Genomic DNA, 144,179 nt, shown 5'->3' with positions numbered 1-144,179 from the left:
TGAGGATATCTCTCTGGGACGTGCTAATGCGCCAAAATTGTCGGTACCCTGACGGGTACTCATTGCGTGTGTTTAGAAACCAAACACCTTTCTCTTTCAATTTGACTTTTGCATTAAGCTATCTTAAAAGAACGCTGCATGGTAAACCTCGCTCGGTGGTGGCGGCGGGAGACAACCAGTGGATCCGCCGATGTCTTGCAAAACCGAAAGTGGTTGATTTTCAAGAATAATTGTAATAAATAAAATAACAATTGACATCTCCTAGTGGGGACGTGATATTGGACCTACGGGCCATAAGGCGGCTATCAATCGCTAGATTCCCTCAGGCCAATCCAGTGGGTTATTCACGGACTCTTTTATCTGTCTTAGTATAGTAATGGCAAGCGGGTTACACCGACCGTCTGCCCCATTATCATACGAACGGCGAAGCAGGGCGAAGGTTAGCCGTCGCAGTGCGAAGGGACACCGGAATACTCTCCTGGCTTGCAAATGTTGTCGCATGAAAATACATAGTTGTAAAAACTATGGTAAAAACTGGTGGCACAGCTAAATCGTAAAGAACAGCATTTGCTCATTGTCAGCCATTGTCAGCCAGGAACGTTGGCTCCCGGTTCATCGCATTGCGCAGATGCAACGCCCAACCAAGTACTGCCAGTAGCCGTCTAGCCAATCGGATGACCCAATCACCCATACCATGGCCGAATAAAACTCTCCACATCCACAAAAATGTTTCCAAACCGTTGGTAACTGACGTGATGTTATCTTGCAAACAGCGCTACAATCGAGCCGGGTCGCCCATGTCGGTCTTCTGACACTGAAGCTGTTTTCAAGTTCAAGCATAACTCTCTGGACCAAAGGTTCCCTGAATTTAAACAGCAGAAAAATATGGATCTGAGTATTTTCATGCCACTATCAGAAGATGTGACTAAGGCTGTAGAAGACGGTGGTTAGCGGTGCGGTCGGTGCTGCCGGGCCACCTGGCCAGCCGGCCCGCTGATCGGCGCTTGTTCACCCCTGAAGAGGTGTGAACCCCTCACTCCCCGCCACCGAGATCGCGGCGGGCGACCGATCAGCGGGACCACAGTAATCATCGGGGATGGACAGAACGCGACCAACGATCCGTCAATCAGAGAAAGGGGAATAGAGGGCTGATTTCATGGGCTTAGGTCTCAAGCTTCCGACAGGGAACACACCAGCTGCCTTCAGGGGCTACGACAGTGAATCGGCTGATGCTTTGTGAGACTGATGTTCCTAACCCATGGTATATGTGCCCGCAAACAAGAATGCCATCCCAGAATCAAGTGAGCAAATGAGTACGATCTTATGTGTGCTGCTTGCTAAGCATATATGAACCCGCGTTCTCATTCGAAATTTTTCACAGCGCGGACTCAGATGGGGCTCAATGCGACCAGACTTGTTGTTTCCGAAGTAATAAAGATAGAGCTTAGCAAAAAAATATCAGTAGATGGGCTTAAACCAGTCCTCGCGTTTGTTAGTAGCTTGTGTGTTATTTGGTCCATAATCAACCCCATGATGCCACGTAAAATGTTACATTTCCCCCAACTTGTTGGATTTTAGCTTTACAGCAGCATACATGCAAGACGATGCCTCGTGGCGACACAAAACGTAAGCATTCATATATCTGGTTGTTAATGCCGCCAACCGCGCACGTTCCGCGGCATCCTAGCCAGGCTGGCCCACCGGTGCTGGTTAGCATAAATTATAGGGCTCCCGCTTTCTCCTTGCGCTCGATTCCTGGTGGAATCCCGGAATTTTGCATCTTGCTTTCTTCCGTTTCAAACATGGCAATGTGCCGTTCTGATATTAAGCACCAATGCGCTCATATTAACTAGAACTAGCTGGATTTCTGATGCATTGTGTCTAACAAACTTACAGTAACTTGCGTGCTTACGTTGGGCCTTCGGTGCCGGGTTATCAGCGTTTAGAGGGGTGTGAAATCAACTGCTTTGAAACGTACACAGCGAAGGTCATCTTCTATGTACAAAAGCTCATTTCGTGGTCGGGCAAACCTCATCTACCAGTAATTAAGGCGCCAAGTTACACCCGTGATAAGAGGATGTCTATCGCGTCTTCCCTTAGTTTCGAGGTTGGGAATAAGAGAGGGCGATGAGTTCCGGAGGGTAAAATGGCACGGAGATGGAGACTGGGGGACCTCAAGTTTTGGTGTCAGTCTGCGTGTAGCTGTGTGGTGTGGTGTGTCCTCCAGCCTGCAAAGAGACCATGTCTGCAATTGAGAAAACCGAGGCTACCGATTTCTGTGCCTTGGAACCGGCAAGAGAAGTCTCAAGCAGTGGTTTTTTGCCTTCTGTTCTCTTCAATGTCCTTTCGTGGCCAAATGCAGTGAACGATAATGATCAGACAGCACTAATAGCCATACTACCTGTAGAATAACCAGGAGACTTCATCTAAACGAATGTTCTACCTGCGTGCGTAATGTTCCTCACAAATCCACTCGCCATTTTACGTGATATTGATATTTTGCAACATGCCTTTATCGAAACGAATATAATATCTACGTGCGTAATACTCCTCGCAAATGCACCTACAAGCTTACGCACAATTAACGTGACACCAACAACAACTTATCAAACTCTTTGGTAATGCATTGCGCGCAATTTTAAGATGACTTATGTTTTCTCTCGAAAACGGTTGCAAGCAGGTGCATCAGCTTCGGCCGGTGTAGGGGACTAGCGCCCCCTTCAGTCCCAGCTCCGGTAACGGGTGGACAGCGCAAGCTGTTCCTCTCAAGGCGTAGCGACCCTGCCGGTACGTGAGCTCCTGCTCCCTGTCCCGCCCGCTCCCTCCACATTGCCCGCACTCCCGCATCCGGCCCTATCGCCACTCCTCATCCTCGTTTTGTCGGGGTCGCCGTGCCCCCTCGCCCACGTCCCCGGGTTGATCGGATCCTGGCGGCTGAGGGGCGCGTCGTGCGGGTCAGTCACGGCGCGTCCCAACACTCCACTTTGGCCAGGATATCCGGGGGCGTGGGGGGCCCGTGGGGCCTCACACGCGTCTAGCGGCTTGTCGCTTGCGCTGCGGCTGGGTGCTCCATGCGGGTCTCCGCTTGGGACGCCTGGCCGTGCGCAGCGGCTTAAGGGGTCAAGGGGTCAATCCCAAAAACGCCTGCATCCCGAAAGGGGGCGGACAAAGAGTGCAGGTGGTAGCGCATCAGCGCCTACCCCTCGAATCTTGATTTTCCGAGGCGCCGAGAAGGCGCTGTCGTCCCTTTCGCCCTTTCAGAGGCGAAATGGGTGTGATCGGTTTGGAAAGGTGCTACGATGCGATAGGCCCAAGGACGGTGGGATCGAGGTCGAGTTTCAGAATGGAGAGGAGGCGAAACGGGCAATGACTTCGGATAGGTTTGTGTACTGTGTGCGGGATGCGGGAGGGAAAAAGGAAGCGTCAGTGGCGATGACCGTTGAGGTCCACAGGACAAAGAACTCGTCAAAGGGTATCATCAACTGTTTTGACCTGAAAGATGTAGTGCTGAGAAAATAGTCGACGGCCTCGCCGAGTTCGGAGTAACGGATGTTCGCTGCATCAAGGTGCGCAGAGGTGCGGAGTTGGTCCCCACGAACAACATCGCACTGACTTTTAACCGTCCTGAAATACCATCTGAAGTAAGGGTAGGCTATGTGAAGGTAAAGGTGCGCCTTTTTATTCCGAACCCCATGAGATGTTTTAAGTGGCAGATGTTTGGACATACGAGGGATTTCTGCCGTAACCAGCCAGCATGTGGTAAATGTGCTTCTCCGGAGCACCCGAGTGATCAGTGCACTGCAGCGAACCCATGGTGTGTGAACTGTGGGAAAAACCCAAAACCTCATTTTACTTTCGATCGTGCATGTCCGGCGTACGCCAGAGAGAAGGAGATTATTGCACTGAAAACCACGAAGAACATCTCATTTCGTGAAGCGAGGGATCTATGAACTAAGCCACCTCAAGAAGTCATATGCCACAGCGGCCAAGGCTCCTGTCACACCTGAAATCTCCTTAGATCATATGACTGGAACCCAACTCATTAAACTACTTACATCGTTCGGGCTGTCGGTTGTACCGGCGTCCCAGGTGCACACCACCGTATCGGCAACATCATCTTCCCCCGTGTCGTTGGCACCCCGCGCCCCTTCTGAGGCACAGGCCAGCTCGCCAGTTGTTACCTCGCCTTCTCACCCCTCCCCGGTGCCGGAGAGCCCGGTGCCCGCCGTGGTGCCAGCCTCCGCGGCATCATCTGACGCGCCGGCGGAGGGAGAGGGGCGGACGGTCGTTCAGCGTGACCGGGGCCTGCGGACTTCGCCGGCCTCACCATCCGGCACCCAGTTGCCGTCGTCTCCAGTGACACCCATTGCGAGCACATCTGGAAGAGTGCTTGAAACCCTGGAGAGCCACGAGGCAGACAGGCGCGCCCGTGAGGCTAAAAGGGCGCGTCTGGCTGAGCAGGAGCGGGCCAAAGCAGCCAACAGGCTGTCAGGAGCGGGCAAGGAGCCTGCTCCCCGGAGCAACACTCCCTCACCACGTCGACCGGTTGAGGCTCCACCACGGCACCAGGTGGTGGGCAGGGGCTCAGTGATGGCCCCTCCTCCGCCACCACCACGTACAGGATATGTTGGCTCCAAGCGTGTCCCGTCTGGGCCCTTGTCGCCAAGTGACGGGGGTAGCCCAAGGTCCAGCCCCAGGCTGGGGCACCGATCTGTGGAACTGGGTTGCAGAACTGAGATATCTGGCGCTTCATCTGGAGCGGCACAATCCTTTTAAATCTCATCTTTTAAGTGTGAGATATTGCATCTTCTTTTAACACGTCCTTTTACAGACGTTTTTACAGCGGAACTGCAGTTCTTTTGAGCCGTGTCGCGTCTTAAAGTGTGACTTTGGCGCTTTTTTAGTACGCCCTCTTGCAGGCGTATTGACTGTGATATTCTGCTCGCTGTGCTGGTGAGCTAGGTGTGTAATGGCTACCCTCACTTCTTAGTTTTATGACGAGTATCTTACAGTGGAACTGCAGGGACGTGAGAACCAGTCTACACGATCTCAGAGTCATTCTGAATCAGCGCCGTCCGGCCATCGCCTGCCTGCAGGAGACCAAACTGGCACCTGGCTCTCATTTTAGTATCCCGAGCTACGCCGTAATGCGTCGGGATACGCCAGCTGATCCAATTGCACATGGCGGAGCTCTTTTGGCTGTGCACCAGAGTGTCTCCATCCAACGCGTCATCTTACACTCTGACCTGCGAGCTGCTGCAGCTAAGGTACTTTCTGGACGTCGTACAATAACCGTCTGCTCGCTTTACTTACCTCCTGATGCTCCATTTCCGACGGCAGAAATGAGATTTCTGGTGGTCAAGCATCCCCCGCCTCTTCTTTTGCTGGGTGACTTCAATACTCACCACACATCTTGGGGTTGCGCTCAGACCAACACTCGCGGGTGGCATTGCGAAACGTTTTTACATGATGCGTCTCTCTGTCTTTTAAACACCGGGACCCGAACTCACATGACGCTGCCGTCAGGTCAGACATCGGCGCTGGACTTGAGTTTTGCAAACCCCCAACTGGCGGTACATCTGACATGGTCGGTTGACAACGACTCCTTTGGCAGTGATCACTATCCCATCTGGTTGCGTTACCAGAACGAAGCAGCTCTCGGTTCCAGGCCACAACGGCGGAATCTTAGAAAAGCTGACTGGGATAAATTTCAGGCACGGGTGGAAACCAGGTTGGCCTCCGTTTCGGTGGATGTACCTGCATCGATAGAGGAACTCACCTCCACGACCCTACAATCGTCAGAAGAAAGCATACCACGTACATCCGGCGCCCCACGTCTTCTTCCTGTTCCGTGGTGGACGGACCAGTGTCGGGACCCCATCTGTGCGCGTAAGAGAGCCCTTGGAAAGTTTGAGCGTCGGAGCACGACTGAGAATCTAATTGCATTTCTACGAGCTCGAGCGGCTGCTAGACGCACTATTCTAGAGGCTAAGCGGGCATCGTGGCGATCGTACATCGGCCAATTAAACTGCCAAACACCTGCATCCGATGTATGGTCACGGATCAAGCGCATTGCGGGACAGCGCTCGTCTGTACCACGCCCTGGGCTCCGTATCAATGAACGTGATATTATACACCTAGCTGACGCAGCAAATGAAATCGCTCGCGCATTCTCCTAACGGTGTGGTGACGGCAATGCCGTCCCACGGTTTATACGTCACCGGATCCGCTGCGAGGCATCCCCTGTCAACTTCAGCACGACAGAGCAGATGTTGTACAACCGACCTTTTACAATGGTCGAACTCATTTCCGCGATCGGATCGCTGCGCAACGTGGCAGAGGGTCCGGATCTAGTTCACAATGCCATGCTTAAGCAGCTCCCCACTTCAGTAGTTGAGGCCCTCTTAGCAACGTACAACAAATTCTGGGCAAATGGAAGTTTTCCGGAGTCTTGGCGTGAGTCATACATTGTCCTGGTAAGAGTGGGGCTGACCCTGCCGACTACCGCCCTATCTCACTGACATCATGCATTTGCAAGTTGATGGAACGTATGTTGAATGTACGTTTATCGTGGTTTTTGGAGCGGTACAACGTTTTTACGGCTGCTCAATGTGGATTCAGGAAAAATCGCAGTACCATTGACCATCTTAAAGCTCTCGACACAAACATCCGCACCAGTTTTAGGGAAGAACGACATGTTAGCGCTGTGTTTTTTAAGTTGAAAAAGCCCATGATACGACGTGGCGTTATGGCATCCTGAAAAAACTCTTTCATTATGGCATTCGAGGAGCCATGGGCCCGTTCTCAGCGAACTTTATGACCGATCGTTCTTTCAGAGTTCGCGTTGGCTTACACTTTTCGGATAGGTACCAACAAGACAATGGCGTGCCGCAGGGCAGTGTTCTGAGCGTCGCTTTGTTCGCTGTGATGATAAACGATATTGGTGACTCCCTTCCAAAGTCGTTCAGTCGCTCTCTCTTCGTGGATGACTTCGCCATCTGGTATGTCTCGTCAAACTTTGCTTTTTTGGAGCGTCGCTTGCAGCTGGCTGTGATCAGCCTGGAAAGATAGAGTGCTGTAAACGGACTACGTTTCTCGACCTCGAAAACAGTCGCTACGCACTTTTGCAGATGACGTTGTCAATGCCCCGCCATGGCTTTAAGACTGTACGGTCAGACCATCCCGAACGAATCCAGTACCCGCTTCTTGGGTCTGCAGTTTGATAACCGTTTAACGTATGGGTCACATTTGAAAACCCTACGTGACAACTGCTTTAAAGCATTGAACATATTGAAGTATGTGTCTCGAACATCTTATGGACCGAACAGAAGAACGCTGTTACTGCTGTACCGCTCACTTATACGTTCGAAACTTGACTATGGCTGTTTTATTTATGACCGCGCGCCGAGCTCCTCCAAACGTTTATTAGACACCGTGCACCATAGCGCATTACGCATTGTGACGGGGGCATTCAGGACGTCGCCAGTTGCTAGTCTTACCGTGGAAGTTAATGAACCGGCGTTGGCACTGAGAAGGGAAATGCTTGGCAGGCGGTACTTTTGCAAGATGGCTCAATTTCCGAACCATCCGACTCACCGAACAATCTCTTCACGTGATGTGGAAAGCAAGTTTCAAAGTAGCGGAAGGCCGTCCGCTATTCCATTTGGTGTCCATATGAAGAAGATGTTCCGGGAAAGCAACACAAGTTTGCGTGGTGTGCTAAGGTCGCGTCCCGTATTAGTGCCTCCATGGGAGCTAATCTTACCAAAATTGGATGCATCCCTTTCATGCACCTGCAAACAGGGAGCGATCCCATGCGACCTGAGATCAAAGGCTCTGGAGCACATCGGGTTGTACATGGGTTTTCAAGCCACATATACTGATGGGTCGAAGACGGAGGTAGGCGTTGGTGCTGCATTTGTAAATGACGAAGCCACCCGGCCCTTTTCTTTACCGAAACACGCCTCAGTTTACACGTCCGAGCTCGTTGCAATCAGTAAAGTCCATTGCTTCATCGAAGTTGGTGAGAGCAACTCACATGTGATCTTATCCGATTCTTTGAGCAGCCTGTTGCCCCTGACAACCTTTAACCCACCTTGTCCCATTATGCAGGATATTTTAGTTCGCCTGACAGCGCTGGATCTTGCTGGTAAAACTGTCGTCTTATGTTGGATACCGAGTCATGTGGGTATCGCAGGTAACGAGCGTGCTGACGTGGCCGCAAAACGGGCAGGGCGTGCACCTTGCATCCGTTCTTTACCCTTGCCGGCAAGGGACTTTTACCCTACCATCGCTACCTTTGTGAAGGGGAAATGGCAACGCTGCTGGGACGCCATTGTAAACAATGAGTTAAAGGTGATCAAGCCACAACTGGGTCCATGGTCTCAAGCTCACGTAAGTTGAGACGCGAAGAAGTAACCCTCAGCAGATTACGAATTGGCCACACGCTCGCAACACATAGCTACCTTTTGTGCGGTGGAGAACGCCCTAAATGTCCTCGCTGTGATGGGCCACTTACGGTTCGCCACGTAATTCACTCTTGCCCACAGTTCAGAGAAGAGCGGGCACTTTACTTCGGACGACATGCGTCAGGTCTTACCTTTTCAGACCTTATTGGTGACGATTCTCGCATGCTTGGCACCGGACAGCTGTTTTCATTTTTGAGAAACGTAGGATTCACAGCCATTTATACACCACGGTAAACACTTAGCTGTTATGCGCGCAAAATGGCCCTAGGAGTCGACGCGACCTAAAGCCCCAATAATAATCATCACGGTTGTAAGTTTGCTCACAAATGCTACCATAAGACCTGTATTATCTCTACACCTTTCATTCCAGCAAAGATCGGCCAGCACCTTTCCGAGTGCATGCCTAAAGCTGGCCCGTGCTGATCGATAGATAATAAAGATAAGCATGTGTGCTTGTTATAAATCAGCATAAAAAACTCTTATGACCGCGTCTTAGCCTGGGCGAGATATCAAACCAGTATTGCTCTTTCGCAGGCTGACGTCGCACAATCGTCACGTCCTGTCTCTCCACGCAGGTTGACGACCAGCTCCTGTGTGTCGACAATACGACGGAGGCGGCGACCGGCGATCTTTCAAGTGGAGATGCTCCTGCCGACGAGAGCACTGTTGAAAACGAATCGAAACCCACGAAAAAATGCAAGTATGGTGCCATTGAATAACGTGTCACTTTGATATAGATCATACATACCTACGTTGCAAGGAACGAATCTGGTGTACGATTTGACCATGGCGACAGTGCTGCCGGTAGGTGGTGCCATCTAACGTCCGGTATGGGATGCCCGCTGTCAAATAACCGCTGCTGCCACCTAGCGTTCAGCCCGTTTTGGAGCCAACGGTATGATGCTCATTTTCCTTAAAAGCAGCATTTGACTGAGCCCTATCGAGTGTTTGCGAAAACATCTTAATGGTGTGTTGTCGCTTTCATGCCTACTTGTTTACGTACCGCTTTCTTCTTGCAGGACGGCTGCAGATGGGCTGTGCAGCTGGCACAATAGTAATCACCGTATCTCATTGTCCACAGCCTGGCTCCAGATGAGCTGTGATGTAGTTACAACACTAACCACTGTATATTCATGTCTACAGCCTCGCTCCAGTTGACGTGTGACGCAGGCACAGCGCTAACCACGGTATCTTTGTGTCTACAAACTGGCTCCAGATGAGTAGTGAAGTAATCACAACACTAACAACGGTATCTTTGTGTCTACAGGCTGGCTCCAGATGAGCCTCGAGGAGTTCCTGGCCGAGGCCGACCGCCAGCAGGCCCGTCGCCTGGCCGGACCGGCCTTTGAGTCCCGTCCGGTGCACACGCGGGCCGCCTTGAGGCGGCGCCACCGAAGCCGACGCAGGCCGCGGGTGGACCCGCTCACGCTGATGATGAGCCTGCAAAACCGACTGCGGAAGCGGTCGCTGCCGCTACTGATGAAGGTCGGGCTGCGGAAGACGTTCAACCTGATCCGATGCACCGAGGTCAGTAGACAGGCGCCGGTATGGGTGCGTTGGTGTCGATGCTCTTTGGTTTGGTTTGGCTCTGGCTCCCTTGCTGCCGACTCTATCTCTCTTGGTATAAGCTCTGCAGTTGTAAGCGCCAGCTTCGAATATTTTAACTGCGGCCCTGTCTGCTTGGCAAAAATTCATTTCTTCAAGATTATTTGTACTATGCTTAGTGTCTCTGACGTGTAGGAAAGAACTGCAAAAAGGGGAAGCATGACCAACTGCGTGCCCTAAATGGCTTGAGGCTCTTGCAACCAGTGAGGCCTATACCCAATTCTTCATTCTGGCGTCTTCAGATGTTCAACATATGATTAGTGTCATGCTATGGTTCATGCTTTTGCAACATTACAATCATATTTTCAATTTGTTTTATCCGAATCCCTTTCCACTCTGAGTGTTTTGATATCGCTGTATCTGTCTTGTTGTCGGCGATGCTTGTCTTGTGTGGTCAGTTAGATCATCATTTATACCGAAAATTAGGCACAAACTTCTGCAGATTGGAATGGAATTAAAGGTTTTATAGTCCGCACACCTACTTTATCTGCGGCATTTCCTTCCTTTAAACACTGGCATCACTTTGACCTCCATTGACAATTTTGTTTTTATTTGTTTCAGATGAAATGGTCAAAATGACAGGATAACTCGGCAGCAATGGAAATGCCTGACGTAGAAACGATATTGTAGTCAGAGAGAAATGTGGCCTAAAAGTGTGCGGATATCCGTACCGACATCAGGTATCTGTGATTTCCGCGTGGTACAAAGATTAAAAGGCTGTGCGCGAACGTGAGTGTATTGTATCGTACCTCATACAGTCGTGGAATTTTATAACATTTTTTTCATGTGTAACCGCGTCTTTTGTGTTAGCTGTATGATGCTATGGTGCTATGAGAGATCCAACGGAGTAAAACACAAACACACTCCATGCGATGGTCATCACAGAACGGCGTAGACGTTATTCTGCCTCTCTTCGCCATATACGAAGGAATTAAAAACAAAGCGGTGAAACTGGTGAAACCAGAAAAAAGTGAACGAAAGGCTCGAGTACCGCTAAAGATGCTGTGTCAACGCGTGAACAAAGTGACCATAACGCACGGACGCTCCATGCAAAGTGTTACATTGTGGTAACGCACTGATATAACGCGGGATTCAACAGCAAACAAGAACGGTCGTAAATCCAGCTGACACACTCGCTGAACATGCTGAATATCACGTTAATTGCAAGTTAATTGCTCCAGGAAACTATCACTAAGGCTTTTGAAAACGGAGAATATGTGCTTGGTTTGTATTTAGATTTGAAAAAGCATCTGACACTGTTGACAAATATTCTACGTAAACCTACTAAATATGGTTTCGACGAAAATTTCGTAAAACCATTTCTTATCTGTCTGGCCGAATTTAACATGTCAAAATCAGGAATTATCTGTCATCATTCAACGATGTTCAAACGTATTTCAAAAATCATTCAAACTTAACAATGGGTGTACCCCAAGGATTGATTCTCGTACGGCTGGTTACGCGAGTTTTCATCTTTTACCTCATTGCAACACAAAAATGCTATAGGCTGGCTTAATATCGGCTGCGCCTCTCTCGCTGGTGATTCTACCTGTCCTGGTTTCGGCGGCGTTCGTTTTGGATTCGGCTTCGCACCTCTTCATGTCGATCCCGCTTGTCTTCTTGAATGCAATTAATTGAAATGCGGTGAATTATTAATAGATGAAAGCGAATGAAAATATGGCGTTTTTATCTTCATTGCATTTATATGCCCTGGTTCACCTGGCCACTTGTAATACAGTCGCTCTTCTGGACAAACTTGACTTTCGTCCACACTCGGCCGTCCCCACCTCCAGTCTGCAGCCACTCTGCCCCGCACCAGCGGACTTGACCAGGTCACGTGGTCCGGTTTACCGCTGACCGGGCCGGCTGAAAGCCGGCCCCAGAACCCATTACCAATAGCCTGCTACACATGAAAACAGCAGTTGTGTTCTGCTTACGCCGTCTATACAAATCACGTAGCCAACAGCAGAGGTGTCAGTCGAAGAAATCCGTTGAAGTCGGCATAGATCGTGCGTGTTTCGCTGGTGACCGTGTCGACTTCGCTCTTGTAATTTGACCACCCCAATTTTTGTTCTGTCAACTTTTATTTTGTCGTCGTGGTCGAATCCCCCCCCCCCCCCCCCAGCGTAACAACTGACACATGCTCAGAGGGGGGAGGGGCGTAAAATTAACCCCGAGAGCTTTTCCGAATGGTTCCTTCACGTAAATAATTTTGCCTACCTGTACGAAATCCAATAGCGGATCGTGTGGCATCAAAAAATTACATGCACCTTGTAAAGTCGCTGGCCTAGGACACGCCAAAATCAGGCCATGGATTCACCGAAGTCAATTTCTAGGGAATCGTTCAATTTGATGGAGCAGCGGAGTGTTAGACGGAGCTATACACCTTTGAGATACTTTCTTAGGCAGCACAACAATTGAATGACTAAATCCCATTGACCCAGGGCCAGGTATGAAGTCCAGACCATGGTCAACCCCAACTGTTTTATTACTGTACGGCTTGCTGTGTTGGGTAGTTTCTGGTGCCCATCTCGAATATAATAATAACAAGAACCGTATTAGACATATTCCAAAGACGTCTTAAAGGTTAAGAAAGGTCAATGATCTAAAACGACCCTCATCAAAATTTCGTTTTTAGGAACATACGGCTTAGCGTGGTCTCTGTCGCTTACTCAAGTGAAAAACTCAAAACAGTATTCCATGATTTTTGTCACCATAATCTTTGAAAAGTCGAACAAGGTCACACACCTTAAACGAACATTTAAACTTTTGTTTAGAACAGGAGCCAAGGTTCTGGGGACACTTTGGAGGTCAACTTGGAGTTTGACCTTGTTTGACCTTATTTGACCCGAAGGCCATGACATATGAACCTCAAACTTTGACCTAAATGAGTGAACGTACATGCCAACACACCCTGTGAGTTTGGTATCGATAGCCTTTTTAATTTCTAGGATCTCAGGAGTGTCAAATTGACCCCACCGGAGCGAAGTGTATCCAACCGGCTACCCGGGCGCGTAATAATGCGTCCGGTTGGCTAACTGGCCTTACGGCCGTAGTCGTGAATTTCGCAGATACGTTGTCAAGTTTTAAATGTTTTTTATAATTGAGTGGAAGGTACAACCTTGCGCACGCGATGTTATTTGGGGAGCACTGTCGTCCGGATGAGAACGCTTCCCATCTGATGGCGGAGTTTTTTCTTCTTCCAATAAACCGTTTACGGCGCAGCGCTGACTGGCCGTTTAGGTGTGCCATCACACCGAGGTTCCGGGAAATACATATCAACAAATCCGAATATTGCGACTGTGTGCATTCGCTAGTACTGGCGCATGACTGTCAGCTTCGAGCATACCACACTTTGTGGGATTAGGATTGATTTGATTTGATCGGCCCTGAAACACTCAATACTTGAGGAGCTGCCGGTGCGGTAATTTGCAAAGATACGGTGCCGCTGTCACATGCGAGTGGGAGGTGCAAACTTAAGCATAAAAGCTAATTGTCCGAGCACTACCGGCCCGCAACGTAAGTGTTTCGACGGCCTGTCTGATTTTTCAAACCACCCCGTCTCTGTGCATAACTAAAGAAGGCCACCTTGCCCATAGAGTCATGGCGGTTATACGGCGGCCATGAAAAAGTGCCTGCATTAGAACTCGAAGATCGTGACTGTACGCACTTGCTTGCGCTGGTACAGAGCTGTCAGCTATCAGTACAACACTCTCGTCAAATATTGGTCTGGAAATTATTCGGTAAGCCCCCAGACAGCGTATTCCTCAAGGTGTCGAGGCGGCAGCATGAACCAAAAATAAAAAAGGTCATACCGGCCAATGTTCCATCCAAAAAATTACACCATCTGTAGAATGCCGCATCTTCTGTGCATGAGCAAAAACATTTGAAATTGGGCGCCATACTGGTGCGAATCGAATGCAATCAACCAAATCAATTCTGAATTAAATCAAAATAAAAATGCGGCCAGCGTGTTCCACTTCCACCTCACAGCCCGCACCAGTACTCTCGAATGCATACGGCCGGAATATGCGGGTTCGATCATAATTAGTTTTTCGCGGGCCGCTGTTTTATGACCACCTCATGGCGGCCGATACAAGATTTACGTTGTCCCCGGTAATGCCACCACGACCCACGTACTCCCGTGTGCGCAAGGTTAACTCTCGCCCGAGTGGAGGAGACACACGATCATATAGATGACATGATAGCGGGGATTATAATGATATGAGAGTAGCGTGGCAATCTATTTTTGTGTCTTCATATTTCCAAATCTTATACAATAGATTATTATAATCTTATACAATGTAATTTGCCCGTCCCGGTAGCTCAGTTGGTTAGAGCGCCTGCCTTCCGATCCAACCACCCGTGGCAGGGTGGGCTCGAGTGGCTTTAGGGTGCCCGCTATTTGCCCTTGACAGGTATGGCCTGCGGCCGGTGGCAGCGGTCGCGCTAATGGTCAGTTGACGTCAGAGAGCAGGACGGATCGTGCCGACCATTGCGGCACGTTGAGCTTTCGCCACTAAATTCTGCCGTTGCCTGGGATTGCGTGATCAGATGGTGGGGATCATATCTCACACAACAAGCGCTGCTTAGCGTGGGCGCTGATCCCAGAAATCCATCCATTCAAAGGGTTCGGATCAAATCTTTAAAAAAAGTATGATACAAAGATTATTATATCATTAAATAGGCGATGAGGTGATGGATTTCTGTTCAGTGGTTATGCATTGGGGAGTAAATATGTCCAAGACGCAGATTGTAATGACAAGAAGCATGAATTTGGGAAAACTGTTAGCTGTTAGCTGTTAAACTTAGCCTCAGACACTACAGTCTTAGGCACGTCATCGCTGTAATACGAAACAACACAGCAATTCTCAAACTCAGTTGATGTAGCACGTCACATCGAGAGGAGTACAATCTAAAAGTAAAGCGGTGGCAAGTGATTTGTTAAAGATCAATGGAATCCGGCAGGAACTCGGTTCCGAACACTGTGAGTGGCGAAATATTACGCGTGGTTTGCCACGTGTCATTTATGGTCATGATGCAACTGCTGTCCAAACATTTCCTCGCCTTTTCGCACATTCGACACATTAAGTTTAGACCCAAAGCATTGTACTCACGACATTCCTCATGTTCTTTGAACCAAGATGACGTACTCGCGCAATCACACGTTGCGAAACGTGCAGCTCATGAAAATGAGAAAAAAGTAGTTGTGAGGAACAAGAGGTTTAATGAGATTTTCGCGCTGGAGCGATTACACGAACCTGAATTGTGCTACTCAGAATCATTTCTACAAAACTTGTGTTAGCGATAAAAACGGGTGCATCTCATCCAACAAATAGTTAAAGAGGCGCTTTTTTAGGCACCCTTCCTTTCCCTTGTGCCCCCACTTTTCAGAATCGATATGTACTTAGCTTGGTTTTGTGTGACCTTAAACATGCATGCCGTACACCCGATATTTTGACCGTGTCATTCATTACGCACTATCCATGGCAGCACCACGTGTTACCAGGTACAGCCGGCGAACATGGATATTTTGGGGCACACTCCAGCACACCCTAATGCCCAAACCTACGTCTTGCCTGTGTATATAGCCTTGGTTCCTGTTTACTCACCGTGCTTTCAGGATAGGTTCGTGACTTTAATATGGATATCTCAAAGGCATTCGACGCTTCGACACAATCTGGCTTTTCAGAACAAAAGCCAGACGTTTCATACCAGGCCGGTGTCTTATGATCGTTACGTTATATATGGTTCTGCAAAACTACAGAGAAACTTTGGATGTCTCTAGCCGGGCCCAACCAAACATTGGACAGATCATGGCAGATTTCAGATGCAGTTACAGATACAGTACATATTTGAGTGGCAGCTATGAGCAGGATGTTTGATTCAATTATCAGCAGATGCTGCTCACTGTGGCCGCTTGGTTTTCCTCGCTGTGGTTTCACATCACAGGCCAGAGTTACCTGTACTGGCTCTGTATGCCCTCGCCATGTGGTCCTCAGCACGGTTCTAAGTCTCTAAGTTCACGGTTTCTAAGGGCACGGTTCTTTAGAAATAAGTCTTCAGGAGAGTGTCGGCACGTCCAAGCATGTACCTCTGGGACCCAGACCCAGATGCATGCCACATGCTGGAGTCAGGCGTAAGAATCACCTGGGCATGGCTGCGAGAGCCCGCATGAACACAAACATATGGGGTAAAATAACCCGCGGTGATCGAGCGCCGAATCTTGAGCACCGCTTAGAAGGGCTGAGAACCACCGGGTCAACAAAGGTCTTAGTGCAGACATTTTCACTCTAGCGGCGAAACTCGGTGAAATCTATTGATAGGGAAGAAAATTCGTAAATAGGTACTATATCAGACGTCTCACCTGACATCAACACCAATGAGCAGGGATGCAGATCCTTAGACATGAGGAAAGGAGCAAGAAATCTGTTCGCAGTCATTCATGCTGTTGACAGTCGCCTCCGACGGACGGCAGCCAGGTCAGAGCGGTGGTTGCCGTTTCATTGGCATTAAAGTACAATTTACTGGCCATTCCAGAGGTCTTGGTGTTTAGGACACAGGTCAAAAGTGATAAAAGTGTACTTTTTGTCATCCAGCAAATTTCTAGACATAAAATTGACGCCAGCAGAGTAATGCGATGCTACATAACATAAAATGGTAATGAAATCCATGCCCTGTAGTGTCATCGGGGGTCAACACATCACCGAAAGCCTCTTTCGTCACCGAAATTTTCAATATCATGTACACAACCAAAACGTTCCATTTTACAATGTCCTTCCACTAACGTCAGGATTACTGCCGCTGCTAGGAAAGCAGGCGCACCTGCTAGACTAGGGGATAGCCAAATCACAACAGCAATCTTCTTCCGCCCTCGGGACAGCAATCTTCTTCCGCCCTCGGGGCCTTGCGTTTAAACTCCATCTACGGCTTGCTTTGCTTTCCTCGATCGCAAAAAAACAACAACAACGAAGGACCCCGATAACTAGGGCAGCGGAATACATGGCAGAGTTTGAACCGGTGGCAAGTGGTATTGGGGATGACGTCCAACGTGCCGGCCCCCTCGAGGCAATGCCTCCGTATGAAAATCACGTTTGTGCTTCGAGCCTCATCCCAACCGTCGTCAAACTAACTACTATACCTTAGGCATGCTTCAAGCCTGGTCCAACATCTATTGCCTTGCGGGCGTATTTTGCCGTGCCCCAACAAGTAAATTGTATTGAAATTTGTTTGTAACTTTACACCAGGCTGTTAATTTTTTCTGAACAATATAACCCCCCGACAGGAGGGAAGGGGGATGCGAAGCCCCCTCCCCCCCCCCCAAAGGACCTCTGAGCATACCATTCCGGCATATTATGTAGTTTCGCTCAAATTTTTAGTAGCTTCCGGGGCATCCATTGCCCGTGTGTTAACACCAAAAACGTGTCCCTTCCAATTCTGGTTTGGGAGAAGTGACGTTTTTTCACGAGCATTGCAGGACGGTTCGAGGCTAGCAGGGGCGGTGGGTGGTAAGCGACGATTGAAGGTAATGGTAACATCAGTTGGTACAGCAGAATCACACATTTCGTTGCTAACATCCAAACATTAATAGAAATTTAGTCAGCAGCCTCAAACTGCCATTTGCACGCTGAGTAGAATGCAAGTATAGGGTTACCTGTGATGCTTGCCATGTGCAGTGGAGCCCTGAAATGAATAGCAAACTAGGTATATCCCTGATATGTAGATCTATGTGACTGGTTACTGTTCTCAATCGGGACAAGAGCAAAAATAGCATAAATTGACACTTCAGAACCGGCATCACCTCCCGCCACTCCTTTTCATAAGGAATGCCATCATACTTTAACATCCAACCCACGGCATGGGAGGACTTCAAATTTCACAATTTTAGTGGGAGAAAGGCTGGTCGTTTGTGGTTGCTACTGTGAGTCAGCCATTTGTGTGTCTTGAAAAGGCGGTTCGGATAATCCCAGGTAAATTTCTGCCCTGACAGGATCATCTCGCCGACTTACTTTGTATTGTCAATGTCTCTCGTCGCTGAGGACAGGATGCCAAATCGCGACACCACCAACGAAGGCAACAACGCCCAAAAATTCTATCCCAGGCGTGCATTCATAACGCTGCGATGCGAATGTCACTTGCAAAGTCGCAGTGCATTGAAAGTCACCGCTCACCTTACATCAGTCGCATCGCAGCTATTGAAACATGCCCTCGTGGTCAGATGAATCCCCTTGTCTAGATCTTTTCATTATTCTGTACAGTCTTGTTTGGGACCATAAGAGTCGTCTGATAAAAACAGCGGATTGGCCGACCGGCCGCGCCGCCAGGAATACATTGATTTGTCGCCGACCTGTCATCAAAGCGAGAGACCAACTAAATATCATAGGATGATTTTGTCGCTGAGTTGGGATGAAACCTAAAAAAGATATCATGGTGCCGTCGGGTACGGTAAGGAGCCTCCACGGAAAGGTTTCCTTGTGTTGTGTAACTGAATGTGTGCCCATGGAGGCATAATAACTGTGTATGGAGACCTCATGCCAGTCTTTGCAGAGGGTGCTGTATTACTTCGTCGTGATCGTTACTAAAATTGTCTGACGAAACATTTTTGGCACCAAGCTCCTTGTGAACATATACATTTTTGTCGCCAACCTTATCCACCGAGTCGGAAGACTTTACCACCCCTGACACAAGCTCCAGTGCACAAGTGGCCAGAGCAGGGGGTTTAAGGTGATGACCACGTCGGTTTTGCAGGTTTTAGTCCATCCATGACACTCACTCTCCGATGGGCGCCAAATGACCACCGCAGTCGGCGCGCCCCTTAACCCCAATAAACAACAACAAAACTCACTCTCCGCTGCTTTGCTGTCAGATTGCACACTATTTTTAATGTTGCTAATTATGTCGTCGTAAGTTGAGCATTCCAGCGTTGTGGCATAGCTGTGGATTTGGCCCGTGTCTATAACTGCGGTGTTTGAAAAGAAAGCGCTATATTTTTCTGTAGTTCTTAAAATACACATTCAAGTCTTTACAGTCGGCGCTTTGGAAATATTTACACCTCAATCGAGAACCACTAACCAGAAATCCAACACTAGATATGCTCCGTCGGGGCCTTGGCCGCAGCCGGCGGGGTTGTGCCTACCGCTCCGCCTCGCTCGTCAGCTGTTGATGCGGTGCGTTTAACCGTGTGAGGGGAGCGACCCATGGCCCCGGAGCGTCCTTGTGGTAGCGAGTGGTGGCACAAAGTGAAGCCGAGGACGAAGTGCTGCATCTGTCCCTGACGTAATGGCAGCCAACGAGTCGGCATTCCTTCGGCAATGACGGGGAAGAGTCCGCCTTGCGTCTGACCACTACCGCTAAAAAACGATAATGGTCATTGAGTGAAATGATAAGGGCGATGGAGGACAAACGCTTAAGAGTGGTGTCACCAAAGCACGGGAAAAATGTGAACATCAAAGATGGAGACATGCTTGCCGGCACAAAAGCATCGATTGTTTCATCCATTGAGAGAGCGAACACAAAACTCTGGGAAAAAATCGACAAAAGGCTGTCGGCCCGCGAAAACGGACTGGACCAAACGCAGGGCGAAATTTTTGTCCGAGACCAACATATCGAGAAGCTGGAAGCAAAGCTATAGTCATGCGATGAGAAAATGGAATGTTCGAAGAACAAGTAGAGGGGTTAGAGTAGCACAGTCGGTCCGCAAACTTGGTTTTTTGGAGCAAACGAATCGGAAAGCGTAGGGACAGCGAAGACGTAGCACCTGTCATGATCAAGTTCATAAATGAGAGTTTCCCCGGAAAAACCGTCTCAAAAGCGGACTTCTCAGCAATGCGTCGCCTGCAGAATGGCAGCCCTGGCATATGCGCCCTCAAGGATAAACATCTTCGGAACGCTATCTACGAAGATCGCACGAAACTGAGGCTGAAACGGCAGGGCCCAAGCGATGCGTCGTTTGCGAATGAGTCCCTCACAAAATCAAAGCGAGAAATATTCAACAATCTCCTGCTACTTAGGAAACAGGGACGAATCTGGACCGTATACACCAAAGAAGGCATCCCTTGTTTCATTATAAGCAGGAACTCCCCACTAACGAGAGTCTTCTCACAGTAGCAGCTTGGACTGGTCATGAAAGGTGCACTGCCTGCCCCACGGTCTGTGCCCGTCTCTGCGCCATTGGCCCCTGCGCCGGCCGACCCCGTAAACGCTGCCGTCTGATGCGCCCGGGGGTCAGGCCACCGTTGCCCGCGGGCGGTCGGCTTGGGAGCGTCCGGCTGTCGCGCCGGGGACCGCTATGGAGCGGTCCGCTGGGTCACCGTACGGCGCGGTGCTGCCGGCTGACGCGGCGACTGCATATGAGCTGTGTGCGGGAGAGTGTTCAGGTGCTGGACTCCCTGCTGAAGTGTTATCTGCAACGGGACTTTCGGTTCAGACACCGAGGGAGGCGGGCAGCTGTCTGCTAAGCAGCTGCCTGCTGAGCCGCTGTCTGGCGGGGCTTCTACACCTTCCGGACTTGCTTTTGGGATGTGTCTCGCAGATGAAACCCAAAAAACCACCGGTTGGTGTCAGAGGTAAGTAAACCTCAAGTTCTTGCCAAATAAAAAAGCCAAACTAATTCCCTGCAACTTGCGTGAATCTTATTAGCTGCAATCTAACCACACAAGTGACAGTGTTTGGGTCATCTGTATTGTTCAAGATGTTGCGACCTTTGTGTTTTCTAAATCACAACGTGCTTTGCTTCCACCCGTGCGGACACCCCTTCAACATCGTTAAGTCCAGAGTTTTCCTTCTTTGGAGTTTGTTTGCTCTGGGGCACGGGCTGCTGCCGCTCAGACCACCGTTAGGCCGGGTCGTGCCGATGTCCGTTTATGTTTGTTTGTGTTCGTTTTTGAGTGTGAAAAAATGATCTAGCAATTCGCGCATGTGTCTAGGAATCTCAAACGCCCATCGCTGTTTGTCTTATCCAGATTCAACCAATCGTCGTCAGGCCTTGTGCAGTTGGTCTTTGTTCAGACTGCCCTACTTTTCCAGCACACACAATGCACATACGCACGCAAACATGCACGCACACACGCACGCATACACGCACGCACGCACACCTGCCCATGCGCGTGCGTAATTGCATCGTTAAATGCATTTATTGTTGATAGGAAACCGTCAAAGTCATGACTGAGCTCCGATTCATCGCTATGAACTGCCACAGCCTGGCGGGGCAGCACAAAAAAACGAGACGTAATTAACTTCGTAAATATTTTTAGGTTTTACATAACATTTCTCCAAGATACTCTCATGGTTGCACGCAGCATTCCATTTTTCAATACGCTTTGCTGTGGCAAAGGTTACCATTCCTATAAAACATCAAACAGCTGAGGAACTGAAAATTTATTACAAAATTATGCGTATCACGGACTATCGTTTGAAGGATACCATCCCAGTTGGAACTTTGCTATCGTAGGTTGTAAGATAAACTCTGATATTTACACTTCCATTAGCATATATGGCTCGAACGAGGATAACCCTCTGTTATTTTAGTCAATTGGTGTCGAGATGGAACGTCTCACGCCGGATAACAGCATTATTAGCGGCGACTTTAACTTCGTTATGAACCACAGAGGAGACTCAAATTACGCACATGAACATAACATAAATGGAAAACTGCATTCATAGAAGTTTCCGTAAAACACGGTTTGGTTGATATCTGGAGGCACTAAGTCCAACCGATCACCAGTTTACGTGGATCAAATGTAGCCCAGTCGAATGTGATAGATTATATGTGTATTTTGTGAGCGACCATTTGCTTAATCATATCACAAACAACGAGATTCAAACAGGTTATAGAACAGACCACAATATAGTAACATTTACATTAAAAGGACATCAACAACAAAGAGGACCAGGGCTGTGGAACTTAAAAGGTAAATTGTTAACAGGTAGTAACTATGTAGTGCCATTAAACGGTGCATAAGTAGCATAATCAAGCAATATGTTGTTCCATTGCATGACGTCGCTTGTTTAGAAAATCCCTTAATTTCTGAGCGCACAATTCACAGTAGATATAGCTCTTTTTACTAAACGCTGTTGATGATTCGAGGCAAAACCGTTAAATACTCTTAACGAAAAGCAAGACGTGAAAGAGACCAAGATCAGGCAATTGCCATGAAACTGAACGACTTACATAACAGGTCTTCAGTCAATAAATCAGAACAAGACGCTAACCTGATTACACACGCTCAAAGCAAGATAGAAGAGCTTAGGAAGCCGAAAATTCGAGGCTTTATAACCAGGTCCAGAGTAGCATAGCATGATGACGGCGAGAAAACCCAAAATATTTTCTGTCCTTAGAAAAAAGAAATGGAATTCAAAAAGGTTTTCAGTCAATGACGCTTGGAAACCAAATCATTAAAAAGAAAGAACAAATGTTTAATCAATTCACATCTCACGTGTCATCCAAATACCGCAATTGGAAGCGATGGCACGGACTGCTCAGCGTATTTACAAAAATACGTTACAAGAAAGTTAAGCACATGGCAGAAACGAGCTTTAGACACTCCAATAACCTTTAATGAGCTTCATATTGCGTCTAACGCAATAAAAAAGCGGAAATCACCAGGACCAAATGACCTAACTTCCGACTTTTTCAAGCATTTCTGGGGGTATTTAGGAGCGTTTCTCTATCGTGTTTTTAGACAAAGTACAACAACAGGCACTCTGCTAAATTCACCTCGTGAAGTTATCATCACTCTTATCCCTAAAGCAGGTAAACTGTCACGCGAATTGAAAGGTTGGAGACAAATGTCTTTACTAAACGTCGACTTTTAAATCGTGTCTGTGATTATTGCAAACAGGCTCAAATGCGTTATGAACGACCGTATTTCGCCCACTCAATCGGCATACATTAAAGGACGTTTCATTAGAGAGAACGCTTAACTAGTGTACGACACTGTTGATTCAGTGAACAAATCTGAACAGTCTGGCTTGATAGCAGCGACTGGTTTTAAAGCTGCGTTTGAAACGGTATCCAAGGACTTTCTTACTAAGGCTCTGGATCAGTATGACTTTGGAGAATGCTTCAAACCCTTCATACGTATGGTGTATCGAAATGGCACAAACTTCTCCCTTATATCAATAGATGGTTCCTCGGCGAAGAAGTGTTTATGCAGCGCGGCATAAGGTAAGGAGATCCAGCGTCTGGCTATCTCTTTCATCTCGCCATGGAACCCCTAGCAAACCAAATAGTAAAATCACAGCAAATGCGCAGCCTTCAAACACAGCATAGCCAAGAAATCGGGCGTCACAGTATGGCGGCGATTGATTAGCGTTCCTCAAGGTAGATAGCGTGTCTCTGAACGGAACAGTGAAATAAATAACAAACTCCCCCCCCCCCCCCCCGTTTCTGGTCTTAAGTTAAATATTAACAAAACAAAATCCCTTCAAATGAGGGTCGGCACCGAAACTTCATAGAGAAAATACATGATGAATGGCATTTGTTTAAGAATTAAAAGTGCTTGGCATTACTTTTAAAAACAGCAACGCGGATATAGCCAACAAACATCTTGAAATGAAGGTACCACTGGTTGAGAAGGAGATATTGCAATGGAAAAGACGGCATTGAACGTTGATGGGCAGGATAACTGGTATCAGCTTGCTGATATCAAAACTCCTACATATATTTATGGCTTTGCCTAATCCGTCAAGGGACGTGGTAAGGGAAATAGAGGTGATGTTCAAATTTTTATGGGGCGATAGGCAAGACCGTGTAAAAAGAACTAAAATGTCACAACCATGCATACTTGACGGGCTGAATAAGGTGGATATCGATTCCTTTATAAAAAGACTTAAAATATCGTGAATTCGAAGAGCACTATTCCCTTAAACACGATTGGTCGAAGCCAACCATGGTGAAAAGTTGTTTCTGTTGAACACCTGATAACCTATGGACCAACAAAACTGAAATGCGATCAAACCAAAGACACGTACATCACACTTACACATACCTGTACGCATTCACGTCTTTCCTGCACGCACCATTCGCGGTAAATACGGTTTGTGATCGAGGTGAGAGGTCGTAGCGGCACTCGTTCTAAAGCAAGCACCTCAAAGCTGGACAGTGTGGGTCTAATGTGGAAAGTGCTGTAGATACTGTTATGTGTCAAGGCGCTAGAAGTTATGTGTGTGAGCAGTCATTTGAAGTGATGTGTTCGTATACATGATAGGCTGCGATGATGTGACAGGTGTGGCTGAATGTGGTTGCCGAATGTTATGTGCGATCGGTCATTGTACGCGGCGTCTTCGTGTGATGATTCTGGTTGTGTGTGATGTGATTTGCGAGTAAATTGACAAAGACACTAGATATGTTTCATAGAATGGGCTGCGTGGATGGTGGGTCAATGTTCATGCAACGAGACGTGCTCGCCGAGATTGGCTAATTGTTTCTGATTTTGGGTACCGAGACTACTTCTTCACACGTGGTTGATTGTTTCTGATGTTGGGTACTGAGACTATTTCTGTACATGATGGCCTTGTTTAGTGTTGCGGAACAATTCTAACGGCGCGACTTTTTAAAGTAGCCTTATGGCAGCGCACGTGTCATAACCGCCAATAAAATTTGTCCTACAGCCTGTTATGGGCATATTGTACGACACGTCACTTGTTCCAGCTGTGGACCTATGGCTAAATGTGTATCCTAACAGTGTGTGGCACCAGTACCTTATTGCAGCGACGGTGGGCCGCTCAATGGGGCGTCACTGTTTCCAACACTGGGACCGTCGAATGTCCGGCACAAGAGTGGAGTGGTGTCCAGCACAGAATAGATCGGGCGTCTAACAGGAGCAGCCGCCCAGCCAAGGGAAGGCCGCGTGTCCGGTACTGGATCGGCCGCAGGTCCGGCACAGGAGAGGCCGCGTGTCTGAGGCGCGAAGAGGTCCGTCAGAGGCATGCGCCGGCAATAATCGGCCTCTTACCCCAAAGCCGCCGTTCCTATCAGCAGCAGGAAGCCTCGGCGAATCATTGACATGTGTCGCTCCAACGTCCTCCGTTGACCTCTGAAGCTACGGGTCGGGTATCCACAAACAACAAACCTCCTAGATCGGCAGGGCTTTTCACTCTTATCACCAGGAACGCCCTCCATGGTAGATCTTCAGAACAGCCGCTTAGAAAGACTGACGATCAGTCATGTTCTTCAAGCTGGTGTGCTTCTCACGACACGAACGCAACCAACCGCAGCCCACGGCTGCAGGCTGCTGCAGCACAGCAGCTTGCTTGCACTGAACCTTACTCGAACCCACCAGCCTCGCACGACGCTTTAAAACGCCGCGTAGCAGACTGATCGCGTTCGTCCCAAGGTACGGTGGCAAGCCACGATTCTTACGAATATTGATAAGCCTAGACATCGGGTATTTTATACTGTTCACTATGAAACTTGAATCTTGGCTTAAAAATATGTGAAAAGCTGTCATCTGAGGGGTAACGGAAAATCACCGTGTCACTACTGATGTGTGACAGCAGCACTAATATAGTATATTTTAGTATATTTGTATATATACCTCAGCGGATACAAATGCGCTGCGCCCAATCATTCAACATCCCGCACGTGGTGATGCATTGGGTGATGTCCCCGACGTATCCATTCAAGCTGATGACGTACTGCTGACCATCCCAGATGTCGACAGCCATTTGAAGCTTCCGCCTAAGGCCGTGGAAAGGCTAAGCCGAGCAGGATTCAAGTTTTCGCAGAACAAATACAGGATTGGCTTGCGGAGGCTGTCAGATCTAGGCCAACAGATTAAAGCTGAGAACGTATCAATCGATCCAGATCGAATGAGTTGCATCGAAGATCCCATAGCTCCCATCACTATGGAGGAGGCAAGACGCTTGTGCGGCTTTTCGCGCTGCATCGATGTCATTCGCTCATTTTCCAGTATCTCCGCTTCCCTGGCGAAGCTAGCAAAAACCATTTATGTTTCAGGAATCCTGAGCTGGATAAAGCGTTTCATGTTCTTCGCGAGTGTCCATTATCAAACCACGTGCTGACATACCCGATGCCAAACGATGACAACCATGACTACATACTGACAACAGTACGGTGGGGTCGGGCCAAATTTCGTGTCAAATCCAACAAAAAGTGATCACGTTCCACGGAATCAAGAACGACGGAACCCATTCAGAGTGGTCTATCTACGGGCTAGAATTGTGCAGTTTCATCACAGATCTAATTTTTGTATCTTGCTGGAGCAGAGTTTATTTGTGTATGTGACCGCGAAAGTACATTCAAAATTTTGCTCAACACTGGCGAGACATACCCTGGGATTATCCGATGGTGGATTCGTGTGAGTCGATTTCATCTCCGGCGCCGTTCCGCAGCGTGCATGCAACAAATCGATGTGATTTCAAGGATCCCCGGGAACCGGTCTGAACAAACTCGCAGAGAATTGAGAACGCTGACGAGGAAACGGGCCGGCACGCGACCGGTGACCAGTGTCGTGACAGGCGGTGGTCTGACCTCGACTGGCGGTGACCACGCTGACAGTGCAGATGGGACGGGCGCGGGAGTTAATCTGGCAGCCGGTGCTGGTCCCATCAATCTACCACTTGACCAAGGGTCAATGATTTGGTACCAAAGGTGTTATGAAGACTGTCGTGCTCTCATGCATCATGTGAAACACCACAAGTGGCCCAGACTTTGTTCCCCAGCCTCAAAAGGAGGAACGTTGATAAGTTTGTGTTGGGGATTGGTGTCCTTGTTTGTGAGAGTGCCCAGATTGGGATCCGAAGATCGTGTGGCCCCGAGCTAAACGATTCGAGATTCTATACCAGAATCACGACCCTTCACATAACGGCACCGTGGTCACGAAAACCTGCACCAGAAGCTGTCGAGGCATGGTGGATGGGTGGTTCGTAGGACTCAAACGCGATTGCGATAATTACGTGGACAGCTGCAAATGTTGCAGTGAGAAGAAAGATGACGGAGGAAAGCAAAGTCCGCGCATGTTGTTGCAGTCACCGAACAGTCCGAGGGAGATATTGGCGATCGATGTCGTCACATGCCGAGTAGTCGCCTAGTAGGAAAAACGCTGGCACTGGTATGCGTACACAGTTTCATTGGTTTCCTTACACATTATCCATTGAGGGCAGGTACAGCGGACGACATAACCGACGCAGTGTCCACGCAGTTTCTGATTTTCGGATTGCCCTAGCATATTTAGACAGACGCCGTAGCTAATTTAAAAGCCAAAAAGTGACAGAGGTTTACAAATTTGGGCGCATTAGAATTAGACATTCGCTGAGATACCATCATTAGGTTGCAGGAGAAGTTGAAAGACATTATCGTGATACCAAGCGCTGATTGCCCACTCTGACAGACAGCTACGGTGTCGATTGAGAAAGCCCTTTATTGACTGCCGTGATCACTCTGAACACAGAAGTTTTTGAGTCGCATGGATGTTCTCCGCATGTTCTCTGTTTCATGAGGTACATGAATTTGCCATCGTCTCGCCTTAGCTCGTAGCCTATGTTTAAGTGGTTCTGTGCATGAAAAGCTGTGATCATTAGCGATCACTTTAAAAAAGCACATGACACACTGTGGTCAAAGCAGACTGCTCAGAAGCAGGCCTACAATCTGACGCCCCGGGTGCGAGAGCTGACTATTCAGCCGGGTGATCGGGTCAGAATAAGAAATTTCGTGAGCGGTCCGGGTGTATCAGGAAAAATGATTCCTCCATGGTCCCCAATTTATGTGGTAGTCCAATGGTTGAGCAAATGATATGTTGAATACTCAGACCGATGGACGGACCAAACCACCGCACACAAAAGTATTTGTAGGTTTTAAGTGTAGTACATATACAGATATATATACTTATATACTATATAATATAGTATATACTACATATATGCACATATATATATATATATATATACACTTACATACTATATAATATAGTATATACTATATATATGCATACATATATATATATATATATATATATATATATATATATATATATATATATATATAGTACAATAAGTGTTAAGTATAAAGTATTTGAAACTGGTAGTCCACAGATGTGTAGACTAGTGTGTACATGCCCCGTCGTCACTAAACAGACGGCGTCTGTTCGGTGACGGCCTGGTCCTATATCTTGTGCTGCATTCTCCTATGCATCCCCGTGTTGGTCTCCTTTTGCAAGAGGAGCAAACATCACTCCATCCCCGGGATGGCTGAGCGCCCCTCCTCACCGCTGCTCTGAGCCCGAGCGCGCCTCTGGTGACTGTGGTGACTGGTCGGCGGGCCGTGGTCGGACCAGCCGCCGGTGAAATACATTCTAGTACTGACAACCACTGGGTGAGGAGCGCCGGTGACTGTAGCGCTGAAGGCGTTTGATGTAATGCAGCCCGCTTGTTGGTGCTCTTAGCATCGGTTAGACACTCTTGCAGATGTTCCATTACCTAGATAAGACAGTAGTAATAGCGTTATTCCTCGCAGAAAAAAGCCAGGAGAAGGGGGGTATAGATGCGTCGATATTGCGGCAACATGCCTTTATCAAAACAATAGCTGAATATTTTTTTGACGAAGGTTGATTTTCTGCGAGGAATAAGGCTATTTCTTCTGTCTTATCTATGTGAATAATGTTCAGTCACAAACGCAATTAAAAACTTACTTGTCCCATAATCTAATGCTAGATCACCAAGGTGGTTACAGGTAGCGCTAGTAGCGCACAGCTAGCTGGCGCTGCCGTCGCGGCGCCGTCGCCACCGCAAGAAGGCTCATTCTGTGCGGTGAAAGGCGACTATCTCCGCAGTGAAACAAGTGGCGTCAACACGCGCCCGAGTGCCCAGTTAAATGCCCTCCGCCTGTGTTAGGGAGTCAATTTGAACCCTCCCTAAGATCTCGAGAACTGAAAAGCTAGAGACACCAGATTCACAGGGTGGGTTGGCCTGTATGTGAACTCACTTGCTTTAAGATCTGAGGTTCCTGAATCATAACCTTTGGGGCCAAATAAGGTCAAACAAGGTCAGACTCAAGATTGGTGTCCAAAGTGTCCCTGACCTTCTCATGCAGCCGCAGTAGAACTAAATGTTTTTTTTAAGAAAAGGGTCAATGGTGTTAATTTGAGAGCAGTGACCTCGTTTGACCTTGAGAAGATCAAGTTGACTGAAGCTTAAGGGATTGTTTTTATATTTTCATTCAACTTGGTGTTAAAGATAATGCAAGGCGGTAGGCTTCTATAAACAAAATGTTGACGAGGGTCATTTAAGATGAGTGATCCACCCTGACCATTAAGAAGTCCATGGAGCATGCTTGTTGCGACCCCTGTAATAACAAATTCGAAATGAGCACATGGAATTAGTTCATTAAGCAAGGCCTCAAGTAAAAAAGGAGGCCGGTTTTGACCTCGGTTTTACTTTTATACAGGGCCTTAGGTCGACTGAACTTGTTACAGTTATAAATTTGTTTGGTTTATTGCCTAAAAACTATTTCACAGATGCATGCGGTTGTCCAACTCTCCGTTGTGGCATCAAATTGACCGATTCCCTAAAAATGGTATTCGCTTAAACCAATGGCCTGATTTTGAACTGCCGCATGTCGGCGACCTCACAAATTGCATCGTATTTTTGTAATCCGAAAGATCCGCCATTCAGTTGCCTACAGCTCTGCAAGGTTTGGCGTAGCTACACCGCGCCGTTCGGGAATCATCTAGGAAACCGTGGTAGGGGGTTGGATTGCCTCCTCCCCAGCGCATGTTAATAATAAGAGTTCTTACGTCGTCTGACACCGTCACCTTCCCGGTCAAACTCGGCAGTTTCCGTCACCGGTCGTTTTTACGTATGTAAGACTTATGCACTAGGGTGTGCATCGAGGGAGTTAATCTCTTGGAATCAACTGAGACAAAGCTTTTCCTTGGCACATGGATGAATAATAAATTTCCAGGCCTGTTACACTGTCCCAATTTTGGTATTTGTCAGTCGAGAGGAGCTTTTCCGATCTGGGAAAAAAGGTTTTTCCGATCAAGAAAATCGTCTTCGATACTGGCGCCATCTATTACAAATGGTGGCGTCGTCTATGGACAAAGCACCTTGCGTTTTCCATCCTACCGCCACCTGATGGATTAAATGTTTCTAACTTGATTTTAAGTGACCGTCAGCTAAGTATGGAGCATGTATCAAGAAGGATATCAATGAAAAATTTCTTGACAGATAATAAGTTCGCTTCTATTTAAAAACGTTACTAATTGGTAATGTACCAAAATGTGCAGTTATCAAAATGTTCTAGCAGACAGCAGAAAGTTGAGGGTTGCAATTGTTTACGCATCATTGCTATATTGATTTGTAGCTTATGTGCTTGTCGTATAGGCTATAGGAGGGTATAGGTTTGGTTTGCCGGTATTCAAACGTTCCTTTCGAGTAACTACTTGGATAAACATGCCGAAGGTCACGCGGTCACGTACAAAACATTTTGTGATAGGTCACCCGACGCCCCTGTCCCGCCAACGACTGCCGACTAAGGGAGAAGCCTTGGCTTACATCAGATGGCTAAGCGAATCAAACAAGAATCCCACCAATACCGTCTTCAAGACCGTGGCGGCGGAAATCAGCGAGCTTTGGACGAACGAAGGGATCCCCGTTCATGATATAAAATACGTCACAAAAGTTATCAAGAAGGATTGCTATGAGCCATACAAAGCTACCAGCAAAATACCAAAAAAGGGAGGAGAAGAACAGAACAGCGTCGCTACCGCGAAGTTCAATAAGCTTATCAACATCGCAAAATGTAAGTGCGAGTCCCAGCACAGCTGCAAGTGTCCAACTGCCTACATGTGGCTAGAGAGGCTCGCGAGATCCGGAGGATGGCCAGACAACTCCAGGAGCGTCCTAGCTCAACCGCCAGTGGGTCGGTGTCTGCTGCTAAACCTGAGTCGCCCTCCCCGCTGGCTGCTGAGCCCGTGCTGTCTGCTGAGCCAGCGCTGGCTGCTAGTGCTGAATTCGAGCCTGCTCCGGGACCGAGTGGTCTCAGCACTGGCGAGTCAGCCGGGAGTGCGGAATCTGACACGGCTTCGCGCATGGTGGAAAGTGGCAACGACGCCGATTTCTTTGTTCCGGATGAGGCTGCTGTCACTGCAGATCGTAACTTTAACGATCTCACCAACACCGCTCTCGCGGTTGACCGCCACAGTGTCTCGAACCGGGCGGCTGCTGCGATCATCAACGCCTTCCAACACGACAGCAGATGCGGAATGGTTGCTTCAGATGTCGTAGATTCTAAGAAGATCTGGCGCGCAAGAGACAGAGCGAGAAAAGAGACGGCGCGTCAAAATGCGGAATCAATCTACGAGTCAGGTTTGACTAGCCTCTATTTCGATGGCCGCGAAGGCAGGACCTGCATTACACATAGCCACGCGAATGCCGTCGAAGCACATGTGGTTGTCATCGCTGAACCAGGCAGACGCTACGTGACTCACTTCACGCCCGAGTCCGGCCGCGCCATGCACTTACTCAACGAGCTTCACTCCGTGAACCAGCAGTTCGAGGGTCACGTCAAGGTACTCGGCTGCGACGGTACGGCCGTCATCACAGGGACGACAGGTGGAGTAACCGACTGTTTGAGTTGCTCACTGAGTCACCCGTGCACTGGTTCACCTGCCAGCTGCACGGCAATGAGCTGGATTTACGTCACCTGCTGCTGAGCCTGGACGGCACGACAGCGGGACCGAAATCTTTTTCTGGACCCATCGGCAAGACCTGCGCCGAAGAGGTTTGGAAAAGGGACGTTGTGGCATTCAAGCCTGTTCCAGGGCATGTGCCAAACCTGCCGGTCGACCTGGTCCAGTAGCTGAGCGCCGACCAGCAGCTGCTGTACCTGCTGGCCTCAGGCGTACAAAACGGCTCAAAACGGCTCAAAACGTACAAAACAAAACGGCAAAACAAAATGCTAGGACCGCGACAGTTCGGTGGCGAATCGAGGCACTGAACCGAGCTAGGTGAATATGAGTGGACGGTGTATTCTAATTCCGGACGTTTTAAACTGCATTGGCGGGAAATATTATGCATATTGATAAGACAGTAATAGTAGTCTTATTCCACGCAGAATATCGGAGAAAATGGGGAAATAGATATGTTGATATTTCGGCGATATATATTTACGTAAACCAAACTACGTTATTAGTACAGTCGCTAAACAAAACCAATGCTATTAGTCCTGTCCTATCTTCGAATTCATAGCAATGAATGTTGAAACTTTCTCACGCGTCATTTGGCATTTCATGTACTCATCATTAAGCACTTACTCATTACCATGCGTTGTGCCATAGTATGTCATGTCATTTACTCGTTGGTTCATGCCCTACGAGTATACTTGCTGATAAGTGTTGCCGATGCGTTAAAATTGCAATAATTTTCGTGTGACGTAGTGCTCCGTTCGGGACGAATTGTTTTAACTGTTCTTGTTCTTTTGTTTTCAGATCGTTGACACTGGCCGCTCGCCTGCTCCGAGCTTACATCTCCACCGAGACTCCCAGCAGGGCTTTCAAGGACCTCGTCCAGTACGTGGTTGGCCACTATGTGCCGGTGTGGTTCTCCATTCGACAGAACAGTAGCTGTGAAGTGGGCTCAGGCAACCTGTTCCGCAGCATCATGCTGCTCCGCGAGCTGCCGCAGCGCACACGGACCACGGTGCAGCCAGTCATCCAGCGTAACGGATACTGGGCCCATCCGAAACAGCTGCTGTTGGCCATGGTGGCGGACGAGGACCGTATGGTCCGCGAACAGGCGGTTCAAGTCATCAGCGCCGCGCGTGAGCAGCAAACCGAGGGGCCCAGGATTTTCGCCACCCCAACGATCAACTTGGAGGTCGTGAGCTACACGGAGCTGATCTCCTGGCGCGAACCGGTCACGCAACCCCCACTCCTACGAGACCTCAGCGACGGCGAGCTGCGGAGCATAGTGCACACTCCATTGCCCATCCCGCCTTATCCGGTTCATACCCAGGCGTTGGAGAGGGCCGTGCACACCGTCACCGAGGCATGTTCGGCGGTGATGGGAGAAGAGGCGCGCCATGGCCTCATCACGGCCAAGCTCAAGCACCGACATATTCTCCCCACTGTCAACTCCAAGAATGATCTGCTCTGAAGGTAGGCAGGTAATTATTAACTGATATCATCCTCAGAGGTGTTATACTCCCGTTTCAACTTGAAGCTACTTTACAATCCTTCGAATTCATATTTATCTTAGTGCCAAAATTGGGTCAATTGCAAATTGCAAATGCATGCATGAATACAACATGCATTGTTTCACTTTTAAGCAGTTTCGTGACTATTGTGTTTCCATTACAGCCCCCTTAAATGTGTCTGCCGCAGGTGGTCGTAGCAGCAGGCCCCAGTACGGCAGCCGCCGCGACCGCATCATTTCGTCCGCCCGCTGCGCAGATGCAGGACAGCCTTTCGAGAGGAGAGACCAGCAGCGCACCGCTGAAGGCGCTCCTACAAGCAGCACGTACTGTGTCTCTGCCTTCTGGTTCAGCAGCACGACGGCAGGAATGTTTAAGACGTGCAGCCCGCAGAACGGAGACGGCACCGCCGCAGGTCAACCAGCCTGGCAGGGGCTAGTGCAGCAGTGCCCGGGCACGCGCCGCAGAGCAAAGTGGGGCCAGCGCCGCACAGCCGAGAACATCTGCGGCTAGGGCTGGAACTTCGGCAATAGAGCAGCCCGGCTGTGACGGCACTTTTGCCCCTGTGCAACCTCCGCCAACACGCGTTACGGGTTTCCGCCTTCTCAGCAGCTGCTGTTCCAGCCAGTGCATCGAATACGCAGGTTCGGTCAGGAGCAAGATGTGTGTTCGGTTATCCTAAACCCTCTCCACGCTCGTGGTGCAGACTGCAGACATTGGTGTTTGTTTGAAGTTGTACACCAGGTAATATATTCTGAGTCATATGCTATGAATGGTTTTGTTTACAGCACATGGGCCGTTCTAGAGAAGTGGAAGTCAAAAAGCAGTATTAACAAACGTGCTCGTACAAGTTCATACTTCCCAACACATTAGATTTCCAACATATGGCCATCAAATGACTAATGTCTGAACCTCATATTGGACCTTACAATGGCGCATTTTCGCACGTATCGCTTTGAGGCGTGCTCGGTAGTATGCTTTCCATAGGCGAATGTTGCCTTGCCGCCCACGGTTTGGTGTTACCTGCGACAGCCGACGGCGGTCAGCATTGGTGACTGCAACGCCGAGCGCCGGTCTTCGACGATATTTCGACCTGCTCGCGCTTCACTAATAGAAGTTTTGGGGAATAGATTTTGCTATTCTGTGCACTTTCGGACTCCAGCGCCAAGGAATTTCTTTGTCTCACTTGGTTCTGTTACTGATGACACACCCTAATGCACATGTCAAAAGCTGACCAAGTTTCGGGCCTTTTGTTTCTAGAGCATCATACACAAGCACGATGGTAAGGCCCAGTGGGGCAACAGCGCATCTGTCAGCGGCCTGCTACCGAGAAAACCCTGAGTGACAAGGCTGTCCACATCATAAACCTCGCCCACGCATCTCCCCCGATTTCGTACACCCGTCATCGCTGAGACGAGCTCCCGGCACGAAAAACGCCGGCCGTCAAGCACCCTGATCGGCCTTCGCGTGACTTTTGTGGCCGCGGTATAATGCGGTCGGCATCTTTTGAACGCCTTGTCTGGTTGGGATGAGAGCCGATTCGGCCATAAGTGACCATTCCCTGACCATGGGATAAAAAGAGATGGATATTGACGAGGCATAACCGTGTGCAAATGGAAAACCTGCGCCCAGACTCCAGCAGCCAGGAACCCTTTATCGGGGTGTACGCACGGGGTCGGCGAGGGTCCCACAGCGGGGCACTTCAGTTCACTCACGGGTGGTGCGTGCAGTGCACATGGGGAAAGAGGGGCGGATACTTTGCACACCGAGGCAGTCCTCATTGTGTTATCAATCCATCACCACTGTCGAAACAAGATTTTCCCGCTTGATATGATGCCGGTTTATATTCACCGGCCATGGAACTCCCTTGCTTCGACAGCATCTTACTCAACCGCTTGCATTTTAACTGTACGAGACCATGAGGCATACGATGGACGTAACATCATCTGTTATCAGCAGATAATGCTTAACAGGATCGTTGGTTAAGTTATCGCACAGGGCATGGGGTGCAGCAAGCGTATTTGCACTGGCGGGTGTTCAATATCATGCCAACCTTTAGCACTGCCAGACCTACATTTCACTCTTCCATACACAATTTGTAACCGATGGGTGTAGAAGTCGACGCGTGTTTTGTACAGAATGGCGAATTTCTATTACCATAGCGAATCAGCGCCGCCCAGCTCGAGCCATGCCTTAGTTTTGACCGAGTCGGCATGTGTCGGTGTTCGGCCGCTGCCGGTCGTCATGGAACGTTTGTAAACGTCACAGGGGCTGCCAAGCTGGCCGTGCAAAACTATTACCCGATCGGCCGTGCGACGATTCAATGGTAGTGCTTCAACTTCTCGTGCCATGTCGTTCCAATGGGGGCGACGATTCAATCGTGGTGTTTCAACTTCTCGAGCCATGTCGTCCAATGGGTACGCCGATTCCAGAAGCCATATATCGCTGCGAGGGCGTGTTTTGGTCCCTTCTCGTGGTGTTCTTGCATATCAATCTGTGAGTTAGTATCATTTACTTGCATTCACAAGCTCAGTTAAGGCGCTGTCGCTGTTCTGAAGTTATTCAATTACAAGCCATATTTCCGGAATTCTCCTTTAGTTGTCAATCTTCCTGCATCGTGTAGTCTAACACGTGACTCTTAGTCGAAACTTTTACTGAATGCGTAATATTGGCTGATAGCCAATTAAAGTTCAGTGATGCCAGTAATCGTGCTCAAGTACGTCAGACACCAGTAGCTCAGTGATCATATCTATTTTGACATTGAGCATCGCTTGGTCAATAGAGCAACAGCATTTGCGTAGCATTGCTATGGCAGCATGCATGCCTGGGTAACCTTGAAGTAGTCTGCACGAAATAGCATGCATAAGTTAACGGACGTCAAGTCGTGTCTGTATCCAGTGTCTTCCAAACTGTCTCCAGCTTTTCCCGATCTGTCTCTAGCGTCTTCCGACCTGTCTCCAGCATCTTCCGACCTGTCTCAAGCGTCTCCCGATCTGTCTCTAGCGTCTTCCGACCTGTCTCCAGCGTCCTCTAACCTGTCTCCAGCGTATTCTGACCGGTCTTCAGAGTCTTCTGACCGGCCTCCAGCATCTGCAGGGACACACGAGGGGCAGGATGCAACCCAAGCAAATATTTGAGAATTATAGGGACTCATTTTTATCATCAAAGGCCCCCATAGTACAGAGTATGCACGGAACTGCCATTGAGCCAGGTGCTATTGCTGTGAAAATGTCAAACGTATCTCGCACTTCATTGATGTGGCCTGCAGAATCCACCTTGGCTACGTCGGAGACATTTCCTTTGCCGCCGATGCATCCTGTTAAGATTTGATATATTGAAAGTTACTGCCTGAATTTCAACGTACAGAGAGTATGAGATGCATAGATGTGCCATAATCAGTTCAACGCCTCTTGGTCCAGTCCTGGAAATGCACGTATGGATTCTGCAGGATTATGAAAATCAGGTATTATAACATACTTTAAAAACAATGAGAGGTGTCCGGTATCATAAGTCTTACTTTTGTAAATCGTTCCTTTTTTGCTTCTGCAAAGTTTGTGCTTTAAGATGGGCACTGATTGAGGACAGTCGGTTTGCAGCAGTGGTGCTGTCGCCACTTTAGTTTCCTGACCAAACCTACCACACCGCCAGCTGGACAACCAAAAAGAGCAGCGGTGGTGCTAAGCCTCTGGACTTGTTGACTGCGAGAACCACATTATGGAAAAAAATTATGGTGGAGCTTGACCAGATAAGCCACATTTTGAGGTTGTTCCTAGAGATCCACACAAGTAACGCTACCACTTTCAGAGACATTAACATCGACGGCGATAATTGACCTTACCATTTTATTTTTTGTCTTGTTTTTTTGAGGGTGAGGAGTACTCGGTAAGACGTGAGGTTTTTCTGTTTGTAAACGACATGCCGATACTTCTAGGAGGCCTCTGGTGCTTCGACAGCAACACAATAGCGTCAAAGCGCCCAGCAAGGTCATCTGGGAGAAGGGGCATGTCCGACTGAACAATCTCCAAACACCATATAAGTCTAGATTAACTTCAAGTGGCGCGCAAGATCATTCTTGGAACTTAGCCTTCCGCCTCATGCAAACCTGCTGGTAACATCAAGTCTTGTCATGCATCATAAGACGAATTAGCTCGCAGGCGAGGTCAGATCGCATCCTCTTGCTAGCTGATCAGATCGAGTCACAACTCACACTGGCTATTCCCGTCAGTTTGCACTTCGGGCATCCCATAACGCTAGTCTGCCCGGAGGGGTTCGAGCACCCTGCACTGCACCCTGCACTGCACCCTGCACTGCGGTGCAGATAGCACAGAGATTGATCTGCGTGACTGATCTATGAAACTGGGATCATTTGACCTGGGAAACCAAACGCACGGTGTATGATTCCTCGCGTTGCCCACCATTTCTACCAGGGTGAGAGGTAGGCGACACCATACAGCCTCAGAAGCTCAGTGCGTCGTAAAGCCCCAGTGACGACGGTATTGTCCCTACATCGTGGATCGTCCGGTAGAGATGACATGAACATGGCAAAAGAGCCGGCCAGAGGACTGCGCTCTGGGCTCCTGTGGCAAAACTCTCCGCCGGCCATCGATGGACAAGAGTCGAGCTCGTTTCCAGAAGTTGATGCGATAAAGAGTAACTTTTTTTCAAAGGCCGAGTCTCTCAGAGATAACTGAACACGAAGTTATGAAACGGAACATCGCGCTGCTGTAGTGACGACACTGCCGTTGTCAGCTCTCCCACGATCTCTCCCGTCCAGTGTCAGCTGCTGGAACTCGAGCGATCCTAAGCGTCCCTTCCTGCTTCAGAGTGATCCCCTTTTGGGCAGAGGCGCTTCGGAGAAATACACTCCTGGACAGATGCGCGTTCAGAATGCATTGCCAGGCTAGGACCCGCAGCACTGACCATCGGTCTGAAGGAAGGCGTGCACCCTGCTAGCAGCGTTATGAAAGAGCATTGACATGGTGATGATTCCTTAGCCCCCTACGAAGATAAGCGCTACTTTTACGTGCAAAGACGTTCTCGCTGTTAGCACGACCCTGCATATGTCCGTGCAATACGTGCAGAGCGTATTAGAGCGTGGTCGACAAGCGGGGTGGACGACCTGCTGAGCACGTGGCGAACTTTGAACTTTGACCTGGGGGTCGGCCGTTGTCCTCGTTCCAGAGAGCAAAACGGAGACGAAGAGAGAGAGAGAGAGAGAGAGAGAGAGAAAGAGAGAGAGATGCATCTATAGGGAGAGAGTGAGGGCCAGGAAGAGAGAGGGCAATGCATGCACACTACATATGCATACATGTGCCTATAAATGCTGACAATGGCATCTGCAAGCCTAAGGAAGGCATATGAGGAAGAAAACGCATCCCTCCTAACCCGTAGCCCCGGATTTATCACCCACCAGAAACGCCACATCAGTGTTCGTCTTTCATCGGTCCGTGCCCTCGACTCCTGAGCGGCGGTCGGCGGTGACTGGCGTTTGGTTGACCCCATCTGGATGACCATCAGTCCGTGCGGCCGCGTTTGCTCTGCAGAGCACCGCTCTTTCACTATCAGCTCATCCATGACCCGACCAGCATGACTTGGCCGGGGGATGACGTTGCACGTTGCAGAGAACATGTTGATAGGCGCTCGGTCTTTCAACAGGGCGTTGCCTCTCAGTGCCATGGCGTCGGGTATCCACAGACTTCTAGTGACTGGTGCAAGGGTCGCTTATCCGGTCCGTCTCACTTTAACTCAGCAGAATACTTAATGCGACGTGGAAAGATGGCGGTGATAGCAGTCCTTTTATAGCCAGAAGTCACGCAGGTGAACCTTAACATCGCTTTTCAGAAGCTATTGTGGTTTCAGCAGGAATCTGAATTTTTTCGGCATTAATTTCAAGCATTCGTAGTTACCGATGCCACTATTTGCCAGACGTAGTCACCGAAATTGTGACAATCAGAATGGTTGACGTTTTTGGCGACTTTGACCGAGCCACTACAGAAACCCAACAGTCCTGGCGTGGATGTTAGTCCCAGTGATCAAGTCTAGACATCTGCGCAGTTGTCCTGACCCGATGTCCCTCGTTTTAGGTTCGAAGAGAGAAAAATGCTAAAATCCGGTTTACGAAACCTACCTTTCACTCCACACGTTTCGTATTCCGCGCGTATGCTCCGCGCGTTTTTTTTTTTGCCAGTAATTCTGAAAGTGGAAAGTCGTTCTGCTGTGCGCGTCATTGATGCTTCCCACCTTCGCCAGGGAAGTTCGAGGTCAAAGCTTCGTTAGGTCATATTTTGAAAGCCGCGTCAAGTATGTCCTCAACCCCGTCGCTTCACAGCCAAAGCAAATGTGATGCACCTATCGTGCTGTGAGTCATCAGGGTCAGGGTCACGTTGGTTCAAGTCTTCAAACTGCCTGAAGTGTTGTGAGTCACCTTTCACGGTACACCCGTGCCATCGTCATGCATGGAGATTGCAGGCACAAGGTCATGCAAGAGCAAGATCATTAAAGATTGTGTGAATGACCCTCCGTCTTCAATATATGACCTCTTTAAAGTGAAATCACAACAAAAATTCATAGGAATCAACAGTGGCATGCTTAGGTTTGCATAACCTTCAGGTAATGCAAATCTGAGCACACTACGAGGATGTATGTGAAGTGGCGAAAGGACGTCCACAGCTGGTGTTGCCTCCCTGGATTCGTCCTGACACGCAGCATTGTGAGGAAAAATTTGGAGATATACGATAATTTAAAGCTCTGTCAGTCTTTGAACAGCCGTAACAGCCCTATAAATGCACATTCAAATTAAAACAGATGAGCAAGACAGAACACGTCACCAACAGTGCCATACTGGCCCGGTCCAGTCAACTTGTTGCTATGCCCAACCGATGACATTAATTACGACTCCGTTCCGGAGATGCGCAAGATGGCAGCACTCCCCAGGTCTAAAAACGCAGACGTGTTTGGTAAACCTTTTACTAAATCTTTACATCATGGTATCGCGTGTTCCCACCGCACTACCTAACGCCAGACGTCACATCATGACCCTTAACATAACCTCCGGGGCCAGCCCTGAACACATGGCATTCTGGTCGGCATTTCGGCGCTGGACAGATCTCTACTTTTCTCCGGCTGTTAATTTTGTATGGAGCCATTAGTCCAGTTAAGCATGGTCATGGCGACATGCTTAACCGGACGGGGCCAGTGTGACATTGCTGGTGACGTGACTTGTATTCCCACCTTCTTCAATTTGAATGCGCATTTACATGGCTGTCAAGGCTGTTCGAAGACTGACAGAGTTCTCAGTTCTCGCATTATCTCCAAATCTTCACACTTTTCAAATGTAAAATTCGAAAAGTGTAAAGAACGCAAACTGGGCGCATTTCGGCCGTAAAGCAAATCCGGTGGGGCCCCTGGTTCTCGGCATCATTTGCATCTCGATTGCGTTCTCAGTATCACTTTCATATGCAGTCTGTAGAAGATCTGCGTTTTTAGTAAACAAACTAACTCTACTCGGCCTTACAAAAAGTACGAGGTACTGGGAAGGGACTATGCATTGCATGCCTATGCAGATATCTGTCAGGTATACACGACTTGCAATATATCTTCCTTTGAAGGTTGCATGTGGCACGAATTGATAATAATGCATCAACACAACAGGGCGCTGCAGAAGTGCGCTACCCCATCCCATCGCCGTCCTGAATTTTGTTCCGAGCTTCTGTGTGGCACTTTCTCCCCAGATTTCGGCTGTCAGTGCATCACATTGCGCAGTCGCTTGGCGGGTGGATGATATTGTTCACTTGGCAGGCACTGAAAATGTGGACTTACCCGGTAATCAGATCCTCGGCTTTTGAACCTCCATACTCCAACCTTTAAACTCACAACAAACGGATAATGTTCTCTTTATTTCCGCACAGGTCTATGCAGGGAGAGAAAACAACATATTGCATGAAATTGACGGCTGTAAACCCAAACCGTCTTATAATGTTGTCCAGAATAACCTGTGGTGTTGAACGCTAGCATGCATCGCCTCACTAAGATACATCCTTCACCAAGCCCGCGCAAAAGCCATGGTATATGTGGCGCTGCATGTTTCACTACGTCTATAACGGTTCAGGAGCGTAGAAGAGGAATGAACACACAGCCTATCAAGAGGTCAGGTCCTCCCGAGCAGCAAACTACAAACTGGACACTTGACATTGTGAGCGAGGCAGAGGGCTGCGCGAGCTGCGGACTGTAAACTGAACACTCAATCTTTAGCGGCTTGATCACCAAACTCATAGCAAATAAGAGTTTAACACATTACCATCCTCGCGGCTATGCAGGAACTTGCCGCATAATTCCTAAAACATTCAACTGCAGCATTTTTAAGCGATTGCGCGCTGGCGCTTTCCTCGGACGTGGAGCTGTCTTGGCCGGGTCGACAGCGCCGCAGCACAACAGTTACATAACATCAACGATTCGTAGGGGTTAAAAATCGTATGGCTTTATTTGTTTAATTCTCAGCCCTCTTCGTGATGATAGCATTAATCTCTCTCTCTTTCACCGTTTCGGTCGTGTCTCTTCATTTAAGCCGTCTGTTATCCGGTTGTAAGTACCAAACTGCCTGTCATCTTTTCGAGCCTTGATCAGCCCAGCAAACACTGGCATTAAGCCCGGCCTTATGGGCACACCCAATCACCACCTGGCTCTGCACGAAGCATATGTTCGTGATAATTTGACCATGAGTTGCGGTTTGCATGGCGTGGTAAGGCCCGGTTACGTAATGGACAGCAAGAAGATATCACCGGACAAGAGCCGTTGGGTACTTCTAACCGCCACGGGCCATGCTTCAGCTGATTTGCGGTCAAGGACTGAATGAAGCTGACGTTAATGTGTGAGGCGGCATCGCAGTCTTAGCCCACGCCCAAGCTTCGGTTGATTTCATTGGGCCCGTCCGATCTCGGCCGCGAGAGGGAGCTGTCTGCGTGCTTGTACTTGGTCCGACACCAAAAGCAAAGCGTCGAGGCGGCGAAGAGCTGCCTCTTCCCGGGCCACCGGCCGGGACGAGGGCCCCCCTAAAACCATCAGCGTCCGTCACCCGGCTCAACCGCCAGCGCCAATCCTTGAGTCGCCCGCTGTGCGGCACCGGAAGTCGCCTGAGGCGCGGCTCCGGCCCGCCGACACGAGACCGCGTCCGCCGCATCGGGCGGCGATGGGCGACTCCTTGACCTGGTTGGGTAATGGCGACGGCCCGGCTGCTGGCCCGCGGAGCGGTTGGCGACTGGCGCCCGGCGGTGGAGCCCGGTGCCGGCGGGGTGGGGGGGGGGGGGGGGGGCGGGTGCAGATAGCGCGCACCGGTTAGGGATAGCTGGCGCTGGGTGACGAAAGTATGGTGCGGGCTGATGGGGAGTGCTGCTGTGTGGTGATACTTGGTGGCTGTTGCTGTGTGGCGATAGCTGGTGTCGCCTGTTGTGTTAGGATGCCGGCTGGTAAAAATTGTCAGAGCCCGCCGGTCCTAACTAATGGCTACCGACAGTTCGTAAGAAGCGTCAGAGCATTCGATGTCACTGGCAATGGTACCTGGTGCCGGCTGGTAATAACTGGTGCTGGTTGGCGGCCATTGGTGCTTACTGTTGTGAAAAAGCGCCAGACGCTGAGAGTGTGGAACGAATACCTAAATACCGGTTGTGTGCATCGGCGTGGAGCGAAGGATGTGAGCTGTAGAATATTAATGAGAGAGAGAGAGAGAGAGAGAGAGAGAGACGAGTGAGCACGCGTGAGAGAGAGATGAGAGAGAGGGACCAGAGAGGGAGAGTAGAGGAGAGCGAGAGAGAGGAGAGAGAGAGAGATTGGATGAGAGAGACCGATGCGATGCAGAGAGAAGAGAGGAGAGCGAAGAGAGAGAGAGAAGAGAGAGAGAGAGAGAGACAGAGAGAGAGAGAGAGAAGAGAGGAAGACCAGAGAGAGAGATAGATGACGAGAGAAGTGAGAGAGGGAGAGAGAGAGAGTTCGGTGACACAACAGTTGTTATGCACGATATGTCCGCCCGCTCGACCCGCCGCTGCTGGTGGTATTGCAGTATAGGCCTGTATCAGTAACAACTCGACGCGTCGTTGCAGACAGCATTGAAGCAAATGAAAAGAACAAAAGGAAAATGTTTGATGGTCGTTTTTCAGGTTTCCGCCGTTTCCCTGTCCCGGCAGTGTCAACAGGTTCTGACGTTTGAAACAATGCGGTGGCGCGGATCGTTTCTGGGAACATTTAGTTTCTGCACATTCAACATCGAGATTGTCTGCTGATGTCGCATGCCAGACCGGTCAGCCCCAATGTCACGCGATTATTGTTTGACATGTTGGCCAATTACCTGGCCATATGCTGTTGTTGAAAAACCCTTTCAGGTATGTGTGGACGAACGAGCGCCGATTTTTACCAGTTCCGATTTGCATAATTGAAGGTGAATGGATAGTGAAGAAATGAAGTGGGTAATCGTGAATAAATTGATAATTGGCAAATGGATAATACTTAATTAAACGCGCCACAAGATGGTCCCAAACGAAGCTTATTTTCCTATCCTTTTCAAATTTTTCAGATAATAGCTGAGACATGCCAATGAAGAGCATGCATTACATCACGTTTACGCATGCCCGCAGCGTAACCCTAATAACAATTCTTGTTTTCGTCTTGTTTCGGCCACAACAATATACTGTATACCAAAGGAGCGCCACGTAGTTCAACATCATCGTAACTGAAACCTCCCCACCAAAAAAATCGTAACTGAACCCCCAAAATAAACTGAAAGACAACTGCCGAGTTCACTTACGTTGACTTGACATGCCTTTGGTTCCGCGCGCCTTGCAAATACATACTGAACCAAAACGTCATGACATTCTGAACCAAAGGCATACTGAACTGTGCGTTGCAGCACCCTAAATCCTGAATAAAACGCTACCTTTCGGATAGAGCCTCATTCAAAAAGCTTAGATTGCATCGAGACCCAAGTCAAGACCATGCTGTGTGGAACATTGTGCGCCAGCTCAATTCTGCGCGGCCTACACCGCACAGTACAGCAGCACTGGGAAGGTGTGACGGCACAGACTGCATTGTCTCCGACCTAAACCCTTCGCTCCTCCTAGATTATTCACGGATGTGTGACACTCGCTTTGACATGTGAAGGATCAGAGAGAATCGGGAACGAGGGTTTGTCTAGGCCGAAAGACCCAGAGTGACCAGGATCCAGGGTTTTTGTTTGTCGAGAAAAAGTGGAAACCAGGGCCTTGGGTGATGGTTTGTTAAAAACGCAGCAGAAACCAGGATCTATGATTATATCTGGTGGAAACAATCAGTGGGAGCTTGGATCCCGGGAATTGTTGAAGACGCAAGTGGGAACCAGGAACCACCGTAGCCATGGGTATTTCCAAGCATAAGCCTGTTTCGTTATGAATGCCAAAACGTACCAAACGAGGATTCCTTGTGGTGATTACCCCTACCAGGCCCAGGACACGCTGCTCTTTAGCGGCGCCTCGCATATCCATGTCATGACTAGAGGTAGATCACGAATCTGAAAGGGCATATAAATATTTATGGTGTGACTGTACGGGGTGGGCGCCCTCACCCTTGCTGTCTTCCGAGCTCTACATCTGACTGGGTGCCGAAGGGCATCACGTGACCGCGGATCTCCCGATTCGCCGGGGGTCAACGGTCGGCCGCTGAGGCGGCGGCAGGGACCCGACGCTCTCAGGCACCAGTCGGTTTTTGGACGCGTCCAGGCGAATACACGCCACGTTCTCGTACATAAAGACGAGAAACCACCATTATTTGTATTTAAAGGCATCAACCGGTGTTCATCATCATGTTCATTACGCTTGATGTCGAAAGGGTAGCACAAATTTTGTCGGTCGGCACAAAATCAAAGCGTAGGCAAGTTGAAGCTCACATCTGGGACGAAACACCCGGCCGTCAACCGCAGCCGCCGTGACGGCCCTAAAGAACCGGTTAATTAACACACGCGAGTAAACACTTGCCTGCCCGGGGACGCCGCACCCGCGCAACACACACGGTCATCTGCAGTGCTGAAGCTATGCGCGGAAGTTCTAGCCGCTCCGGCTGGTCAACCAGACGCCAAACGCTCCTCTGCCAGACGCCATACGCCCTCTGCCAGACGCCATACGCCCTCTGCCAGCGCCAAACGCCCTCTGCCCTGCAGCGTTGAAAAGTGGCGCGAGCCGTCGCTGTCGACGGGATGCCGATGCGAGTGGTGTTTCTTCCGCGGTCGGAACAGTGCCGCAAGGCAGAGACCGCTGGCTTTCTGTATTCGACGAGCTCCTTCGGTCCAGGGGCCGGCGCCTTTCGACCACGCAGCCCAGTCCGGACCAATCCCGATGAGTTACACCAAACACCGGGTAAAGCCATGAAACTGACGCTGCGCGCTGGCGGCTGCTTCCGTATGTCCTGCCGAGGAGGGCCATTCTGTTCCACCCGGCGCCGTGGCGTCGCTAGACGCTGAGTTTGCAGTCCGTTCGACTCTGAGGACCGCCAGTGTTCGTGCACCATCGCGTCCCGGTCGTTAGTGAGCAACAACAGCCCGCGGTCCTGTGGACCTGATGGACCAGCGTCAGCCGGTGGTCTCGCGCTAAGAGTCGCGATCATCCGGCCGGCCAGTCTTGGCAAACTGTGGAAGAAAACGGCTATCTTCCAAAAACCGGATATCCCCTCCACCCCTGCCTTGTTGAGTGCAACAGATACGTTGACATAGCAGGCGTGGTTAACAGACGTGCGAACATGCTCTGGTCATACTCAAAGCATCTGAACGCGAGCGACCGCAGGATTCAAGTCAGAATAGATGCAAAATATCTTTTTAAAAGACTGTAACCAGTCCACGTCACTGGACACCTGTGGTGTCTGGGCACCAGCCTTGAATTACAATTAAAAAAAAATATGCGGTAACAGGCCACCTGTCTTTGTTTAAGGAATCTGCATCTATTGTTTCTGCTTGTAATTCAAACCTGAGCAGCTGCGTGCACGTTTAACCGGACGGAACATGTTCTGGCCTCCTTATTCGCGATCGACATCGGAGAGCTGGAGACCCTAAGAAGAAGAGGGGGTGCCCACAAACATCTCAGCCACAGGCCTTCCTTAGTGCTGGACGTTCACGACCCGCTACCAAACCACAAGCTACCGCAACATCCCCACAATCAGTTCGAGCCCCAGAAAAACGTGACGAATTATACTATATATATAAGATATATAGATATATAATATACATTGTATACAAATGTAACTATTTTCAAAACAAGCAGCTTTAAGTAAGTTGAAATGCATGCTAATTTGCGCCACTACAGACTGATATCGGCCATTTAGCGAACAAATGGCCGTTAAATACTTACTGCCCCCCCCTCCCCCCGTTCCTACACCCATGTTTTAAGTGCCGAGATACATCCTCCGAATATGCGCGACCACAGTAGGTTCCTATGGGATCTGAGAGAACTGAGAGGACAGCGGGGCAAAAGCGTTCGCATGGCCATGGGCCGTGAACTGTGCTTGAGTTGTGTGGGAAAATATGGACTGGCTTGGTCACCGACACCTTACATTTACATAAAAGAAAGGTCAGAAAGGCTCCGCAGTTAAGCTGACATCCATGTCAGCCTGTATAGCTCAAAAAGGTGTAGGTCCCTGCCTTGATTTGAGAGCTTACAGAAAACTTCCTTTTCACGCGTTTTGTTTTGCAACTTACATTTTGTGTTATGTTTCGTGATTTGCTGTTGTGCCGCTGACAACTCGCTCACTGCATTTTATTTTTATTTTTGGTCCTTATGGCGTCTCCCAATATGAAAATGCCTCAACGTGCAGGTGAATGTAAGTGTACTGTCTTTAACAAAATTGCACTCACCTGTGTGCTGGCGCTGCATGAGTGTTAGACGCAGAGCGTGTTGCATAGGTACAAATGAGATGCGAGGGACAAAGTGTGATAGTCGACTTGAGACTGTGAGCACGTTTAGGAAATGGTGTCTATTTTGTGGAAAATAAGAGCTGGTCTGACCACTAACGTCCTTCATCTGACACTCATAACTGTGCAAAGAGGTATGATGATTACTATGATATGATTTATGATGCTTAGCAATATATGGTTATCATGATGGCATTGGTGTAGACCTCTATGGCTCGATGGAGGTGCTAATTAGGTGGTTTTTAAATGCTATCAAGGACACGGCATTTGCGCTGTTTATTTCATAACTTGAATAAGTTCTGTTACGTTTTTTTTTGTTGTAACTTGCTGCTTACGACACTGACTTCAGAGCGACTCGTTTATTTGTTGGGCTTGGTAGTGTTTCTTGGTCTGTAAATACGTGAGCTAGGAGGAGGGATAGCAGTGCGTTCACTTCATAAAAAGAACTGCCCTACGCATGCTTGTGGGGCTCTAATAATGTGTGCCCTATTTTTTCATTCGTGGAATATATATATATATATATATATATATATATATATATATATATATATATATATATATATATATATATATATATATCAGTTTACCTTGTGTATGTTGATACTTTAGTAATGTATATCAATGTACTTTTTATGAAATCATTTAAAGGATATGTTCCACATTTCAAGATAGTGAGGCGATGATTACATGTCATAAAATTAGCTCAGTTGTAACTATTGGTATGGTTTTAAATGCAAAATGCTACTCCAGACAACATAGTTTCAATATTTAGTGAAAATGCTATTCAATATGTCATCGTTAATGACATCATGGAACGCCTGTATGACGTCAGACTGGCCGCCAAATTGCCAGTTTGGCCAAACTGGCTGGCCAAACTGGCGAAATTGGCACCGTAGCGGACAAGCTGGCTCACTTTTAGGACTTCAACTTCTCACTACGCGCGCGTGTTTTGGCCCTTTCTCGTGGTTCTCTTGCATACTTGTCTGCGAATTTGTATTGTTTACTCGCATTCACATGCTCGGTCGTGGCGCTGTTCTTACGTTATTCAATTCCTAGCCTTATTTTCCTCATAAATCTTACCACTGCCAAAGTTTCCATATTGCATAGCACAAAACGGGATTCGCCTTCGAGACTTTCATGAAACACGTCACCTTGATTTGGGGCCAATTGGAGCCCACTGATGCCAGATATCGTGAGATGGACAACGGACACAAATACCTCGATGATGATATCTCCCGTAGCCTTGAGTACTGCATGACTCAATGAGGTGGCAGTAGATGAGTGGCATTGCTATGGCGTCGTTCATGGCTGGGAAAGCTTGAAATAGTCATCACGAAATAGTATGCACACGTTTGCGGCATCGAGCTCAGGAACCAAAGGATTTTTAGTATTAACAGGATGGTGCTGCGAACTGCACCAACGGATTTTAGTGTTCGCGCTGATAGTGTGGTGGGAGCGTCGATGCGACCCACCACCCTAAGGCTTTTGTTCAAGATACCTCTCCGGCATATTGTGCAATCGCATTCAAATATCTAGCAATCTATGGAGCATGCATTGCACGCGTTCTGACGCAAAATACATCCCCTTAGCTTGTCTGGTTTCAGACCAGTGACGGGTTTTGAGGAACCCTGCTCGGCGAGTTACGGTCGGCGCGGGCAGCGGGCGGCAACTGACCATGCCGCGGAATGCGCGCGGCGGGCCGATGTGGTTACATGGACATAGCCATATATCTTAAATGTATGTTCAAAATAATCAAAGTATACACCATTCTGCTCAAAACCAAACCAGACACATGTTTTATATATTTTATGTCGTTACAAGGCTCAGTCTAGAACACAGGAGGATGCAAAGCTGAAAAAACGCAATTTGGGGGTAATTTTACCTTTGACCTGGCATAATGGGGTCAATCACTGGCCTAGAACCATAAACAATCGCTATCATTAACAATCGCGAGATCTCGTTAAGACAAATCCACTGGTTTTCTGGAGAGCCCTATGTTCATAAGTTTGGAAAAAGCAGGGGTTCGCATCGCCCTCGCCATCAGCCCGTGTTATGAAAATCGGCGAATCACGATGGGGAAAGTTGGCTATCTCAGTTTAAAACACACACAGATGTGGAACACTGCCTTTAATACGCGCCAGGGTGGAATGTACAATCACTCGGATTCGGGGTCAATCTCACCCACCTAATATCTCAAAAAAGAAAGCTAATGACATTAAATTTACAGGGATGTGGGGCTGCACGTGAACTCACTCTTGCAATACTTTGACGTTCCTCTGTCATGCCATTTGGGCCAAACAAGGTCAAAGATGTTCAAACTCCACATCGATGTCCGAAGTGCCCGCAGACCTCCTCATGCAATCACCTTTTACCCAGGTACCTCTTCTAAACAACTTGTTATTGGCGTTTATTTCAAACGAGTGGCCTTGGCCAAATACCCACTAGATGGCTTAAATCAGCGTCAATAATTACGTTAGTTAGCATGATCCTGAAAGTAGAACGTTGATCGAGGCCCTTTCAGGTCAGGGTGATGACCTCCAGGTGGTGAAGGCATCCAAAATGGGCCTCAAAATTTACCTCAAAGAGCGAGTTGTTCAGTAAAAAAGCAGTTCACCTCTGACCCTCGATCCGGCCCCCATACCAAGTTCCAAGTGACCCACCCACCCATGTCCAAGTGATCCAAGTTCAATAGGATTAGTCGTTAACCTAAATTAACTTATATAATTGTCTAAGAAACCATCTCAAAGGTCCACGGTTCGTCTAACATTCCGTTGTGACATCATATCGAACGAAATCCTAGCTCTTGCCTTCACTAACAGCTACAACCTTACTTTGACATGCCATAGGCCAGTATCCGTGCGAGATACTCTTGCCTAATGAATCAAAATATCGGCTACTTAATTCCCTACAGCTTTTCAAAATTTGGTACCGCTGCGCAGCACGGTTTGGAGGTTATTGTGGAAACAACTTTCGGGTAGGGGGCAAGATTGCCGAGCACGTGTTAAAGGGACTTTAGCACTTCCGTATGCAGTTCGAGGAGAGACAGCCACTTTCATTTTCAGACAGCCAATTTCATGACCGTGCAGAAAATTTGCAATTTTGCCCTTTTTAGATCCGTCGTGTTCACCAATACCGATCGCATATGATGTCAATATTTCGATCAATTACGTCCAGTGATTAATCGAAATATTAGCATATTTCGGTCAATAAAGATAAAGACAAATATTGATGGTAGGCAAATTGGCATTGCCATTTGCAAAGGTTTTCCAAATGGAAATGCCAATCTACAAAACCTCGGCCCGATGTTTTGCTTCCAGCGCAGTTTTTCGCTGTTGAGTACTGCTAACCAGGATTCATCGCCTGACGGAGGTGTCGTGCCCCCGTGACGTCCCCATTACGCCATTCTCATCTTATTACGTCATCATGAGGCTGGCTGTCACCAGATTGTCCGCGCAAATTAATTTGCATCTCGCTCACAAGCTGGAAGATTTTCAGTCTCAAACAGGGCATCGCTTGGAATTTCTCGGCATGGTCGTGAGCCTGGCTATCTCAACGTAAACCTCCTGCCACTGCGGGCTAGTCCCTTTAAATCGCTGATGGCATTCTTCTTAAATTGCCTGGCTGAATCCCGCGTTAGTCTTTTGACTTTATCCCGCTTAAAGCATTGTTCTTAGTCTTGACCGCAGCGTTGTTGGGGTCTGCTGGGCGCTGCTGGCGCGGGCCGGGACCGATCCTCAGGGCTCATCGCCTTTCAGAGGCAGGCTGCAGATAGTCACTTTCCAAAAAATTCGGGTTTTCCTACACAATAGCATAGCGACATGCTTATTGCATTCAAGAGCAGCCCTATGATAAGGATGTTATCTTCGGATTTGCAAGGGCAGGACAAGAACCTTATCGTTCAGGCTTGTTTCGACATCCCCCTGCTTTTGCATGCGCAGCGCAACCTACCGGGTCAGTCTTGCTGGCGATTTCCGTGAAGTGCGTAGTTCTTAGTATCACACAGAATGGTAGTTAAAGGGAGTGTTCCACATTTATAGGTGTCTTAAATTAAGATAGCCATGTTGAAGGCCTTTGGTGCATTTCCCAATCCTGCCCTTCTTAAGGCCTAAGCCCCTCTAGTTTCTGAGCTACACGCCAGCGAAAATGGGGAAATGTATGTCAGGGAAAGTATTTCAAAGTCACTTTGGCATTCATGACATCACAACAACGTCATCCAAATCCTGCCATTCCATATGCCATGCACCAATCAAGGCCCCAAAAATACAATTGTCGAAACGATTACATTTGGGGCTCATGAGCGTCAGTTCCAGATATCACGGCCGTCAATTGGCTCTCAACCAATGTGGTGCAAGGTACGATGACGCAATAAAGCTATAACGCATTGAGGAGCATATTTGTTAAATGCAGAATCGTGTTGTCTAGAGCAGTCTCTTCCAGTTAAAGAGTATATTCGAATAGTTCAAGTGAGCTTGTTTATCATTTGTGATACCTGCTCCATTATCTCCTAATGTCAACCATTCCCTTTAATCGCACGAAATTCTAAGAAGCCGTATCAAGCGGCGGCAATCAGATGAGCTCTTGCAAAATTTTTATCGGATTATCATTGTTACCGGAGACTTATCACAGCGCTCAAACACAAGAGCACGTACTTCGCCTCAACCGAGAGGCACATCACAGTGGACATTTAGCTGGTTGACTCAGCCGGCCATACTTTTTTCTGTGACTTGCTTCGTTTCCAGCGACGACTTCGGCGAACATCGGCCGACCGGACAAGATCCGCCGCCTAGGTCCGGCTGAAGTGACGAATACTCGAACGAGCGGCAGAAAGTTTGGAAAATATGTTTGACCGCGCGGGTTTTTCCCGTGTGGACAGCCCTGCCCACCGGCAAATATTGAAGCACCCAATTTGGCCGGAGCTGGTCTTGTTCTGCGATTGATTTGTCAACGTTCTGGCACGGTTCTTGAACACCGTCTTCCGCCTTCCTGAATTTGCACTCTACCTCGCTATACAACCATTATCAGGGGTGCTGGAGAGTTCTGGAACCATTCAGTGATTTTGTTGAGCCTATTTTATAACATTTTGCTCCAATTTTGACGTCATCAGTCATGTGAAGACATGTACTGTACAGCTGCCAGGTCGCATTGCCCAGGAGCACCGATTGCAGCTCAAATCGCTTCGATCCGACCACTTAACCCTGAGAAAGACCTCTGGGATAAACACTTTTGCCTCGCGGCGCTCACCGTCGGCGAAATGCCTCAAGCAGCGCCGGGCGCAGCATGAGTAAACCCCACGGAGCACCTGAAGCGTACATACAATACACAGACCTCCGAAAACACGTCCTCCCTCGGACCAAGCGCCGGCGTTGCGCCGCCAGCTCCAGCGCGAGCCTCCGCCCACCTGATCAACAACTAGGAAGGCCATACTAGGAAGGCCTTGGTGCGCTGCCGGCGGGATCCGCGCCAGGATGGCACTTGGCGCGCGGCCAATGTCACCTTGAGCGGCGAGCGCTGGAAGCCGCTGGAAATCCCTGGCCGATTGCGGCGATAAAAACGCGCCGAGCCGCGGCATGCCCCCGGGCGGGGCGGCCGACCGGCGCGGCCGGGAGGCGGCGTCCCGCACGGCAGTTGACTCTGGTTGGTCGCGCAGGTAGGTGGTGTGGCCGTCTGCGCCCGCGCAGGTGCGCGGGCGTTTGTTGCAACCATGTGGGTTTTGGGCGCTGAGGGTGCAGCGGCCGCGGCTACTGACGCTGCCCAGGTGTTGTAGACCGCGTCCTTGCGCGCATAACTGTCCGCTGCGCGTCACCGAGAGAACTGGGTTTGCCAAAATTTGGGTTTTGTGATGTGGCTTTATGGACCACCACATGCCCACGTTTTGGCATGGGTTGTTGGCCTAGTCCATCTCCTTTTCAGCTCCCGGTGGGCGTGTGGGAAGAGAATAAGATGAGCGCTTGCTCAAGGCGAATATCCCGGCTCGTGATTGGAGGGGGAGCCTTGGCCTTAGTATTTACATGCAGAGAATCACTCGCGGTGTGAAGTGTGGTGCGTGACTTGTTCCCACCGCCCCCAGCGTCACCGCCCACATAGGGATTTGTGGGCTCTATTAAATTACGCGGGAGCTCAGGCGGTCGGCAGGGGTGCCGATGGTGATGGTGCTATCCGCACGTGCGTTCTCACACTAACACATGTCTGTAGGCTCATTTACTGAGTCTGACTGTTTGCCCGAAGCGCCCGAGCCCCGGTCTTTGTGCCAGAGTCCGGGCAGTGCCCGAGTCCCGGACAATGTCTGAGTCCCGGACATTTTGTCCTAGGCTCGGGCATTCTGCATGCACCGCAGTGGACCGCCCTATCGTGTGTGTGACATCAACCAAGTAACTCTGTGGGCTAGAGAAGATATGACCCGTTTTTTGTGCGTGTTGTTGCAACCGTGATGTGACGCGGGAGTGCTCTTACCATTTAAGGAAATGTTCACCTTCAAAGATATCAAAACAATCATTGGTATATATGACAAAGCTTACATGTAGCTACTACGAAATGGAAAAGACTGTTCTAGACAACCCAATTCCTCTGTTTGGTGACGCTCCTCAATGCGCCATTGTTTGACTGCGTTATCATATCTTGCAAAACAACGATTGAGGGCCATTTGGCAGCTGTTACATCTGGAAATCATGCTCACGAACGCCATATATGAGCCAATGCACAATTATATCGGTCTTGGTCTTGATCACTGCATGGCTACCATGACAGAATTTGAATTGCGTTATATTGGCGTCATAGGCGCATGGGTGACTTTGAAATAGTCTCCCGAAATAGTCTCCACATCTCCGCGGGCGGGTAGCTCAGAAACTAGAGAGGTTTAGGTCTTACGGAGGCCAGGGCTGTGAACTGCGCAGCGTGATCTTCAGGGTGGCGGTCTCAGTTCGAAACCCCATACAGATATGGAACGCGCGCTTTGATTGGGGCACGGAGATGCGATGAATGGTGGTGGCGCCGACGTTTTGCCATGTTTCTTTTTTGAAAGATCGTGGAGGTTTCACAGAATTTGTTGAATTTAAAAAAGAAAATCACAGAACGTGGGAAAGTGCTCAAATCTGATTTCGCAACATTGCAACACAAGTTGCCACACACATTGCACGCACGCTTGTCTTTTGCGGTGTCTGGCTCGAGCTATATGCCGTAAAATATTTCGGATGGTGCAAGATCGCAAAATGTTGCAACCATGCTAGGTAATTTTTCCTGTTCCCCAAGTTGCCAACGCTGGAATTGATCTCTCCTGTCAGTCTTCAGTCTTCAGTCTTAGGATGCATTCTTCGAAATGATCTTTAAAATGCTATACGAGCGAAGTGAATAAGCATCTGTCTGCATGTGTTTGTGTATGTATGTATGTGCATCTGCATTTATTCTGTATAGGTAGAAAACATGCCCTTTGAAGATACTAAACTCACAACCAGTTGTGGTGGCACTGACGTAGAAGCTGAACCGTGTCCTCATGGTTTATCTATCTCTTTCTGTGAGTTGTTTGCCCTTCATCCAGCAATATGTATGCAAAATGCCACGTTTGACATAGACTGCTCAAGGGTCTGATAGAGCTTGATCGCCGCTGCACGAATGATGCACCAGACTCACTAGCTGTGGCTGTTTTTTTGTCGTTAAGTCTGCTGACGTGTAGATGCCTTCGCTGGAAGTATCCATGATTACTTAAACGTTAAGGCAAATGCAGTTTCAACGAGTCCTCGCGTCATTCGCCACCTTCAACGCGATCACTAATGCACTGCTGTGCTATCTGCGCTGCCCTGGCCGCCCTGGGGGCTGACTGGAGATCAGGGTGCGACGCGGCAGCGTTATCCGGATTAGTAACGGTACCCGGCTGCTGTTCAGGGTCGACGACCGCCTCCGCGTCAGTGACCTCGCGCGTCCACCTCCGGGTCAAAGTAGCCGTGGGACCTAGCGTCTTCTCGTCAGTCAGTTGGGTGCCGGTAGTATAGTGGTTAACGCGTCTGCGTTTAATGCGTGTCTGGGAAATCAGAGGTGCGGGGTTCGATTCCCCACGGTGCCCGCCCTCCCTGCCATGGTGAGAGGCAGGCGACGCCATATAGGCTCACCAGCTGAATGCGTCGTAAAGCCCCAACGACACACACGTCTTTCGTCGGGGTGAGAAGAGTGCGCGTGTCCTCCGACGCGCAGCGAGAGATTGTCATGAGTAATGGTCGGTCGCATTGGCGGTCCTGTTGCCAAATGCCACCTAAACTTTTCAATGGGTGTGGTTGTGTGGCTACATAGGTTTGTCGCTGATAGGTGACTTAATTCGATTCCCTCGCAACGTGCATAAACAGCCATTTCCAGACCACTTCAAACGCACCTCTGTCCCCCCGCCAGGAACTATAATGCAGCTGCTGTTGGTGGCGACGGTGGCGCTCAGCGCCACCATGGTGGCAGGATATAGCATGCGGGAATTCGAGAAGGGTAGCTCGCAGGAGACGCACGCGTGTTCGACGCTGGTGCCGCTGCACGGACCCGAGCGGAAGCCGCCCAACAGCGCCTACCAGCTGTCGGCATCCAGGCTCGCCGACGGCAGCGTCTCAGGTGCGACGTGCGTTTCGGTTTCGCTGGTGGAGACAGCAAAGACAGCTTAAGCATCGTATATTGCGTGTTTCACGGCGTTCATTGGGACAACCGGTGGGCAAGATTGCCTTGCGGATGTGAACATTGCGCCTGCTAAAATTTTTAATAACTGGCGATAGATTAACCTCTGCAACCGCCAACTGGTATCATTGGCAAAAAGCGTATGTTTCGGTTCGGAATTCGAAGTTCTTGTGCTGAAAGTGCATGCCCTTGAGTATACAATGATGTCCATATTTAAAGAAGGCATGAGAGAACTTAAGTTAATCTTAAAATACTAATGTTAGAATACTACCTTTTGTCTTTTGAAATCTTTTGAAAATATTTAATATTTGCAGCAGTACTAAGTCACCACTGGAAATGAGAAACATTTTAGTAACACGTATTTCATTGCTTTACTTATTTTTACTAAATCACAAAGGTTGCATAATTGCAACGCACCAGTTCCAACTGGAGTAGGATCGTGAGTTTTCGATCATATGTACCTGTGTGGATTATTTTTGCCCGGTTTCCAAAACTTAACGCATATTTAAATTCCACCAAGTCAAGGCGCCTCACTGCAAAGCCTGGACCCCCTTCTCTTTGTTGAATGTTCGTGAAATAACCAGAAGTTCTGGCAACATTGAGTTATTTGATCCTTCAGAACTGTGGATTAGGAAATCCTCAGAGCGCTGTTAACGTCGCCACACTCGCTACTACTCGCCTACGTAGTCGTTACACACAGTCGTTACACTCGCTACGTAGTCCATCACAGTATATCGCAAATTGGAGCCGTCCAAAATAGCAATGTTCCTGCGGCCGATGAAGCCGGTTGAAGTGTTACCCCCACTGCCGGCAGTGAAGCTGTCTGGATCGCAACCCTTCAAGGGCTTCATCATACAGAGCAGCGGTCCGGCTGGCGAGTTTAGCTTCGGGTCCGACGCGATCAAGGTCGGCTGCTCCCAGGTGAGGTGATGAGGTTCAGGTGGGCCAGCGTCTCATCAGCGAAAAAGACGGCGCTTCCGCTGAAGTGGCGCGTGTTGTGCCCGACGTTAGGCTGATGCATCTTCCCGCGGATGTTGACTGGAGAACGTGTTCCACTCGTGTGGCTGCAGTGTTGATGGCTGACTGGAACGTGCGACGGACGTCTTATGACCACTAGCGCCCGGCGAGGGCCTCAGTGGTTGAAGCGCATAAGCCCGTAGGCTAGGTCGCTCCAGCCGGCTGGCGTCGCGGTGTGTCCGCTAAGAGCCAGCGGTACATAGGTCGGCAGCGGTCGGCGATGCATAGATTGGATTGGGTTGGTCAGTGGCTGCGTGCCCCATTCGCGGACGACCCGGACGGAAGGGCACGCCACTCGGTCGGAACCTGATGCCGGCAACTCTAACCCGCTGCCCCCCCCCCCCCCCCACAGGCCACCATCCGTCACAAAAACGCCATTCCTAAGACCTCCGTCTCGGCCACGTGGAAGCCGTCTGGGAGCGGCACAGTCTCCTTCAAGTGAGTGCTCGCGGGCGTAGCGACCCTGACTGCGGCTGGCTGCTGCGGCTGGACCGGGACCTCGTTACCGCGGGGCACGTCAACGGGGCGAATCCTCGGTTCGGCGGCCCTTTGAGCATTTTTGGTGGCTGGGTTTGTGTGCTGCTGAGTCTGTGTACTGTTTGCCGGGGAGTGTCGACGTGCGTTCACTTGAAGCGCGGGCTGCGGCAGTAGTATTTTGTACTTAATTAAGTATATATACTAAGTAAATATATATATATATATATATATATATATATATATATATATATATAATACTTGTATTAAGGTCGCAGTGTGTAGATTGTCGTCACGCACTGATGCCACTTTGACCACAAGGAGCCCAATCGTTGCATTGCCAATGCCTTATCCTGTTTTCAGGCACTGCTTCTTGGGCATCTGCCCATCTTAAAATGCAAAAAAGCAAGCAATTTATGTGCGCTTGCGAGTGCTCGGGGCTATTCAAGGGGGATTGTTTACCTTGCATGTGAATGCTAATATAACTCGTCTGATCTTTCAGGGGAACTGTTGTCGAAGATTTCAAGAACTTTTACGAGCTGAGTGCCGTGTCTGCTTGAGGTAATTTATTTTGGGGAAGTTTGTTTCCTATGTCACATCTTTCGTAGATTTGTTAATATTTTCGTAGTCTTTATTACTTGTTTGATCCAAGTGACCAGACTGTGACAAATTATGTAATTGTCAGTGCAGTGCAGATGTAGCCGTACTAGTGCAGAGATTAATCATGCCTGGAGGCTATATGTGAAGGGTGCATTTCTGCGTGCTGTTAAAGAGTTTTTGACAATGAAAGCGAAGCAGAAACGGTTTTCTTGATGTCGCTTCGTTTAAGCCCTGAAATACGTCCAACTATTTTCAGGGAAGATCAGCGTGAAGTAACACAAGCTCATTGCCACGTCAACGGATTTCAGAACTTGCTGGCACGAAAGTCGTACTATATCTCGTGAACACGAGGCCTTGGATGCTGTATAAGACGAGGGAAGCGGGTTTATTTTATCTGTATTCGGTAGTGGTAACAGTGAAGTTATAAAGCTGGCCCGCTAGGCCTGTTAGGCCCGTTAGGCCCGCTAAGTATACTTTAGGCGCGAGGCCAGCCACCTTCACTCGTGGTCCTTTTCAATCGGCGTCTCTCACGATGTTGGTATCTTCCTTTCACGGCTGACATCTGGCAATGAAAGGTTGTCCCATCGCCTGAGTTCATCGTCAAGTCGTAACAGCAGTGGCAAGCCACCGGAAGAGCGATGAACATTTTAATTGATTTTTCGCATTGCCGGTAGATTTTATTAAATCATTTAAAGTAGGGTGGTGTCTTGCGTTTTATTTGTGTTTCGTTAGCACAGTAATAAAACGATCATGGCGTCCTGAATAAAAACAATGAGGTGTGAAATATCTACGAGTTATGGTGTGGTTTGGTGGCGGCTCTGAGTGACGAATACCCGCCACTCGGCTCCGGCTCCTGCTCCGGCTCCTGCTCCGGCTCCTGCTCCGGCTCCAGCTACGGCCCCCGCCTGCTCCCTGTGGTCGGTGCACACTGTACCGATCTGAAGATACGCATGTCGTCGTCACCACGGCACAGTCCAATCTCTAATTGCCGACGCCGCCGCTAGTTTTCCACGCTGCTTTTCGATGGGCTCTGCATCAACACATGCCTGAAATGTCGCGATATCGTGGAGAAAAATGAAGGCAAAACAGAGCAACTGCACACTTTAAGCATCTTGCGCCGTAGCTCGATACCTTTTGGCTTCGGTGGATAACATGCCTGGAGCCACGGCACCCCGACACGTCACGCAATGTCCCGTTGAAGGATTTCAGAGGAGCGCTTTATTTGGTCCCAGATGCGTTTAATTTGCCCACTGGCGTATCGGAGGAGACGCGACGGGACCGTGGCTCCCTGGTATCCCAGTGCGCCCCCAAATTTAGCTTTAAGGCACGTACTCCGAATGTACGCAGGTGGTCAATGTGTCCCATGACGGGAGGCCCTCGCAGTGATTAGAGGAGCGTACAGGGCCCGTACTGGCTTTTTGGGGCTCATTACTTTGAAAGGGCCCTCTCTAGGCTTCTGCAGCGATTTCAATGAACGTGCAGGGCCCGTACTAGTTTTTTGGGCTTATTGTTCTGAAAGAGCCCTCCCCTACCGGCCCACAAGTGATCTTTGTTGGCATTCGAAAGGAACTTCTCCTTTTGGCTCGTCAAGGTGCCCTGCTGGCTATAAGACACCCTCCACTGCCTTGTACAAGGGCTCTGCTGGCCGCAAGAGACCTTCCGCTGGCTTGTAATTGGATCCTGCTGGTCCCAAGAGACTCTCCGCTGGTTTGTACAGGGCCCCTGCTGGCCCCAAGAGACTTGCCGCTGGGTTGTAAAGGATACCTGCTTGCCCCAAGAGTATCCGTTTGCTTGTAAGCGGTCCCGACTGGCCCACATAGATACTACCGCCGTCCTGAAAAGTCAAGGGCACCCGCCAGCAGGAGGAGCATCATGGCAGACAGACACAGGACCCTGCCGGTGCAGTGGGTCCTTTCGCAAGCCGGTAGAGTGTATCTGAGCGGCACACTAGCGGCCTTTTACAGACCGGCAGAGGAGCTCTCCACGGAGGCCGACAGCAGGGGCCCTCTCCAAGTGATCCAAGTGGGCAGTGGGCCCCAACAGACTAGTAGGTAGGTGCCCCTGAACGCTCCCTCGGGAGGGTAAAGGGGGGGGGGCTTGCCCCATAAACACCCTTGTTGACCTGTGAGGGGCATCCATCAGGATGGCAGTTGCATCCCCACGGTTAAATGAGAACTCCGTAAAAAGACGCCCGTCGGCCAGCAAAACTCTGTATCCACTTTCAATAGGGCCTCACTAGAGTGTAACAGGCCATCAAGTAAAGACCAGAGGATCATTGTAATCCGGCGGGGTCCATAACAGTTAAACAATAGGTTGCCTGCATGCTGGCGTGGCCTGCTTCAGCGGGTCCCTGTTTGCTTATAAAGATGCCCTTGCAGACCAGAAAGGACCACCCGACGGGTTGTTGGTGAAGCCTCCCGTCGACAAACAGACTGGTTCTCTGCCTGTCGGTGTGTTCTTGTGGATTCTTGTGGATGTGGGTGGGTGGGAACCTGACAAAGTGGGTTCCGGGCTATCTGAACATCCCGCGGCATATAAAAGGGCTCTTGCATGCCGGAAAAGTGTACGCAGACATACATGCATGTCACTTTGTTTTTTTGTTTTTGTTTTGGTTGTCTAGTAAAAATTCTTTAACTGTCTTCCCGTCCCATCGCACACGGCGGGACTTCATAGCATCGCAAACCAGAGACGGTAAATGCAAGCGTACGTCTCCCAGGTAGGATGGCGGTGCGATGTTTGGGGGTATGGAAGCGGTACGCTTCCAGGGAGGTTCGGGGTCTGCCGTAGGTCCATCGTCCTCTCCACTCAGACCAGATCTTTCGAGTCCATCCGGGACTGATCTCGACTGCGATGTTTGGGGGTATGGAAGCGGTACGCTTCCAGGGAGGTTCGGGGTCTGTCGTAGGTCCATCGTCCTCTCCACTCAGACCAGATCTTTCGAGTCCATCCGGGACTGATCTCGACTGCGATGTTTGGGGGTATGGAAGCGGTACGCTTCCAGGGAGGTTCGGGGTCTGCCGTAGGTCCATCGTCCTCTCCACTCAGACCAGATCTTTCGAGTCCATCCGGGACTGATCTCGACTGCGATGTTTGGGGGTATGGAAGCGGTACGCTTCCAGGGAGGTTCGGGGTCTGTCGTAGGTCCATCGTCCTCTCCACTCAGACCAGATCTTTCGAGTCCATCCGGGACTGATCTCGACTGCGATGTTTGGGTGTATGGAAGCGGTACGCTTCCAGGGAGGCTCGGGGTCTGCCGTAGGTCCATCGTCCTCTCCACTCAGACCAGATCTTTCGAGTCCATCCGGGACTGATCTCGACTGCGATGACCATTGCTACTCTCTAAGCAAGTGCATGAGACGTGACAGGCGGCTTTGTAGCGAACAGAAAAAAAACATTAGCAATCCGATTAGTTTCGCCTGCTGGATATCAGTCCTTCCTATTTTCTGGCTCCAGGGGCAACGCTGTGTACCTGGAACAGGTCGTATTTAATTGAGATTAAAAACAGTTGAAAACTGAGTCACCTGGATGCTCTAAGACATGGGACATAAGCCACCACCCATATGAAGCACCGTTGTACGCCATAAAGTAACCTTAACCACATGAGCTTCATTGCTTAAGAGGGCCCGCTAGTCCAACTTGCGCTCCCCTCCACCCAAATCCCACCTACGCCACCGGTATCGCCCACCTTCCACATCAATTCTCGTTTTACGCCGTATCATTTCAATGGCGTGCCGCTCCCCCATTAGCTACGAGAGCCTCTGATCTGACTTCCGATCCTCTGATCCGACTTCTGATCCTAAGACGAGGATCGTGGAGTGCTACCCTTTTGATGTGTTCCATGGGGCAAAACGGCTGGTCAAAGAAGGGGGGGGGGGGGGCGAGATATCCATGCCGATCCATCCAGATCCATGTCATTCAACTGCGTTTTGTGACCATGCTTAATCCTGACCTTGAGGCCAGAGGTCTGCTGACTCGTCAAACAGGATATGATTCATCTGTAAGTGGTAAGCTCACCACTCATCATATGTGTTGGGCTTACAAGTGAATTCCAACAAGCCATCTTCCTCAGGCTGTATCAAAGAGGAAACCGAGAAACAGTGGTCTTAGTGAGTCATAGTTCTAAGTACCCGTGCGCTGAACCCCATATCACTAAAGACAGATCACGTTTTGTTGTCAACGTCACTTTCGTGGAAACGACTAATCTGGTTTGAGGAAGACACAAAATCTGCGTATTTTGACGACTTCCCTGGGCAGCCATGCCCGACTCTCCATACGTTCCGCCACCTACGTCCCGTGTTGCCCCATTATCTTTCTGGGTTTGGCCTGTCGACGGGCCAAGAAAGCATAGTCTATGTATAGATCCTTCTACCGCAGCAAGAACGCACGTGCGAGAGCCTCTTTTGACGTGTACCGATGGCACATTTCCCCCATATATTGCAAAAAATAAACTCCCATTTGTTTTGCTGTTCTTCGCCAGAACCTGAAGACTTGAGGGTAGTTTCGCCAGAACCTCAAGACTCAAGGGTAGTTTCGCCGGAACCTCAAGACGTAAGGGTAGTTTCACCAGAACCTCAAGACTTAGGAGTAGTTTCACCAGAACTTCAAGACTTAAACCTGCATTGTATCGGCCAGGAGCCATATAGTTTCATGACGTTGGCTTAAACGGACGGGTCCCACCTGGAAGATTTTGTAATTCCTTTCTACTGCACCAAGAAGACGAATCTGCCTCCAAAAATAGCTTTTGAACCCTCAACATTGTTCAGCAACTCAAAATGAAGATTGAAGATATCAGGCCAACAGACGCAAGGGCTCATCGGAACTGGCCTACAGCAGGTTCTGCACCCATCCTTGACACTAATCTTACCACCTGACCTGCCCGAATTTAGCTAAACGTGAGGTCCTTAGACCGACAGAACTTGTCCAACCGATTTTTAAATGTTGCCGGAGGGAGACTTCCTACAGCATTGTTTGTTACTCCATTCCAATGATTCGCTACTCTATGAGTAAATGACATCCGCCTTTTTATAGTGCTCCTCCTACCTTTTGCTCATTAAAACTTATTTCCTTTAACTCTCAGCCTAATTTTCAGTGTTTCTTGTAGATCTACCTTATCTATCCCTTTCATAATATCGAATATCTCTATCGAATCCCCTCTAAGTCTATGATGTTTCATTGAATACAAATTCAAAGCCTTAGCCTGTCATTATGCTCTAAGTTGCCAATCTCATTTTTCATCCTGGTTCCTTTTCGCCGTATTCTATCCAGTTCATCTATTTTTTTTTATTTTTTTAAAGCATGATGACCAAGCCCGTACACAATACTCTAGGCGTGGTCTGACAAAAGCCAAGTACATTCTTCAACAACATTCCTATTTTCGTAATGGGCATTCTTGTTAATAAGCCCCAGCTTCAAAAGTGTCCTGCTATTAACAGCCCTCCATTGCTTTTCATCCTAACAATCATCGGAAATTGTGATCTCTAAATTTTTTTTCCTCAATCTGGTTCAACCCTCGGCCTCCAATTTTAAAGCTAGTGCTGCCACCGCCAGAACTACCCATATCCATCACCTTACACTTATCACAATTGAACAACATCTGACACAGAGAAGCAAAAGTGTAAGTTCACTAGTTTCTCTAAGTCCGGTTTCAACTGGTCTGCATTTTTCGACCCTCCTCTTAATTTAGTGTCGTCAGAAAATTTAAGCACCCAAAAAATTATGGACTTTTTCTCTTGCAGCTCTTTATCACAACGTAGTGATATTAAAAATGCCAAGCAACTCGTAAATTGATGAGCATTTTAAGTGAACTCACGCTTTGCTGATAGTTTTTAGGTTATTATTGAAATGTGATGTGCAGTCCATAGCTTATACATTTATGATCGTCAAGCTCATGTGTTTTGTCCGTGTATGATTCATCAACACATACCACCCTGCCGTTGGTATGTAGACAAAAGCGTGGCGATGATGAAAGCGGTCTTGCGTGGAATTGGCGCGCCACAGGACCCAAACTAAACGCGCCATTACAGTGTCGTTTACAGCCCTACCCCTGGTACATTATAGGTCATTAAAAACATAAGAACTTTGTACTCATAAATACGTGTTTTCTTAAATACCTAGGTGGCAGTCAACGAAAATATCAGCCAAAATGAGGTGGTTCATTTTATCAGGCCTTATGGCAATGTATAAGTGGATGCACCTCAATTTGCGTGGAAGTGCATTTGCAAATTAATGCATGCATCTAGCTTTGTAAGCGTGTTTGGCTGCCGAAAAGGCAGTTGCATAATAAGGAGCATACGTACAATATACATTTTTTAAACGTTTGGTGGGGCCCAGTTATGTCTTCTGAGAATATGGGAGTGTGAGAGCCTGTGTGTGTGCCCACCAGCGTTGTGTGCCCACCAGTAAATGGGATGTACTAGGTATGGCACCAGTCCCATTAGCGTTCAATGATGTCATAATTTTATTATTTTTACGAAATTTTCTGATTCTCGTGACATCACTACGTTCCTTTTTTCGGCGATGTCCAGCACTGTGCATGCACGGTGTACCTAAGACTTCTGCTAAGCTGTGGGTGCAGGCCGCGTACGTCTGCTATGCTACTAAGGTCCATCTGTCTTATCCTACCTGTCCTTCCTAGTCCTGTTGACTTACCTAGTCATGCTTGTCCTGCTTTGTCCTGACTGTCCTGCCCTGTTCTGCCGGCCTACCTAGTCATGCCTGTGCTGCCTTGTCCTGCCTGTCAGGAGGAAGGTATCAATAAAACTAATGAGTATGCAGCAGCTTTCTAGCGACTTGATCGAGAGATGGTCTTCCAGACCTTCTTAAGCCCCATTCGTTGAAATGTGTACGTAATTGTAATTTGCTTACGCCAAACAATCCTTTTAAAAATCATCACATGGAGCACAGCACCACGTCAACAAGAAGGGTTTGTTCCAAAAGTCGGTGGGACCATATTACCAAGCGATCTGTTTTGCTACTCGTTTTATCTTCACGTACTCCGGCTGCATACCTTCCATCAAAACATCTCAGACAATGTAAAGCAAAGCGCGCGTGGGTATGAATACATGTATAGACATGCATTTATATCATTTAAAAAAGATATTAAGAACAATCGGCTTCCTAAACTTATGCGATATATATATATATATATATATATATATATGTGTGTGTGTGTGTGTGTGTGTTTGTGTGTGTGTGTGTGTGTACATGTAGCTATTTTATAACATCGGAAGCAAGATTAATGACCTTTTTGCAAGTTTCCGGACTCTGGTACACTAACAAAGATCACCATGGGGATTTCCGTCAGGGTTGCTAGTGACTTCACCCATGCTGCTGCACGAAAAACTGGCTTACCGGTGAAGTTCGTTTCCCATGACCCACTTGCGTCTCCGGTAGTCAGCACATCACACCCTGTTCCCTTCAAGCATCCCGACAGGTGGAGGTCGGGTCGGCCAATAAATTTCATGAATGGTGCTTAGCGCTTTCTTCGCTAAGCGTCTCTAGGATACTTGTGTTTCCATTATTTCTGGACGCGTTTGACACCATTTACGCGTTTCTCGGGCTGGGCCAAACTGGCAGCCACGATGCCTGACGGGAACTGAAGGTGGTGTGCTGACTGCCAGGGACATCCAAGCTTTTGTCTCCAGATTTTCGTTGCGGCTGGAGAGTTGCTATGCACTGCAAAAGTCGAATAAAACTGCATTCGTTCTCGCTGTAAATGCCCGATCTCAGTAATGTCGTCACTGCCACGTGTCAATGCTGCTGCAATGTTTTTGCGCGGTCAGAATCTTTGGTGACTTGAAACACACCCCGCGAATTTAATGGTGGTGCTTTTTTGCCCTAGCAGTAGGCTTCGCTGAAATCTTACTGCATTTCTTGGATTCTCTTATCATACCGTCTGCAAATTGTTCTTCACTCGATGCACGGTGTTCCCCAGGTATTTTCTCGAAACAATGTGTTTGGGTAACGAGTTTCACTGTTACTTTAGCTCATCTTTCTCGCCGCAAGGAATGAATGAGTGAATGAGTGACGGCAGCCTACGGCGCGTGCACGTTTCGTTTTACCTTAAAAAAAACTGGGGCGCCGACTGAGCGATCGACAGGTAGGATTTTGGTAACACGAAAATGTGAAGCTGTGACTGCTTGGGCAACGCTGATGCATAGTCTGGGCAGCATACATAATGGCGAATAAATGAGTGGTAAATGCGGACAATGAATCGGCGCACGCACTGACGTAAATTTTTATACCATCCAGTTTCGACGACAGCGTGGTGCATTCGACGCCGTTTTTCGCATCGCCGGCACTCCCGGCTTGTCCAACGAAAACTGGCGCAACCGTGCGTCGCATTAACTCGCGTTGACCACATGAATACGCCGTTGGAGAGCCCGGGAATGCACGACAGTACGTTGGTAGACACTTTGCAATTTCATTCGTGCCTCCACGCACTCTTGTTGCCGAGGCTCAGTCTAAAATATGAAAAAACGTAAAATCAGGCTGAATCCATCTTGGTCGTTTCTGTGCTCGTGACACGTGACACGTGCGACTGCACGGCTTGGAGCACGCAATGCCCTGCTAAATTTTCAATCCAAACGTATCTATCTCTTGTCGCTCTGATCCCTCGTTGCCGAGATGTGACCACGGTTTCGAACAGCTGCTCGTCGACTTCATCGTCCGTCACATTTTCGGGCCGCCCGTGCAAAACCAATGGCCCTAAAACGGTCGTTCCGCCACACACCACGCCCGAACCCCAGACCGCAGCTTGGTCATCTTCACCTGATAAAGGTTAAGTAAGGTCACTTATCTGATATGAGCGCTAGAGCCATTTGGCTTGTAGGAGGTACCTACGTGAAAGTTGGTTGCGGAGGAGTTCGAAGGGCACTTGGGACAGTGATCTGGAGTTCGACATTGTTTGACCCGGAAATCATGACATAGGGACCTCGAAATGTGGCATAAGTTAGTTTACTTAGTGAGTAAACTAAGTTCCTTCTCCCCACTCGAATGCGGCGTATTCAATCAGCCACTCGGGCGCATGGTAAATCACTCCGTCTGACGGGGGAGGGGAGGGGGGAACTGCCACCGCTGTTAACTTTTGAACTGGAGTATTTGAAGCATTGGGAGAAAGACCAGTGTGTTGCTCGCTACCTAAGCTAGCTAAATGTATCCGTGTCTTGGACTAAGCCAGAAGGTAACCTTTCAGGTCATAAGCATAATCTTAGTTATCGGAAATATAACAAAATGTTCTTGCTAAATGATTTTCAAATGTATATTCTTAAGATCCGTAAGTACTTGGGCGGTCCTTCCTGTCTGACGGCTACAATATGCTAAAAACACCAAATCTTCGTTCAAGGGAAATATTTGATCTGCCCGTCATAAAAAAACACGCACGTGGCGGCAACGAGATCAGCGGCATTCGACGCGATATGGCGACATTGTTCAGATGACATACTTGACGGCAGCAAAACCCCTGTAGTAGGTCAAACGAGATCATTGTGCTTAACACGTTATCCCAATAATCACCAACAAAGTACCTCTGCACCAAGCATGGCGTAAATCATGCCTATCTCTTTCTACCTGTGTTATATCTATCTGACCCAGCGTGAGCGTGACCGAAGAAATTCACTTTTTCACGTGATGTCCGTCAGAACGACACTCACGTATTGAAAAGCAATAACAATTCTAGGAATAGGGGTGCCAAAGCTTTCGTATAAAAAACATGCGACAGCTTTGACCTAGATCACCCTATGATGACCTGGTTTATATACACTTTCACTTACTTGACTCACACTTTCTACTCTTACATTTGCCTGACTACCACATTTACCTGGGTCCGACACATTCTACCCCTACACTTAAGCACATTCAGGTCTGGCATCACTGACGTCAGTCGACTACTTTTATGAAATACACAATTAAAATATCCCAGTTGTCAACAAGTGGACTATGTGGTCGATTTCGCAGCAACCTGACGGGCGCGATATCCACAGTGGGTCGTAGGTCAAGAACTATTTGGACAAAGTAATGATTGCATTGCAACGACAATTTGACTGGTACTTATTTGGTTCAAAAGCATTCATTTGCATATGTTATTACTAGCATTTGATAAAGTGTATATATATATATATATATATATATATATATATATATATATATACATATATGTATATTGTTGGCGGTGGTTTATATCGGCTGCCAGCGGTACGACTTCCTATAATAATGCAGCATTTGATAGCTTTTGCCACGTAGCCTTGGCCGCTCGTTCCCAGCGTCATTTGGGTGCATCACGCGGTGGGAATACGTATTAAAGTACCTGTTCGGCGACGGGCAGGCTCTTTGTACGGGCCTGCTGCTTACTACACTGCATATGGCATCGCCTCGTTTTCCTGCGGAGCTGCAGCGTTTTGCTCGTTGCGCTGTTGAAGCTGCGGAAGTATGTTTCCTCGGCGCGCGCGGTTTTGCGTGCTTAGGTGATCGTCTGTGCATGGCCAGTGAGGCACGCGGCCCGTGTGGTGTCGGTGCATTTTTCGAAGATGCAGGGGTGTGTTATAAACGTGCAAGTCAGCACTGCCTACTTAGCTGCAAGCTGACGGAACTACTTAGGCTTAGCCGCCTACTTAAAGGTGATGAGTCCACCGCAGATGTGGGGCCAGCCGAGGATAATGCCAGGAATTCCCTGACGTATACTTTGACTTGACAGGAGATACCAGCACAATCTGTGTGACATCCCTGCTCAGCTTTTTGTGGTCACCGTCAGATCCTTAGACGGAGCTAAGCTGCAGGTGCATTCAACTATACGTATCGTGTTTTCGTGCCCGATGGGTGTGTTTGGTCTCGCAGGCGTTGCTCTCTGCGCCGGGAGGCCTGTTGTTTCCCAATGCCACCGCAATAACATTCCGACCAGACCGGCTCTGACCTAAGCCGATATTATCGTTTATCGCTCAATGAAGGAGGGCGCGCGATGGAAGGTCACCAGCAGTACCAACTCGCGATGGCTGGTCACCAGCAGTACCAACTCGCGATGGCTGGTCACCAGCACTACCCAACTCGCGATGGCTGGTCACCAGCACTGCCAACTCGCCATGGCTGGTCTCCAGCACTACCAACTCGCGATGGCTGGTCACCAGCACTACCCAACTCGCGATGGCTGGTCTCCAGCACTGCCAACTCGCGATGGCTGGTCACCAGCACTACCCAACTCGCAACGGCTGGTCACCAGCACTACCAACTTCCGATGGCTGGCCACCAGCTCTACTAACTCGCGAAGGGAGGTCTGCAACACCTATAATCGACGTTGCAGGGTCCGGCAACCCGCGGGGAGTCCGCTGCCATAACTAGTACCATGCCACGGGTGGTGGACGCGCGAGAGGGGTATTGTGCCGGGAAATAGGGCTTCCAAGTGCTTTTTGGGCCAATTCGTGCGTACCGTACAATGTAAAACTGAGGGGGACATTTAACATGCGTAAGTTTGAAATTGATCTTCCGGGCGGATGAGCCGTTAGAACATCACGAAGAATAGAAAATTTCACTATCACGTGAACAGGTCGTGCTGCTTTAAATGCTTATCCGTTTTGGGTATCGATCTGAAAATTGCGCTGGTGAAATGTATTCAGGCTGTTTGCGACTTCATGACGTTGCTTGCCCTTTATTGGCAGCAATTTGCAAATCACAAAGCTGATCTAGTTTGTTAATCAATTTTACTTTCCTACATTTTTCACCTCCAAGCATTGGCCATTTTCACATGCTGGTCCCGCTAAACACGGAAATGTTTTTCTTTATCCCTATCATCTTTTACGCTTTGAATTTTAGAACTGTCAATGTACCTGCGCACCACAGTCGCACTCTGTATTGTTTTATTCCTCGCACTTCGATTTCGCCACGTTATTAGACTTGCCTCTGCCTCGTCTAATAACTGAAAGAACTTCTGTGTTCTCATGCCGCTAGTTTGTGTTCACATTTTGAACGAGCTATTCCACGTACAGAAAAGATGTGCATGTAGTTATCCGCTTCCTGCGCGGAAGGAACTCCTCCATTAATCAGACCTTCTTCATCAGTTGCGTTATGCAACTACATGAAGAGTGAGTTGTTGAGTGCATTAGCGAGGAACATTATTTACATAGATAAGACAGAAGTATTAGCCTTATTCCTCGGAGAAACCAGGAAAATGGAGATACAGCTAGATTGATATTTCGGCAACATGCCTTTCTCGAAACAATAATAGAAGTCTATATCTATATCTTCATTTTCCTGTTTTTTTCCAAGGAATATGTTAAATACTGCTGTCTTACATAAAGAGTGGTTTGTACATCTTTTGTGCATCCAGTTTCAGGCAGATGCATTCTGAGCTAAGCGTACAGAAGATTAACATAGCATTTTGTCATTTCAACAAATCAAGTTCAGGTAATGATTGGAGCCATCGAATATTCGGCTAAAGGCAAATATTTGGTAGGGTTAGCTCGGATCCGATTGGGGTCGGGTCGTAGCACATCGATGTTGTTCGTATACACCATCGTATTTTCGTTGTATCATGCCGCATAGCGGAACGTCCAAAATCGTGGGGCTCTTTTCACAAATATCAGCTATCGTCATTTCTCTATAAAGACGAACTGGTCGTGAACCTGAAATGCATTTCTTCCTTGTTATTTGCTGTCACTAATGACGTACGGTGCGGTACGTGCAAATTACGAAAAAATCTCACCGGATCAAAGTTAGAGGGCGAAATTATAGTAAAGAGCCCGTCATTTCCCAGCACAACTGAGAAATATGAAAAATATGAGCGGTGCCTTCTCAAAACGTCTGAGAACTCGTGGATATGTCAAGCAACGCCTAACATTTCCACCAACCAACGTGGTAATGGAATTTCACGAGCGTTACAAAAAAAGACGTTGACATTATATGGAAGGACCTAGCTGTTAATGACAACCTTCCATGTTTCAGACTTAATTTCTGCCATACATACTGCGATCAAATCTTACCTCTTGTAAAGCAGTCGGCGAAAAACAGGCTCATGAAAATTTGAACGCACTGTGAAACGGGCCGAGAATGTACGATTGTGCATCAGCGGAGAACGGTTCAGTAGGTGTACGTCTAGCATAGCAGCGAGGACATTACGTATCTCAGCAGTGTGCTATGCGAATTGAGAGCGTACAAGGTCATCCATCCCACACCCCTCCCTCGGTCGCCGGCACTTACCTCCCAGATAAAGTTCCTTAAATATCTCGAGCCTGCCCCCTCTCACACACACTTTTTGGACCGTTCCTACACCTTTGGCCAAAATATTATTTCTCTTCGGATTTTGTTCCTTTTCATTTGCATTCCTGATGTTAGAGCACAATTTTGTTTTTAACAATCCTCGATTCCATAAAGGGGCGGCATTACCGCGAACAATCGACCAGGCGCTCGACTCTTTGCAGCAGATTCGGCTATTGTACCTCCTGGATCATACACAAAGGATGTACAGTACGTGCAGGATGTGCGTACATCCACCGATCAGCGGTGACACAATGTTTTTCCAATGCCCTTTAGATCGGTGCTTTTCACAGATTTGCAGCCAAGATTCACCCCACATACTAAACAATGTAAAATACCAGATTATCAGGCTCATTACTAGTCGTAAGAATGGCAGATGGCCACATCTTGCGACGAACGCAATCAGTTTGCTCCGCAGCGTTTTAAAGCATCGTGCCATTTGAGACAGGAGGTGCTCCAAAAGACAAAAGGTGAAAAAACAACAAAAAAAAGACAAAAGGTGCTCGCCACGCGGTGATCAATTGGGTTCACTGCAAGGCTGTGGGCTGCTGTCGGTTGCGTTCACATCGTAAGAAGCTGACTGGTTAGAAGAGCGAAGCTAATCGTCAGTTTGTTTTACTGCAATAGCGTTTAAAAGCCGTGCCGATGTAGGAGGATTGTTGTTTGTGGACACATGAGCTGTAGCTTCGGAGGTAAACGGAGGACGTTGGAGCGACATATGTCAAGGATTCATCAGGGACTTCCTGCTGCTGAGAGGAGCAGCGGCTTTGAGGAAAGAGGCTGGGCATCGCTGATGTAGGCCTCTTACACTGCCCGTTACACGTCAGACTTACCTTACTGAGTGGTAGACACGCGTGAGATAAAACGCGTTGAATTTTCTTCATCTTGCATATGAAGCTAGACGAAGATGCTAGGGGTATTCAAAAATGTCTTGTGCATCTGTTGATACCGATGTTGCATGAATTTTACTCTAAATAATTAGGATCATGTTGGGAAGTGCGAGTCCTGCACAGGTTGTGGTTATGCGAGGATAGCAAAGGTCTCCAACGCTTCCAGCTGATTGTACGATAACGTCACAAAGACAAAAGTGACATTGTTAAACAAAGTTGCATTGTTGCTTGTAGAATCGTGTCGTCGGTAAATGTAGGGATACAAGGATGCAGTTTTGCAAAATATGTCGAGATGGGATGGTTAGGAAGAAGAAGTGAGTTACAAAGGAGATCGGCGGCAATTATGGAAAGTGCTCGCTTCAGCATGTTCGGGGTACTTTCGCTGTTACACTTTCTCCAGATTGCATACATTGAGATCAGCGTAAACGCTGCCAAAACGCGTCGAGGTCCTACCGAGATTTGAACTCGGATCGCTGGATTCAAAGTCCAGAGTGCTAACCATTACACCATAGGACCCGCCGTCCGGAGGCTCAAAATTGTCGTTCAAAAACAAGACGTAGTATACTGGTTGTCTATGCTTCTTTTATCTTAGCATATAAATTGCATTCAACTACCAATCGCTGAACGTGATACTGACAGACAGCAAAACGGTTAACGCTCCTCATTCTGGCGCAGTTTCAAACGTTATCCCGTATCTTTCCGAACGAGATGATAAGATCTCGTAATGCATGACGAGACATCTATATCCTTCATTAGAAAACCAGGGCTACCAGAAAAATAATTTTCTATATGAGAATTGTGAATGCCTAGGAAAATCTTAAATTAAACAACAGGCTTCTTTTATCTCTTATTTTTGAAAAAATCATGCATCAGTTAATGAGTATAACTCAAGCGAAAATGCGATTACCCCTGTGGCATGTTAATTGGCGGGAACCTGCTGAGGGTTTGACTAGTTGGTTGTAAGAAGTAGAGGCTGCAGACTGTGCATGAAAGGAAAGGGTGGTCAGACCTCTCGGATAGAAATATCCATTGTGCTAACGCTGACTTTTCGTTCTGGTAAGCTATCTGTAGGTAGTTATAAGGCGTAGGCACTTGGTTGGCCAGGCAGAAGTATAGTTGTATTTTTGTGGATGCTCTGCAGAATTTAAGTTCAGTTGGCCTGGCCTGAGATTGGCACGCACAATGGCGATATGTAGTACATTAGCGTTGCCTAGGTTTCTGGTGCAGTGAGTTTTTCAGACTGCCCCTAGGCATCCTTGGCCATCATGCAGTTAGGTATGTGATCAGCTTAGTTTTGTCATTCTAAGATCTATACAGTATAGGCATCACCATTTGTCTGCCTTGGTATGGAGCATGGCAGTGGGCTGTCAAACTGCAATAAAGCACAAAATGACTCCAGAAGCCATCACCCTAAAACTCCAATTATCATCAACATTATTGCAAACTGTACATGTCTACAACAGTGTCTTTGCCTGTCCAACAGCGTGAGTGAGCACACGCATACTTACATATGCAGGGTGCATGCACACAAACTTTGTGAGTAAAATTTATATCACCTCTAGTGTGATTGGGCTCAAAGAACTAAGCTGCATTCATTTTAGTATTTTCTCAGTCCAGCTCACCTTCTGATCCAGATTTTTATCTAATGCTGTGGGTGATGTCTGATAGAATCAAAGTTGCAACTAATTGTTTGTGCAATGTTGGCTGTTGGCCAGTTCATAGATGTGTTGCAAGCACAGAGTGTTATCTAGTGATAATGTAAAAGAATTTGAGACTGACATAATTTAGGCCACTCCTAGAATTACCAATTTTGACAAGTTGAATGCATGTTATGCAGATTATGATGATAGGCATTGATTTTGAAGCTTAAGACTCTGTGACTTAAATGATCCAAAGACATGATCCAAAGACAAATGAGAAAATACAATGACAATTATTCAAAGCTAAATGAACATGTGTGGTTGTATATACTCCATGTTCTGAAATATAATGCATGCATAAGATTGTCTTGAAATGGCAGTTTTGTATTGATATAATTATCTGTTGCATGTGTTGTTAGTATGTCCTGTGTGAGCAAAATCCTGTAAGCACCTGTGTTTGTGAGATTGCAAGCACTGGCCATATGCTGATGACCAGCCTTGCAGTACACTAGCACTCAATGGTCAGAACCAGTCAGAACATGTCATGATAATCATCATTAGAAATGTGGGTATTAGAGGGTATGATGGATCTTGACTCCAGGTGAATTCATTTCAATGTTTAGCATGTATGTTTCAATATTCAACATGTGCATTTCAGTATTTCACATGTTTAATAATTAACATGTCTTGAATAGGGTTGGAATCAAGTCATTGGGATATTTTCTGTGAATCAGTCATTTTGGGTCCATTGAATGACTTGTGAGTGGAGCCAAGTGTAGTTGACAGGAATAACATGTTAATTTTTGTGACTCAAAAAATGGTTATATGAGACATCTGTCATCAGAAACATCTCTATGAGAATCAGGCATGGATTTGTTCTCAGTATTTAGTCCAAACCTTTTCATTGGATAGACATTTTGCTTAAGCCCCTGTGCTGAGCAGTGCTTGTTGAATGGCCCTCACCTGACCTTGCTGTCATGTTGTTGATCATGGAATTTTTGGCCAACAGAATTTTGTGATGGAAGGCCATCTTGGTCAGGAGCAAATAGCAAGCACATAAAGCAACTCAGTGGGTGGGCCATGGGTGGCTGAATTAGATGGTATGTGTCCTATGCTAATAAGCTTTCAGGATGGAATTGAACAGTTCATTCTTCATTCAGAACTGGAGCTGAGCCAGAGTCATGCAGTATCGGAGGGATTGAGTAACCCTATGTGCTGTTTGGTCATAATCTGTAAAATCAGGGAATGCACACTAAGCATACAGACATGCCATAGTAGGGTGTGTCAATTTGAAACATCATGGTCACCTTGATGATGCATTGACACTTTTCTTATCAGTTCTAGCATGCTTCATAGCACTGGAAAATTCACAAAATCACAACACAAAGTATCTGTATACTACACAGTTTTCCTATCTCACCAGACTAGTAACGAACAACAGTTTTTACATGGTAGCGTTGATCTCCGTGTCGGCGCCCTGTCAGCAAAGTATTACTCAGCCGCCCGCCGCGCCCACAGGGATCTTTCCGTCTGCCCGGCATGGAGTGTGACGGGTGGCGGCGGGCCACGTCCGACCGCGGCGTGCCCTACTACGTGCACCACGGCGAGCAGCGCACCTCCTGGACGCACCCGCGGCTCGCGGCGGCCCTGCGCTGCGTGCAGGACTGCGCCTACGTCCGCTACGCCGCCTATCGCATGGCCGTCAAGAGCCGCCAGCTGCAGCGCGCGCTCGGCCTGGACGCCGTGCCGCTGGCGGCCGTCAAGGCGGCGTTCGCCGCGCAGGGGCTGGCCGCCGCCGAGGATGAGACGACGCTCGACTGCGCGCGCGCCGCCGCCCTGCTGGAATTACTGTTTGACCCGGCGGCGCCGGAGGGCGGCGACGCCGGTGCTGGCGCTGCCGCTGCCGCTGACGCGGACGCTGCCGAGCGGGCGGAGGTGCTGCTGAGCGCGGCGCTGACGGCACTGGACCGGCGTCGCACCGGCGTCGTGTCCGTCACCGCGCTGAAGCTGCTGCTCGGCCTGCTGTGCGCCGGCCGCCTCACCGACCGCTACCGCTACCTGTACGCAGAGCTGGCCGACGCCGGCGACTGTCTGCCGGCGCCGCGGCTGGCACGCCTGCTCGAGGTGGCCGGCGCCGTCGCCGAGCTGCTCGGAGAGCGTGAGACCTTCGGCCGCCACCTGGTGGCCGGTACGGTGGCCTCCTGCTTCGGAGGAGGCAGCGCCGGCGCTCTGACCAGGGACGGCCTGATGACGTGGCTGCTGCGGGAGCCGCAGATGCTGGTGTGGGTGTCGACGCTGTACAGGCTGACTTCCGCCGAGGAGGTGGTGCACAGCGTCGGCTGTAGCGTGTGCGAGGCCAAGCCACTGGTCGGACTCTGCTACGCCTGCCTGCAGTGTCTCGGCGTCTACCTCTGCCAGGAGTGCTTCTTCCGCGGGCGCGCCGGCCGCGGCCACAAGCCGCAGCACCCGCTGCAGGAGTTCTGCGCGCAGTGGAACCGGCGCCAGAAGACGCAGGCGCTGCTCAAGACGCTGTGGAACAAGTTGAGTGGCCGACGGGAGCGCGCGCCGGCCGCGCTACCGCCGGCCGCCGCCTCCGTCGCCGCCCCCGCCGTCGCTCCCGCCACCGCCCCCGCCGCTGAGCAGGACGAGGACCCGCCGTCCTCGTCCTCCTCCGACGAGGACGACGAGCTGCTGTCGCGCACGATCCTGGACGGCTCGGTGGCGCTCGACCCGCGGCTGGACAGCATTCTCGGCCACCTCGAGTCCGAGAACGGTCTGCTGGCGGGGGAGCTGCGGCGGCTGCGCGGTGTGCTGCCACCGGGAGAACGCGTGCCCGTCGCGCACACGCGCCAGATGCGCGCGCAGCTGCAGCGGCTGCGCGCGCTGGTCGGTCGCCGGCGGCGCGATGAGCCGCGGCCGGCCACGCCGCCGCCGGAGTCGCCGCCGCGGCCAGCCCACCTGCAGTCGACGCCGATGCCGCGGCTCTCGCAGCTTAGTCCCATCGCGCGCGTGCCCGACACGCCCGCAGCGCGCGATGCGCCCGCAGACGAGTACGGCCTGGTCTTGTCGCCGCAGTCGGGCGCCGGTGGCGGGGCGGCGAGCCCGGCGCTGCAGAGCGGCGCGGGCGCAGATGACGCTACCGCCGTGCCGCCAGGCGGCGCTGGCGCCGCGCCGACCAGCCCGGACGCTCCGGATTTCAGCCGCCGCCTGCCGGACCTCACCGAATACTCGCTCTCCGACCTGAGCTCGCCGCAGCGGGTCGACCTGACGGTGCCGGCTGCCTCGTCGCTGTCGCCCTCGCCGGCCGTGCGGAACGCCGAGGAGGCCCTGGCGGTGCTGGCGGCGGAGGTGGCGCTGCTGGAGGAGACCACGAACCGCGGGCCGGAGACTTGGCCCAGCGGGGCCCTGATGGGCACTGTGCCGCACCAGACGGCCGCCGAGCTGCTGGAGCTGCTTTCTGACCTGGAGAGCCTCTGCGTCACCGCCAACTAAACGACGCGGCGGAAGCGTCATGGCTCAGCGGTCGTGAGCCTTTGAGAACCACTCGAGAACGGGATGCCTTTGAGAACCACTAGATAATGGACGACGGGTGTTTTGAGCCGCGCAGTCTTGTGATTGGATGCGTTATCATGTCTCCCTGTTGCTAGCAAAAGCCGTGTTTGTGCTGCCCGCCGCCGTTTGAGCAAGTAGCATTAGAAGATGCCGTTATGCTCAGCGGAGGGATGCAGATCCGCCAACCGCCCAGAACTGGACAGAGATCATGGTACTGGATTCGACGGTATCGCCAGGTGCAGCGAGACCCTGACAACTTGATATGCTTTGCAGCTGTTTTTCCTGTGTAGTGGCATTTGAAGACAACTGCTTTGATGGTTGTGTTGAGACTGGACCGACCAGGTGGCGCGATTCTGTCCCTAGTTGGTTCACATTTGATGATTTGTTTTGAGCAAATTCACCCAACCGGTTGTATGAGTGACTTACAGGTTGTGCGTTCCGTCCGAAAATGGAACTAAAAGGCAGTGTGGCAGCTACTGCATGTTCGTTCTTGCCAGCCATTGTGTCGCTTCACCTTAAGGTGTGGGCACACCCGTGATTGTTGCTTATAACTTGGTTGTGAAATTGGACTCAGTTGTTTTTGTTTGCTTTATGACGGCTTTTATCGCTTTTCGATGGTTATTTGAGCTGAAACTGCTTGGCAGTCATCTGCGATTTTATGTACCACGTGTCGCTCCCTGCCGTACTGATTCTGCATTTGATATTGATAATTATGTAAGTGTACTTAACCGTTCCAATTGCTCAAAACATGCGTCAGTGTTTTAGAGCGGCGAAATATCGTTGGTTTGCTATTGCGCTGTCTGCCGTATTCAAATGTCATCGCACGTGAGTGTATCACCAGTGTGCGACGATCATGTCGTTCACAACGCTGCTTGGATGAATGAGTTTTGGACATCATTGCCATGAGTAAATGCTTCACGACAAGCGCGTGTTTTGTATGTGTGCCTCCGCCGCCTGTCGCTGCTGTTTTACGTTCGTTCAACCTGTGATTTATCACCACACCGCGCTAATGCAATACATATTCCATGACGTAGTGGGCAGCATGCCCTGTAAACACTTTATTAAATTAAGTCAATCGAATTTGCGGCGTAGACTGGAGCCGGCGGAAGTTACTCATGTGGCACTGACGCTCGACTCTTCCTATGGCGGCGGCGGTGAGTCTGCCCGGCTCGTGACATGCCGTGGGTGTACCGCCCATTTGGGGCGTCTACTGGCTGTCACTGGACGGTGCCGAACGGGATTATGTCGCGTGTACTAATGAGCAGTTTCATCGTAATACATTCCGGTGCGACCTGATGGCGATTACGCATGTAGGCTGAGTGGGCGAATCTACAAAGCTGCTCGCGGCAGGTGTCGGCGGTGACGCAACCTTCGTTTAAAGTACATTGCAAGTCACGGCGAAGTCGCACAGGAGGGCCTCGGTCCTGCAAAGGGTAATACTGCAAGACATTACGAGTTCGCGTGCCTCAAATACAGTAGGTACATAACGTGGAGCACGTGGGCAAAACGAGCATCCCACTGCCGACGGAAAGCTCGGGCTTAATAGCGTCGCCCTTCGTCAGTTCCGCTTGACGACCTCTATGCCTTTGGACGCCGACCTTTGGAACCATGGGGTGGGGGTGTGTGATTACAGATCAATCGATTCGTGAGCATTACTGGCAGAGCGGGTCACGCTCGCCAAACAATGCCTCACTGCATGCTTTCAATGAACACCTGGCGAGCTTGCTCCACACAACGTGGTCAGCTATACCCCAGGCGAGAGCAATTCCGCATCATACATACATACATACATCAGGCACCCTCCCCATGCGGGGTGACATCAACGCTGGCTTATTTATGACCTTTTGCAGGACGGTGAGACCGCAGCAGCGAGTGAGGATATTGCCGCCGCGTCCTCCTCTGAACCGAGGCCATGAAGTTTCTGCTGCTGTTGACCGCTTGGTGCGCCGCTGCCCGCGCCGACTGGTGGCCACACCGTCTCGCACGGGGTCACGGCGGCGATATGACGGATACCGTGGCCAGAGAGGAGCCTATGGCGGATACGGTAGCCAGAGAGGAGCCTATGGCGGATACGATGGCCAGAGAGGAGCCTATGGCGGATACGGTGGCTAGAGAGGAGCCTCTGGCGGATACGGTGGCCAGAGAGGAGCCTATGGCGGATACGGTGGCCAGGGAGGGACCTGTGGCAGATACGGTGGCTAAAGAGGAGAGTATGGCGGATACGGTGACCAGGGAGGAGCCTATGGCGGATACGGTGGCCAGGGCGGAGAATTATGATATGGTTATGGTGGAAGCAGTGGCGGGTATGGTTATGGCGCCAATGGTCATGTGAATCCGGGCTTTGGAGTTAATGGTCAAGCGAGATTCGGCAGATACGGCTACAGCAGTCCGTACGGTGGTATGGAGGATATGAGAGATATTGATGTGATGTGCATTGTAAATACACTAAAGAAACTTTAAAAATTACCTGGAAGCCTTTGCATTGACTTATTTCACCTCCACGTTGCATGAGCCTCTGCTTGTAACTGGTCCCTATCCTCTTCTGAACGCAACCTAGATCGTCTTTGCAAGGCAGTATGTAACTTAAGTTAAATATGGCGTGCGTTCAGTCCCGAGCGTCTGTTCAAGCGTCTGCGCGGGTTGGCTCGGGGCACTGCACGTGCTGCTTGGTATGTACTACCCTCTGTGAACGCCAACGGCGCTGGCTGTCCCCACGCCGTCCAGCCGCGTCGATTGAGATCTCCGCCGCGGAGGGGCCGCTGGAAAATTCCGCCATCCTTGCCACGCGCGTTCACAGACCAAGTGGCAATGGGGCTCTCCATAACAAAACGACAAAACAAAAGCTAAAACTTTCTGCAGGCCATCCAACACGAGGAAAAAACGAGACAAGCGTGCGGAAGAGGCCGGACAGGGCGATGGTGGAGCGAGGCCTGCCAGCCTAGGTCCCCGCTGCACGGCAGCATACCGTGCCGTGGGGATGCGCACGCGGCTGTGTTGGGATAATGTCAACAGCAGTGACATGGAACGAGCTGGCGGGAGAGGAGGCATGTCGGGTGTACCTCGCCTGCGCAGTGGCTGGCCCCGCCCCTGTGACGCCCGAGGATGCGGGCATATCCCTTGATCGCGCCTCTCGCGGCGCTGCGGAGCGGAAAAAACCGGTCAGGGCGCCTGGCGGCCTGTACTGCGCCGATCTCGGTCGAGCGGTGGCGGACCGCGAGCGACCTGCGACGAGAAGGCCGGCTCGGTGACGGCACAGTGGGAGGGGCTATCGCGAGCGCTGTCTGTACCCGTCAACTGGAACAGACGGGTGGCGCAGTGCGGGCTGAGCGAGAGGTGCGGTGCTCCTGAGAACGGACTGCGGTGCGACACGCCAGCGGGGAGAGATCGGCGCCGGGACAGCAGCACAGCGAGGCCGTGAGTGAAACGACCGAACCAGCGCAGTGCCGGCGAAGCCAGCAGCGCAGTTCGGACGCCAGCGCGTCCTGTCCTCGGGACGTCGCGGAGCCCGGGCAGCAGTGAGACCGCGAGACCAGCGCTCCGCCAGCAACGCACGCTCCAGGCGGCAGCGGATCCGACGACGATGCTGTGCTTCCTACGCTCGGCGCTGCGGCCGGCCGGCCGGCGCAGCCTCGCCACCAGCACCTGCACGGCGGAGATCGTGGCCCGCGAGGCACGCCACGGCGCCAGCAACTACCAGCCGCTGCCGGTGGCGCTGCAGCGCGGTCTCGGCGCGCTCGTGTGGGACGTGGACGGTAAGCGCTACTTCGACTTCCTGTCGGCGTACTCGGCCGTCAACCAGGGCCACTGCCACCCGCGGATCGTGGGCGCGCTGACCGAGCAGGCGTCGCGGCTCACACTGACGTCGAGGGCGTTCTACAACGACGCGCTCGGCGAGTACGAGGAGTACGCCACGCGGCTCTTCGGCTACGACAAGCTGCTGCCGATGAACACCGGCGTGGAGGGCGGCGAGACGGCCATCAAGCTGGCCCGCAAGTGGGGCTACATGAGGAAGGGAATCCCCGACAACGAGGCGCGCATCGTCTTCTGCGAGAACAACTTCTGGGGGAGAACGTTGAGCGCTGTGTCGTCGTCGACTGACCCGACGGCGTACCGCCACTACGGCCCCTTCATGCCCGGCTACGACATCATCCCGTACAACGACCTGTCCGCTCTGGATGCAGGTCTGCAGCAACCCGCGCACGGCCGCCTTCATGGTGGAAGCCGATCAGGGCGAGGCAGGTGTCGTCGTGCCCGACGAGGGCTACCTGCGCGGCGTGCGAGACATCTGCACGCGCCACAACGTGCTCTTCATAGCCGACGAGGTGCAGACGGGCCTGGCGCGGACCGGGCGGCGGCTCGCCTGCGACCACGAGGGCGTGCGGCCCGACATCCTGATCCTCGGCAAGGCGCTGTCCGGCGGCGTGCTGCCCGTCTCGGCCTGCCTGGCCGACGATGAGGTGATGGGCTGCATCCGACCTGGGACCCACGGCTCCACGTACGGCGGCAACCCGCTGGCGTGCCGCGTGGCGATGGCGGCGCTGAAGGTGATGGAGGAGGAGAAGCTGGCCGAGCGGGCCGAGCGGCTCGGGCAGCTGCTGCGCGAGCAGCTGGCGCAGCTGCCGGCTGACGCGGTGACGGCGGTGCGAGGCAAGGGCCTGCTGAACGCGGTGGTGGTGGCCGGGCGGCTGGACGCGTGGGAGGTGTGTCTGAAGCTGGCCGAGCGCGGTCTGCTAGCCAAGCCAACTCATGGGGACGTCATTCGCCTGGCGCCGCCGCTCGTCATCAGTGAAGAGCAGCTGCTGGAGTGCGCCGACATCATCAAACTCACCATCGAAGGCATGTAGAACCGGCAAACTGGCTGCGACGATGCCCCTTAGCGAAGAGCGATTGCTGATGCGCTTTGAATACGGGGAGCGACTGACGGCTGATTCAGGTCTGGCCGAGGAATCCGAAGATCGACGCACATATTACTCTGAGGAATGTACGTGTAAACGTTTGACGCTCAAGAGAAGTGCGTCACTGGAGCGAGACCTTAAAGTGCGACGTCCGCGACGCGACGCGCGTGAGTCAACGGAGCTCCGCGCTCATCGAAGTTGTCGACATAACACAGAGCCTGTCGGAGGCGTCCAGCGCGGCGCCAAGCTATGCTTGACTAGGGCATCTGCAAGCTAGGTGGAATAACAACGCACTGTTCCAACTGCAATAATAGGGCTGAAACTGTTTTCTTCACCAGGTAATATATTGGAATATTTACGGTGTGTTTATCTTCCATTGCGAGGGAAGGAAGAAGGATCAGTTCCAAGATCTCGTATGGCTGATTAGTCCATGTCCGCGCATGGTTGGTTAATCCGTATAATTCCTTTCTGCTCTTGGGTGATAACCATATGTTCGTCAGGCCGCCGAAGCTAATTACCTGGCTTCATGTGAAAAAGAAAATAATCAACTAATTGAGAGCGTCACATTCGAACTCACCACGCCACAACCCGACAGCTGTTGGAATCTCTGACCTGTCAACTGAGTAGGCTGCGAGTGATGCCTTGATACGCCATGACACCGGTACATGCCAATTTCTTGATTTGCACAGCACTGCTTGCGTCACAGGTGAGATCAGGGATCACAATTCCTGAATGTCCTTCTCAGTGGCATAATCATCCATATTTTTGTTCCTTGTCTACCACCTTCTATCACTTCATCGACATCAGACTGCCCACATCGTTTCGAAATGCATGATTACTACTTGGACTATACGTGAACACTGACCAAATGCTGTTTACACTACGAGCCGCCACTGATCGCCAGGATAGAGACATGGTTATCCATGTGAACAATGGCTTCCCCCTGGAATGTTTTTATAAGACCATATGATGCGCATATATATATATATATATATATATATATATATATATATATATATATATATGACTGCTATCTACAAAACATACCTTTTCAACATTTGAGAGGTAAGCATGTATTTCTGTTTTCACCTCGATAAAGATCGAGCCATTGCGAGAACATTGCTATGTTAAACATTACTCTGCACTGCCCACGGTGTTTTCATTGTCTTCCTCAGTCAGTCGATGCACGTGGTAGCGCACCGGCCGGCGCTGAGAACAGGCAGCCACCCGGACGTGGTGACCGGCGGATGCTGCGGACAGACACCCAGACGTGGTGACCTGCGGATGCTGCGGACAGACAGACAACCAGATGTGGTGACTGGCGGATGCTGCGGACAGACAGCCACCCAGATGTGGTGACTGGCGGATGCTGCGGGCGGACAGACACCCAGACGTGGTGACCGGCGGTTGTTGCGGACAGATAGACACCCAGACGTGGTGACCAGCTGATGCAGACGTTGGAAGGCGTTGCAAGAAGGAATCGATCGTGGAGATGAGTTATACTGTGTGCAGAACTGTTGACACAGAACGACATGACATCACATACTACAGGTAAGTTGTTTGCTCCCCTGAAAAGGTGAATGTCTGGCCGTGATCATCTGGCGGTGATGGTGATCTGACACCTCTGGCTGACGGCAGGAAACAGACACTTGAAAGCTGCACCTAAACATCCAAGTTTTTATCCGAAGCACACGATAAAAAGTGCTGTTGTAATGAAGCACGGTGTGTGTGTGTGTTTAGCCCTTCATGGTATATGCCATGCAGAACTTGAATGTACATTATTAAGCGCAAAACTTGGTTGAGCAATGGGTGCAGATAGATGCATCAACGGATTGGGTTTGACCGGGTAAGCAAACTGTCAAAATACTTATCAAGTACGGCTGCATTTTAAAATTTGAAACCCTACCGGATTCAGATGGATTGAAAGCTTCTTAAAATAATCCATACTAGAGCTCCCCCTCCTGTTGTCTTACAAGTTTCCATACGTCAAAGCTTCAAGATAATTTCAAACAGCAAAACACTTAATATCGACCAGTTATTTTATGAAACAGAATGCAAGATGCCTTAGATACTGTTTTTATGCATTCAGTCGAAGTAAACATGAATGCCTTTACGTGCAAAAGCATACATGCCCTGCTGGATGCCTCTCAATTCATATTACCTCACACCTCAGATCTTGACAGCCAGAAAATAAGATGTATGGCACGCCATGACATAACCACGCATTGGTCAGTTTGGTCACCTATCATATTGATTAGCACAAAATGACCACTGTAGTCGGTGCGCCCTAAAACTCCAATCAGCAATCCAATCAAATCATATTGAATTAATCTCCCAAATGGATCGAAAACCGTTCATTGGCGCCATGTGAGCCAGTTTCTAGCCGTCAAAATAAGAAGTTCGTGCATATTTACGCCGGGCGGATGTAGAGGACGTATGTGTATAAATATATATATATATATATATATATATATATATATATATGTTTTATAGGGGTTGAATGGTTACCCATTGCTTACACACAATGCTTTCCTGCGTGCTATATGAGTTGATATTCAAAGCCATGTTTTTACAATGTATATATATATATATATATATATATATATATATATATATATGTTTTCACGTGTGACATATTTATACGTTGTAAAAGCATGGCTTTAAGTATCAACTCGTATGGCACGCAGGTAAGCATTGTGTGTAAGTACCGAATAACCTTTTAACATCCATTAAACGTTTTCACGGGTGCAGCGGTGAGTATGGTTCAAAGCTTACTCAACTTGATACAATGATATCCAGGTTTATGATGGTTGTGATATTATGTGTGCTGGATTTGCGCAGTCTTACGCCACAGGAAAATGTCTGCAGCGTATCACCACTAGGAGTGTTTTTCCTGAGATTCCTGAGATTACTCTTTGGCGATGGAAGCATGTTTTCATGCCTTGGGGATCTTAGGATGTTCAGTCCAAGCCGTAAACCAGCTTCTCCCGCCCGTCTGCAAGGGTTTCCATTTTGAGAGTTGGTAGAAGCCGTTGATAACCCTTGTCATGCCCGACAATGATTTTGACTTCTCTCTTCAGTGCTCGCTCACTTTGTTGGGCTTGGTGGCCGGTGAGCCCTGGATGAAAAATGGTTGCAGGTTATTCAAGCAGTGGGCGAACATACGTGATCTAAATTTTAACCATTTGATCTCGTGACGGGCGAAATCTTTTCATCACGTGAAGCATGCATAAAGTCTTCACAATTTCATCCATATATGTGCGCCAAAACATACCGGTGAATATTGCTGGTCGTAAAAGTTAAGTGCTTCCAGCGATTGGTAGCCTGACCCGATTTATTACGATGTCCGGGAATATCAGGGATTTCTTGGCCGTAAAAACTTGTATGATATAACACTTCTCAGTGTTAGGCACCATCTTATTTGCAGCTTACCCTTCACACAGTTCGTCAGCTTGGTCTCGCAGCTGGCTGTGTTCCTCAGTCCGGTCAATTGGACATGTTTGGTATGTTGTGAAATCATCTACATGTTTAAAGCGGTATTCTGCCTCAGAAGGCACCGTTGATCATGGCTAAGAAAGTAGCCGGTCCAGTCAGGGTATCCTGTCGTGTGCCGCAAGTTATTGATTTCCAACCGCTAATTGCTTCATCCGGCATCTTCAGCCTCTGCTTTCGGCTCTGGAGAAATGCGATCAACCGCTTTGCATAGTCAAAGCGAAGTCCCATGCTAAGCATATTTTGTACTACAACTGAATGGCCAATGAGTTCAATTTTTTTTCTTAGAACCATGCAAAACTAGAGAAAAAGCTTGCTTGGCTTATTCACCTCAGAGAGTAAATTGTGCAGCAATCTTATCAAGTGGTGGGACGTGAGGCACCCCCTACATTACCGTTTTGGCGTTTTGCTGTTTCCTGTTTCCGGCTTTATGTCGGCCGGAATGAGAGGAACAACGGGCTGTTCCAAAGGTTTGCCTAATGCAAGTGTAGGGCTCGCAGCCGCGGATCTCCTGGCGACTTTGGTGTTGCTTTTTTAGGAGCTGGTATGGCGGTTGCCCTCTTCCCGACCGATGGGACCTGGCCTTCCTGAAGTGGTCAAGGAAATATGTTGATGAGAGGTGGTGCCAGCTCGACACAAAACTCCCTCAGCAGCTGCACTGGTGGTTCGGCAGCAGGTGCAGTCATCTTCTCTCGCATGTGTGATAGTTTATAGGCTACTTGTCATGGCTGTGGATCAAATGGAACTTCTTCTGCTGGCAAGAGACACGACAACTGGTGGGCACGAGGCGGTCCATATGTTGCACATACTTCTGTAAATAATTTATTTTTTAGCGGTCTTTGCAGCGCATGACAAATGGCCGTGTGGCGCTTGCGGGTACTCGTGCCGCTTGAGGATAGAGCATGGGTTGAAACTGGGCTGCGCCTTGTAAAGGTAAATGACATCGGCCATTTACCTTTAGGCAGATACCTAGGTAGGTATCATGCAGAGCCTTTATTTCGTGGATGTTTGTGCTATAAATTTTTATTTGCGATCTCCGATGGATGTTATGACATGACATTGCTGGATGGTAGACCGTGTAATAGCTATAAGAAAGGCCTGTTCCACTCTGCGCATGCGACCCAACCACGGGCCATGTGGTTTCTCATGAGGTAATGGCTCCAGCAGCTGGAAGGCATTGGCTTCGTTAAAGCCCCTTGTTTTTTAAGCCTTTTACAGGGAGCTTTCTACTGCTTCCTGCTATGCGCGTGACAGGATGGGAATGTGAGCTCACATAATCGGGGCAGCCACGTGATCCGCTGAAATAACAAATTACTGACATTCACGTATCCTACTGCACGCTACGATCCGTGCCGTGATTATGGCGGTTTTCACTCGGGGAAGTGCGGTGTGCTGTCTGCTGGCAGCTACAATTTTTACTCGCGATCTGAAGGGCCCTCGTTTTCAATATAAGTGCTCCCAACTTTTACAGCCGAAAAACCTGGAGCTCAAGCCCATTTTTGCTGATCGCGAGTAAAACTTTTAGCTGCCAACAGACAGCACACCGCACTTCCCCCAAGTGAAAACCGCCATAATCACGGCACATATCGTAACGTGCAGTCGGATACGTAAATGTCAGTAATTTGTGATTTCAGCTGATCACATGGCTACCCCCATTATGTGAGCTCACAGTCCCATCCTGTCACGCGCATAGCAAGAAACAGTAAAAAGCTCCCTGTGAAAGGATTAAAAAATGGGCTTGAGCTCCAGGTTTTTCGGCTGTAAAAGTTGGGAGCACTTATATTGAAAACGAGGGCCCTTCAGTATGCCAGAAGGTATCGGCTAAGCGATGTTGTCGGGTAAGCGTTCGTTGCATTCAGGCGGACTCAGCGCTTCGAAACTTTAGTCATAGTCACAAGTAGAAGGGATTGATCCATTCCACAACAAAGCCCAATTTCTAGGCACTAAAAACCCGTAGAAATGCGTTGCATCTCATATCGTCGTTTCATACTTTCATTATGAATGAACACGCACTATTCACGCTGAGCTATTTCCGTGTGTATGTACTTCAACATCCATGGAGATGTGGCATCCTGCTAAACACCACCTATAACAAAGCGCCTCATGGTCGATCCGAATCACCGCCTGTCGGGAGGTCACATGCATGCATTAGGAAACTTCTGATTAATATACGGCCAGATGGAAAGATCATTTACACTGACCCTCCCGCCCACCACTATATCTTCACCGCACAATCACCTGGCAGGTAAGTCCTGGCACTTGGTCGAAGGGGCCTTCTGCGTGCCGCCACTGAAGTTCTGTTCCGTCTGGGAGAGAGCGGAGGTGATCACGTCGTGCTTGTTGGTATACAACTAGGGCAAACGCACGGTCTGGACGCGGCGGCCGATCGCGCGGTGTCGGTCGGGATTAGGAGTGTCGGCTAAATACAGATTGGCTCATTTATGATCGAGATTCGACATGTGTTTGTCATTACAAAGAATGGCAAAAAAAAACCCAGAGTGGCCATTATATTGTTCACAAGCGCATCACCGCTTATCTCGCTCTTTTATACACAAAGGACTTTGCCTCACAAAATACGCAACACATCTGACATCCATTTCCTTTGTACCAAAGGTGTTTAAAGCCTGGGCAGCGCTTAGTTACGTTGTCATTCTGACCTATTGATGGGTATACATAGACAAAGACGAGCTCCTTTAGGAGACACCGCAAAGACATGTTAAAGAAAAAATCCGACTGGGATAGGTTTAAACGTACTGGCATCTTGCAGGCTGGGTGGGCAGCCACAAAACAATACCGGACAGTCGAATGGTCCAGGTCGATTTCTACAGCTAGAAACGGTGCCAGTGGGGAGGAAAGGGTGCTCCTCCCCACATCCGAGCATGAGCCTATTAGAAGCCCTGATGACTTCGCGTGGAAACGAGCAATACAAACGCATTGACCTCCCCCGTCCCAATCACCTCGTGGAATCCGCCTTTACCGCCCGCGCACCGGCCTCTAGCTACAGCTCCCAATGCTCCCTTGCTGTCGCGCAAGAACCTCATGCCCAACAAAACAAGACGGCGACGTGGCTACAGTAGATCACGTTTTGTAGCATATGACCTTCGATAAGGTGGTTGAGGGTGCCGGTAGTGTAGTGGTTAACGCGTCCTGCGTTGACAACCTCGCGTCTGGGAAACCAGAGGTGCGGGGTTCGATTCCCCTCGGTGCCCACCCTTTCTGACAGGGCGAAAAGCAGGCGATGCCACATAGCCTCAGCAGCTGAGTGCCGTGAAGTTCCAATGGCGACGATAGGGTGGTTGGCCATGATTATGCTCACATTCACCTCCACGATATAACACCTTAGCATGCCAAGTGTTGGCAGGTAACCAATCGGTGGAACCGGACCTTGCTTCTGGCGGCTTGGTCCTTCCATCGTTGATTAGTTTCAGCGTATCCCTGGTTATCGGAGATGTTCGCCTACAATTCTGTCGGGACCGAGCCTACTTCGCGTCCCTGGACAGGGGCCCCATAACGACGTTTCGGCGGGTAGCGACGCGTGCCAACGACGGGCCCAAAGCTGGCCGCGCGACGTCGTCAGCCGCCACCCTATTCACCCGCACCTGGAAACACAATGCAGAGCCCCCGTGGCAGCTGCATCGACTGGCGCGGAAGTTGTTACTCCGGGGAAGCCAACACACAGCGAGGCGGATTCACAACACAGGCAGATCCCGCCCTTGATGGTGACCGCATCCCCCTTCCACCATCAGCACTCGCCCGTCGCACTGACCAATGGACGGCGCGGCGTACCCCCGGTTGCCGTGACAACGGTCAGGTGAGCAGACTTGCCGGGCCCGGTGCCAGGGGGCCAGCTGGCGGCGGCGGCGGCGGCGGCGGTGGTGCCGTGCGGTCCTTGGCAGTCGCGTGGCGTGAGGACGGTGGGGTGGTGCGCTTGGCGGCGGCGGCGGCGGCGGCGGCGGCGGCGGGGCGGCGGAGTGTGGTGCCATCATGCCGGAGCCAGTCTTATACTCGGTGGACGGACGTCACAGATGATGACGCAGAAACTCTGCGGCAGAAGTTCCTGCAGAGGATCCAGCAGGATGACTTAAAAGGTGGGCTGGGCTCAGGAGATCATTGTGAAGTCGTCAACTCGGTATCCTGGGCGACCCGCTGACAGTGGCCGCATCTACGTCTACACCCGTTTACCCGCTCGCCCTCGCCGCGACTGGATGCGTGTTCTGGACCGACCCACTCCCGCACGCGTCATCCGGGTGCCGCGCACGCGAATCTCAGTGCCTTAACGTTTGAGAGCGCTTTTGCGACCATTGATCCGATTGCGGTGTTTCTGTGTTTCGAATTTGACAGCTTTCACTCGAATTGCAGCATGTTGCGTTGCATTTTTACGACCGGCGTACTTTGATAGGCGCGCCCTTGTTCACTGATCGAGCTTTGCATCCCTTTATTGTGCACATCTCTGACCTTTTGTTTCATCCATTCAGCAGTGGAAGACAGAGCATTTTGTCTAAAAAAAAAACATGTGATATGTCACAACGTATGTGTCTTATTGAAAAATTCTTCCATACCCTCACCATTACTGAGTTTCGAAAATAGGTTTCTCACTCGATCGATGCAAAAGCCGGACTGGGAAGGCAGTGAGGCTGAAAGGAACATTTCCCCGCGTTTGTAGCTGGTTCAACTTGATGCGCATCTGAGAGCCGCCCTTCTCTCGTCATTGCGCTTCGTCCTGCTTTCTGCGTCGGCCCTTGTGCCCCTGGCAAGCTAGTTGCGCCCACCATGAGCGGTCTCGTGTGCCCCCTCCCCCCCCCCCTGGCGGGGCCCGCCTGAGCGCTCTCCCCCCCCCCCCCTCTTCCCACCGACCCCGAAGATGGGTCCATGTGTGGACCAAGTCTCAGCGGAGGACCCCCCAGGAGGACCATGTAGTATTGTCACACCATTATCCGCTCACTTTTATCCCATAGGCCTGAAATGTTCAAAATGACCAAAGGGCTCTAATCCAAACTAAGCCAGGTGGGTATCTGAAACCATTCTCTTACCAGCTTGTTCGCCAGAGATAGCTGAAGGGATGGACCTTGCCAAAGCAACTTTTTTCTCTTCGCCTAAGGCGTGGTAAGCAGTAGTGCAGCCCAGAGGGGCGGGCCTCTGAGTCTTGTGTTTAAGCACCCTATCCCCCTCCGTCAAGTTCAAGCACGGTTTTTCACCGCGAGTACTGAATATAATTCCGGAATCTGGTGACTAGGAAAGCTATCTTGATTTTAGAGATTGTAGGCACCACCATAGACAGTGGCTTGTAGATCCCAAAAGTCTAACTTAAAAGAAGGCTAGCGGATAGCGAGGCGAGCACATAGGTATGGTGTGCAGCTGAAACAATTGATTAATGTACCAGGGCGAACCAAGATTGATAGCTCATCGATACGCTACGTTCTGCACCAATCATTGTGGGTTTTTTTTAGTCTGTTCGCCGTGCACAAGTACTGCCAATGGGCTGGGGCTGGCCTGTAAAAATTATCCCATCGCAAGTCGTGGTAGTCCCTGCCGTCGGTACCTGAAAAACAAGTTATCTCCAATCAATGCAAAGCAAATACAAAAAGTTGGCATTGCACTTTTAGCTTGCGGCACCACGAGATTAAGTCCCGCAATGATGCTGTAATACCGGTCTCATTGGAAAATCCTTTTGCCTTTTTATTATTTCTCCTCACCTAGGACTAGTTTTAAAGCCAACTGTTTCGAAAACTTGCAACGTGACAAGCGAACGGAGTGCATGAAGGAAACGCGATATGAACGAGGAAAAGATACCGCAGTTTTATGCATGTGGAATTAGGCATGCCTTTAGTTTACGCAATCCATTACATCTTGATAAGCTTGATTTCACAATTTAAGCCGTTGTTGCACTGGGGAGGCATCTTAAGGAAAGCACGTGGCTTAAAGTTTACACCCGTTAAAAAAGCACGTTGAATGCCAGAACACATCTTATTTGGTTAGGCATGTTTCCGTGCCATCGCGGTCGTTGATCTAATGTTGAAGGATAGACGTGCGTGCACGAGCAAAGACGCTGTTCAAGATGTAGGGACATTTATCGGTGCAATGAGGACTAATTGATTCGGCTTTGGCACTCAAAGCGTGCCATAGCGATTTGGCAATACCTCTCTTGAAGACGTTGTTAGTCACGACGTCTGTGAAATTAGGCAGCATTCAGCGAACTAGCTTTGAGTTCCGTGCGATTTTAGACCATCGTTTGTCGATTTTCATGTGTCACACGCACCACCAATGTGTCACATTATGTGTCACACGAGAATTGATGTGCACACGTGCATCAGAACGTTATTCTGAGTGAGAAAATCTGCCTTGCCCGTTTTAGACCACCCGTGTTACACCCCTTCATTCGCATTGACAGTCGACCCAGAATGTCACATTCCTACTTGCCGCTGGCTCGTTGTGAATTCGCTATGAGGAACTCATGCCTTCATGCCGCCACTTCGGTCCACACAGCACCACAGAAATCATGCGCTGTCTAACTCAAGACGCTCAGTGCCAACCCGTCACGCCCTTCTTCGAAGTGGTCGTTCGCAGGGGCGCAGTCAAGGGAGGGACGGAGGGGCTTGGGCCTCCTCCACAGGGGTGGATTTTTCCTTCTTCACCATAGAGAGGTCCTGACATATAGTTAGAAATCGGCGAAATGCGTGCTCAGTGAGCTCCGGACCCTCCCCTAAGAACGTCCTGGCTGTGCCTCCGGTCCCTAGCTCTACGCACGCGCGGCGACGCCGGCTCGTGACATGGCATCGCTTCTTGTAACGCAGCAACATCACGTCTGCCACGTCACGTCACGTCACGCCACGTCACGTCACGTCACGCCACGTTACTTCTGTCCATCTGCCTTTTGCATGCAACGTTGCGTGCGAGCAGTGCTTCAAAATTCAACATTTTGCGGAGCCTCGGGCTCTCAAAGTAATCTATTTTAAACTCCAGCCTCCCATCCATGGATCCCTTGCATTTTCTGCTAAGTTTAGTGTCCTTGTCGCACTTTTTCCGGGGGCGATTTTGCCACATTGGCAGGCAGTGCGCGGCTGCGTCACAATCCGGTGGGGCAGCCGGCGGGAACGGCACTGATAGCCAGAGGCGCCGGTCAGATAACGTATCAATGCCAGCCTGTGGGCGCTTTGATCGGCGCACCCGCTGTCGCGTTGCCAAGGTGATGACTTGCGGCTTGCCCTGGAGGGGTCACGGTGCCAACCGCTTTAACCATATGTGATAACAACTTATTTCTCTGTGAGAACTATCGAAACTACGGGCGGCGTTCTACGAATCATTCAGGACTGGAAGTAGTTAGATTCATCACGAACAGTAGCGCAGACAGGGAGGGGGACACCGGGAGCACGTGCCCCCCCCCCCTCCCATCTGCTTAGGTCCCGAAGGGCCAGGAGAATCCCTCGGGACCGTCGACTAAGAGCCCGATTTGAGCGCCAGAAAACGCCGAAGGACTGGCCGGAGGCCGTGTTAAACAGCCTGGCCCACAGGTCGGCAAATGCTACTCATAGGGCGCTTTGCGTCTATTTGTGGCCCTGAGTCGATGATGGCCTCTGTGCTGGTCCGGCACCACCGGTCCCGAACGGCCAGCTCCTTGTCGGTCTTGACCTGAGAAACCAGTTCTCATGCAGGGAAAAGGCTGGAGACCGCGATTTGCATTGGTCGGGTGCCTTGAAACCAAAAGGGGCTTCTGTGCCTGCCAGGAGCCCACAGTGCCTAACAGGGGACCGTGTGCCGGCACGGAGCCCCGAATCGGACGGAGGAACATTTGCTTGAACAGGAACAGGGACGGGGACCCACAGTATCAGAGGGCCTCTTTCGTTGGTCGGGACCCTTTGACGACAAAAGGAGATACGAACTTATGATATGTGTCCACAATGAGGCAATGAAAGAGCCCTGTGTCAGGCAGGGCCTCCAGTACCAAACGGGGGCTATTCACTCAATTTCAGCAGACACCCGTTAAGCCGAACTGGAGGCTTTGTGCCGATTATTGGACCACCTGCGGCGATAACGGATCTTTTTGCGTTGGCAGGGGATCTCACTTTGTCAGTGAGGGCCCCTGCGTCCATGTGAGCTCAACTCCCCGGGTCAGAAACCCTCCAGCGTCAGGAAGGGGACCAGGGTACGATGTATCCCTCTAAGGGCCTTCGGATAGACCAGGGGATCCGCGCCTGTATCGCCAGATGGCAGCCGGTACGCACCCTGTTCTGGGACGGAAAGGCCCTTCTGTACTTGACCGACAACGATAATATGTTCCGTAGTGTTTTACCTCTACCTGCCTACTTGTCCCTACGAAATAAGTTAATAAACATTCAATAAAATTGACCAAAAATTAGGAAAAACATGAAAACCACCAACCCACGTTTTGAAGAGGGCGTCCATCATTTTTGCAGAATGCAATAGGGAAGCAAAGCGTATACAACAAACAATATCGATTAGACGTCGATAACGATATTAATAATAACGCTCGCGCGCTCACAATCTTTAGAGCAAAGGGCCGGGGCTGCGGTTTCCGTAAAACCGAACGCCGTTGGCAACTGCAGAGAACACCGGGCGCGGGGCTCCGGGCGCACGAGAGCGATAGTTGAGAACGACCAAAGTAAGGATTCTGAGTGTTTTAAAATCAATTCGCACCACTCGAAGATTAGAATGGGGTTTCTGTTTCACCTCTGCAATGCTGAAGCTGTCCTCCGAACAGATCAACGATCACAGCAACACGAAAATTTAAGATTTTAGCTAAGCTCTTCCAGTTCCAACAGCAGTTGCGATTCTGTAAATACTAGTCTTCTCTCGTTACGTTTTCAAAACCACACAGGCGAATTTGCGCCCGGGCTGCCCTGTAAACATACAGGTTGATGTTCTAAGGCGTTTAAAGTAAGTTTTCTAAGATGCGTCAACATCTTCGTGTGCCCATTGGCCACCGGCGTGTGGCCTATGGGAACTCCAACGCCGGGAGTCGTGGTTTTGTCTTTTAGACTGCGAGCGAGCATGCTCAAAACCCTGCGGTCTCATTATTGTCAGCAATCGATTCTGACAGAATATTTAAGATTTTCAGGCAATCATAGCGTTGCGACGTTAATTGCAAAGTTTTAACCCCATGTCGGTCTAAAATATACCTTCAGGGGTCCTCAGTGTCTCTGTGAAAACCCGAAAAAGTTCTGGCAAGCCTCTAAGGTTAATCGGTTCAGGAAGAGTCCACTGATCCATTCAATGTCCGCTGTTTCAGTTAGCTGCCTGAAGCATGCAAACAGATTGTCTTCCCGGTAGCTTTTGGCTTCTCCAACGATAAAATTAAAAAAATTAAGATCAAGGAAGTTGGCCTTCCTTTTAATCGACTGGGCCATATGTTTTTTTTTTGGGGGGGGGCTTCACCTCAGGCCCTTTTTTGAACCCTTTCTCCCCTTACGATGGTCTGGCTGTGCCCTCGGCCCAAATATGTGCATGATTCGTGAGCGATTCCGAATTTTGTATGCAGCTGCGACTGCCCATGTTGCTGACTCATGCGTAGAATAGCGTTCGAGTGTATTATGCCGTGCTCTCACACTTAACTACGTCCAACTTGTATCCATTTCAAAGAATACTAGGCCTTTATGATGGGTGAACAATTCCACCAATTCCATGCAGTGGATTTTGCAGACAAATAACGTTCTGAAGCCCCAGTGTTGCTCAGGTGTCTGTTTCTTCCGCGCCGTTGCCTCTGCCGTTTCTTGCTTGCTGTTGCCCTGGCTGTTACTTTCTCGGCGTTGTCCCAGCTGTTTCTTCATCGCCGTTGCCCTGGCTGTTACTTTCTCGGCGCTGTCCCAGCTGTTTCTTCCTCGCCGTTGCCTCGGCCGTTTCTTCCTTGCCGTTGCCCTGGCTGTTACCTTCTCGGCGTTGCCCCAGCTGTTCCTTCCTCGCCGTTGCCTCAGCTGATCACCAGGTGACTTAACGTCAGCGGTGATCGGACGATTGATGGGAATCGATGAATGTTTAACACCTTCACGGTTAGACGACACGAGAGAAGTGCTGACGCATTGTGGCGTGACCTGTAACGGTGACCCAGAGTTCACGGGCAGGCGACGCCCCTGTGCGACACTTATCTGACATCGGCTGCAAGAGAGATAACGCAGACCATCATGGTCCGTGGGAAAGTGACAGATGCACATATCATTCAAACCTTTTACTACACTAAGCCAGTGGTGCTAAGTACATCTCTTAGTTGGTGTAAGTGACCGCTTAAACCGCGACACGGGTTTCCTTTTAAGCACTGAAAGCCATAAAACAACTGGGCGCTCATACGCCGTCACACTGCACGATTCCGACAATCCGATGTGACCTAATGGCCTCAGTTACGACTAAAGCGTCAGGTAAACGTCCTGGTATTCGAGAGACTACAAAATATTCGTGAAGGCGCCTTCGGACCCAAAAGCAAGAATGTATGACAAGTCCCGATGGTATCTCAAGTTGGCGGCTAAACAACTGGCCGTCTCTGAGGATATTTTTTTTTTGTGCAAGCGCGGCGTCTGCGCAATTGCATGGATCTACGTTTGCGTGCTTTCAAATAAGCATTCAGGCCTGGATAAGCCACATTTTTACAGCACAGCTAGCATGCCTTTTCAATACAGCATCAACGCATCGCATTTTTGGCTCATTTCACAGAAGAATACTTTAACACCACACCTCATTACTTCTGCGGTACCGTCAGACAAGAAACTGCGTAGTCGTCACCAAAAATAGATCGTAGCTCAACTGAGCCAGACTTTTGCCATCGGCCCCAATTTTCAGCTGTTTCCGAAAGGACTCCAGCGTACGAAATCCTTTTAGACGTCCTGCGTGAACTTCTCATGTTCCACACGTCCAGGCCTGTATCCTTAGTATTTAATTGTCAAGGGTCTCGCAAAAATGCTTTACGATGTAGTATCCCCTCTCTAGATCAGCTGAAACTGTTGGGCATAAATGCCAGCACATGCGTCTAATTTCCCTAGACTTAAGATAGACTTCTAATTCCCTAGACTAGGAAATAGACTTCTATTTCCCTAGATAACTAGATTTCCCTAATTTCCCTAATTTCCACGTATGTCCGTTCCCTATACGTGGAAGAGTCAGTCTTGCGCATGTGGTCTTCCGATTGCTGACATGGCAGTGATGGAAAGTGATGTCACGTTTCTGTGTATCGAAAACCAGCAGTAACTCAACCGTAAGCTAGACGCGCTTATCAACGACACTTCATGAGTGGCGACTCTCGATTGTAATGTCGATATGCTGGAACTCCGGAGGCCAAGGGGCGTTAACGCATGACCGGCAACGATCTAAGCGAATCATTGAGTGCTGTAGGGTGGTCATCATGATCGATCGTCATGGCATGATGACGTCACTGTATCACATCAAGGTTGCCGACCGTGAGAAGCTCTATGATGGCAGGCCGCTTTTGTGAACAATGCAGACTGTCAGCCAGTCACACGTGCTAGACTCGCTGTATTCGACGGAACGCTTTTACATGCGTATCCATCCCTCTATTCATGACCTGCAGCGTTTGATGAAAATAAGGAAAAGACGCTCGGAACCGAGCAGTCTGCTGTCGCTTTAAACGCCAGGATACCAGAACAGGCGCGGTAGGATTTGCTAGAGTTTGATGTTAACAAAGATGAGAAATAAAGCGTGCCGATTTCTGCCATTTTGAGTTATATAGTTGGAGCATGGGTGCTGCAGCTTCGTAAATAGACACAGGCGCTGCGAATAATCTAGGTCGCAGACAGGTCACATTGTAAAGTATTTTTGCGATACCCCTGACAATGAAGCTCTAAGCCGTATGTCACGTCGTGAAGCAACACCTGTTTGCAACATAATGATATATAAGTATAGTAAGGAATGATCCAGTCCAAAACAGGCTCAACGCTTTCTCTTTCTCCGACGCCGACAGGACGGATTAGTGTTTTCATCATGCAACTACGCGCTTGGCATGCTAGAAATCTAGCAACGGTTAGACGTGACATGGCAGCGACACGTGGAACCACCAGAGTGCAGTGGTCCACAGTAGCCACCCAAGGCGCGGGAGAGGAATCAGGGTAGCTGAAGGACGGATAGATAGGCTATCTTGTGGCTTGTAAGCACTTCAAGGTGTCACGGGCATTCCGTCCAAGGTCTAACCCATACCAGCGCAGTTCCAATTGTGCAGCGAAGGACGCCGTGTTTCACGAAAGAGCATCGATGCTTTGATCCGCTGTCAAAGCATGAACATTGCACATTGCTTTGGCATGCGGTGTCCACAGTTGCGTATGCGGCGGATCATTCAGCGGGCCGTCCTTAGCTGGCCCGGTATTCAACGGGCCGTGCTCAGCGGGCCCGGTATTCAGCGGGCCGTCCTCAGCGGGCCCGGTATTCAACGGGTTGTCCTCAGCGGGCCCGGTATTCAGCGGGCCGTGCTCAGCGGGCCCGGTATTCAGCGGGCCGTCCTCAACCGGCCCGGTATTCTGCGCATGCAAGCCCACCGCTCGGCAGCGGTGTCTACGTGAGCTATAAAAACTTGGACTTACAAATAAAGAAATATGTACGAATCGCTGACGCAATGGAAATAAGCCGACTACTGGCAAAAAGCAGCGTGTTTCCTCGCGATATGTGCAATGGGTCTCGGAGTCTTTCTGAATTTGGAGAACACAAGCAGCCGTAAAGATTGAAGTGCCGCACAATACGCGGAAAGCTTATAAATGCAGGACCCTCAAGAGTCACCAGCGTAAATTAATGTTTCTGGCAGCAAAAATGGATGCACTGTTTTTCCACTCCAGGATAATTTCCAAGGATAATTATGGATAAGCCAAAGTTTCAGCCACGCCCTGTGCAAAAAATCGTCCATAATTTCAGGTATTCGTTCCTCGGCTGTCAATAAAATGGCAGCTGGTCGACCGGTGCCGGCTGTAATGGGCGGGGGGGGGGGGGAGAGGGGGAGAGTGGTTGCCATTACTCTACAAGACGACGGGAAGGTGGAATTTCGTTTTCGAGCTTGGTTTCCCACGACGCTGAGCCCCCCCCCCCCCGCCCTATGCGCCAGCTGCCTCCAATATCCAGTGCTGACATGCCTTTTGATCGATCCGCTGTTTTCCGAGGATTCGTGGCATGTCCACTAGTTAAGTGGGGCCTGTCCATGCCCCAGTGGGATGAAATAAATATGTGCCTGACAAGACTAACCAAAAAATCAAAACGCGTGACACAATTCGAGGCTGCCAGATACGCATTATTGTCTGGCAGCACTGCTGCAGCACATTGCTGCCCTTCGCAACCGGCGTGTGGGGAAGCAACACAGGCTGCGCTGTTGCCCATGCTATTTCAGGTGCTCACGTGCGCTGAGCCAGACCCTATGGACTGTGACTGCACAAGGGGTGGGAGACGTCATCATGGTGTCGTGGTGTGTGCATGCACGGACGTATAAATGCGTACTTGCTCATACGTACGCATGCGTACACTTACATATCCTTCACATAGTTGATCTTATGTAGAATGTCAGTGTTGTGCTCAGCTAGCTGGCCAGACTCGTGCAGGAGGTCATCATTAGCAGCCACGCCGTGCTGATACAATGTGCAGTGCCACCTCATTGTGAACATGTACGATTTTTAGATGGAATGTCGCTTTTGCCTAGCTATTATGTCAAATGCTCCAGTAACTCAAAGAGAGCAATGCTTTTTTATTTATCAACATTTGCGATATATTTTCGATTTATTGATGTTCATCGTCAAAACGAAATATATGATAAGTATATAGTAAAACCTCTGAGGTTTCTGCAATACCTTGCGAGCAATTTGTGAGGTAAACCAAATTATCAATTCATCTCAGGTGATTAATTTGATGCTTACTGGATCACACATGTTTTGTATGTGAATCCAGGTCATTCAGCTATGACGTCATTCGTGCAGGCTTGCTTGCCGCCATTTGTGCCATGCCATGCAGCATTAGATATATTTCATCGACTAGTTGGACTGCCTAGTGTCTGCCACAAAATGTCAGGATAATTGTGTCGTCACTACCATATGCCTGCCATTACTCTCTGCACACAATGTCGGGAGCAAGTCACACTACACCAGGTCACATTAGATCACAGCTGGAGGTCATGTGAGGCCGTCTTGCAACAGTGACCGAACCGGTGACTTGTTTGGCCGCGTAAAACCAAAAGGGAAAGTTATCCCTGATTAGGCTTTATGGCCTTGACCTTTGTTGACATTGATATGCTTGTAAGGCACGAAAACGTTTCGTGTACGCTATAAAGTTGTACGCCCCTCTTTCCGAGTACCAGATAGCCGTATTGTTCTCATGTTTTCATGATTTTGAATGTGTTATGCGTGATATGCGAGGCCACCAATGACGTGACAACTGTCTGTTCAATGACTCTTGGGTGAGACCGACCCCAACGACCTCTGTTTGTCCAAATGCTGCTCGCATTTGTCCAATCATAGGATTAAATAGCGCGAGGAGGCCTTCAATCCTGTCGTTTGCGGTCACGGGTGGCGGAATAACTCAGGCGGCGTTGGGTTGGCATGCGCTCGGGTGGCCGGTTGAATACGACGCAGTCGGGTGGAGGGGTCGATTCCCCGTCCGATATACCTCACCTAAGAGAGCCCGGGGTACCAAATTCACGCAGTAGGTTGGGCTCTATAAGGTACGTAATGTAAAATTTGTATGCCTCTGGGTCGTGGCCGTCGAGTTAATTGAGGTCAAACAATGTGGGACTCCAAGGCAGTCTTGGTAGTGGCCTCAGACCTACTCACCCGAACAACTTGAATCTAGATATCTTCTCCAAGAAAAAAGGTCGGACAATCTCATTTAAGGTCAGTGGCCTCATCTCAACTTGAAAAATTCAAAGTGACACGATAGTTTTTGAGGTCATTGTGGTAATTGAGTGTAACGTCATCGTCTCGAGCCTCCGCTCATGAAAAATATTTCCAGGTCAAACGTTCATCAAGGTCCTTTTAGGTCGGTAATCTTTCCTGACCCTCATCAAGGCAGCATAAAGGCTTCAAACTATAAGGCTTTAATTCATCAAGTTTTCACACACATCAAGGATTCATACCCAACCCAACGATCAATGACTTAGTTCTTATCCTAATTTTGAGTTTTGATTGCTTAGTAAACCATTTCAAAGTTGCATGACTTCCTTTCAGGCTCCGTTGTCCTCGCTGTTTGAAAGGTTTCCGAAGCTTTGACCGGTCACAGATCAGTGACTTTGCAATATTTATCTTATGTTACACCCAAGATCGGCTATTCGGTGTTCTGCACCCATCTAAAGTTTGACGTCGCCTCGTCGTACCGCTCGAACTTGTTATAAAAAAAAAACAGAAGAGGACGGTCACATTAATGCTCCCTCCGCACCCGGACGAGCACGAGCGCAAACATTGCGCTCCTGTACCGATCTCACTTCCGTCCCACTAGACAGGTCGTCTGCATTCTGAATGCCGCACGAAAACCCTGCCAGCGCTGGGTGGGTCACGGAGCCCCGGGCGGTGTTACGTCACCTGCAGCCGCGCCGAGTGTAGCCTATCACGAGCATCGCCCCCAGCGGCGAGTCGCGGGTCACGCGAGGCCGGCGGGTGGGACATCCAGCCGCGCCACACCGGCTGACAGGGGTGAGACACTGACCCAGCCGCGCCGCACTAGCTGACAGGGGTGAGACACTGACCCAGCCGCGCCGCACCGGCTGACAGGGGTGAGATACTGACCTGACCGCGCTACACTGGCCGGCCGGCCGACAGGGGTGAGACACTGACCCCAGCCGCGCCACACCGGCTGACAGGGGTGAGATACTGACCTAACCGCGCCACACTGGCCGGCCGGCCGACAGGGGTGAGGCACTGACCCAGCCGCGCCGCACCGGCTGACAGGGGTGAGGCGCTGACCCAGCCGTGTCACACCGGCTGACAGGGGTGAGATACTGACCTAACCGCGCCACACTGGCCGGCCGGCCGACAGGGGTGAAACACTGACCCAGCCGCGCCGCACCGGCTAACAGGGGCGAGACACTGACCCAGCCGCGCCACTAGTGGGACCGCTGATGTGCTGTTGCGTTGCAACGATACATTTCGTTGGTCAAAACAACTGGACACATTTTGCCTTTGCTCCGCGCTGAGCAGGGCTCTGATGTCAAGCAATATCAAGTAAACATGAGACACATCAACTAAAGCTCCAAAGCACCCGCTACCGACCGAAACGAAAAAGAACGTATTTGTATGCTATTTGGCTTCGTTGTAAACGTATCCCATCAGAATATGGTTTCGTTCCATTCGGTACTTTTATAACTTTATGGAGGGCACGCGCTTCATTGCATACCTCCCTGAAGGTGCGTGCTTCTGGAAATAGCCGCAGAGGGCCTTTCGTAGCATTATAGATCACCATGATGCGCCCAAACACAGGTGCAGTTACGCACCTGAAATTGAGGGGAGATCAGGATTGCGAAGATAAACCTGGAATCTGGGTGTACAATTGTCCTGCTCATATGATTCACTGGGCTTTAGAGCAGGCCCTTTTACCTGAATGCAGTGTATTATGTTAAACTCTTGATATGGAATGAATATCCGTGTAGCTTATTTGCTCCAATGTCACATGTAAGGAAATGTTCCACATTTCATGTGATTTGATATAGAAGCAAGCATCAGATATGGTGACACCAGCTCAGTTGCAACCAGTGGTATAATTTAAGTGGAAAAGACTGCTGGGACGACACAGTTCCTCTGATCAGCAAACATGCTCGTCAATAAGTCAGTGTTTGATTACGTCACCGTACCAAACGCAATATTGATTGACAGCCAACTGAGGGCCATTATATTTGGAAATCGCGCTCACGAACACCAGATATGAACGACTTAACAGTTATATTTGACTTGGTCTTGATCGCCGCATAGCCAATGAAATGCCTGGATTTGAACTGCGTTGTTATGGCGTCATTATTACCTCTTAGTGAGTACACCCATGTGCCTGAACGCACTACGCCACACCACGCACGTAAACGCTCCTTGCATTCTGCTGTATTTGACACCAATGTTAATCCACCTTCTTGCGGCGGGTCCTGGACAATACCGCGAGCGGCCGTGCGGGCCGCTGTATTTATAATTATCATGTCATTAACACATTTTTATTCGCAACAATCGTGTGGCGCCACCCGCACCGTCTGTCCGCAACCGAAAGCAGGACGATGTACTTCGCATCAGCTGGTCGCATCTCCTTCCACCGACGCGGCGGACAGGGGGGGGGGGGGAGGGGGGATACCTGCATCCGTGTCCGAGCGGTTAGTCATGGGTCAGGAGCTATCTCCAGGGCGGTTGGTAGCTTCGCGAGGACAGCCGGTTATCATCAGGCAGTAGGCATGCGTCGGTCCTTCACTGCGCCCCGGGGTCACTCCGGGGGTCGTGCCGCTGCTCGGAGTGGTACTGGCTACACGCCGGGTCAAAAGCCACACTGCGCGATGCGAGCATGCATACTGGCCCAGTCAGTGATCTTCGGCGACAGGGTGCCCGACGGCACGGGGTCAGGCTGGGGCATAGGACTGTCCTGTGTTATGTGGACGTGCGTAATGCCTCCTTCCTTGATCATGTAAGCCGATTCCCCAAGTGGGATAAAGCGCGGCTTTGAATGACCTCTGCCTACTCATTGTGAAATGCTTCTTGCGTCCTCGTAATGCGATTAAATCCATAATGATCGATGGAATAAGTCAAACAAAATGTCGCGCTCACTTCAGGAGTGCGTCGGCCTTTACGTACCTTAAAAACTGCTCGATTCAAGTGCGAAGTAACATGCATAAGTTCAGCCAAGATATCTCAAGACCAATAGGATCACTCTCGGCCAGCCTCATTCTGTACGCGAGGAGAGCAAGATGCGTCTTTCAAAGTGGCTAATAAAGAGGGGAATGCTACTGAGGACGTTACCCTCTTTGGAAAGAGCATTATTGCTGAACATCTTTGCGGAACTCCATGGCAGTCTTGGCTTCATACGACTTCCTGGGCCTAAGAGCACAGTAGTTAAATGCCACTGTTTCTCGGCTCTCCGATCGGTCCGCCAATCGTGATGATTCCATCCCGCACTGATTTCGCATTTATTCGGCCGCCGCTGCTGTGTCACCGCACCCACAGCGCCGTCTTCACCTGATGTGACCCCGCACCCACAGCGCTGTCTTCACCTGATGTGATCCCGCACCCACAGCGCCGTCTTCACCTGACGTGACCCCGCACACTCAGCGCCGTCGTGACCTGATGTGACCCCGCACCCACAGCGCCGTCTTGACCTGATGTGATCCCGCACCCACAGCGCCGTCTTCACCTGATGTGACCCCGCGTGACCTGTGCTTCCAGACAAGGTTGACCCGAGAGACGCTCGCCGGGCGAAAACTGACCCGCTCTGGTGCAAGCGGTTTCTGTCGCACGGCGACCTCGACATGGACAAGGCTCTCAACTTCATGATCGACGCTGTCAAGTTTCGAAAGGAGATGTGTGCCAATGGTGAGTGATACGCTTTCTGCCGTGGTTGCGGTTGCAGTTTGGTGTATCTCAGGAGCTCCTGCCAGCTGCTCGAGTTTTATGAAAGTAACGCTGCTCATGGACTATTTGAAGACGTCATAATCCTAGCTGCAAGCCGATAGAAGGTAATACGACAATAGCTTCCTTTTTACCAATCTACAATGAAGTATGGTTGATATATCCGTTTCATGTTCAAATTGGCCATTGGGCGAAGCGTGTGGAACGATCCAACCATCGCAAGGCTGGATGCTTTCGTTTCTCCTCTGCGTTCTTGGCATTTTCGATCAGCTTTACCGCGCTTAGTATTTGCCCGTGTAGCACTGGAATGAAGGTGATCTACAAAAATAAAAACGCCACAAACATTTTAGATACATGTGACTGAGCGTCTTACGGAACCCGTGCAAATGGTGCCGTCTTGAGAGCTTGTTTGAGGTGCTACCGTTTTGCTGTTGCAACCGTCAGCTCGGCTCGACTCGGCATTGCATTCCGATAAATCCCACCCACGCTCCGCGCTACAGTCGGCGCTGCGGGGCGCGCGGATCGCCCGAGCCTGCTCGGAGCGCTGCCCGGAATTAGCGGCAAACCATTACAAGGCCGCGTTTGCTGCACAACCTGCCCGGGCGAGGACCTGACCTGGAACAGAGTGAATGTGCTGCCTTGGGGACGGTTCAGCCTGCACTCACCGCCAGACCAAGCCTGGAATCATCCGTGGATAATGGGAAGGCTGGGTTCTGGCATCTGGGTCTCGAAGTTGAACGTGCCGTACTAAACAATGAAGTATGGCATATGCGGCAGAGTCCACGCCAGCTGGCACCGAGGTAGCCGCTACGGCTGTCATCCGGAGGAATGCGAACGTGTCAGTGTGCGCAATGACCTGGAACAACCACTGCGGGTTGGACGAACAGTTCACAGCGCATCGCATGGTTGGGTGTGGCTCTGGGACCACATCAAGAAGACCCCGCGCGCCAAGGATGGGCTTGCCACTCCATCCAGCGGTTGCGTGCCCCAAGCCATGAATTGAATATCCGAGAAATGGACGCAGTGAAGTAAGGCGCCTTTTGCGGCGTGGCGCCAGCGAGGTGATGACAAACGGGATTATTATCACCGTGTGGAGATAGCAAAACGTAGGCGAATGGAGCCCGTCGTCTGTGGGAAGCCATGTAAACAAGGCATATTAACACGGCACAGGGCCGGTCGAACGTGTCAGGGTGGGGATGGGGGTGGGGAGGGGGGGATTTGACACCCTAAAGTATCAAAACTAATAGAGCTAGAGACACCAAATCCACAGAGAAGGTAGGCCTGTGTGAGAAGTCCCTTGTGTCACATTCAAGCCATGACCTTCGGGTCAGCTGAGATCCGACAAGGTTAATTCAGATCGGTGCTCCAACTGCCTTAAGCCTCCGCATGTCACCGCCTTCGCCTTAAATGCCGTTTCTTAGGGAACGGTCGCTGGCATTCAGCTCAGGCCAGTAACCTAGTTTGACCTATGGAATGTTATGGTGACCAGAACCTTACTATATTTTTTTATTTTTAATCGACATGAGCAAGAAGAATCAGGTTGAGCGGTACATTTTTTAAACAGAATGCTGTTTGCGTCATTTTAGGTCAGTGGCCTTCTCCAATACTAAGAAATTTTATATTAGACGGCTGTTGACACCCCTGGAATAAAAATATAGAAATAAGCATAAAAAACTGCCAAATGTAGCAAGTTTTTGGTCGAGAACGCAGTTGACTTTGACTTCATTCTAGTATTCATACCTGACCCAGGGTCAATGGAATTAGTCGTAATCCTAAATTCAATGGTATCGTTGTCTAAGAAACTATCTCAAAGATGCATTGCACTGTCTACCATAACGTTGTCGCACGAGATCGAACGACTCCCCATGAATGGCCTTCGCCGGTAGCTATATCCTGTTGTTGGATTTCCGCAACTCAGTGACATTACAGGACACAGCTATTTTCTAGCACCAAGAGATCCGCTATTTAATTCCTCACAGTTATACAAAATTTGGTGTGACCACGCTTTTCCGTGCGGAAATTATTCTGGAAAACTTCCGGTGGTGAAACACAGTATGTTTTTCATTAAAGCATCGGGTTTGTGTGAGATTTTCTGCGCTCATCATTTTTTTTCATCACGCGGTGCTGTGGCGTACACCAATTAGCATGTCGGTGCATGAAGTGGCTGTGCATAGAAAGTCCGTCGAAAAGCATAACCGGCTGAACCGAACCAGACAGGGCCACTGACGAAATAAAGTCTATAAATAGCTGACACTAGCAACCACTCGGCTTGCGGCATCGTTCGTAATTTTGTAGCCTTGAGTCTTGAGCTCTGATCTGGTTCTGGTGTGCGAATGTGTTTTCCTACGTATGCGTTGCGTTCAGAGATATGCAGCTTCAGTGCATGTAGATGTCGTGTCTTGCATAAAGCTTTGACAAGTAGGAGTATTTTCTGCGGGCGCTACGTTGCCGATGTATACGGGAGAGCCACCGTGAGCTTTGCTTTATCCGTGGGTTATGCTGAGTTACCATTTCCAATGCACAAATGCATGTTTAAAAGGAGCACAACTTGTATTCATGAGTCAAATCACTCATATGACAGATGAAGTGATCATCGCACATAGTTGAAGATACCGTCATACGTGCGCATAGCTAAAGGCAACGTCATACATATCTAAAAGAACCGTAGAACTTGGCCTTTTCTGGTGGAGAGTACGTCGCAGTATGTTTGACATTCACTGTGATTGTTTAGACATATAATGGCTGACATGCAGTTCCCTTTCGGCGCGCGACGGCCGTATTCCTGACTGCATACACGGCACGATGCCGTGCGGCATTCCCTTTGCTGTCTTACATGATCTGCCTTTATTGCATACGCGGTCTTCAGGTCCTAGCTGTCGACGGCTTGCTGCTGTCCTCTTACCCGTCCTCTTCGCCGGCAGACATTTCTCTCGCCACGGTGGACAACACGCTCTTCAGCAAGGGTGTCATGTGCACCCATGGACAGGACAAGAAGGGATGTCGGATCGCCATCTTTAACGCCCGGTTCCACGAGAGGGTGTCAGGAGCGAGGTTTGAGGATGTGAAGAAGTTCCTGGTGTTCTGGATTGAGAAGGTGGATAGGTGAGGATCGTAAGCATTAGGTAGTTGCATTTGGAGTGCTTGCAAGGGCTGCATCTACATCTACACCGGCTGGAATTGCTCATTTGAAAGAACAACGGGCTTTTCACTTTGTTTAGTCTAATATGTGGTCATTACAATGCCCAAAAAGTTTGCAGTCTTCTTGCTGAAGGTAAGTCTAGACACAAATGTCCGCAGGGGCGAAGCTGTCTGTTCAAGGAGGCAGTAAAGTATGATAAAAAACATGTCTCATGTTGCCATGTTATATGAGAAACAGGTATAGTATGTTGTGGTGAAAAAGCTGACAATGTTTTTTGTTGATAGCGTTTTTCTTCTGGGAATGAATAGGCAGCAATGGGGTACTTTCCGTTGTTTTGGCCCCAGGCTATTCTCGTTCAGTGTTATCATTTTTTTCAGACTTCTTTCGTTCATTGTTATGGTTTCTTAACTCCAGACTTTAAACTCATATCATTTCGTTCAATGCCTTGGTTTTTTAAAGCTCAGGCTTTTTTTCTTTCTTATACAGTTCCGCTAACTCACTAACGTATTTAATACCTGGCTATAACCAGAACACGTAGGCAATGTTTGCGTCGTCCAGAGGATGTTCGCCTGGTTCGACGTACTTCGCCAGTAAAAGGAAATTTCTTTATTTAAAATGTTGAGCACTTTTGGGAAGCAGAACTCTTTTTAGAAGTGTGGAGGTGCGTGAAATCGCTTGTTTTTTTGCGGTGGGTTTTGGGTAATACACCCCGTAACGGTTTGGTCATGTGTATGCCAAAATTTTATCATGAAATTAGTTTTCGGCCGTTAGATTGTCTCGCACAATCTTTGAAATGACATGAATTCTCAACAGGTGTTTCCAAAATATCTACGATAGCCCTCGTCGAATTACCACGCCCCTCGTGTACGGCGCCACCTTTAAGTGTTTGAAAAGGAGTTATGGCGTCAAGAACACAGTTTTCAAGTTAAAATTTGCTATTTCCATGGCTTTTTAGCGTTTCAGTACGTCTGTTGTTTTGTTATTTGAATTCCTCAAATGGGAGAAGCCGCGAGTGTATCTTAAATGAGCACGTATTCATTCACTCCCTGCAACCCAAACGGGACACATGAGATTCAGCTTTGGGGAATATCGTTGCTTGTTTATTGCTTATTGTTGATTGTGTATGGTTTATTTGGTTTATTTAGGGCGTAACAGTTCACAGTCAAAAGTCTAATTCCGGAAGCAGTCCGGTTTTAAAACAATAAAAATACGATGCACATACAAACTAAAAAACTTACCACACACGCATACACATTACACACAGACACACATACGCCTTACGCACTCAGACACAACGGTCGTTAAAGGAGCGCACGACGAGAACGGGCAAACCTAAGCAAATAAGACTGGAATGGTTTTGTCTGCTGGAAAAAGGACGGTTTGGGGAGAATGCTGAAGAAAACAGTTGCTAATAAGTGGTAGATGTGTGGCAAACCAATTCTTAACGGCCTTTACCCTGCAAATGGTTAGTGAAAAAGATTGGTTTGCCGGGAGCACCGGGTGGGTGTAGCCAGACCGAACAGGTCTGGTAACTGGTACTCATATCTGGTAACTGCAGTCAAACCTCTGATGATATACGTTTTAAAGAAACGATGCGTCAGACTGAGCAAAGCGCGCCGTGATAGATGCTGTGATGAGAAACGGCAACACCGTTCCAAATACCGCCACCGTACCCCATTAATTATTTTACATAAGCGTTGAAAGCACACGTTAAAGCTTTATGATTAAGCCTCTCTTGACAAGGACACTGCGGCATTTTCACGCCCTGCATGAGAAGGCCCAGAATGCTGTGTGCTTTTGAGACATCCATCTAGGTGGTCGGTAAAGGTGTGTTGGATATCCAGGAGAACGCCAAGATCGCAAATCTGCTGGTAGCTATCCAAGCGGTGACCGTCTAGTGCATATGAATGGCGAACAGGTGATGTAAGGAGGGTGAATGAGATGGTTTTGCACTCAGCTGGGCTCGGTTTCAATCCCCAGTTTTTGGACCATTCACGGAGGCGACCCAAATCCGCCTGCAGTGCGGGGCAATCTGCTATTCCGTGATCATGTAAGGACGGTGCATGGCTGCTCTGGTTTGCTAGCCTTGAAAACACCCAATATTCGTTCTGTTGACGCCATAGCCGTTTTTGAGTACACTACAAAGGAACATTGAACACGGGGTGCATGGTGCGTCGCGCAGAGTTGTCACGAATGTACCAGACATATGTGGTGGGGATTCATTTCAGTTACATGCTGGTGGCGTCCAGTGCACCATGTGAATCATCTAGAAAGCATGGTCTCACGGCTAAACTAAAGAATTCACCCACGCTCCCAAGCAGCCTTGACAGCGACACCATAAGCTATTTTGATAGCAAAATTTGTGCATGGCTGAACTATGACCAGGGACATTTTCCAAAGTCCAACTTACCTACACACGTCACTTTACACACCATATGCTTTAAAGTGAGGCTCATTTTATTTCGGAAAAAGCTCAATGACTGAGCTTGTATTCATTAAAGCTTAAGGAAATCCGCTCAGGTCTCAAAAAATTATGCCCCACTTTTTTACGACAACCCATGCGTAGTCTATTTTGTGAGCAATTTTGCAGCGGTTTGGGGCCATTTCGTCTGGTGTCGTTAGATACAGAAGCAATCACACTACTGTTCAAAGAAAGGCGACCAGCGTGGACTTCTCCTGTTTACGCTCGTAAACCAATCAAAAACTGTATATGTCACTGGGTGTTTCATGATGTGTCATTTAATGTACGTCCCGGAGGTCTAGCACACGATACACGTCGGTATGTAGGTTCAAATACGCAACGCCTCCCTGCAATGTTTTCGTGACGTTTTTGAAGAACAAATTTTACCAGCCATATTTCAACGCAATACATCCTGCTCATAAAGATCACGATAAGACATGCGGCCGTGTGCACAAACAAATTGCAGAATGACTTCGGATTGTGTTTCGACGGTGGCAAACAAGGGTGTAGGTTTATGAGCAACGCTTACATCTGCATGCTACGGTCATCATCGTCGCAACTCCTTGCGTCAGTTATCTTAAACGGTCCAGTGAAACGCTTCGTTAAGTAACGGATTCGGCGCCGAGCATTCTCACCCCAGGCTCGGTGCGTTACCCCCCCCCCCCCCCCCCCGCCCCGCCTTCTTAGAAGTGTTCCCCACTTGACCTTACCCCGCCCGCAGATCGGCCTCACGCTGCAGCCGTGAGTTGCATTGTAAAAGCCCTTAACTTGGCACGTGCTTCATAGGTGATTGAGTTACTGCGTGTGATAGAGGTTATGGCAGCTGCTAAAGCGGATAAATCAGTCTCGACTGTGACTCACCTAAATTTGCCGAAGGTACCGCCTTGCTCGACATGGAAGTAGTTGGTTTTGGGATCGTTTCCGTCTGCCCGAAGTTGGCACAAGGCCGCCCTGCACTTGACCCTGCCCGGATTCGGGATCAAGTTAACTCCGTATTCAACTTGACGGGATTCCCGAGGCGCGTTTAAACCTCGTCGCCGCCATCCGAGCTCTGTGGGTAGAGCTGATGATGCAGCCTCGCGCGAAGTGCAATCGACTCTGACTAGACGAGCCTTATCAGCCAGCACTTGAAGCTTCACCTCACTAATGCGCGCAACAAATGTGTGCCAAGCGTCCTTTAGATGCGAGTCCTCGTGTCGGCTCCGATCGTCTCAGATGACTGCCGCAGATATTCAGGGCGCTTCTTTTAGGTGACGCGGTTCGAATGTGCCCCGCGCCTTTTGCAGAGGGTATTCGCCATTTGGCCTATACCTGCGGGTTAAAACGCATCCTGACGTCGGCCCGCCCTTGGTGCGGGGGTGTCAAACCGAGGCTAAGCTCGCCACCCGTGACGTCGGCCCCCCCCCCCCCCAGCTGGCTTCCCAGGCGAGGCGATAAGGACGCGGGATACCGGAACTGATACTGGCCGCGGGGCCCTGACCTTTGCGGGGAGGCCTCCGTAGGCAAACAGAGCATTACATGCTGCCCTCTTGGCGAAGGGCTGTCCAAAATTTGGTCCGACGGAACGCCTAAACTGACAGACATATAGACATAAAGACATCAGGCCAACAAAGAGCCACAAGGGCCCATCGAAGTCGGCCTACCACAAGATCTGCACCAAGCCTTGACACTAATGTTACCACCTGACCTGCCTGAATGTTGCTATAAATGAGATCCTTAGACCAATAGAGCTCGTCCAAGCGGTTTTTAAATGCTGCTAGGCAGTGATTTCCTACAACTTCGTTAGGCAGTCCATTCCAATGGTTCACTGTTATTTGACGAAATGGCATCTGCCTCTTCATATTTCTACTCCTACCTTTTGCTAACTGAAACTGGTTTCCTCTAAGTCTCGGCCTAATTTCCAGCGCTCCTTGTGGATCTACCTTGTCTATCCTTTTCAGAATTTTGAATACCTCTATCAGATCCCCTCTAAGTCTACGATGTTTTATTGAATACAAATCGAAGATCTTAAGCCTTTGATTACATTCCAAGCTGCCAATCCCATTTATCATCCTAGTTACTTTTTGCTGTACTCTCTGTAGCCTGTCTATATATTTTTGAAAGCATGGGGACCAAGCCTGTTCACAATTCTCTATGTGCGATCTGACATAAGCTAAGTACAACTTTTTGGCAGCATTCCTACTTTTTTAATAGGCATTCCTGGTAATAAGTCCCAGTATCCGAAGTGCCTTGCTCCTAGATGCCCCACATTGCTTTTAAGCCTTTAAATCCCTGGAAATTGTATTCTCATAAGTCCTTTTCGTCCTTGATCTGGTCCGTCTCTCGGCCTCACATGCTAGCTAATGCACTCACCGCCAGAATTACCTACATGCATCATCTTACACTTGTCGTAACTAAATAACATCTGCCGCAGGGAAGCCCATTTCACAAGTTTCCTCTAAGTTCAGTTTTATCTGGTTTGCATTTTTTGACAACGCTACCAGTTTAACGTTGTCAGCCAATTTAAACACCTCACTTTTTAATCCAACCTCAGTATCATTCACAAAAATCAGTAAGAGCAAACGGCCCAACACCGACTCCTGTGAAACTGCATCCCTCCAGCTTTCCCCAAGCTTTAAAGAAAAGTAGGTCAAGTTCGGAACGAAGCCCGTTTTTGACGAGTTTTGGGGGTAAGGCTCTTAATTTATGACGGTTCGGCTCCCTCGCTTTTTCCGAAACTTTGCCCCTGAATACGATTTGGTGTTTTCGCTTTAACTGAGTCACTATAATAGACAGCTCCCCAGGTTTCATGTGGCATCGGTCCCTGATTAGCAATGCGACACGGAGTATAGGCAATGATATATCTTTCACTCGAAATTGAATGGGACAGATGATCACGAACGGCAGCAGAGTTTCTTTTCACTGCGCTGGGTCGCTTCGCAGGGAGGAGAAGGGGAAGCGGATCAGCCTGTTCTTCGACATGGGGAATGCCGGCATGTCGAACGTCGACATTCCGTTCATTTCGTACCTGGTCAACCTATTTAAGTTCTACTACCCGGACATGCTGAACAACATCATGGTGTTCGAGCTTCCCTTCATCATGACAGGTGAGTTCCGGTGTTCAGATGTGCTGGGGCCCTGCAGCGCGATGCGTGTGAAGTCCCGCGTTCAGATGTGCTGGGGTCCTGTAGCGTGATGCGTGTGAAGTCCGGCGTCCAGATGTGCTTGGGCCCTATAGCTTGATGCGCGTGAGTTCTGACGTTCAGATGTGCTGGGGCCCTGTATCGTGATGCGCGTGGGGTCCGGCATTCAGATGTGCTGGGGCCCTGCAACGTGATGTGCGTGAGGTCCGACGTTCAGATGTGCTGGGACCCTGTATCGTGATGCGTGTGAGATCCAACGTTCAGATGTGCTGGGGCCCTGTAGCGCGACGCGTATGAGATCCGACGTCCAGATGTGCTGCGGCCCTGTAGCGTGACGCGTGTTTTGTGGGACGACGAGAAAGAAATCTCGCCGGTGATCTGTACATCGAGGGCCTCAATTTGTTGGCTATTGATAAGCTAACTGAAGAAAATCGTTGGCCAAGAGGCTAGAAATCATACCCGAAGAGAGCTACAAAATGTCGCTGGTTAACGCCAAGGTCTGTGTGATGCAATGTGTCAGTGACAAGCGCCAGTGCACGATGAACGATGAACAGTGTACGATGTACGGTCACGGTCATAATGCTTCCATCCTTATTAGAGGCAAATGCAATGGGTGAAGTCTTTGTTTTAAGAATGACGACCTAATTGCACGTTTTACCTAGAATGACTGCCATGTTGCGTGGGCCACCGCCCGTGTGCATGTCACTCTACCCGCGTGCACTACCCGCGTGCATGTCCCTCCCTGCCCGCGTGCATGTCCCTCTTTGCCCGCGTGCATGCCCCTCTCTGCTTTATCCATATCTATCTATTTTGCATGTTTTTTCTTCAATCCGAGCGCTTCCGTCTGAATTCGAGTCCTCGAATATGTCAAGATGCTCCGCAGAATATCTTCGCTCTCCTGAGGTAGGGTGTTTGGACATCATATTTCGTGACTGAGACTGTCACGGGTGACACCGAGAATGGCGTCGAGCTCTCCACGCCTCCCTCACGCGTGCTCCATCCACAGCCGCCTGGAAAATCGTCAAAAACATGCTACCTGCGAAGTCTCACCAGCTGATCAAATTCGTCTCGAAGAAGGACGCGAACACGCTGGTGCCGGCCGAGTGCTTGCTAACGCGCTGGGGCGGCGAGGACAGCTGGGCGTACTCCTTCGACCCCGAGGAGTGCGCCATGCCGCCGCTCCCCTTCCTCGGGGCTCAGGCGACCGGCGCCGAGGACAAGCCCAAGGTCAACGGGGGTCGCCAACGGTCACGCCGGCGGGAAGATGGCTAACGGGCACGTGCGCAGCAGTCAGAAGTCGTCTCAAGGTCACGATAGCGCCGCCAAGTACCTCAGCGTGAAAGATCCGCCGAGCTCTCCAGAGTCGGGGCACAAGGTCAGGCAGTAGGACCAAGGTCAAGGTCAGGTAGCTTGTTTCGGAGGGATGTTTCGCAAGCTGTGGGCTGGATGGAACAGGTGGGTGGTTGAGTCATTGTAACAATAAGTAAAGGTGCCTGGGTGCGATGTAGAGCTAGCCAAATCTGTTATGCTGTTGGCTGAGCTAGGTGCTGTTGCATTTCGCGCGGTCTTAAGCAACGTCTCTGCTATCTTAGCCTTGCATACTGCATGAATTCAGTGCTATGGAACTGTAGGGGCCTTGCGACACACTCCCTTCCTAACTTCCCAGTTGTGGGTATCGTAATGCAAATACCCTCCCCCCCCCCCTAATCCGCAACCTCTTGCCGATCCCAGCACAAAAACGCTACGGTTTTTAGTTTCTTGGTGAAACAATGGACATGGCTAACGGCTAGGGTGTTTTCCAGACGTGGAGGTTAAAGCTACACGAATTTGTGGTTCTGATATGGGGCAGGTATACTATATATCTATAAGATATAAACCGTATATATATATATATATATATGTATATGTATGTATATATATATATATATATATATGTGTATATATATATATATATAAATATATATATATATGTATATATATATGTATATATATATATATATATATCCCCTCTCCTCAGACTTTCCCTCTCTCCCTTCCAGTTGCATTTATATAATTATCTAAAAACGTGAAAATCTTAAGTGCTGCAAATGCTTTAGGCCATCGCGTTTAAGACCAATGGTTTTGTTACTAGCAGAGACGCATGTAATTAATCCGACTTGCAGCGATTTGCGTCAGTCGTGTGACAATGTCAGCCAGCCATGCCAGCCGCCATGTTTGTTAGCCATGTTAAGTGATGAGCATCTTGACAGACGCAGCACGGAGCTTCCAAAACGGATATAAGGCCTGGTAAATAAACATTGGTCCACGGCAGAAACCAAACGATTTTGATTTTGTCGCTCGTCGTTGGCAGGTGCGCTTCCCTGACGACGTCAGCACAAACAGTGACGAGCTGTCCGACTCAAAACTGCAGGAAGATAACTCAACGACCGAGCTAGGTAAGGTGTGGATCGCAACTCGCCGTCGAAATTGTGTCACGGTGTTTTCAATGAGGCAAGCCCATAACTCCGCTGCTCCCACACGAATGAATGGCTGTTCACCCTCGATGCTGTCAGTGCGGGAATAAAAGCTTGCTGTGGAAGTCCCTGTTAGTTGGGCTGGGGCCCTCTTCAATGTCGCATCTGTTTGGCCCGCGAAGGTGTAACGGGCATCAGTAGTTGGCCGGGGGTGATAAGCCTCGCACGCACAAACCGTTATGATCATTCCCCGCCCGCCAACGTTCACGAAGGTCGCCCGAAAGCCGCCCGTTCGAGCAATGTGAAACGTGAAGAAGGTACATGAATGTTTCTCGATGAAGCCGAACAAACACGCGCATGACTGCTAGCATGCGCCTGTAAATTTCACAAAAGGCGTAGTTCGTGCTGTCACTAGACAGCACAAATTATGTCTTTTTGAAATTTACAGGCCGTTTTTAGAAGCACCCAACTATTTCCATTTTCCTGCTAACCGACCAGAGTTAGGCACTGCACCATTGCCATGGTATGGCGTGTTCCAGGGAAACTGCTGGAAGTAACGCCAGGCGAACAGCTGTGGTTTGGATCATCCAAGACCAAGCAGACGATAACGCTGAGCAACATCCGAAGAGCTGGAGTCGCCTTTAAGGTAAGCGATGACGTCACACGATACAAAAAGCCTATCTGAACCCTCTTGTCTCTAGATTCTGTTGGCAACCATCGCCGCGATCGCGAGCTTGATATCAGTTGTGCTTGTCAAACAGTACGCGATAATAAAACAATGCGCATCAGTAGCAATCTTTTGGCCTAGCTCACATTGATGCAATCTTCTCACAAATAACAAATCCTAAAATTGTCAGCACCTATAAATCTGATCCATATGAATCAAGCGGTAAATGCGCTAAAGGTGCTGAAAAGTTACATGCTGATTTCGTAATGGGTCGTACATCCATGCATAGCCCACCTTAGACTCAGCGCTGTTTTTCTACTCCTGTGGCGTCATCGGAGAACTGACCGGAACACGACCACCCGTACTGCCCCTCGCCAGGATTCCCCCAGCTACCAACAGGCCAGCATCCATCGCCACATCATCTGCGGTTCATCAGGCGTTGGCTTGCGCCTGGGTAACAACACCCCGCCGAGTGTCCGATCGGCTGTCCTCATCATACATCCAACCGTTCCCTTCCAAAGCGCCTGAGGCTGGTCCGACCCGCGGATAAGCCCCCGCTGCTGGCCCCTTCCTCTGTGCTGACTCGCCGCCCGCGCCTGCGCCCAGGTGAAGACCACGTCTCCGGACAAGTTCCGCGTGCGTCCCAGCAGCGGGGTGGTACCCACCGGGCGGCGCGTGGTGGTGGAGCTGGAGCTGTGTGACGGCGTCACACCGCAGCACGTCGTCACGGACCGCTTCCTCATCCTGGCGGCCGGCGTACCGCACGAGCGCGTGCCTGCCCGCGACATGGGACGCCTCTGGAGGGTGAGACGGGGTTCACCTCTGAGGGGTGAGGCAGGGGCCACCTCTGTGAGGTGAGGCAGTGGTCTTTTCAGGGAAAGTGGGCCTTAAGAGAGTGAGACAGAGGTACGCGCCAGCAGCCATCTTTTGACCCAGTTCACACTGATGCAATCTACTCACAAATTACAAATCCTGAAGTTGTCACTACCGATATATCTGATGAATCAAACGGTAAATGCGTTATATGTGCTGAGGTAGGTAAGCAAGTGATTCAAGTTCACGCTTTCGTCGGCGGGACACACAAAGTCCCCACTTCACCGCCTCAGCCCGCGCTCCCCTCCCCGCCGCAGAGCCTGCCTAGCGGAGACAAGCTGGAGCACTGCCTGCGCTGCGCGGCCGCGCCCGCGCTCAACGACCCGCTGATGGCGCTGGTGCGCGGCCTCGGCACCCGGCTGGAGGCCGTCAGCCAGCGGCTGGAGAAGCAGCAGCAGCTGGCTACGGAGACGGAGCAGCAGTACGCCAAGACGCGCCGCCGGCTGGGCGTGGCGCTGGCGCTCATCGCCGCCACAGCCGTCGCCAACCTGTGTCTGGCGCTCACCGTGACCAGGTGTAAGCAGCCTGTTTTGAGCTTCTTGTTGTAAGATGTGAGCCAGTTACCTGACGCTTGTAAGGCAGCTGAGTTTGGCCTGCGTGTTTTACTTGAAATTGACGACCAATGCGTCCAAATGAATGATCCATTTACCCTTCGGGTGCATGATTCAGACTCATGCCAATAAAAGGCAGTTGTACTCAAACGTACTGAAGCGTGCCCTGTACTCAAATGTTCAGGAAAGACCAGGTGTACATCCTTTCCCTACTGTGGCGAACTATTCAGATATATCAACCGTGAAATAGGTTTGAATCTTTTTGCCGAACTGTGCGCATTGTCTGAAGGTGTAACCAATGTCCCTGGCATCGTGGATAGTAACATTGAATGCAGTCAACACCTCGCGAACCGAACTATGGAAGAAAAATGTGAAAATTATCTGCCCCATAGCACCTTCGATCGACCAGCTTGCACACTAGAGTGCAAAAAAAACGGTTTGCGCAAGGCATTTTGTCACTGCGGGTAGCCAGAATTGTGTCCGCGTTACAGACAGCACTGACCAGCCCCTCCCTGCACCACCACGCAGCTTTCAGACACCGGCATGATTCCAGGTTGAACTCCTTGGCCGTCACTGTTGGCCAGCAAGCGGTGAGAAGGCCGCCGCGGGAGGGAGCCAATCCAGACGAACCATGTGGGTTGGTCGCCACACTGGCAACCCACGCTCCGAATGTCGTCGAAGGCAGGCCAATCCACCAGTCGACGCCGTGAAGCCGTTCTTACCTCAGAAATGTTACCCCGGGCTGTGGTCGGTCCAAGAGAAACCAAAGGGCAGAGCTGGCGTGCAATCAAACATAGGATAGCAAGTCAGAAGTCTGTGGGAGCATCTGCTTTTTGGTAGCGGAGGCCGCGCTCCCGTCTGGCGCAGGCTGGTTGGGCTACCAGTGTCACGAGTGCCAGAGCACGTACTCTGACCGGTGGTGTGCGTGCTTCCAAGTGTTCAGCTCAGACATTTAGCTGCTGATCACACGCGTGTGTGACATCAGATCTTAAGGTGCCAGCTGTCGTCGTCAGGAAGTTCAACGTGTTGGCTGGCCGTTAGTGACGTCTTTGATCGTACCGATGGAGTGGCGGCTCGGGAGAAAGCCAACAAATATATGAATCATACAAGCCTCGCAGTCTTACGAATATATTTCGCAATGCGATTCCCATGGGCTTGAATCGCACACAGTCGATTTACAGATCCATCGGTAGTCAACGGCTGTAGAGGGAGCGGAGGTACTCATTAAAAAAGACGCACGAGGAATAACCCGCAGACCAAACCGCAGAGCCATTTATGCTGCGAGATCCTCACCAAACACACCATGGCCCATTCGGTCGAGCATATCCAGACCTACATTCTACTGTGTGGAATCCAAGCACATGCTTTGAGCCGCTGTGACCTATGTTTCTCCCCTTCATCTGATAATGGTGCCCCTCTCCGTTAGCCATAGCTGGTACAGCATCACCAGTTGCAGGGCCTGGTGGGAACTGTAAATCCTTTGTTCCGGTTACACCAATAACAGGACCAGACGTGCGTGCAGTAGCTGGGGCATGGTACGCAACACGGACTAGATTATACATGTGTACAAAACACTGACTTGGGGAACAACCAACGCATCAACCAGCATGTAAATTAGATTGGAGTACGTCGCTGAAAGCTTATTAACGCCATGGTTGGGCCGTAGCAGCCACGTGGTGAAATCATAACATTGAAGCCACGGACAAAGCATTGCGACAGGAAGCTCCGCTTATGAATCCAACTGCATGGATAAGACACGCCCGCCGCGTGTGATTACGATCATCGAGTCTCAAATCAGACGTTTCACAAGCACCGACCACCGCACGTTTCTGCCCCGCGCGCACCATCTTCGTCACACACCAGCACATGACAGCGCCACCTACAACAACCATCGTTCTTGCCATTGTCCCACCCAGTGCACGTGCCAGACTTCGCAAGAATGCGTTCGGGTTCGTATCACAGCACGTTGCTTCGCCGCCCTTAACGCGGGCCAACGGATCACGACAGCCATACACCAGGTCAGTGCGGTGAAGGGCGATATCGGTATACATCAGCTGGCAGGCCACAGTGATACGCCATCGGCTGGCGGCAGTACCCGGGCCAGGGTGACCTGACGCTGTTAGCTAAGCTGTACTCGAGGCACGCCAGCATACCAGCCGACTGAGCTGGCACTGCGTGGGGTGGCCTTACGCCTGGTGGCCAAGCAGTACACAGCTGACGACCCCTCGTCCTCAGGACAGAGCACCGCTCCTGACGACCCCGCGTCCTCAGGACAGAGCACAGCTCCTGACGACCCCGCGTGCTCAGGATAAAGCACAGCTCCTGACGACCCCGCGCCCTCAGAACAGTGCACAGCTTCCAACGACCCGCACTCTCCGCTAACCCGACCCAGCTCCACACGACCGGCGACGGCGGCCGAGCGCATCCTCAGAGCGGCGTCGGCCGCGGCTCGGCGGCCGCCGTGCAGCACAGCGACTCGTCCGCCTCCTCCGCCGGCTCGACGTCGCCCGCCAGCACGGCGTCCACGGGCTGCTCGCCCCGCCGACGGGGCCCTGGCGGCGGAGAGGGTCGGAGCGAGTCAGGCTCCACCCGGCTCGCCGAAGAGATGACCGCGCTGCTGTCGATGGTCAACGGGGCGAAGAGAGAGCGAATACGTAGGCAGATGGGCAGCGGGGACCCATACCCACTTTCACAGCCGGGGCAGCGAAGGGTTAACTCGTCTTGCGCTAAGCTGCGGTGCTACAGCTGAAATGGAGTTTTCTTTGCGATCGTGCCGTTACTCGAGGCTTTCATAGCCTGTACTTACCAATATCTGGCACCACTCTGTGACATACCTGACGTCACCAGAACCAAAGGTGTATTCCAAAAAAGGCAGCATCAACTAAATCCTGATAACCAGCGAATTTGTGACGCGGCTGCCCATCCGAACCATGCCTTTCAAGTGACAAGTTAGCACCGCAGCTCGAGGCGCGGACATTCACGCGGTGCTGCGAGGCACCCATACCCCGGCTGCTTGAAATATGCCGCTCCCGCACCATTGGGAAGGAGAGGGGCACGCGACACCGGCACTGACACGCCATAGTGGGCATAAACTTCATCCGAACCGGGACACCGGCAGCCGAAGCATAGACTAGCACTGACGTGGACAGGCGCAGACTCACACCTAAAGCATAGACTAGCAATGACGTAGACAGGCGCAGACTCACACCTAAAGCATAGACTAGCACTGACGCAGAAAGGCGCAGACTCACACATATGCACCTGGCCTGTGCTCTGCCCCCCAGCCCTGGCCAGAAACCATGCCCTTCGTCGCTTACAACGCGCCACGCTCTCACTTCCAAACACCATGCCTCCAGCGTTCCCCGCGTTCGCATGCTCCGCCTTCCATGCCCGACTCCATGCCTCCAGCGTTCCCCGCGTTCGCATGCTCCGCCCTTCATGCCCGGCCCCATGCCTCACGATCCGCCGCTGTCCCCGGCTTCCTGTCCTCCACCGCTGTGCCCGGCATCCCGTCCTCCACCGCTGTCCCCGGCGCCCCGTGCTCGCCCCCTGTCCCCAGCGTTCCGTCCTCCACCGCTGTGCCCGGCATCTCGTCCTCCACCGCTGTCCCCGGCGCCCCGTGCTTGCCCCTGTCCCCGGCGCCCCGTCCTCCACCGCTGGCCCGGCCACTCACTGCCGAGCCAGACGGTCAGGCGGTCGGCCAGGGCGGCTCGCAGCCGCGAGAAGGCACCTGCTTGGGACGAGGCGGTTCCGACTGGCCTGGACGGAGAGGTCGGCGTCTCGGCGGTGGCCCCGTCCGCCGGGCCGCGTCGGCCCGCGTTCACCATCCGACCGCCCACGTAACCTGCCGACAGAGGGCGGATCGTCCGGCCACGTAACCTGCTGACAGAGGGCGGAAAGTCCGGCCACGTAACCTGCCGACAGAGGGCGGACCGTCCAGCCACGTAACCTGCCGACAGAGGGCGGACCGTCCGGCCACGTAACCTGCCGGCAGAGGGCGGACCGTCCGGCCACGTAACCTGCCGGCAGAGTGCGGACCGTCCGGCCACGTAACCTGCCGACAGAGGGCGGACCGACCGCCCACGTAACCTGCCGACAGAGGGCGGACCGTCCAGCCACGTAACCTGCCGACAGAGGGCGGACCGTCCGGCCACGTAACCTGGCGACAGAAGGCGGACCGTCCAGCCACGTCACCTGCCGACAGAGGGCGGACCGTCCGGCCACGTGACCTGCCGGCAGAAGGCCGACTCTGCAGGCATGACACGCTACACCGTGACCCGTGCCATCAGATGACGCCATTATAACAAGGGCATAGCTATAGTAAATCAGCTCTGACGCCTTAGGCACCCTTCGGAAGTCGATAACAGCCGCCTCGGTAGATCGCCGAGCGCCACCAGCCCAGGCACAGCCTCGCACACAGCTCCGCCGCGAGCCAAAAAAATAAATCGACGACCAACCACGAGACGAGTACTGACCGAGCACGCCGCCGCCGACGGCGGCCAGGCCTCCGACCTTGGCGCCGAGCAGCAGGCCCACCGGGCCGGCCACGATCCCGCCAATCAGCGCGCCGGCCACCGGAGCCACGCCCCCGCTGAGCCGGGCGGCCAGCGCCAGCTGACGCGCGCCCTCGGCCACGTTCACCTGCGCCTCCTCCACGTGCGTCTCCACGGTGTTCACAGGCTCCGCCTGCTCCTGGGGAGGGGAAGGGAGCGGTCAGGGCGACCGAGACGATCGGGCGGAGCGGTGGAGACGGAGAGGTCACATGCCCGTCAACAGAAGCCTGTTTCTAAAAGGGAAATACGGCTTTTGTGCTTGTGAGGCAGACTACATGTTCCTTTATCTCAGAGGCTACAAGCACCGAAATAGAGCCCTGGTGGTGTTAGGACCACTCATCTGCAGGTGACATATGGCATTATTTTTTGAGAACTGTTCAGAGCTTACTGCGTTTGAGTCAAAGGCCTGTCCTGTCCCAGATGAATAGACTAACATGCCCAACAGCGGCCACCAAACAGGGTTTTAACATAGGCAGGAACCAGCCAGCCAAACACTTTTCTAACAAGCCACTGCGACCAACGACGGCAGCCGCAGCAGACAGCTGGCGCAACACCCCTGGCGACCCTCCCACAAGAGCACCAGAGCGACAATCTCACCATAGCACCAGAGTGTCCCTCCCACCAGAGTACCAGAGTAATCATCCCACCAGAGCACCAGAGCGACACTCCCACCAGAGCGCCAGAGCGACACTCACCAGAGCACCAGAGTAGCCCTCCCACCAGAACACCAGAGTGGCCCTCCCACCAGAGCACAGGAGCGACACTCTCACCAGAGCGCCAGAGTGACACTCCCACCAGAGCACTAGAGTGGCCCTCCCACTAGAGCACCAAAGCAGCCCTTCCACCAGAGTACCAGAGCGACACTCTCACCAGAGCGCCAGAGCGACACTCTCACCAGAGCGCCAGAGCGACCCTCCCATCGGATTAACAGAGCAACCCTCCCACCAGAGCACCAGAGCGACACTCTCACCAGAGCGCCAGAGCGACCCTCCCATCGGATTAACAGAGCAACCCTCCCACCAGAGCACCAGAGTGACACTTTCACCAGAGCGCCAGAGCGACACTCTCACCACAGCACCAGAATGGCTATCCCACCAGAACACCAGAGTGGCCCTCTCACCAAAGCACAAGAGCAATCCTCCCACCAGAGCACCAGAGTGACACTCTCACCAGAGCGCCAGAGCGACACTCTCACCACAGCACCAGTGGCCTTCCCACCAGACCACTAGAATAGTCCTCCCACTAGGGCACCAGAGCAATCCTCCCACCAGAGCACCAGAGCGATCCTCCCACCAGAGCACCAGAGCAACCCTCCCACCAGAGCACCAGAGTAGCCCTCCCATCAGAACACCAGAGCGACCCTTCCACCAGAGCACCAGGGCGACTCTCCCACCAGAGCACCAGGGCGGCCCTCCCATGAGAGTATCAGGGTGACCCCCCCACCAGCATACCAGAGCGACCTTCCCGCCAGAGCCACCCTCCCCCGACGGTCCCACCAGAGCGACCCTGCCACGTCACCCATGCAACGCTCGCTGACGGACCTGCGTCATCTTAGCCAGGTCACCGAAGATCTCGCGCAGGTCCTCCGCGTCGCGCTGGAGGGCCTCGTACGCCTCCAGCTGGTCGCGGCGCTCCTGCAGCAGCTCCTGCTCTGCCAGCACCAGCTGCCCGGTCGTGACCCGCTGCTCGGCCGCGGGCGGCGGGGCGTCGTCCTCTTGCTGGGCCGAGGGGGCGGCGAGGCTGACGGCAGCGCCCACCGCCGACTCGAGTCGCTGCTGCAGCTCTGTGGCACATGGGAGAGGTGGCGTCGTCGCTGGTGCGGTGACGTCACGGAAGTGGCAGTCACATGGTATGGAGAGGGTGATCTGTACAGCAGTGGCAACCAGCAGCGGGAGGTGTGTGCATGAATTGGTTTTCACCGAGCTGGCAACAAGCAACGACAGATGACAAATGTGCAATATGATGCAAATGCAAAAATGCCCTAGCATTTTGTTAACCCACCACAGGGTTACATTAGGAAGAATGCACAACCACAGACATGGTCTCTGTGATCTGCCATGCCGTCACATTCCTTTGGGTGTTAATTGCATGAAGAACAAACAATGCTGATACCACATTTAATCACTTGTTTACTATCATCTGGTTGATGATCAGCCTCTCATACCGCCACCCATAACCTATAGCCATTTGCACAGCGATATACATATTCAACAATCACATCCTACATTGGGCACTGGCCCATAAATCGATCTCATCAAAAGGTTTGGACAAAATCTAAAAAAGAACCTGGTCTTTAATGATTTCCAATGATGAATGGTGCATGAAAAATAAGCAAATATCCAAGTTGATTTGTCTGCATATGTATATATATATATATATATATATATATATATATATACACACATGTACACACATATATGTATATATGCATATATATATATATATATATATATATATATATATATATATATATATGTCTGTATATGTGGATTGTATGTATTTTCAGCTTCTCACCCATAAAATCCTGTATATATTCCTTGGTTTTATCCCTCACAGGAGCCAGCATCATCATAAAGTCTTGTTGCTGACCCTCCTCCAATCTTGCTCTGACACTCTCTAGTTCCTTCAAGGAGCGCTGTAGCATCCTCAATGTCTTTGAAGCCTGCAACAACTCTCCACGAACTGCATGCCAATCTTGTGCTGCCTCCAGCTGAAGAGAGAAGACAACTGAATCATGCAAGCAAAACAGATCACTTCTGGGCACTTACTTGAAGTCAAGACCTTGGAGAGATGCTGCATTTTTATAACATCCTTCCAAGCATGCCATACATATGTTCGATTCTGCAGAAGTTGGATGACTTTTCTCTTTTATGTCATATGATGACAGAAACCTGGGTCAGTTCTCTTACTTATTTCAAGTTAAAGACAGCAGCTGTTAATTAACTGTGAGACACTGATAGAACCTAGAAAGGAGCGGGGGGGGGGTTGCAGTTGCCACTTCTTTGTGAATTTCAAATGCTTAAAATTCTGTAACCTATATTACAATCTAGACTTAAGAGCAGTTACTGAGTTGCCAACATTGGAGTAAACTTGATACTTTTGCATACCTAAATGGCATCTCAAAATGGTCTGATTTAGCACCAAGAATTTTATAAGTTCTCATTAAGCCCTCAACTGGTGAACACAAGGCAACCAAGGCACAAAGATGCTGCTCCCAATAATTGACCAGCAAATGTCTATGAAGCAATAAATGCCTAAACAATTAGACAGAAAATGTTGAATGAGCATATGCTTTTTCTATTTCAAAACTGAGCCAAGCACATTTCTTGTGGCACTTGCAAATAATTTCAATCAGTATAAATGAGTGATCACCTCTACAATCCACATGCTGCACCACCTTCTCAGTGGGGTGGTGCCAGAAGTGTGTGTGTTTAACAAATACTCAGGAATGGCTGGCAATACTAGTGCTCACTTGGCAACTCCATGTCTCATTCTCTCTGTGACCATGTAAAGAACTGTAAGGTGTGGTGACCTAACAAACTTGACACCAGGAAACATTTTAGGATATGAATGTGACTGCTTGAGATGTGAATCATCATTGGCCAATGGCCTATGACCAATTATTTTTTTTTAAAATACACTTATTCCAAACGGTTTGCATGGGTGACTCTGGGTTCACAGTACCTGCTAAGCATGGCTTGTTGCATGTACCCTGAACCCACCACTCAAGTCGTATTGTCTAGTTCAATGGATAATTTTGTCCCGTGCTTGAGCCAGACAGGAATGGGAGGGTTTTAAGGGTTTTATGTGCCGCACAGCTGGCCAGTTGCCAGCTGACCTTTCCATTTCAGTCCGGCCAAACAATGCGCCCCCCTCTGGGGCTCTTACCCAGTGCCGCTGGATTACGAGCAAGGCGTAATCCAGCGGCACTTTTTCCCCCGGACCACGGTGAGGCGGCAAATATAAAATAATTTCTGGGCATGCATGCTCATTCAATAACCAAAGATGCAGAACACAAACAAAATGAAAGAGCTACTGAACTGTATGTCATGGTACCAGGTAATGATAAACCTGATGCTTTAAACAATAGGTAGTGGTAACAATATTGACCTTACACTTACCCTTATGAGTTTCTGCTTGTGATCATTAATTTTTGTCTTGAAGGCAGGAAGTTCAGTTACAGAAAATCTGTTTATAGGCACAGTATACAGCTTGGCAGGAACATCTCCTGCCATGGCTTTAGAAGACAAATTATTGCTATGCATTCTGGCACATATCACATAAGCTGTCAGCAGTGCTTGTGCTTATGGCCACTGACCGATCAAACGCACCACCTCCACCTATAACTAGCTTTCTAAATGCCCAAACGGTATGTATCAAACCATGCTTAGACACAAACTGACAACATTGCACCACTTTAGCCTTGGACAGCAGCCCAAGTTGGATAGTCTTGTCAGCAGCTGTATTTGGAGAACAAAGTACATTGTTTCTTTGGACAAGGTGGTCGCATTATTATGAAATAGGCTCGCCATGAACGCCGAAAATGTTTGCTTCCATTTATGAAAACACGAGTAGAGTTCTTTGGAGCAGGAAATTTGATTAAGGGGGAAAGACGCGCTGGAATTACAACAGCTACCTTTAAACGTGTAGATGAAGTAGATGTAGATGTAGATGGAGCCAGCGGTGTCGCTTCAGGGATGTCAATTTATGTTAGTTATCCCTCAATTTTTGTCTCACCATCTTTGGCCCACTTTATTTTAGCAGAAGACGATATATGTTCTTAATAGTTGTATAATTTACGAATAGTCTCTGATTTAAACATCATGATAGTCATGCAGGGGTAGACTCAGGGAACAGGAACTGGACGCACGTGCCTCTTCTGATCGGCAAGTGAAGGTCGCCACTTTGAGGCCGCCTTAGGACGCCGAAGGCCCTCTCCTATGGCACCATGGAAGGTGGCAGGTACTTTGGCTGTGGGGGACGGGGACGGGAAAGAGCAGTTTGGTTGTTATCTCATGGGCCAAATTGACCCTTTCCCCCACCAAGCACGTTGCATTCAGCCGGCCACCCCTGTGCGTGTTAAATTGCTGTAGCGGGTTGGTTGGTATTGTTGTACAATATTTACAGAACTAAAAAAGCTCTGCAAGTAATGGAAGCAAGCTCTGCAGGTACCGTACGTCAGCTATGTAAGTGCTGGATGCCTATGAGGAGGGGATCAGAACAGAATATAGGAGTTTATTTTGTCACGCCTGCATCGGAGATGCCACCGAACATCTTTAATGACCTTTGAAAAGTTTCGGTAGGAAGAGGTCTGGCATCATGCCTGTCCATCAAGGCATGGTCCCCCTGATAGCCAGCCTACCGTAATTTCATCAAGTTATGTGTCTCTACGGACATGTTTTTAAACTTCTGGGAAACATTTTCAGCCGGAAATCTCTGATAAATAGCGTGTGGTTGCAAAATAAACGCTGATTTTTTTAAAAACGTTCTGCAAGGCAATCCTTCGTGAAAACGGCTAGCATAACACGATTGTCAAATTTTCTTTTCAAATATATCTATTTGATCTTAAACAGTGTATAACAAAATGATTGCAGGCCGGCTGGTGCGGTGATTTGTCCGGGTGCCGTGCTTAACTTGAAATCCTTTTGTCCACAAAAATGTAAGTTTTGCTGTTCCGGTGTCTCGCCGCCGGCTTACTCGAACACGCGGTGCGTCCAAAGTCACTCCTGCATTTGACACTCGTCACAAGCACTCGTCACAGTTCGTCCCGCCGGCACGTTCGTCCTCGCGTCGGTGGCTCTTAAAGTCTTCCCTTTGTTACCGGTCCCCCTCTCCTGGTCCCCGCGGCCGCGTTCCTCGCACTGGGCACCTGGAGCAGGAGGAGGGGAACACGAGCGCCTCTGAGCTGTACTCTCCAAACTGCGCAAATATTCACTGACTAGCACGCGGGTCTTCTGTGACACCTTAAACTACACCTTTCTTAAAAAAGAATGTCCTTACAATTGAATCATGCATGCCTGACATACTGAGCAAATCTATGACAACATAAACGCATATCTCACGAACCCGACTTAACGTGCACAGTGAGAAAGGCCCTTAAATGATATTCGTCACGTCCTTGCAACTAATGCAAACCACATGGTAACATTAACAATACAGATGCACCATGAATCATTGTCAAGCAACCAACTATTGCGGCCATGGGCTAAACCAATCTGATGGGCGTCTGACTCAGGCGCTCCGCTGTTCGCGATGACCTTTCGAGGACGGTTGCCCTGCAGACACTAGGATCCGAGACCTGGACGCATTCCAATGGGGACTCGGACATCGTGGTGATTCATTGGTTGGCGCCAGGTTAAGGAGGGACAGTGGTGATGTGGGCCGCGGGATACGTGACCTGCGCGTCGGGCGAGGGCACGGGATCGGTATCACTGCTGTCGCCGGCTTATCAGGCGGTTTAGCCGCGGCTTGGGCTGGGGCGAGGTCCGCGGCGTCGGCCTCCTCAGATGGACACCCAGCCACGTCAGTCCCCTGTGTCACTGGCAGACTCAAAAAATGGTCCTGCTGGTTCGGCATGTACAGCTGTCTGCTGTCCGTCTGTGGACGTCCGCACGAGCGGTGCTTGTTTAACTGTCTGTGTCGGCACCTGGCGCTGCGACTGTGCCGTCTGGTTGTGCGGCACTGCGTCCGGCGCAGTCCGATGTCTTGGTGTTGCCGACGGCAACTCGTGAATCAAATGGTGGAAGCTTGCCAACAATTTTCCTGCCCGTGCGCTTTCCGACTCCGTCAGCTCCGCCAGAATTTCGATCGGCGGCATTTTGGGACCTTGTTGCGCTGAAACCGCGTCGCATACGTCTGTCCGATCACCTTCCCTGTGTATATATTGGAAGTCGGGGTCCAGCGGTCCAATTTGTTTTGTTTTTTTTGTACACCGCTACACATTGTTTTGACAGATTTTTCAGCAGGACCGGGAGGGCCTGACCAGGCTAAACCTGCACTGCAACAGGCATAGTCCGCAGGTCCGTATCTCCGCCACGTTCGATGAAAGCTGGGCCCACAAAATACTCGTCATAAGCATAACCGTCAATGGCGCATCACGCTCCCGGCGGCACAGATCATTCCTGCCGTAATACCACGCGGCAGACCGACAGACCTTCTCGACCGGCTGTCTCCGAGGAGCGCGGACACCGTTTGGCCCGCTCCACTAAATCGGGGAACTGGGATTTGGATGCTGAAGGACGCCATGTTGGATCGAAACAAAGCAATGCAGGGTTCGTCCGTGTCCGATTTCAGGCAGGTACGGACCTCCTAGCTGACATGAAGCCGTAACATTCGCAAAACAGTCGCAATGTTTTTTAAGACCAAACACAAGAACAAGACAGTTGTACGATCATTAACAACAAGTGCAAGACGTTACGCCCACGGCTGTCTGTGGTCGTTAGATGCGCAGGAGAGGAGGTGTGTATCTTGGGAGCTGCCGTCGGACCCTGGGCGGAGGGTTGTTCCCTTGTCGGCTCTGCGGCGATTGGTTCGCTGATTGTCCCTCTCCCAGTAACAGTGACGATTCGGCATCGAGAAGGTGGCGGGCGGATTTTGGGTGGCGGAGGGCTGCGGTGTCGGTTTACTGAGACGACTGAGAACAGTCTGTTTTCTGGCGGGAGTGGTCCTAATACAGGACCAATCCGCGCGCAGTAAGTTGACCGGCGGCGATGGCTACACTGGCGGCGAGCACTGGTCGGCGCCGCCTGCTCAGCCGCGGGTGAGGCGCAATTGCTGACAGCACCCCGATGAATAATGACGAATATTACCAGCGAGCTCAGACGGACGGGAACAGGACGGTGGCGTTTCGGCGGCAGTAGTCATCACAAGCGTCGCTGTGAGCGGCTGAGCTCCATCGCGGTAGAGCGTGGCCGGGACGAGCGTAGATAGCCATATGTACGAGGGGCGCGAGTTCGAATTAGTGCAATGTATGGGCGACACCGCCGTCACCAATGTAAGGTGTGGGGTGCCGGTGTTTCGCCTCCGGGTCACAGATACACGCGGTACGTCCTAAGTCACATCTGTCTTTGCCACTCGTCAGAGGCGCTCGTCACAGTCCGTCCCGCCGGCACGTTCGTCTTCGCACCGGCGTCTCTCAGAGTCTTCTCTGTGTTACCGTCTCCTCTCCTGGCCCCTGCGGCCGCGTCCCTCGCACGAGGCGCCTGGGGCAGGAGGGGAATGCGAGCGTCTTTAAGCGGCGCACGCCAAACTAGGCGAACATTTACAGGCAAGCACATAGATGTTCTCAGGGGTGTCAATTTTTTGTGTATTATTGGGGGGGGGGGGGGCGGACCGAAGACCCGACAACCTACCCTTCCCCATTTTTTTCTGCTCACCGGATTTAGTCCACTTCGTTTTAATTAAACGCATTATATGTTTTAATCCTTGTATAATGCGTAGAAGTCTCTAAATCTAAGCAGTATAGAAGTCATGCAGGTTTAGATCCATGGAGCAGGCACTGGATGCACGCGTCCCTTCTGATCGGCACGTGGAGGTGCCCCTTAAGAGGACACCTTAGGGCGCTGATGGCGCTCTTCTATGGCGGTCATGGGAGGCGGCACGCATTTTGGTTGTGGGGGACGGGGACTGGGTATGAAGGACACTTAAGTCGTCCCATATTCCAGAACTGTTCACTTTAACATTACAAACCATTGCGTGTATTATGGCACTAAGTATGTGAAGTTTTTTGCATCGTTTATCAGCTCATCTGTTACGATTTGTGTCGTGAAGTAGAGGAACCATGACTTTTTGTTATGAGAGTGGTACTACGAGACACCACTACGCAGAAAGATCAAAGTAGATAGTCTTTGTGCTATGATCATCTTTTACCCACGTTTTTTGTAGAATTCCAGCCAAAAACATTGGGGAGACCAACCCAACATTGGGGCGGCCAACTCAACATTGGGGGTGGGGCCAGGGCCCTCACAAACGAAAACAAATCGACACCCGTGAATGTTCTCGACACCTTACAAAGAGATCTGCCTTGCGTACACGATGTCTTTGTGGGAGCATTATCAGCCAGCAGTATCAGTTACTCATCGGCCGACATGACTGTTTTTTAGTAAAGCAATAAGATATGTACAAGAGAGCTGTAAAAGTTATCCTCAACAAGATCGGTAAAATGCTCGGCGACCTGATGGGAAGGTACCAAACCGGAGCTATAAAAAGCTGACATATCGATAAGAATTCGCGGACTATAGCCGATGTCATACACCATTACGAGACTCATGATTTGGATGAAGCTCTTATGGCGTTATGTTTGAAAAACGCATATAACACGGTAGAGCATTGTTATTTGTGCACGGTCTTAAGACGGTTCAATTCCACTACAAATCTTATTAGTTGGGTTAGGTTTCTGCGTCAGAGGTAGGGGAGTCAGAGGTAGCAGCAGTCAATAACGGCCTTACATCTCAGTGGTTCAGGCCTACCATAGGCTTACGGCAGGGATGTCCACTGGTCCACTGACGTCCACTTGTGTCATCAAAGTGCTAGCACCGAAAGTACGTGAACGAAGTCGTACACAGCGGATTGCCATAATCAACAGAAAGGCAAAGCTGTCCCAATATGGCAATGACAAGGCTGTCTTCGTTAGAGCCAAAAAATCAGTCTCAAGCGTAATGGAGCTTTTCAATGAATTCGGGGGACCAGCTGAGCTTGAATTGAAACAGAAAAAATGTCGTTTTATGAGATTGAGGAAGAGTACGGACAAATTTAAATTGTCAAATTTCAAGAGCCAATGGTGCGGACACGGGCATTGCACGAACATCCACAATCAATCATGAGCATCCGCAAGCATTGAGTAATAAGCTGTCGGCGCACGACTGACTTCAATGGCAAAAACAAAACCTGATGTGTGAGCGTCGACATGCAAGTGATATCCCTGGCATAACACTCACGTAACTAGACCACGGAATGTTTTTGAAATATGCCCAAGAGGTGGGACATCCCCTTTAAAATTGGTCAAGGTGGCTTTACAGCTTGCTGCTGCAGACGTCTCACAAACATTGAATGAGGGAATTTCGGGGGGGGGGGGCAGTGGCAACCGAATCAAGCTGATTCCCTTTTCGGATTTTCGGATAAATTTTTCTTCAATTACAGCTCATGGTCCTATATATATATATATATATATATATATATATATATATATATATATTGCACTTACACTGTCGAATGCACACAATCGCGCTGTTGGCTCGAGATTATAAGCATTTTTTTTCTTCGCCGCCGTATTTTGGCCATCACACTACGGGCGGCATGTACAGTTAGTAATGCGGCGTAAATCGATTATTTGAACAAAAAAGGTCATGTCGGCAGGTGGGTAATTTTAAGTGCCAGCGAATAGTGCCCCGCAACAGCATAATTTGCTTGTTGTTGCCTCCGCTCCACGCGACTAAAGCTGTTTTAGATTTTGTAACTGAGCGCAGTAACCTCGCACATTGCACGTGCTGCCAGACTTCAGCAATGTTGAGACAATGCTGGAGGGCCGAGCTGTGGAGGGGGGGGGGGGGGGGGGGAGGGGTGAGCAAGATTGTCATGCTGGCAGCTGATGGACTCTGATCAGAACTATCGAATGGTCACAGTCGCACTTTTCGCGCGAACATCAGTAGTTTTCCTGGGTCGCCACGTACGGATATCGCTCTAAGGTCAATCCGGGCGCAGTACGCAATGAGCCGTCAAGTGGTGATTTGAACCACGAAAGCAGTGTCAGCTGCTGACAGATTTAGTTGTCTGCCTAAAGCGCTAAAGCTAATAAAATCGTGTGCGTATGGCTACATCCACAGCTTCCGACTAAAAATTTATTAAATGGACGCCGTAACTTTGCAAATCGACTTAACGGCAGTCCCGCCGCCATTGAGTGGCACGCTGCCGGGGGTCGTCCACTTAAATGTACATCTCAATCAGACAAGATTGCTGTACTGGCAGTTCATAGCCCTTAGTAAGCGCTACCGAATCTCACAATTCGTGCGCGACCATCGATATTTTCCCAAGGTCATCGTATTGTGGCCATCATAGTGCGCGGAGGCCACTAGTAGCTAACGATATATCTTCGGGGGGGGGGGGGGGGGGGGGATTACAGCAAAACGGCCGCATCGCGCGAAGAGTGATTCACACTGCCGGCGATAGTGCTCCCATAGTGACATTGTTGGCACGTGTTCGCAGCCTCGCCGTGCACGACTGCGCTTTGTTTTAATCGAACGCAAAATATTTGCAAAAGGCCGCTGCGACCGACTCACCATAACTGAGTGAGACGGTTTCAGGAGCTCGACAACAAAATAAATTCCTTAATCGAGCAAACGTGCTGTACATCACGCCACGGCCAGGGCGGCCGCAGCTGGCTGTAAGTTTGAGGAGCTGTACATCAGTTGCAGGGCACATAAGCTGCACGTCAGTCTCGCCCTCCTCAAAGGTCAGCCTGACAAGGGACACCGACCAGCAAACGACGTCTGCCACCAACGCTCGCGGGCCGGGGGCGGGGAAGACGCGGTCCCGTCTCTGCTGACGGTGCAGAAGTTGACACGGCCCGCGTCCTGTTCCGCTCCTGCTCACAGACGGGGCCCCGGGGAGGCCGTTCCAGTTCCTGAGGCTGCGGAGCTGGCCTGCTCGGCCGGAGACACTTCACAGAGTGCAAGATGCAGATCATGGCAAGTCTTATCGGTAATGTCGAAGACTGTCGTGTATGTGTAGCTGACTACCACCGGTATTTAACGGGTGAGTATCGCCAGATTTTCTGGGCTCCATTTCGTCGTTTGCTGCATCCATATTAATGACTAAGGCTTGTGCAGCCAAGTGCTTTATCAATAAATGACCAGCCTATAGTGTCCTGTGTAGATAATGATGCTTTGTCATTGAAGTTATGCAGACTACCGACCCACGAGCGTGGTAGCTATCGTAACTACCGACCAACCAGCGTGGGGGTGGCTATGAAAACTACCGACCCCCGAGCGTGGTGGCTATGAAAACTACCGACCCACGAGCGTGATGGCTATGAAAACTACCGACCAACGAGCGAAGTAGCTGATGTACCTTGCAGTCAGGTGTGAGAAACTCTCCATTTCACGTGTAGCAGCTCACATGAACTGCGAGACATTCATCTTCACCCATCGTACCTGGCCGAAGATAAACCGTTACAATCAAAACTAGAACTCCACCCCGTACGCCTTGGCCCGGCACCGCCTAACAGCCGACATCTCACCAAGCCTGTGGACGTCCTCTCACCTCCACCGCCGCGGGTGTGCACGGACGGAGCCGAGTGGCCGTCGGCGCCGCCCCCCCCCCCCCCCCCCCTCCAGTGAAATAGCGCCACAGCACGCGACGCCGTCGCCCCGGCGACGCGCACCGCGCGGCGCCAGTCGCCACTCGGTCGGGCCAAGCCCCGTGTTACTGCATTCTGGGTAGGCGACGCTGTGACGTCATCATGAGACCAAAACATATGGCACCAGCACTAGGGCGGCGTGAAAACGCTGTTCTTTGCGTGCTGATTCAAAGATAAATATTTCGATAAACCGGGTTTTTACGTAGTATATTTCACGAAGCATTTTCAGCTGGGAAATGGTGTTGGTTTGCAACAGAACTACATAATTATTGTTGAAATGTCCTTCCAAGTTACCCCCCACAGAGAGATAGGGTAACCCATACACCAGTGATTTATTCCGAAGAACTCTAGCTGGAGGTGCTTAGAAACAGTATGTGTAAAATAGTTCAACATATAGCAACAACAAGAACACCAACATATGGTGAAGATCATAAACGGCGGGTGAGAAGGGCTCGCAGCACCCTTGGGACGCGCATTGGCAAGTTGGAATGCACATCCTGTAGTCTTAGGAGGGGCGCTGCCAGGGTGGATTCAGGGTTGGCCTGCCATAATGGAGGTAGCAGATGATAAATCCGGAGAGGCGTAACTGCGGCGCGCGCCATTTCAGTTTAAAATAGCAGAAGGTCCTGTAAAATGGGATGATTTCTGGTAAGTTTTGTAATTTCTGCCAGTTCAAGAGTCGTGGCCCATATCCCAGCTCGGATACAGTCTTGGAGATATATAAGGGTAGTCAGGGCATTATCTCCCGTGCACCTAACCCATCCGACATTATGGATCTGCAAGTTTACCAACGCGTAGGAAGATCAAAGCACGACAACAGCGAAATTCTTGGTACCTGTCCTTACTTTGCGATATTTTCACCTTCCACTCCATGTGGGTGTTACAGTACGAAGATAAATTAACAATCATTTGTCATGTATTTATTCAATATGAACATCACAATAAGATATTTAATTATTTACATATATTCATTTTACAAAAAAAACATTACACATAAACATTCAAGCGCTTTGACTACGGCGAATCTGACGCTGGTGCAGGAGCAAGAGCGCGTGGTTTAGTAAGACTTAGTAAGACTTATTTTGGAAGCGGATCATAGTGTTGGTTTGTCTTACAAGGATGTGAAATGCAAAATGTTCAAATTCTTCTGACATAACACTGAAATAAAGATGCAAAGCACGATTCTCACCCGGTTCATTTGAGAAGCCTTCGTTTTTAATAATGTTCCCAGTATATACCAATCTTTTTTGTAGTATCAACTAAAACCCACACTGCGGGCTACTAACACTTGGTCCCACGGTGACGTCACGTCTGCGTAGCCTTTTACTCTCGTAGCTTTGGGTCGGGCCGGGTGTGCCAGCTGCCGCGCGCCGAGCGTCACCGTGAACTCAGAGGCGCTGAGACCTGCGTGTGAGAGGTGGTGACGGGTGGTGAGTGCTGGTGACTGGCGCTGGCGCGGCGGTGCCGGCAAGGCGGCGCAGCTCGCCCGGCGGGATGTCGTCGCGCGCTCCGCCGCCCTCCCGGGGCGTGTTCCTCGTCCCCATCGACATCGACGGCCGGTCGTCGGCTGCGACGGGCGTAGTCACGGTCAACGGCACCACCAGTGTCACCGTCGGAGCGGAGAGGATGCGTCCAAGACTGCGACGCGCGCCGCCTGGACCCGCGGTGAGTACACCGCCGTTAGGGTCATCGTCGATCAGGGCTACCACCTCACCCTTCCGCAGAGCGCGGCTTGGAGTGGACACTGCGCGCACGATCATCGATGGTTTGCAGTTAACACGTGACATTCATGCGTGTTCTTTGAAAGCCCTTTGCGTTGCACTTTGGGGTGAACGGATCGGGTTTGCTGCGACCCGTCTCTGGCCAGCCAGCCAGCCCGCTGCTGCCCTTTCCATTCGATGGCATTGTCGTTTCTTGATGGCTTTAGGCTTTGCTGGTATAAATGCTTTTTCAGGTTGTTTCTTCACAATGCAGGTTCCCCGCACCGAATGCACTTAATGGCATGGACATGCATGGACGCATGCCAGATAACGTAAAAGTGCAGTCGTCAAATCAAGGCTTGAAATGTATGGGAGCTGTGCTCTTCGTTCTTCGCTTTTCTTGATGAAAAGTGAAGTCGAGCTAAGATTTGTGTGCAGTCAGCAATGGAATGGCCGCAGCTGCCAAGGCTCACATAGGGTTGATGCATTCATGCACTTTTATCTGAGAGCATGCGGCCTCCTATGGAATGGAACTAGCACCGATTGACGTGAAACGCATTTTTCTTTCCTGAAGCGTTTGACTGGATCTGGGTGAAGATATGCTTTTATAGTTTCACACTTGTGAGATGTTCGCCCACGTTTGCTGTCATTTAGTTGCAGCTAACCCTTTGCACCGTTCATATGATGAGCGGTCGTTTAGGTCATCCACGTGCGCTATCAGCTGCTGCGTTATCGGCTCTAGTCGGAGGACAATCTGCCCTCTCGATTGTATTCCGGTTTGTTTGCCTCAGCTGGCTGCCCCGACGCCATCGTCTGTGGTGCAGCGCCTTGTTCAGTCCCCCCTCCCCCCCCCCCTCCACCACTTCATCGCTCTACAGAAGCCGCCATGCCGCGCCGCCTGCACAGAGGCATGAAACGGCTCTTCAGCGGGCGTTGCGTTCAGCAGGCCTTAAGCCCGGCCACCCGCCCTGAGGGTGTTCTTTGTGTGTGCCTGTCTGCAGCGAGCGAGGGGGCGTTTGCCGACACCTGTGCTGTCGCGCGACGGGTGCCACCATTGCGTGGCATTTCGGCTCGGGCACGTGGCACGGACCCGCTACTGACAGGGAGTGATGAAACGGGGTTGACACATCGAGAAGGCTCGCAGTGTACGCAGCAAAGCTGACGTGCTGCTGCCGGTTCAGATATTTATGTTGATCCTAACGCACGCAGAAATCAATGAACAAATGACTGGCGAGTAGAAAAACATCAAGCTTAAAGCCGGCTGTCATCCATACAAATGCGTGTGAATGCATCAGAATGCATGCAAATTAGCAACTAGAACTGGCAATGCCATAACGAAATGGCATGCAAACTAGCAGATGCACCGCGCAAGGCGAGCTGGCGTAAAATAGTATGAATATCAACAACACGTAATCATTCATTAAGGTGTTTTGTCACCATGAAAGTCCCAGTACGACCTTGAGATTAATCGGGCATAGCCAGCCGTTCTCCTCAGGGTCAATTACACAGAGCTAACCGCACTAGACACCATGTGTTTGTGCGGTAGTAACGAGGTGAAGCCCAAAACATTGGAATAGTGCGCTTGGTACGAACAAACATCTCAAAAGAGAGGGAGCCTTGTTTTCGTTCTCTCCCGCACGTTGAGCTCTATTGAAAAGAGAATGCCGAGACTATTCTTTAGGGGCAATAGTGAGACTGCTTGACTGTTTTCCTTGTGTGACTGATGCCGTGCGGTGGAATCCTTCCAGAGGCGTAGTCTAGGGAGGAGGGGCAATTTTAAAGCGAATTTCCCGTCCTTACGCTTATCACTGTTTCATCGCTGTTTCACTTTTCATCGACTTGGCGCCAGGGTGGATGTTCATTCTGGCATCAGTTAGTTGCTCCCATCACATATCTGAGTTGCTCTTACGAATGCGAACAACGGTTAACAAATGCGTAAACGAACCAATGAAAAGATAAACGTACCAATAAATAATATCTGAGATGGTTCCCTGTGCCTTTTTCTTGAAGATGCTGGGCGACCTATGACTTTGCTAGGGTCTCGCATTCCTTTGTTAGCATTCTCTTCGTAACAAAACATTCATTCACACGCACCCAGGCCGCCTGTTGAATGCAACGCGTGTAGGTGAGGGTCAATTTCGTTGAGATATCAAAAACTAAGAATGCTAGAGACGTCGAATTTGTGAGGTAGATAGAGCTCTAAAAGTTCACTTCGAAAAGAGTAACGGTGCTGAACACCACAATGCAGAAATAAAACCTTGAGTAAAACGTTTCGTTGAATTGTCGTGGTCATGGTCTGATGTTTGTATATATGTTTGCCCAAAATGGAGTGTTTCAAGCTTCCATAGCATTTAATATGCAAGCATTTTGACGAAATAATGCACTGCAACGATTACAGCACACATGCGATGGAGAAGCAAGTGAAATGAAAATGATTTCCCTCGTAGTGGGAGCAGGGAGCCCAATAACAGTTCTCCCATCGGAGCGGTTGCTTCGAATCAAAATTCCGAGTTATCCAGAACAATGTCAAGAAACCTGGTATATCAGATCAAACTGAACACGTCTGATCTAACAACGAACGAAGAGATCGCCCAAATATGGCTCGCTCCCTTTAATGGAGCAAGAGATCTTTACGCCTTCTACAAAATGTTTTAAATGTTCGCTCTACCAAATTATACGGAAGATCTTACTCGTGCCTGTCAATGAGACAGGACGCCCAGGCGGGAACGGGTTCTTTCCTTCGGTGGAAAGCGCAACCATTTCTGATCAATTCCATAACTGGGACCCACCATTACATAACGAGGTATTCCCTCTGTGCAGCTTGACAAAATGAGGTCCCTTGTCGAAAGGTCCACACCGAAGTTGAGCCCGTACTGCGAGGCTGTTGTTACGGCGCATCGATACTAATCTGACTCAATCAATGCCGGCAGAAATGAGCGTAGGAAATCGACGGCAGCATAATGGGGCACTAGATCGCATTCTGCAAGCTGTTATGTCCACAGGTCACGGCGAGCGATCCGCATGTTGTGCACTGCAGGCCGGTGGACATGCGTATTCACAACGACTTTCCATCTTCTATGGCTACATATTCACAACGACTTTCCATCTTCTACGGCTACATATTCACAACGACTTTCCATCTTCTATGGTTACGTTGAACCTATAGCGCAAATGTTTGTATGTGATGTAAACAAAAACTTTGGAGCTAAAAATGTGCTTTTGAGAAAGTGCTGCTCGTTAAGTTCCTTTCCAGGGCACTTTATCATGAAAGGGACAGAAAACCCGAACTGTCTAATCAATTCTGTGCAAGTGAATTAAAATCTGATCTGCAGTCGACGCACGTCCGCGAATGAGCGTTTTCTTTTACAATGGCTCGCAATCATGGTGGGCCGCTGAACTCCGCAGCTCTTAACTTGCCACGATCCTTACCAGGCACGGACTTAAGCTGTTCAGATTGTGATGCCGAATTGAGACCTGGCTTAACGGCACGTGATTGCGCACATCGAGCCGATAACGCCACAAAGCCAGCCAACGGCGGGGAAAACAGACGGAAATACCCGGCCTATTCCCGATCAGTGCCGTGCAGATTACAATCGCCAATCTTAGCGATAGCCGCGTGCAGGCGTTCAACATAGCTGATGGCTCCGGCAGTGGGAGATATGCACATGCCCGCGGCTGCGTCCACATGCTGTCGCGTTTTGCCAACCAAGCGTTGTCGGTCTGCCCAGTTTTTGTGTTTGTATCTACGCATGAATATTAAGGAGCGCCCGCTGGGCCAAGGTAATTAGTCATTTATCATTCTGAATTTATTCATGGCCGTGTTGGTTTTAGCGCACGTCTCGGAGACCATCGTTCGTCTCTGGTTGCCGAGCGCTAATCAGACGCACGCCCTATGGCGGCTTGCGGCCCCGGTCAGTCGGAGTCACCGACACTTCATGGACGAAACGCATAGCTACGCAGGACAGTCGGTGTCCGAGCAAAGAAGTTTTTAATGGGTTTTGTTAGGAACAAATATGGAGTGGTGAGGCATGTGTTGCAGTAAACACGTATCAGGGATGGAAGGTGCAACTGTTCTGCGGCGTTCAGAGAATACAAAAGCCTTTTTTAAGTTGTAGAATTTGCAACACATTGGTCCTTAAGTCGAATGAAATTGGGACTGATATAACTTGGAGGCGACGAGCTCGCTGCTAACCAGGCCATTTGGGCTGCTCGCGGTATTACGCGTCACACGGCTCGTTTTAGTATCGAGCTGTGAATGCCAAGCATGGCTGTGATGTAAATGTCAAATATTTTTGAGATGTTCCGAGCTCAGACGTTGCAATACGCAGCACGCTGCAGACAATAGCCTATCGCGGAGTATAAAACAGACTGGATCAATGCGGCGGATGTACAAGCCGATACAACTCAACGGACTCAGTGTCTTACCGGATTACAAAGTATGTTTAATAGACGGATCTCAGTCGGATTTGGACTTGTATTGCCATTAAATCACGGGTTTTGATTACCTGATATCGATGTCGCAAACTGTAACAAGTCATTATTTAAGTGAGTCGTAAAGCCCACTTGCTAGTAGCATTGCGAATATAGATAAGGCAATACTGTCAGTTTGATTCATCGTCAAATATACCAAATATCCCAATATACCAAATATACCAAATGTCCCCAATGATTTAGACTGAATTTAAATTTGAGCATTTGAATTAAATTTGAGCACTTGAGTGCAAAAGCCAAGCATATCTGGTTTTCATTTTTCCTGATTATGTGGCGAGGAATAAGGCTAACAGTACTGTTGTATCCATAAGTCCTCATTTTGTCTGAAACGAAGCATTCCATGAGACACTTTTTAAGTGTTGCCAGCAGGTTAGTCTGCAAAAAAAACATCCAGTTGCGAGTAAAAAATATTTTACTTGTTCTACTTTCACTTCAAGATGAATACGAAGGCAGTCAGTAAGTTTGCCTTGACAACGTCGTGCGCTGGAGCACTTCTGGTGGTATAATACAAATTATGACGTGCTATTAACTCACTAGGAATTAAATGATTTTGAGCGGATTGCATCCAGATTGGATCAACCTTGGAGGGCATTCGAGCGGATTGCATTCAGATTGGATCAACCTTGGATAGCACTCATGGATCCGGATTGGATCAGTCTTGGGTAGCACTCATGGATCCGGATTGGATCAGCCTTGAAGGACATTCATGGATTCAGATTGAATATGAATCCATCCCGTTCGAATACGAACTGGATCGGATAAAAAAATACATCCGCTTCATCCCGGTTCCCCCGGATCCGTTCCAGCTGGCCCATTTAAAACAGACGGTCATTCCTGCGTCGCAATGCACGAGCACGCAACCAGTGTTGTCCCAGCGGCGGGGACCGCTGGCCGGCCGAGGCTCGCTGCCGTCTCCGCTTGGCACGAGCGTGGCACGTGTGACGGCACGTGTGACGGGGCGGCGTGCGTGTCGTCCTTGCATCGCCTCCGTTTTTATGTCTCTCTTACGGACGTGACGCCTTTCGCGAGGCTTGGTCCACGCCGGCGGCCGGCCGTGGCTCACGTGCTGCTCTGGTTCCGTGATATCATCAGTATCGGCATGGCCGGTGGTGGCGGCGAGGCACCCTCGGCAGTAAGTCAGGGTGGCGCCAGTGGTGGGTGGCCCAGTCCGGCTGGGAAGATCCCGCAGCCTGGAAGCCTTTTCACAAATTTCGAGAGCACACAAGTCCCTTGTAAAAGAGAGTAAACTTCAGAGAAAATGATAAGCGCGTGACGTGACACAGGCTCTCCTAACCATTCGTTCTTTACTTTAATGGTGAGGACTGAGAACTCAGTCCTCACAGAACAAAGTCAAACGCGATGCTTGTCCGCGAATGTTGCGTTATGTTATTTTACGAGGACGTCGGCCCTAACGCTGAGTTTCCCCCGCCCCCCCCCCCCCCCCGCATAGACGACGTGATCCTTCCGATTATTGCAAAAGCGTAAGAAAAAGCTGACTATTACAACAACATTTTTTTGACATTGCTTACTGGCTATGACCACAGGGCTGGATCCGAACATTTCGATCGGGGGGGGGGGGGGGGTCTTTTCCCAGATCAGGCGCCAAAGATCGGTCAATGGACCACCGACCCTTCACAAACAAAGCCATATTATGCTCAGATTTTGGTTGCCGTATGTTAACACCGCGAGAACTATACAACATATACGCACTTCGGTAGTATATTTACGCCAAAGGACATCCACATCGCATAGCGCGAGCTCTGCCTCACGTGAGCAGCGTGCCGTGCGGGCTTAGGCGGTCGGTCCTGAAGGACTGGCATGACATCGTGACATCCGGCACTCTTATTAGTTTTGATTTTGCGACCATAGTCGACGCTTCGATGATAATTGCATTTAACAGTTACAGTTGAGTACATTTCATGGTCGCCCGTAGTCGTCACTGGGGGCGGTTTCCGTTGTGTGGCGCCGTTTTATCATTGTGGAATTCCTCTTCGTTAAGAAAGACAACAGGGGAGCTAATGAGTCCTTAGGGAGTTTCCAGCCCAGGAATTTGGGATGCCCTTCCATTTTCAGGGCATACGTCTAGACTTCGCGGCATATTCACAGACCGCATAGCACATCTTCAGCCTTTGGAGAGCCCTTCCTTCCCACCAAGGTTCGGGACGCCTTTGAGACGTCTTGACCATCAGTCTGCCTTGTTCCGCCCCGTGCAGGGCAAACCATTATGGGCGCCGCCACCACGGGTGGCGACACCGTGGCGGAAATGGGGGACGCGTCCCCCACAATTTACAGAACGTGGGAGACTGTCGCCCGCAGCGTCAGAAACCTGAAATCTTAAAACGCATGCTCATGCGCTCTGGTCACACAGAACGTTGATTGTATTTGACACGTTCATTACAACACCGCAGACATGGCGAAACAACACCCTATGCGTAGATCCTCCCCATAGCTTCCGAACTTTCTGTGGCGTACCGTATGCACTGGGAAATAAAAATGGAATAAACTTCCAATAGGAAGCTCCTAATATTGTGCACGCCTGAGCCGGCGCTTTTCACTTTGACTCCTCAACATTTCCACGCTTTCGGCAGTTTTTTGGCAGGGGTGAAACATTGTATGCTTTGTGGGGTCACGGCTATTCCAGTGTCGAAGCTCACTCCCTCTTACATTAGGCTGGACTCCTTGGCATATGATTTACAGAGCAAAATGCAACTTACGTTTCGTCAAAATAAAGTGGACTAAATCCGTTGAACAAAACAGTCGGGAGGTCTGGTCGTCGGACTCTCTGCTCGCCTCCCCCCCCCCCCCATTTCCAAAATTAATATCCCGAGGTATCTTATCAGGTTACTTACAGGCTGCTTGCTGGTTATCAGTTTACTACCCTAGGTCCAAGCCAGCTTCTCGAACATGACGTCCGCTGAGGACATGGTATTATCCGCCCGCTGAGGAGTGGGCGGTTCGAGAATGCTGGCGCGTTCCCGGCCGTGACGGAGCGCGTGACCAGCGACCACGCCCGAGCGACCTTCCACAGGCCCCGCGCTCTTCCGGTGACCCCGCCGTGTTCTCACGCCCCTCCCTGGCGCCGTCCAAGTAGGCCAGTGCCACGAGGTCCCGTGACAAACGGCGACGGGTGAGGTGAGAAAACAGTGAGACTTCGCGCGAGCGCTGGGGGAGATTTTGAGCTTTGGGCGGGCTGTGTGCGCATGCATTGAAGGGATTGCTCCTTTTGTGTGGGGTTTTGAGCTGAAAAAGACACTTTGAAAATCGTTTGGGGCAGTTTGCAGCCCTGTCATTCTTAAGACCTATCATATTCTGCTTTCTGAGCCACACGCCGCAAAGACGTGCAGGCAGATGTGCACATATTTCGTGCAGGCCGTTTCAAGGTCATTCAGGCTGGGTGTCGCGAAACCTGGAGCGACAGTCGTAATGACTCATAGTACGTCTCTGACCTATGAAAACATGTTTCCGAGAATGAAACGAACACTTGAGGACAGAATGCTGTCCATGTCAGTGGAGGGTCACCCATTATGGTTCTAACAGCAGCCCTGAGCTCTGGGAATGTGTCCTAATGATGAGAAGGATTAGCATAAAACACGCATCAAAGTCTTGAGGCGTGAACGGAAGGAATCAATCAATTCTGGGAAGCTCTGCGGAAGCCGAGGTTGAAGCCGAAGACGATGATTTATGTTTGGATCTTCGAAGTCGGAGCCAACGCCATTGACGTCTAGTATTTTTTAAAGG

General features: G+C 50.1%; 4 protein-coding genes, 1 non-coding gene and 1 pseudogene across 5 annotated transcripts; 5 read left to right on the top strand and 1 right to left on the bottom strand.

Annotated features, from left to right (window-relative positions):
* Positions 1 to 52,719: 52,719 nt before the first annotated feature.
* LOC119105985 (putative defense protein 1) lies at positions 52,720 to 58,654 on the top strand. The gene is made up of 6 exons (XM_037229582.1): positions 52,720 to 52,784; positions 55,511 to 55,717; positions 56,592 to 56,698; positions 57,147 to 57,232; positions 57,771 to 57,829; positions 58,125 to 58,654. Exons 2-5 carry the CDS (start codon positions 55,519 to 55,521, stop codon positions 57,826 to 57,828), a joined length of 450 nt encoding a protein of 149 aa, XP_037085477.1. The 5' UTR covers positions 52,720 to 52,784; positions 55,511 to 55,518; the 3' UTR covers position 57,829; positions 58,125 to 58,654.
* A 13,787-nt stretch (positions 58,655 to 72,441) lies between these two features.
* Positions 72,442 to 72,513, bottom strand: TRNAQ-UUG (transfer RNA glutamine (anticodon UUG)). Its single transcript has one exon. It is a non-coding gene; the product is annotated as a tRNA-Gln (tRNA).
* Positions 72,514 to 75,332: 2,819 nt separating this feature from the next.
* LOC119106157 (dystrotelin-like) lies at positions 75,333 to 77,129 on the top strand. Its single transcript, XM_037229754.1, has 7 exons — positions 75,333 to 75,362; positions 75,420 to 75,487; positions 75,584 to 75,716; positions 75,762 to 76,205; positions 76,281 to 76,443; positions 76,591 to 76,722; positions 76,792 to 77,129. Exons 1-7 carry the CDS (start codon positions 75,333 to 75,335, stop codon positions 77,127 to 77,129), a joined length of 1,308 nt encoding a protein of 435 aa, XP_037085649.1.
* Positions 77,130 to 80,379: 3,250 nt separating this feature from the next.
* On the top strand, positions 80,380 to 82,442 carry LOC119106287 (ornithine aminotransferase, mitochondrial-like; annotated as a pseudogene).
* Positions 82,443 to 102,843: 20,401 nt separating this feature from the next.
* Positions 102,844 to 113,042, top strand: LOC119106156 (motile sperm domain-containing protein 2-like). Its single transcript, XM_037229753.1, has 5 exons — positions 102,844 to 102,847; positions 103,897 to 104,043; positions 107,001 to 107,181; positions 112,602 to 112,765; positions 112,972 to 113,042. The coding sequence occupies exons 1-5, from the start codon at positions 102,844 to 102,846 to the stop codon at positions 113,040 to 113,042; spliced, it is 567 nt and encodes a 188-aa protein (XP_037085648.1).
* A 2,732-nt stretch (positions 113,043 to 115,774) lies between these two features.
* LOC119106155 (motile sperm domain-containing protein 2-like) lies at positions 115,775 to 118,454 on the top strand. Its single transcript, XM_037229751.1, has 4 exons — positions 115,775 to 115,900; positions 116,528 to 116,725; positions 117,052 to 117,310; positions 117,899 to 118,454. Exons 1-4 carry the CDS (start codon positions 115,775 to 115,777, stop codon positions 117,901 to 117,903), a joined length of 588 nt encoding a protein of 195 aa, XP_037085646.1. The 3' UTR covers positions 117,904 to 118,454.
* Positions 118,455 to 144,179: the final 25,725 nt, after the last annotated feature.

Source organism: Pollicipes pollicipes, unplaced genomic scaffold (genome assembly GCF_011947565.3).
Source record: "Pollicipes pollicipes isolate AB1234 unplaced genomic scaffold, Ppol_2.1 Scaffold_6138;HRSCAF=7277_pilon_pilon_pilon, whole genome shotgun sequence".
NCBI classification, from domain to species: Eukaryota; Metazoa; Arthropoda; class Thecostraca; order Pollicipedomorpha; family Pollicipedidae; genus Pollicipes; species Pollicipes pollicipes.
This window is presented reverse-complemented; position numbering and strand designations above follow the sequence as displayed.

Bases quoted from the DNA above. Each gene is read 5' to 3' on its own strand.
- LOC119105985 (XM_037229582.1), top strand. From the start codon at position 55,519: ATGCAGCTGCTGTTGGTGGCGACGGTGGCGCTCAGCGCCACCATGGTG. The intron at 55,718-56,591 runs GTGCGACGTGCG...CACTGCCGGCAG, and splicing joins CGCCGACGGCAGCGTCTCAG to TGAAGCTGTCTGGATCGCAA. The intron at 56,699-57,146 runs GTGAGGTGATGA...CCCCCCCCACAG, and splicing joins TCAAGGTCGGCTGCTCCCAG to GCCACCATCCGTCACAAAAA.
- LOC119106157 (XM_037229754.1), top strand. From the start codon at position 75,333: ATGGCCGTCAAGAGCCGCCAGCTGCAGCGC. The intron at 75,717-75,761 runs GCCGGCGACTGT...CGCCTGCTCGAG, and splicing joins TGTACGCAGAGCTGGCCGAC to GTGGCCGGCGCCGTCGCCGA. The intron at 76,444-76,590 runs GTGTGCTGCCAC...CGCCGCGGCCAG, and splicing joins GGAGCTGCGGCGGCTGCGCG to CCCACCTGCAGTCGACGCCG.
- LOC119106156 (XM_037229753.1), top strand. The intron at 104,044-107,000 runs GTGAGTGATACG...CTTCGCCGGCAG, and splicing joins AAAGGAGATGTGTGCCAATG to ACATTTCTCTCGCCACGGTG. The intron at 112,766-112,971 runs GTGAGTTCCGGT...TCCGGCATTCAG, and splicing joins GCTTCCCTTCATCATGACAG to ATGTGCTGGGGCCCTGCAAC.
- LOC119106155 (XM_037229751.1), top strand. From the start codon at position 115,775: ATGGTATGGCGTGTTCCAGGGAAACTGCTGGAAGTAACGCCAGGCGAA. The intron at 115,901-116,527 runs GTAAGCGATGAC...GCCTGCGCCCAG, and splicing joins GAGCTGGAGTCGCCTTTAAG to GTGAAGACCACGTCTCCGGA. The intron at 116,726-117,051 runs GTGAGACGGGGT...TCCCCGCCGCAG, and splicing joins ACATGGGACGCCTCTGGAGG to AGCCTGCCTAGCGGAGACAA.